The sequence below is a fragment of the Oryzias latipes genome, chromosome 3, assembly GCF_002234675.1.
Source record: "Oryzias latipes chromosome 3, ASM223467v1".
Lineage (NCBI taxonomy): Eukaryota > Metazoa > Chordata > Actinopteri > Beloniformes > Adrianichthyidae > Oryzias > Oryzias latipes.
In genome coordinates, this window is record NC_019861.2 from 20211409 (window position 1) to 20325628 (window position 114220).

Genomic DNA, 114220 nt, shown 5'->3' on the forward strand with positions numbered 1-114220 from the left:
TTTACAAAAAATTAAAAAATTTTGACTTGTTCCCTGGGGGGCTGTTTTTGATGTGTGTTCTACTAAACCATAATCTCATTTGTTTTAAAGTTGTTGTGTTGAATGTGTCCTTACGAGCACTGGAGGGAACAGATCTGTGTTTTTAGCAGTCCTGACTGCAATTCAGCATGATCTGACCTCCGGAGGAAAAAAGCGGATGAAAACAATTAAACACTATAGCATGAGAAAAGAGGAAGAAAACAACACAAAGAATCCAGTGTCTCAGTCACACAAAGTAACGTGAGAATGTATGTACCGATGCTGGCTGCTCTGGCTTTATGGAAGCTTGTTGCATCTACACAATAATTGCATGGTGATTATCAGCATAAACATCTAATGTGTGTACTCAGGTGACATGTTGAACACAAACAGTACTTTTGTTAGCAGATACTGTATTTTTCTTTGCCTGTACAGCCTTTAAAAAACACTTTGAGAAAAGTCAGCTCGAAGAAACTACAGAAAGTTACTTACCTGTAAATGAGACAATGGAACAAAAATTGTCGCTATGTCTTAATGTTTTCTTCAGTTGCTGACTAAACACCAGCTACTTCATCAAAAAGAGCCGTTTTTGGTGTCTGATCTGAAACTAAAGACCACAAACTCCATGATAAAACTTTTATTTTTGATGCATGGGGATGTAGGTTTACCTGTGGTCCAAAATGTCAAAATGTTTTTAATTACATGACCAATAATTAAAAAAATACCAGGATAAAATCAATCACTGTCCAATAAAAAAAAATCTCCTTCCTCTTTTATTTTGATTGGTTAAAACATACTCACAATAGTATTAGTTCTTTTAGAAAAGAAAAGAAAAAGAGGAAAATACTTTTTAAAGACAGAAAAATGTGGGAAACCTTTTCTCCGTTTTTTCACGTGGCGAAGATTGTTTGGAGGGCACCTTCTTACCCTACCACATCTCTGTGAGCTGGTCCACAAACTCTGACAACAAGAACTTGCCTTACACAAACTCAGCATTCATCCATGCTCAAAAACAACAAAGGTATGAATTGAAATGTTTAATCTAGCCACCACTGAAATGTAGTCTGCTAACTTTATGATATTTCAGCAGTAAACATTTAAATCTCACTTTCTTGTCGTTATTGGCTTCCCCTGGTAAATTATAGACTGGTTCCCAGGGCAACAGTCCCCTTTTTTCAAATTCAGCCCCCCCTTTTATTAAGAATGTCTGCACTTGTGTGTAATTGATGCTATCCTGCCTATGTGGACCTTTCTAAAAGAAATTTCAGCTTTAAAAAGCTTTTTTTGTTTTTAATTAAAGTGCATCCCTTTAGCTTGTCTAGTTTTCAACATCATTGAATTCGTAGCTACTAAATAAGATGCTTTACTCTTTTTACATTTTCCCACAATAATTTCACTTTTGTAATAAGAAAACTCCAAAACACAACTGATTGAATTGCAATAAATAAATAAACCAGGGAAGTATATTCTCTTGTAGTTTTTTTTAATTACGATTAGTAAAAGGAATGTTCTTAAATTTGCAAACACATTTTTCTCTGGTAGACGTGGCAGTAGTGAAACTGAATTAATCCTGATGAGCAAATGTGTGAGTGGTTAATGAGTAGATGCTTCCAGTCAGTCCGTCCAGGAGCAGCTGAGCCTCGTAACGGCAAGAGCACAAAAGAAGCTGCGCATGTGTTCATTAAATTCTGATGTATAGGACAAGAGGCTCCTGGCATGCCAGCCGTGCATTGTATGTGACCCCCACAGATCCTGGAGAGCGTTCAGCCCAGCTCTTCAAAACTGGAGTGTTTTCTGTGGGATTGGACTCTGTCCTGGGTTTCTATTAGTTTCCTAATAAATATGCATATCAGAGGAAAACCCATCTGTGGAGCGCTAATTATTCCAGTTCACATTAGAAAGTGCAGGGATGTGCTCATGTTCTAGAAATGTTCTGCTTAAAAAGCATGGAGAAAAAAACTCTTTCATGTCAAATGTCAAATTATTGCTAATTAAATAAAGGACAGTGTTTTAACATCTGATGTTCTTTCAGTAAAAAATAGGACTGATGAAATTATTCTTCCTATTATGTGACTTATGTGAATTTGTTCTCAGCAGGGTGATTCCTGCAGGGAGTTTCAGAAGTTCACTTTGTGTATCATCATCTATTCTTGGTTTCAGTGATGCCCAATATCCAGTCATTTTTACTGTAAAAGTAGAACAAGACAGTAAAAAAATTTGATTAGTTTTCTGAAATTAAAACACAGTGAGTTCTTTGAAAATCAAGTTCACTGTTGCACTTTAGGACCAGTACCTGCTGGTGGGATCTGAAACCAAACTCAATCACCTGCAGGATTGGAGCATCTTTTTGCCTGAAATATTAAAAATATATACTTTTTGTCATTTTTATGTTAATGTCAGGTTTAAACCATATTTTTTCTTCTTGCTAGTGTTTATTAAATCATCTGGCAAAGCAGAAATGGGATTCAGATTCCCTTGTTTCAATCATTGCTTTTTTTGTTTTTATTGTGCAATAAGTCTCCTACAGTGTTCTTCCAGATCACTGAGAACTTTCTCCTCATGCATTTATGAGGAATGTGTTAGAGTAAGGTTTTGTCCATAGTTGATTACAAAACAATGCTTATTGTTGTTTCTATTATAAGACTCTATTTTTAGAAAAGTAATTCCCAGAGAAGACTTACAAAGGTTGCTGCCATTTAATCCATTCCTATTGTGGCTGAAACAAGACATTCATATCAGTTGAAAATAAGGAGAAAGGAGAGATGCAGCAATTGTTTTTGAGAAAATATCTTGTGATTTCTGCCTGAAGCAGAATCCTTTCATTTAAATAGAGAGCAAAATTCAGAGACACCCACAGGCCTTCAAGTTTTTCTGCAATCGATACCCCAGCACACCCATGAAGTCCTCTGTAATGCTCGATAAAGAAGGGTTGATAAAGGAGGGTTGTATGTGAAAGAGAATATGATCATCAGGCTCTGGTGAAAAATACATTAGGGTGTTTTTTTTTTTTTTTACTGTCCATGGGTGTGTCGAGAATTGGCACAAGTCATGGATTAGCTTGGCAGAGGTGTCGTTTCTTGATGGGCTTTTACAATGAAAAGAATTTCCTCTTTCATCCTCCATCCTGCAAAAAAAAAATTAAAAGCTTTAACTTAAAAGTTAAAGTTTTTTTAAGTTTTTTCTCTTACATTAAAAAGTGAAGTGGCTTAAAACAGAGTAAAATCTCCAGATTTTGACTTAACGTTGGGATTTGGGTCATCTAGACCCACTAGACAGTGCGCTGAACCTATTTTCTTCAATGATTTGTGATCTTCACTGGTGTCCATGGATTACATGAAATCTTTCCACCTTTATCCACCTTTGTCATGGTAGGAATAACACGTCAATGTAAGGGTGGGGTCATCTAAGATAGCACAAGGGTTAATGCTGCAGATGCCACAGTCTGGATGCGTCAGATGCAAAACTTGATGCTAAATCATTTACCTTTTTAAGCAGCAAATGTTACCTCAACCACTGAAGCTCAGGCTACTTAATAATACTTACACAATTTAAAAAATGCATTCTGGCAAAGTATAAATAATTCCACATTCATGTAAAGTCTTGGATCATGGCTACTATGTAAAAAAAAAATCCCTTCAGCCCCCTGGAGGGCATAATGGGCATACAAACAAGGCAGCAGTGGGAGAGGTATCTGAGGGTATATCGACCCCCCCAGGCCCAGTCCTCTTTCCTCACAGAGGGTCCCCGCCCCCAAGCACCAGGCCCTCAAGAGGAGCTCCAACCTTCACCAGAGCTGAAGACAATAGAAATTTGCTCCAAATGCAAGAAGTACCTCACTGGGACAGTCCCAGCTCCCCTGCCCCAAACACATAGCTCTCTGCAGCACTCCCACCCCATCCGGCGGTACCAAACCTTGTTGGGCCCATGAGCACCTATTTTAATTTGAATGGTTGGGTCAGTTTGACTATATTCAAGATTCAATGACTTTTTTGTAACTGCAGGGGCAATTAAACATTTTTAAAGATTAAAATTGTTGGTATTTTTTAAAAGTTATTTGATATTTGAACTTTACTTCTATCTTGTGTCCTGAAATAATATATAGAGTTTATTTGAACACCTAATGTGTAATTCCCTTTGTCTTCAATATTTTTATACTAGTTTGTCAAGACGGATGCCAGTCTGTTTTTGTAGTTTCAAAAACCTCTACCAGACTCTTAGTTACTACTTATATTAGTAATTCCTTCCTTCATTCATTCATTCATTCATTCATTCATTCATTCATTCATTCATTCATTCATTCATTCATTCATTCATTCATTCATTCATCTTCTTCCATTTGTCCCTTTCAGGGTCACAGGGCTGCTGGAGCCTGTCCCGGCCACTTATGAGCGAAGGTAGGGGACACCCTGGAGAGGTCGCCAGTCTGTCGCAGGGTCTTGTATTAGTAATTTTAAATCAATTATTCTGTTTGATTATGTGGCTAGTAACTGGTAAATCTGACAAGGGGATCCCTTTACATAAAGACTGCCCTAAATCCATCCATAGAGGAATTTCTGGATTATTTTTAAACTATTTGAACATATCCAGTAATCCAAGGAGATTCTGGAATTTGGAAATTTCTAAGACTCCATTGGGTTTTTAAAGGGATCATGATGGGATCATAAAGAAAATATATTAATACTTTTGTATTTTTGTATCCTGATATTTATGAGAAATTGGTTCATTTGCTGTGATAGATTGATCTGATATAAGTATGAATATTGAGAAATTCTCTGATTGTCATCAACTTCTTTTGTATTATGAGTGGCATTTTCCTGCCTGTTGAATAATAGATGAGACTGTTGATCTCTCTTTTTTACTGATAGGCTAAAAAAGATTAGCTTTAGTAGAATGTCTGAATTTCTCTAGGAAGAGGTTTTTATTTGTAACAGTGCATGTTTATTGATTATATCATTAAAACTTCAGTTTATTTTTTGCAGATGATCCACTTTCAGGAACTTTGAACTAGTTTCTTATTCAGACATAACTACTTTTAGTTTATGCTTTTTATTTCTTGAATAGGACATATTTGATCCTGCATCAGTGCTTTTGCTGTGATGAATCCTCCAACCAAATGTCTGGAGTATTCAGCTTCTACCTGCAAAAAGAGTGTGTTCTTAACAGTGAATGTGGGAAACATTGGGTGAATATGAGAACCTCTATGGACCAAAAAAAGGCCTAAATGAGAGTAAGAATGGTGCAGAACTACTACAAGAGCAAAGTAAAGCTTTTAGCGTGCGGGTGAGATGAGTGCCATGCTTTGCAAAGACCCCAGTAAGGTAACCTTTCTGCATCAGTGTCATCGGTCTGCTTGTTGGAAGGTGAGACGCCTGCAGCTCACACAGGAGATGACAGGCACTGAGAGGCCCGGAAGAGAAAAGTGGACATGGCGAAGTCCGGGGGTCACCTCCCAGCCTGTCTGGATTAACACACCTGCCACGAGCACAATGAGGTCTAATGAGCACACACTGGTAGCTGCAGCCTGTAAGCAGCAGAGCAAGGGCTCTTTGTGTGGCGTTCACCTCAGGCCTGGTACTGAAGTCCTGACTCTCGAGTCAACACTTCATTAGTGACTTTGTGGCAGATCCCTTCCTGAGACTGAACAAAGGCTGGCAGGAACACAAAGTGACACATTCCAGGGATTAGAGAACGCTGTTCGGTTTGGGCCATTAAGAGCAGTTCAGTTCTTCCCTTGAATGCGAGGAATTTGCTTTAACAACAAAAGGAAAACGATATTACTTTGATCAGTTTGATGTGGCGATTTATTTTTCATGCGATATTTCCATGTGGTGAAAGACTGTCTTAAGATTCAGTTTTTCAGTTAGATTTCTCTGCATCCCAAGGCATCAAGCTGCCTTAGAAATGTGAAAACCAAGGACCAATCATTGAAATGTATTTGTGATGTATTATTAATCAAAACTGCCACAGTCTGGCGACCTGCCCGGGGTGACCCCTGCCTTCACCCACAAGTGGCCGGGATAGGCTCCAGCAGCCCCGTGACCCCGAAAGGGAATAAACTGAAGAAGATGAATGAATGAACGAACGAACGAACGAACGAACGAACGAACGAACGAACGAACGAATGAACGAATGAACGAACGAACGAATGAATAAATGAATGAATGAATGAACGAACGAACGAATAAATCACACAATAATTATCGTGCAATGACTGTCCCCTGCATTTAAATTTAGCATTTGAATCTTTAATATTTTGACAAAGAATAAAAAAGATTCAGGATTACATCTCCATCCGGTTTTGATATGGAGGTATGTGGTATCAAGTGACAGAGAAGCAACAATGTACACATTTAGAATGCTTAGCTCAGTTCTGTTGCTGAGAATAATATGACATAACCTCATGTAGTGGAGGACAAAAACACTTCATGTCTCAATGAATGGACACAACTGGCCAAGAACTGCTTAGTGAAGATAGTTCACTCCTAATGGAAAAGATTTCTTCGTGTTCTATAGGATCCACATTTAGTTTGTGTAAATTTTGGAGCTAAAGGATTATTTGAGAACCTCACAGGTTATGGAAGATTTGACGAAAGTGTCTTTATAGTGTTCTTGCTTTGAAAATTGGGCCTACAAACCCCTGACATAGAAATCACCACATTATCTACAAATTTTATGACAGAAATAAAACATTTTTATTCTTAGTTTGTCTCACCCCAATAAAAATGGTGTTTTTAACGTTTTTAACATTTAAAATAGCCTTTTTGAGTATTTGTTTGTTCAAATCTTCTTGAATCAGAAGTCTTTGTTGGATAGAAAACACGCTGGGTGGGCCACGAGCTTTGACCTCCACTCCATTCTGATGCATCCACATGCAGACAAATAGATCCATGTTTGTTTTTTTCTTGTCTAAGCAGGGATCTGGCTCAAAACTGTACGGCGTGTTTACGCCAATGTTGCTCACCATTTGTGTTGCACCAGTAATGTTAGGTTGGGAGTGTGAGGGGCCTTAAACTAGTGGTTGAGAGCCTAAAAAAGATTTCATGGGATATCAGCATGGGGTTACTTCCGCGCCACAACTCAGAGGAGAATTTCTAATAAACTACTGCCCCTCTGCAGAAACTATGTCCTAGAAAAAGACAGGTTTTTGATTTTGGCTAAAAACGGCATAATGATAATCAAAAGACCCGGGGAATTCTTTGAAAATTCAAAAGACCATTGAAATGGGACTTTAAGATGTACTCATCTCTTGTTGTTCTTTTACCATATGCAATAATTTAAGCATAAAGATCAAAATAGATTTTAGAGTAAATAAATAACTGTAATAACTGTAAGTTTCCATGCAACAAATCATGTTTTTGTCTCATGGATGAAAACTTTTTGAGTTTTTTTTTTTTGCTGGCTTCTACTTTCCTCTTTCCTGATTTGCACCAGTGGCAGAATAACTTTTACCTCCATGAACCTGCAGTGGCTGAAAACAATGCCATCTCTCTGAGGCCCTGCCATTGTTTGTGGCCTTCTCATATCAGGAAATCGTTATTGAAGAATGAGATAAAACAAAAAGAAAACTCGGGCTGCAAACTTCTGACTGAACTCCCTGACACATTGTATCTGTAACCAGATCAGCTCAGCCAAAGCTTTGAAAGACACTTCCGATTCTGGAATTTCATCTCAAGCAGCTTCAGAGCTCTGGAGACACTTCACACAATCAGAACTTGATAAGATGCACATACTCGACCTCTGAAACCAAATACAGCCTTCCTATATTTTTCTAACACTGCAGCATGCACTATCACACCCTCCCCTGTAAGATAACAGGTTTCTCCTATCGGGTCAGAGCAATCTGTGTCCCTCAGCGTGCCACTGTGGCTCGCTGAAAGACAGCTGAGCCCCAGAGAGACTGCTACTGTTTGTCAAGGGACAGCAAAGCTGCATTCACACAGCATGTAATATAGCACTTTCCCTTGTTTGATACTAAAGTTGGCCTAAATTCGGACAACAAAGACACTTACGGTGGCTTGCGTGTGAGTGGGTGTGCGTGATTGTTCTTGTGTTTCTGCTGTGAACTCGATTTTCAGACCTTGACATTCAGGTCACTTCTCATTCTGGAGCTTCACACTATGCCTTTCTCCTAAAAAAGGATCCGTTGAAATTATTTCATTTGTCTTTTCTCTCATTCTGGAGCTTCACACTTTGCCTTTCTCCTAAAAAAGGAAATTATTTCATTTGTGTTTTTCATGTGAAATAAAATAGACGATAAAGCGCACACACAGTTTTCAGCCAACTTCACTTGCAAAAGTCTGTTTTTGTGAAGAAACCTTATGGCCAAATTGTGAGGTTTTTATCCAAAGCTGGTGTGAAACTGTAACTAAAACAGAACCTTTGGGATTTTAGAGGTTGTTTGAGCGCACGTTCGTCTCAGAACACAAAATAATTGACCAGCTATTTTTTGGGCAAAGTTGAATAAACAAGACGCCTCACCTGGAGGTTTGCACACCTGTCAAAGTACCTGTAGAGCATAAATCAAATGATTGTTGTTTATGAGTCTTTTGATTAACATTCAGGATAAATTCTGATCTCCTGGCAACAGACCACACTGCAAGAACTGAAGTAAGTAAATAAAAATATCCTCGTTTTAAGAATTGTCTTATTTTTTGTCTGCAAGAAAAATAATATCATCATTATCTTAGTTTGAGAAAAGTGACGTTTATATTGAATTAAGAATTCTTGGTAAGACCATTTTTTATATCCCATTGGCAAAATTGTTTTATTTAAAGAATTAAAAAAATATATTATAATAGGGGGCCTGTTTTGCAGTGTAAAACTTCAGATGAGAAATTAGGTTTAGAAGGATCATCCAATCTTCCAAAGTTGGCATAAGTGAGGACAAAGGACTGAGTATGGATAAAAAAAAAAAGATTTTTCACATGGACCAAATCACACATAATAATGGACCAGTATATATAAAATATGAACTCTTTCTCAGATAAAAGAAGAACTCTTTCCAACACTTTGCCAGTAGACCTCTTCCTCTTCTTTTAAAGATTCAAGTCAATAAAATCCCTCCATCAGCCAAGATTCTCAGTGTTTGTGTTGGAACTTAAAGCCTCTCTAGGGATTAATACGTTATTAAGAAAATCTTTATTTTTCTGCACCAGGCAGAAAAAGAAAAACTGACATCTGTTTGTTTCTAAAACAAGATTTTGATTGTAACATTCAGCTTTGGCTGCACTCAGATTCAACACTTTAACTCCTGTCTGTTATTTATTGCAGAAAAGAAGTGTGTGAGTGATGCTCAGGAGACATTTCTGCTTCTGTCTGATTCCTCTATTCTGGGTTTGTGATTCACAGCAAGTCATGACTTTGTTATTGTGTCTGGGAAACCAGTGTGAAAGCTGAGATGCTGATGTTGTCTGTGTGAGCCCACCAATCCCCGACAGCTGTTTCCCCCTGCATGCAAAACTGTAAAAAACTGAAGGGCACTGCCATAAATTCTACAAATGTGGTCTTTTATTTTCACGTCAAAAGACAATTTCCTTTGTGGAAAAGAAAAAAAAACAAGTTTTCAAGCACCTTTAGGCAAAATTTATACTTTTTACGATTACAGCATAGATTGATGGATGGATGGATGGGTTATTGTTTAGTCTTTGTGATCCCTGAGACTAGAACTTTTTGTTTTTTTAAGGAAAAGTGAAATCCTAAACCAATGATTCCCACACAGGGAGGCTGTCCGAGTCCTGACTGTGCAGAGAACTTAAGCCAGTGTCTGAATCCTCGTCGTTCACATTGTGATCCTTGGACAGCCCTCTGCCTTGTTCCACCCACCCGCCTTTGCTCTCCAAAGTGCTCATCAGCTTCTTCTTATCATCCATCCCGTGGCTGCATCTCTCTCCATCAACCAGCAGCCCCTCCTCCACGTCCAAACTGTTCACTTTCTCCAGCAAATCCCTCATTTCCTTCTCCCTCGCCAAGCAAATCTGCTGGGACAGCTCTAAATCGCTCCTAATAGCTTCTAAATCCGCGTTGAGGCGCAGACCGATGTATAAACTGGCATCTAGTTGCGTTCTGATCCTGTCTTCCTCCACGAACAGGACATTTTCTGACGCGTTGGTCGGTGATCCTCTGCTGCTCCTGCTCTGCTGCTCCTCTTTCCTCCTCTGCATCCAGCGTTGGTTCAGCTCCTCTTGGATCTCAGCTGTGATTTGGTCGATGATAGCTTCCTGCTCCCACAGTTTATCCTGCAACCCAAGCACCTCCTCGCACGCTCGGGCGTACTCCTCTAACTTGGCCAGACTCCCACTTGCAGCCTTTCCGAGCCTCTCTGGGCTGGAGTCTGGGTCAGCACCCAAATACGTGTTCTGGACATAATTAACTCCATGTGTTTTGATTCTGTCAAAATGCACCTTTGCCTCACACTTTTCAATCTCTGCATCCAGTTCTGAGAGCCTCTGGGTCTGCTGGCGGATCGTGTGATCCTGATAAACCACCACGTTCACCAGGGTTTCCATCCTCTCTGCGCATGACGCGTCACCCTGCGCAGCGCGCGTCTTCTTTTTGTTTATCTTTTCCAACTTTCTGAAGGCTTTCCTGACTATCCGACGCTGTTTTTCGGGCGAGATGCCCCCCATTGTGGGGCGCGCTTCCCCCTTGGTGACGCAGGGGCTCTGCTTGCTGGGCACCACGCGCGCCTCTGAACTCTGGGCTGCGTGTTTGGAAAAAGACGCCTCACTTTTGACCAGGACAAACCTCACGTTCATCCGTTCGTCCCCCCAAGCAAACCAAAGGCGTAAGATTTTGGTTTTGTTTGGTAAAATCCTCTCGAAACCTCTCCACTTCTCCATGATGCAGAACGGCTGCGCCTTGGAGACTCCGTGCTGGTGGTTTTGGTCCTCCTGGAGCACTTTGACCACATCCGTGCAGGTGGTGCGCTTCGTCAAGCCCAGGACCAGCTTTTCTTCTCTGCAGACCCAAACTGATATCTTATTCTCTTCTGACTCCATCTGTGCTCTCAGCTAAAAGTCTGGTTTTCAAAGACAAATTGAGAGAAAATGCATTCCTGAAGAGATTTAAATCCGGGCATCAGTGTGCATGCGTGCTGCGCGCGTCCCCAATCTCCTCATCCGAGAGGAAGTTTCCAAAGTCCTCTGTTGCAATTTCACACGTCCGGGGAAGTGCGTGGATGTGGTCCTGCCTGCTGTGCTGGATCACATGACCGCCAAAGTCAGCCAAACATTTGCGCGCGTTCATGACTGAACTTTCCCCCCCCCCATCCAATGTGAAGAAATACAAGGTGAAGACATGTAAACTGCTAAAGGTCACAAATAAATATATTGCACAAGAAATACAATGGAAATAAAAATCAACAATTTAGCATCTGTATGAAGTTAGAGTCGTTGGTTCAATTCCCTTGGTAGGAACAAAGAGACCTGCAGTAGTTGTCACAAGTGAAAGTTGCACTCATAAATGAGGTATTGTGACTGTCCTTAGTAAAAAGAATACCTCACTAACTCTAAGCATGTACATTCTAGTAACACAATTGCATTTAATTGTTTTGGTTGATTATTTTGCTTTTATTGTTCCTTGGTGTGGTATTTTGCCAAAGTTTCTTGGGTTTAATAATTATTAAAATCAGTTTGATTCAAATGTTCAAAGGAATTCGGGCCTTGTGAAGGCAAAATATCAGCAAAACTGCAAGTTTCCCCATTTAAATGTACAAAATAGATGCTAAAAAGTTGGTTAATATTGACAAAATAATTTGCATTATTCAGTCATTCAATCATTCATCTTCTGCCTTTTTGCCCTTTCGGGGTCAGGGGGCTGCCGGAGCCTATCCCGACCACTTGTGGGCGAAGGCAGGGGACACCCTGGACAGTTCGCCTGTCTGTCGTAGGGCCATTTTATTATTTTTATTTTTTATTGAAAGAATTTTTCATTTGACTAGCATCTTTCTTATTTCAAAATCATTGCTTCTTTAAAAACCCTTGTGCTATCTTAGATGACCCCACCCTTATATTGACGTGTTCTCCATACCATGAAAAAGGTGGATAAAGGTGGAAAGATTTCATGTAATCCATGGACACCAGTGAGGTTCACAAATCATTGAAGAAAAAAGGTTCAGAGCACTGTCTAGTGGGTCTAGATGACCCAACTCCCAACGTTAAAGTGGCTGGGATAGCACAAGGGTTAAAAAAATAAATAAATATAAAAACAATAAACCATGCTCTGATCAAACTTTTTTCTGTCTCCATCTACTGGTGATTTAAGTTATTGCAACGATGTGAATTATAATTCTTTGCATGAAAAACGGAAGAAAGCAACCAAAAATCAAAGCAGGTGGCGCCACCTGCTGCCAAACAACTGTTCTTGCAGTGAAAAGCAGCGTAGTTAATGCCTGACAAACAGGACAAAGTCCATATTTTCAAGATGATTTATTTATTTTTTACTTCAATATTGCATACATAGAAAGTATTTAGAAAGCTACAAAATATCTACTGTATCCAAGAAGGCATCATAATATCATGGAGCAAAGACGAGACCATATGCAAACACTGAAACAGAGCATCATTTTTTCTATCTGTTGCCCTTTTACAGTCATGAAAAGATAATACACATCTGTACCAAGAAAAGCTAAGATACACGTTTTATACAAAGCGCCTCTTTACAGAAAAAAACATCCGCACATAAATCCCAAGTGAGTAAATGATAGCTGTGTTTAAGCTACATCAAGAACCACTTTAAAGCCACCATCAGAGATGGTTTCCAAAACAGAAAGGTACCAGTACCTACTCTGAAAACGAAAAACACAAATAACAAAAACTAAACTGCTGATATGTTCGTCGAGTGATTGAACTTAGCTGTTTATGTGTGTTTTTGAGTCCATTTTCCCTTGCTCCACCAGGCATCTGGGCCATTAAAGGCATCACGCCAGCGGTTTTAGTGTGAAAATGTCAGACTGTAACAGCAGCAACAACAAAACCATCTTACCGCAAATATACAGAGAATGGCATCACTAAACCGAGCACACAAGTACATTAAGGAGACAGAAACGCCTCAGTAAAGACGGGAATTCAGAAACGGGAACAGCTACACAAAAGGTAAACATAAAATAAGTAGAAACAAATAGGAAAAACAATTAAGTTTCCACGGTTTCATCACTGTGGCAAAAAATACTGAATGATTGAACTCTGTCTGCACTCCCCCCCCAAGATAATATCTGCAATTATCTAGAAATTCTTTAATTAAACTATTTCAAATTATTACATTCTTAGTGAGAATCTCTAAAAAGTGTAATCATGAACTTTAAAGTAGCCGTGATGCCTCCTCCACCCGCTACAGAAAGCAACGTTCTATTTATTAAAGGCTTTAAAGGACTTTTAAAACCTAAAATTCCCTTTACAAATACGATTTTTTTAAGTTTGTGAACTGTTGCCGTTCTGTTGGGATCACAGCAGTTTTCAATAATGGAGTCAGTCCAGCGTGTTCAACAGAGCCGTGGCGTCCTAAAACCTTTTCCCAAACACTTGAGCCTGCAAGTGTGCATGAAGCAGGCGGCTTCAACCTTTTTGCCTTTTGCGTGCAGTCAACGGGAACACAAATTTCAAACAAAAAAGAAAAGTCTCTAACCTCAACTGACTTTCTGATTTCTTCAAATTAAAACAGATTATATGGATTTTAAATTTTTTTTTTTACAAGCACCAGCTATCTTTCCCCTGCTGTCATTAGTCCTTAGAAAAGGCAATGCGGTGACTGGTTTCTTTTTGGTTGAGCAACATGTCATTTTTTAATTTCTTTTTCAACCTTTTGAAGCTGGGAATTTGGAAACCAAAGGCACTTCCTCACTACCAAGCAGGACATGACAAAAAAAATTTTTTTTCCTTTTTCTTGTGAGTGTTTGACAAAGTGACAGGTAGTTGGTCTGTGTCTAAGTCCTTTTATCTTAAGAGAAAAATAAGCTCTCTCTGAGTTTATAAAGGTTTCTGAACAGACATGTACTGCGTCTCAAAAATGAAGTAGAATTTTGTGTCAAGCAGTACCAAAGAGTACATCTTTTGTGTTCATAAAATTGTTTTTTAAACTAAAATAAAGGTGTAATGAGTATATTCTAAGGCACTATACACTTACACTTTGGCAGATTGTACTGATTACACAAAGAAACGACAAAACAAATGTTTCTATGAAGAGATCACAGTTTTAGTGGCGTCTTTTGGAGTACACATAGCATGTTTAAGGCTTGGGGATACGTGTAGGCCACGCAAACATGTGAATTTCATGTGAGCACGAAGGCAGAAGAAATGACAGCACCAACCCAGAAAGGCCAGGAAGGTGCGACGCTGCGGCACACTGAACAAAGGCATGAAGCTGCAGTGATTTGTACAGCCACAACAATTTAACCTGCTCTTTGAAAGACAGATCAAAAGGGAGAATCGCTAAGGTGAGCACTGGCAGGAGAACAAAGTGCTTTTGGATGAGATGAGTCCGATTCAGTCACTTTAGAAAAGCAAAATACATTTTTGTTTTTTGCCCAGTTACAGTAAGCAGGTGCGTGTATTTCCACATTTATAGAGCAGATGAAGGCAAGACTTTTTTTTCACAGTGCATTCATTCTCGGGAACCTGGAGTGCTTTCACAGGGAAATGCATCAGACTGAAAGCCGAGTTTGTTTTTCTTAAAAGACAAAAGAAACTTTTACAATATTCACAACCACCTGCTCATAGCTACTGTCAGCTCTGTTTCTTTGGGAAATCTATCTGCCGTGGGCGAACGTCTGTATATCTGCAGTATGGATTCTCAGAGACAAAGAAGCACATACATATAAAACACTCTTAAAACATAACATACAAACCACGTGCTGCATCCTTTTTTTTATATTTTAAACAACAAAGACGACGTGTGGCTTTTATCTTACTTACATATTATAGTTGGTTCTTAAAAAGAACCCATCAGAAACCAAGCCAACATATTTGAAAAAGAAATGTTCCCATAAAACAACTGTACCGCAATTCACAGCAGCAGTCAAATAACAAACACGTCTTTCAACCTGAACTGAGCAGAACTCACTTCAACCGTCTAAAGAGCACTAAAGGTACAACTTTCATGAAGAGGCACTGCCACTTGCTTTGAGGTTGTAGGTCTCTGGAAAAATAGACAGCGTGTGTAGAGGGGGTGGTAGAGACGGGGAGGGGGTGTTCATTCTTTAACCAGTCTGTAGATATGATGCTGGGCCCCGTGCTCACTGTTTGAGACTTCAAACACACACGCCATGCACAGCAGCGTCTCCTGGGTGTCCCTGTTTGTTACCACCTGCAAGAGAGAAAAAAAAAACGACGTTGGAGTGAAGGAACACAGAACCGAGAGCCATCTCTCTCTGAACAAACAGAGCAAAACAATGTTTTATTTATTTATATTTTTCAGAACAGGATAAGCCCAAAAACATTCCTCTTTTCTTGTTTTTTTTTTAAACCCAGGCCAAAAGAAATGCCCCAAATATTGATTTATTCATAAGAAAGCTGGCACCACATGTGGGGCACATCTGGAGATGGAACAGCAGAAAGCAAAGCAACTATTGCATCATAATGATGCCAAAGCAAATTCAGATGTCTAACTAAGTTAGTGATGAACAAATAAAAATAATTAAAAAAAAGGATGTCAAAAACATTTATTCTCCTAATTACATTAACTCATACGTTAGGAAGCCCTTTGAAGGCCTTTTCATGTCAAATGTTATTAGTTCTTATTATAGTATTAAAATGACTATAGACAATTGTGCGTTTGTACGAAGTTAAGACATATTGGACCAGATTTAATTAAAAAAAACTGCTATTGAACTGTTTCAACTTTATTAAAAATCTTTTTCTATTTTTATTGTATTAGGTAATGAGATTAGCACAATTGTAAATGAGTGCTGTATAAATAATCTGAATTAAATGTATATATACTCTAGATTTATTTAGTTAATGTGATTTTTTGTTGTTGTTTTTATTTATTGATACTATTGATTTGTGTTCAGCTGTGAAGCAGCATGGAATTTTTGTTGAGCTTTAACAAAAAATATTTTATTTAAAAAAGCCATGAAAATCCTTTTTTATTTCCTCATTTCTAATAAATATTTTATTTAAATATGATCCTAAAGTGACTCTAATGTTTTCTCTTACAAGATCCTACAGCTTGAAATACTGAAGAAGATGACTAATTATTCTACGATTTCTCAAATGTCGCATTTATGCTACATCAACAGTATGATTGACTAAATTGTAAAATAAAACGAAATAAAAATAGTAATATATTTTAACAATTTTCCAACATCTTTCTGTCTTTTTCAGTAGTGAGCAATAACACTAACATGAAAGGTGAAAAAGCAGGGGCTCTTATATCCCCTTATCCTCCCTTTCCTTTGTGGATAATGAGGACGATGTCTTATCCTCTCTGGAATGAGAGGAATGTGACACCGGCCAAAACTGTCCATCTTTATGCCTAGCAACTAAATCGACAAACATAGTTTTTGCTATTCTCTCTGCAGAAAAAAATAAAAAAGCCCTCTGCCCCCATCACATTCCTGACAAGGTGAGGATTTACCAATAAGATGGTGAAGTTCTCCAGCACGCTGTTCATCATGTATTTCTCGGGCAGATGCTTAAGCTTGTGGATGAAGTTGATCATGTATTCACACATCGGAGACCGACTTATCCGGTAGACGAATCGTCCGTTCTCAAAGCGAGCATATTCCGTCTGAATTCAGGAGACAGAAAAGACGTCAACCAAAAGACATTTATCTCCCAGGCGTCATGGATGTCTTATATTTGAAATAAGAAAAAGAAAGAGTCAATACCTCAACCTTCTCCACCACTTGTTTGCCAAAGGAGCAGACCTTTGTTGAGCATGTAATGGTCATGTTCTCTGAACTTTCATACTGACTGGTGACTCTGTAGAAAGATCCGGTCTCATCCTGAATATTGCAGTTCAAGTCAGCCTAAAGGAAAGGAATAAAAAAAAAAACAGACAGAGAACAATAAATATCAACAAACATTTGCTTTGCAATTGTTTAAAAAAAAATCTTTATGTAAGAATTGTTCACAATCGCTGGAAAAAAAACACAACAGTTCACATGTAAGCCAAAATGTCATTTGTTTGTGATTTTGTAATATATTTAAGAATAGAAATGTCATGGATAAACCACACAGCAACTACAGAATAATAATAATAATATTACTATAATAATACTAATAATATTATTAATACTTTGTTTTAAACGTATTAAGATTGTTCAAGAGTCATTCACAGTGGACAGAGGAGGCATCAAACCTTCAGTGACAGCAAGTCAAACCTTTTTGAGTTTACATCAGCCATTAAAACTAGCATTTAAATTATTCATTTACTGTGTTTTTTTGAGTAGAATTTGCGGTTATTTGCATAGTTTGGCTGCAGAGGGCGACTTAGGTTGTGTCCGAATTCCTTCACTACTCACTATTATAGTGCACTATATAGTGCGTTCGCCATTTTGTAGTGCTGTCCGAGTCTACAATTCCAAAATCCAGTGCCCTAGAAATTTCCCAGAAGTCTCTGGGAAAAAACCAGTGTGCATCGGTGTTCACTAGACTGGCGAATATAGACCACAATGCATTACATACATTGCAAATGTACTCAAACCCAAACTTTATTTATTTATATAGCGCCTTTCATTTTGTCATGGTTTGGGTTTCTTTGTATTGGTTTTTGCGTTCTATCTTGTTCTGTCATGTTTGAGTTCTGTTTCCTGTTTTATTTTGAAAGGTTTCCTGTTTTGTCATGTTCTTGAGTTTTACTTCCTTGGTCCCAATCTGCCCTGATCGTGTTCACCTGTGTCTTGTCAGTCCTGTCTGTATATAAGTCTTGTCTCTGCCTTCCTCTTGTGCTGGTCCATTAACGTCTCTCATGTAACGTCTCTAACGTTGTTAATGTCTCTACGTCTCTTCCCTGACTGCCATGTCCATGTCTTCATGCTATGCCCACAGTGAGTTTAGTTCTGTTTTCCTGCTCTGCAGCGCTTTTTGTTATTTAGAATAAACCCCTTGCCTTTGAACCGTGTGCCTCTGCATTCTGGGTCCTTCACGCTTACTAGCCCCTCCCTACCCTGACACATTTCAGTTAATAACACAAAGCGCTTAACAAAAAAGCAGATAAAATAGTCATGAAAAATGAAAATTATTAAAAACAGAAAACGCAGGACAATCACACAGAGATGGGACCCCTCCCTTTCCAGATTCCTCCCTCCACCCACCCAGTTCCCCCAGTATTTAAATGTATGTTTTTAATAAACCGTTTTTATCTTCAGAAGACAGTGGACTCAGATGTCGCAACACGCTTATGAATTAGATTTGAATTTTGTGAAATCGATGATGGCATATTCGCTGTTTGGAAAAAAAAAGTAGTGATCATGGTGTCTGAATGCTTCTAAAGGCCTGTTCACACCGGGACGAATTTCGCCGGCGATTTCTGCCGACGTTTTAACGCCTCGTGACTAAACAAAGGGCACCAATGTGAGTGTGCACACCGACGCGAAAAAACGCCACGCGCCAAAGCGTCAAAAAAAAAAAACGTCTCGGGTTCGTTTTTTTTTTTTCGACGCGTTGCGTCGAAATCTATTCGACCAATGAGAATGGCGCTTTTGCACACATGTCTGGAGCTTCTGAAGTTACAGTAAAACACAACTTGGGGGCGCTCAAACACAAAACTGCCTTGCTGAGCACACATACCAGCGAAGAAGATAGACGCCAAGTAGCGTCTACACTGCCGCAAAGAAATAATGACGGACATTCTAAAATATCCCCGAACCAAGCACCAGTTGGAGCTACTGGTGCTTGAAATATTCATGTTTTCTTTGTATTATTCTGACAAGCGCGTAAATACTTGCTCTCTTCTTCTGAGTGAAAAGCGACTTTAAGAATCGTAAAGTTGCGCAGCGCCACCTTGTGTACAGGAGTATTTCTGTTTACATTAAGCGCCATCTAATGTCAGGGAATGAAATTGCATGTTCGCTCGGCTCATCGTCAGCGAAAATCGCCTGGGTGTGAACACAAAAAACGTGGCGAAAAATGCTGGCGAATAACGCCTGGCGAATAGTCGTCCCGGTGTGTAAGGGCCTTTAAATTCAAGGCAGTACATAGTATTTTAGTAGTTAAGGCCCGTACACACCGGGACGAATTTCACCCGCGATTTTCGCCGACGTTTAACGCCTCGTGACTAAACAAAGGGCACCAATGAGAGTGTGCACACCGATGCGAAAAAACGCCACGCGTCAAAGCGTCAAAAAAAAAACCCGCCTCAGGTTCGTTTTGTTTTTTTTGACGCGTCGCGTCGAAATCTATTCGACCAATGAGAATGGCGCTGTGGCACACGTGTCTGGAGCTTCTGAAGTTACAGTAAAACACAACTTGGGGGCGCTCAAACACAAAACTGCCTTGCTGAGCACACATACCAGCGAAGAAGATAGACGCCGAGTTGCATCTACACAGCCGCGAAGAAATAATGACGGACATTCTAAAATATCCCCGAACCAAGCACCAGTTGCACCACCAAACCTGTCTTACGCCAGGTTTGGTGGAATTGTTCGAAAGCGACACACAGGATGAAGAATTGAATGGATTTAATCATTTGAAGTGACATAAAGAGTTTAGTTGACTTGTTCGCATTTTCTTTATACTATGGTTATTGGAATAATTGTTTATATGTTGCGCTAATATATTAGATTTCACCAACGTTTCATGAAGCTAAATAAGCATCAATGTGTTTCGGTAGTGAAATGTGCAATTATTCAGTTGTCATATATAAAGATTTGCATTTCAAGATAAAATGTTGGTCCCGTATTTTGTTTAAGACATTTCTCCAAAAAGTCCAACTTATATTTGATATTTTTTCTTCTTTATTATGCTTTTTTTTTTACCACTGCGACTTATACTCCGGAGCAACTTAAGGTCTGAACAAATGAAGTTATTAATTTATTTCTTTATTTAAACATATTGATGAAAGATGCTCTACAGATAAACTGATTGATTGAAGGAAAGACTGTAAAGCAGCCAGAAAACTACGGATCCACAAACAGTTGATAACCTGAACACTGATAACCTTTGTTTTCTGCTTTATTTTTCCAAACATTGCTGATAAAAAAACAGAAGTCTTCCAAAATGAGCACTTTGTTTAACAGCCCTTCACTAGGATCAGAAGCTGTGTGGGGATGTGATTAAATCTCAATATAAATCTCTTAAAAACAAACCGGAAACATGGCCGTCAGTGACTTTATATAGTTGATGTATGAAATTAAGATGATCAAAGTACATTATGATAAAACCTTCATACATATTACAAGAACTGTAAAAGACTTACATAAATGTAGTGTGTACCCATAAAAAAGGGAAGAAAAAAGAAATCTTGGCAAATTAAAACCATTTTTATCAAAAGAGCGATTTACAAGACTGAACGGGCCGGCTCCGGGAGGGCAGCCGGTCTGTTCCCTGAACATCCTGTTCATTACGGAAACAAAAAGAGGAGACATCCTCACAACAACATTCTCCTCCTTCATTAAGCAAAGCAGTTAGACATTCATTATTGTGCAGGTTCTTGCTTTCATTTGAAATTTAGATTTGTCGGTCACTTCAAAAGGAATTCGAGAGGACTTGGTCCAAGTACATACGGCCCTACTTTGTTGGCTGCCGCTTGTTAGCATTTTGCATCAGAGAGGAAATACATGCAATGTTTAAACAGCCATTAGTGGGGCAACCAGGTCACTTCATTGTTTGGAGATATTACACTGAATTAGCGAATGCTTTGATCAAAAGCTCTCCTGCTATGCAAGGCCAAATATAGCAGAGTGCATTCAGCAAACATTAAGAGAGCAATCTTCTCCATGAAGCCTGATTACTCCCAAGCACTAAACACAAGCCTGAACACTCTGATCATGCAGGATTCTTCCATTTAACATTTCACAATGTGGTAAAAATTCTATGGAGTCTGCTGAGAATGGGGAACATAATCTCATTTATTAAACCTAATCATTTGGTAGATAAAATGCTCTCACCCAGAATTTGATGAGGAAGAAGGAGTTCTGGGGTCCTCTTCCATAAAGCTCTTTCAGGCCCCCTTTCTTTTCAGGGAATTTGTCATAAATCTGACGAATGTCCACTGACTCCAGCAGGGCGTCACTGTAGGAATGATTTATCTGTCCAATATGTACAAACAGATGCTTATGGTACTGAAAGAGAGAAAAAAACAAAGAATGGCTCAAATGCTGCAATACTCTATCAAACCATAGTTTGAATGAAAAGAGATCTGTAGGTATTTCAAATGTTTAATTTCAAATATTTGCAGCTACTTAGAAAAGTAAACTAGAGTTTACTCAGTATGTTATAGGACATAGGTTAAGCATGATTCCACTGCCAGTTCAGTTTAGTACGTTCGAAAAGGGATTTGAGTAAAACAAAGAACTACAAACTCAAAGAGGAATAACTTTGTTTAAAAAACATATTTTGTTTTCTTTACATCCTAAACTTAACATTCTAAAAACCTATCCTTGTGAATAAAGGCTGCAATCTTCTAAAGCTTAGAAACATGATAACTAGCCTACAGCTCCCACACTGTAGAAGTTAAAATGTTTCTATTCCACACCATGCTGTCTTTACACTGTTCCCTTGCTATATTGTGGTTCACCTTTTGCGATCTCGCTGTTTTGCAGAGCTATTTTCAGTGCAGTGTTGCATGCTTTTTTTTGTGTGTTCTGCATCCTGATTGGCTGTAGACCTTGTCAATCAATCTCCTCCTTGCCATGTCTCCTGTACTGCATACGTCCAGTTCGCCACATTTCCATACATCTTTGATCACGAGCATATCTTTGGTTTCATTCTCTAAAACAGGACTTCTATAATCCTTTTTTACACATCGCGAGTGATTTTTAAATATAACCACAGAGACAAATGAGGAACACTGGACTTTGATGAAACATGTTGTTGTGTTTAGTGCAGAGACGAACTGATATGTTACTTTAGTTTAATGTTCCACTCACAGAGTCTGGGTCTCTCTGTTGTTCCAAGAAGGCGGAGAACTCCACCAGCCGGAGTTTAGAAGTACCGATGGAGCGGCCCTGCCATGCTGGTGCTGTGGGTGTCGGAGCCGCTGAGGGATCATAACCTGTGGCAACATTAGGGAGACTGAACTTCCATCTTATCTTAGTTTTGTTGTCAAAGCACAGACATGTTCATTTTCAAACTCTTTAGAAAAGATATCCATTTATGAATTATGTGATCATAAATGAATATGCAATCGCATAAACATTTCAAAAGTCTGAACTTTACAAAGGTACACTTGTTGCAGGTTCTAATTTTATATCCTAATTCTTTTTAATTGTCTGAGCACCAAATCTTTACTGAAAGAAATGCCAACCAATTCTTAACAGAAAAATGTAGGGAAAGGAGGATGAAGACGAAGCAGTTTGCAGCTGTTAAATTTAAAAGTCACATCTTAGTGGTAATAAAAAAAAATCACCATGAGATAATTCCTTACTTGAAATGGTTGTTGTGACTGCTGGCTGGATGGGATAGGGTTGCTGGGTGAAAGGCTTAATGCTGGAACAACAAAAAGAAAGAAACAAATTACAAGAGTAAAGTTCTGTGGGAAAACAAAATGCGGTTCCACAAAAAAAAAGAGAAATAGCCTGAAGTATCACTTACTCTTGTGAGGATCCTGGTTGACCAGCTGATATCATACCCTGCCATAACTAGAAAATTACATTTATAAATGTTCAGCAAACAACAAAGAGAATCCATCTTGGAGCAGCTGTTATCAAAAAGATCAAAAAGGCTCTTAGTGTTCAGAGGTTGCAGTTATCTTGACTAACACTCCTTTTGATCATGTGCTTATCAGATGGGAGCAGTTGTGCAAAGCTGTGGTGTGTAATGGGATTGGGCCCAGTTGTTGGCGCGTTGGCCCAACTGCTGCCCTGGGTGAAGCTGGACAGGCTGGGTCAATAACGGGATGCGTTCGAGGCTCTTACCCCTGCTCCAGGAAAGGCTGGACGAGGGATGCCCGGCAGACCCAGCTTATTGTGAATCGCCGTGGCAGAGACGATCTGAGCCGAGGACATGGAGGCCATGCTCTGGAGGGCTTTGTCTTTCACAGCTTGGTCCTTTAACAGCAGTTACAAAAGGCTTAGCACTCAAAGACTGGGGGGGTGGGGGTGGGGGGGTGTTATAGAGGTAGAAAGAACAGGATTCAAAACAGCACAGGGAAAACAACGCTGACCTTTGCCCCAACAGTGAACCGCAGTCGGGTTAAAAGGAATTGTGTACGTAATTCTAAGGGAAGTGGGGACGTGAAAGGTATGTGAAAACAATGATTTCCGAATGCCAACGTACTGCGCACTAGTATGTGGAGGATTGAAAGTTAACATGCCGACAAAATGTCAACAAAATTCTTGTTAAAGTGGCATTCAGAAGCATCTTTCAAGGCTGGATGCCTCATTGTAAAAAACAAGAGAATTTTTCAACTAAATTCCACTTTTTGAAGCTAGTTTTCTGTCTCTATATATAGATATTAGGGTTGGTAGTTTCATCGCATTTTTGACATATTTCCCCTGTTTGTAACAGTGACAATCATGCATTAAGAAACAACGGCAGAAGAGCGTATTTATGGCGTATTTAGCATTAATGTCAACAATAGCTAAAGACAACGTCACAAAATCTATGTTTTAAACTTTAAGTGTGGAACTTGCAAGTTCGTTCAGCTTTCGGCACCAAAATAACCTCCCGTGTTTTTTTTATGAAATTTTTTTAACAGTGTAAAAATAAAGTTGTTTTATTATATGACAAAATGTTCTTTAAATACATAAAATTGAAGAAAAAAAAAATTACAATTCTAATAATAAAACGTAAAAAAATATGCAAATAATTTGTAATTAATCCTGAGTTAACTATTGATTGACAGCTTAAGTTCATATTTATATACAAATAAATTGAATCAAAGGGGATACCTGAAATCTCGCTTTAAAAAAAATACTGGGATGATATTTAAAGTGAAAAATACACATGCACACCTGCAAATACATGCAAAGTCAAAGGCGGCAGAAGCATGCTGCCACCATAAAGGCAAGAATGCTGCCAGTGAACGCTGGAGGAGCGGAGTCAAGCTACAGCAGTGCAAAGACAAACCACACTTAATGCAGAAAACATGGCAGCAGCTACCACAGTTCAGTTCAAAGCAGAAACCAAGTAAGCTCTAATTTAAGGAAAAATGTTTCACAAACAAAAGGAATACTTACCATACTTGTAACCTAAGTGTAAACAAAGAAAATGTATTGTAAATTCACAGTTTTACTGATCCAGAAATATCAAGTAAGCTTGATTAAAGCATGGACAGCTTTCAGTGGTTTCAACTGTTTAAATCCAAATTAAACAAGGTTCTTCTTTTCAAAATCATATTTGATCACACTGATTACAAAATGACAGTAAAACTACTATTAAATAAATACAAATCAACCGGTTAATAAAAATCCGGCTTTCTGCAAAATGTCATCAGTAGTCACAGCTCAAGCCAAAACAACAGAGGAGTAATGTAATGACTGTAATTTCACTAAAAGGCAACAAAAAAGAGCAAAAACAGCAGGTTTAGATGCTGCATAAAATGAGGGGCATACATGTATTTCTCTTCTTTTTTTTTGCACAGAACCCTAATTTGCTTTAAATGAGAAAAGACAGGGATTCATACAAAAGCTGTCTGTTTTTCCTCAGACAGCCGCCTGTGTCCCTGAAAGACCAGGCATTCATGTTGATAGCTGCTTATCTGACTCAATCTCTTAGTGCACACACATGCACACATAATACACTAATGATGAGGGCATTAATTTGCTTAGAAAAATGGGAAAAGGAAAAAGTGAAAATGTGTGACCACCCTCCACCTCAACAAAAAAAAAAGTATAGATGGCACATAGGTGGAGTGCCCTTTGATACATAAATACCTTAAAATACATATCAGTTTTATTTAGGATGACTTCTTTCACAATGCTGCTCTCCATTTTTAATCTATCACAGTGAAAAAGCTTCCCTTCACAATGTTAACAGATTTCTGTCTTTCTGAAAGAGCTGCTAAAGAACATTGTAAAATGAGGACATCTAAACCAGAGGGAATGAAAGGGACTGACAGTAATGGCATTGTGGAAAACCAGAGTTATCAACAGTTTGGGGGGGAAAAAAGGTTCAAGGAAGCAAAAAGGGCATTTCAGAAACAGCCAGTTTCACAGCCATTCTCCGCTCTGAAAATGTGCCTCAGAGTCTTTGACAGCCCGGAAAAGTTGGGTTACGTTCTCACAGCAGAGGTGTAATCTTCCATTTTGTTAAGCGCAGTCAACAGTGACGGCCTTTTCATAGTACTGTATAGTTAATATGTGCTGCAGAATAGGGTGCCATCTACTGGAAGGCACAGTAATCAAAAAGTCATGTTTTTCCTAGCAGGTGTTAATGCAGAACCTTTAAGTGTAGATGACTTTTATGGTACGGAAATAAAGAAATTATTTCATCAGTAATAAATATGACCAACTCAAGCTGTTAAAGGATGAAATGTTAAAAAAAAACTCTTTTATCTTGCTAGATTGCATTTTTTTACATATTTCTAAACTGTGCAAAAGCACAAATGTGCGATATTGACTAAAGCACATCATACATATTTTTCTCCAATTTTGTGATTTATTTTTCAAGATAAAGAGTTTAAAAAGTTAGTGATGCAGTCTCCAACACTTTCTGTGCTGAACTGGCCATCAATATTTGTTTTCTTAGCAATAAACCAGTACTGTTCCACTTGTTAAATGGCTCACTTGTTTTAAATACATGGATTTATTTCATTTTATGAATCTTTAGTATTTCGTGAATTACATGTTCTTTATTGTTTTTCTGAGTGCAGTTTGAAGTGATTGGAGCACTAATTGTCAAAGCTATGCAAGCTACTATTTAAAATAATTAAAGTGTGTTTATGCTACTGTGGTTTAATCCTAAAATGTGTTTTCATTGGTTAAAGGCAACAAATCTTATTTTAATTGATTGGTGTAAGCTTGAATATGTATCATTTAGTTTAGGAAATAAAACTGTTTCAATCAGTTAAGCATTAGGAAAACCATTCCAAGTTTAAGGTAATAGAAAGTATGATGAGTTTTTTCTATCAGCTGTTTTGACTGCGTTTCCCCAGCTATGACCCTTCTACTGAGAAAGAGATGTAAACAGACAGTTTCCACAGAGCATCAGCTCTCAGCCACTCACCCACAGCCAACGCCAGCATGCTTTGCAACATGCGAGCAGGAATATTAAAATGGACAACAGGTGGAACATAAAAAAATCAGAGCCTGACCAGTAAACAAATACTAACACAATCAATTTAAACCAACACAAATTTTTAATCAACAAAGAAACAAGTTATCTTTTTTTTTTTTTGCCTAGATGCCAACTTTATCATGGTGAGTGCTGCTTTTAATATTTAGTACTGGTCAGACTTCTGTGAGATTTTATGTTGTTCCTGACAAAGCATGCTGTTGTTGTCACAGCAATATTCCAAAAAAAAAAAAAAAAAAGAAAGAAAATCTTGCTGCAAGAACATCTGAAAGAGCAAAAATGGATAGGCGAAGGGGAGATCAGAAATCCTGCTAAGGTTAAAGGAAGGGGGTTAGGAAGAAATGGAGCACTGGGGATTCAGTCTGTCACCACAGCAAACAGGAAGTTATGATGCATAGCAACCAAGAAGCCCAAAAGCAGAAAAGCGCATACCTTTAGCTTGGAATGAAACTCACGAGATTTTCTTCTGGCAAGAACCTGAATGTGACTAGACACCTGCAGGGTAGGGGAGAGGAGGAAAACAAAGGAAGAGCCTGTAACCATGGCGATGAAAAGCCCCCTGCAACTGGGCCAGACGTACCTTAATGGCAGCTTGGATTTCTCGAACTTTCTTTCTTGCTAAGACCTGTATGTGACTAGACACCTCCATTCAAAAAGAGAAAAGGGAAAATAAAAAGCAGGAAAACCAAAAAAAAAAAAGTACACACTTAACTATGCTTCAAAAGATACATAAGGGGGAACAAGTGACCACACACCCAGCCTATATCCAATAAAGTATTATTCAGTGTGTTGTTGTCACTTAAGTGAGCTGATTAAGGAGGATGCAGGCCCTTTTAGCAGACATTAAGAGCTAACAGATGTGATCTTCTCTGTGCTGAATTGAAATAGGCTGGTCTAGTATCCTTATGGGAGCCGGGCATTTTTACCAGCCAAGTTTTTCTGCGTCTCTTAGTTCAAAAGTATCTCGTAGGGTGTGCTAGCACAAGGGCAAGTGGAGGTCTGAGTGATGTTTACTGTAGATTTAAAGTCTCCTCTGCTACTGTTAGTGCAAACACATTTTCAGGTGAGTGATCCGAAGGATAGAACACACAAATGACTGAAAGCAAAACAGTGAACCCCTTAGATTTTCCTACATAATCTCCAGAACAGTGGCAGCTGGCTACATACTGCTGTGCTGTGGCTCACCACCCCACACTTCCTCACAGTGTTTCATTTTAAGTGTTTGTACTCCATCTTTTGTTTCTGCCCTTACCTGTCCGTTCATCCCACCAGCATTTGCAATAATGCATTAAAAGCAAAAACCCGTCAAACTGAAGACACAATAGTCACTGTTCAAAAATATGCCCAGATGGGTTTTAACCCGAAAAATATGATGATCATTTGGTAGCAAATCTAACTCTAGGAGGCATAGAACTCAACTGTTGCAGTACTCCTTGCAGGACAGTAGCAATAGAGTTAAAGTGGCCTCTGATCAAACGTTAAGAAAAAATAGCCTAATCTACATAAACATCAGTGGTACTTTTGATATTCCCGATCAAACAGACAGCATCCAAACTTTTACAGGGTTGTCTGTTTAAAATGCATTTTCCGAGATCACTGGAGCAACTCTGAGAAATCACACCAAACATCCACAATATTGACCCTCAGTAAATTATTACTGCCATATGTAGAAGAATACAGTGTGATGGTGTATCAGTCCATATCCGACTGATGTAGCTCCAGATTAAACCTTCATTTATACACTTCACATTGAAAAGGGAATTCAGATATGAATGATCAATATTACATTGTTTTTTTTAATCAAAAACCTCAAATTAATCATATCAATTTTATATTTCACATTACTGCTAATAAGGTACAGTAGTTAACAGCAACAGTTTAACTTTAAATGTCAATTTAAATAAAGTAGGTTGTCAACACTGATGACAGATATTAACATTTGCCACTGAAAACTACCAGGAATGTGTACCAACGGGAGCTTGGGTGCACCTGGCACTCACACAGCCATCCTGCAGTGCTGGTGTCTTTTATGTTTCATGGAGATGGATCTCTGTATTAACCTCTAAACATTGGCCTTACAAGCACATTGTTTAGACTTTAAGATTAATTCGTTTTACTTAGTGTCTCATATAGAAGTACATTGATTCCTTTAATTAAACATGTTAGTTCTGTCACTAAATAGCATCATGTTGCAGGAAGAGTCAGAGTTCAGTTTATGGACACAAAGACACTCATAATTAGAGCAGAAATTGAGATTCTCTTTCTTTTTTTAAATAAAAGTGAATAATATTAACTAAAGCTAAAAGAGAATCAGGTATGGTTCTTGAGAATAGCTGCAGGCAAACAAGCCTCTGAGTCTGATCTTGTGTTTAAGAGTCCCACAGGAAAAACAATACAGCCTTTGCTGTCCAGACTAATCAATTCATTTACTGATCGAATTTCACTACATACCGGATTGTTTATCACTGTCGTTCAAATCACTGAATTTCACAGGGAATTTCTCGTTTTAATAAAAGTTCAGAAAGTGCTGCTAATGAACCAACAGGTACAGATTTATTTGGATTTTTTTTAAATATTATGTACATTCTTGTTGTTATTGCTCCTGTCTTCAAGGCTGTGTTAGCTCTACTGACAGTAAGTTATTTAGTGTGTTTTACCTGAAGTTACATCTTCTAGTCCAGTTTAAGTTAGACTAATGCTTTCATTTGATATTGGATTTTATCTTGATTTCAATCGTTTTTTTAAGTCACAAATTGTACTGACAAAGACATATTTTGTTTTATCTAACCTGCTTCCGGGTCCTCGTCTTTCCGGTACGGAGCTTGATGTATCTGGCTATCAGTTCATTTCGACCTGCAGGAACAAGAAAATATGACAAAACATCTGTCAGTTCATAAAAAATAAATAAACAAATAAATAAATAAAAGACATTTGACATAAGATGGATGAAGCCCATCTGCTGGACATTTTAAACATCTAGTTGTAGAGTTAGATAAGTTAATTCTTCTCTTTGAGTTCTGGTACATCGCCTGTCTGTCCTGGGAGATGATCCCTCCTTCATGTGGACACCCTTAAGGCTTCTTCTTTTTTTCCAGAATCCATTTTTTTAGAAGTTTGTCCTTACAGCGAAGGAGGTCTAAGGGCAGGGATGCCAAGTTTAGTTTAGTCTGTTTAGTTAGTTCAATTTAGAATTTTCCTATTGAATTCTATGTATTCATGATCCATATAATTATATGTTTATTTTTATTCTTTACTTTCTTACTTTATATTCTCAATTACCGGTATGAAGCCCATTGAGACGACTGTTGTTGTGATTTTAGGCTATATAAATAAAATTGAATTGAATTGAATTGAATTAAACCTTAAAGGGCCTATACCATGCAAAATCAATTTTTTGAACCTTTAAGTGTATTGCAATGTTCATTCCTTACAAAAAGAAACCCTAAACAGATGTTTTGATCCATTCACGCATTTCTGAGCATTCCTCCAAAAACCTGCTCTCTGAGCTCCGGCCCCTCTGAACCCATGAAAACGAGCGGGTTCCCACACTGTGACATCGTAAAATGGGGAACCGCCTCTTCCAGGAAGAGTCTGCACTGCCAGCACTGCCTTCCAGGCTAACACACACTCTCTCTCTCCACGGTGCTAGCATTGTTCGACAAAAACTATTTCCTTTTATGTGCACAATATACACATCTATCTATGAAGAAGTTTGGATGTTGTCTGTTTTCACGGGCGAGACGCAGACGTGCTGCCGAGGCCGACTCTAGGTTGACGTCATGAAATGGGTGGCACCCACAAGGAGCGAAAGGCGGAGCATCACAGACTGACTCGTCTTACTTCCGGTTGGAAAAGATCTCAGGAACAAAAAACAAATATTCAATAAAATATGTGTTCTTTTGTGTGCCAAGAGGATTAAGAATAGCATGATATAGGCCCTTTAACAACAGTAACAGAAAAAAATACTACAGATTTTGCACTGCCTGGACATAACAAAATTGATTTTTTGGCTCTAACTCTGTCAAAAGGGACGAAAACCCACCAGAAAAACTGGTGATTACTACATTTCAAATGGCAACCGCTTTAGATATATGATGAACAGGTTGCTTCATCTTTGGGTTATTGTTTTTTTTCCGCTCTTTCACAATACAATAGCAGGATTTACCAGGCAGAAAAAGCCATGAAATTGTTTGAGACTGGTACAGGAAGGACAAAAGAATCATTTTTCATGCATGAAAATTTGCTTTTTAACTGAAAAAAAAACTGAGCAGCTGTAAAGCTAAAGAACAAGTTATTTCATTTTTATCTTCAAAGTCTCAAAATTCCTAAGTTGACAAAATACATAAAAATAGCTACAAACTGTATTGAAACCATGCAGACAATAAAATCAAAGCATGGCTTTGATAGATTTTCTGGATTAATAAGGCCTCCAAACATTATTTGTGACTCACATCCATTCTAACTTCTGTAGCAGTGCTTGTGTACCCTGTATACCTTTTTATTATAACAATGGAATGCTATCCAAAACATAAAATAAAGAAACTTTAAATTGAGGGTTGAAGGTGAAAGTAAGCAAGAAGTTAGATGAACCTTTACAAAAAAAAAAGACCAAATCTGCTTTTAGTGCAACATTTTTCTCCAAAATTATGATTATTACTAAAACATGTTTGCAATTGTATCTTCTTTCTTTAATACTAAAGCAACATTTAAAAAATTAGGTAAATTTAGGTACAGCAAACACACAAAAGCACTTGGAAAAAACTAGTATTACAGAAAAGCCAAGAACATTTTCCTATATTGGGATATTCTAAAACTACTAAATAATAGGCTCAACTAAAAATCAACACCTGCAAAGAATATTTAACAATATTTGAAAATATATTTGGTGCAAACCTCAGCACATTTTGGCCAAGTCTGTCCAGACAAGCAAAATCCTGTGACTTTCACACTACAGTATATCCCACTCCCAGAATGATTTGCAGTTCCTGTCTGATCATCCCGGCGTAAAAAGTTCATCAGATGAAGCAGGAACCAGCACCCATTTAAATAATTCACACACTGTGGAAACACAACAATACAGGCATTCATGCAAACTCTTGATTCCTAGATCAAAGCACACAAATGACCAGCTGAAAGCTTGCCTACTGTTGAATAATTCATTTTTTTACAGAGCTAAAAATCCTTTAGGATGGCTTGTGTGCCTCTTCTCTGTAATATTACAACACGCATTATAATTAAGAGAACAAAGTTATCACAGAAGTTTTCTAATTTAAAATTTGTAACATGAAATATAGAGAATAATGTTTCATATAGAGAATATTGGCTATTTGGAATAATTAACTTATTGTGTCATACCCAAACAAATGTTTTAGCTTAAGCTCTAACAATGTATAAAGACTGAATTGGGCATTACTTTTTTCAGATTTCAAATTAGTATGAACTTCTCATACTATGATTTATTATTTGCTTAGCAAAGTTCTTTTATATTTGAACATTTTTCTTTATCGGTTTTATTGGCTTTCACCATTTGGCCACGCTGAGAAATTCTGTTCGTGAAAGTCATGAACTTAATCAGTAAAGGAGAAGAACATTTTTTGTAGTTGCCAAATTCCTCCCAAACCTACGTGTTATGCTCAGTAACAGCCAAGGCCACAGTACACTAGCCCCTCCTGTACCTGTCTGCTGCTTCCACAGTACTACTGAATGTCCAAACCATCTAGACCTCATGGGGCCTCTAACCTGTGGCGTCTGCTACAGGTTTGAGGATTGTCACCACAGCAGACACCAAACATCTTCCAACCACAGCTCCAGTCAGGTGCCGTGACAAACATAGCCCACTCAGACTCAATGTCCCCAACCTCCCTCTAGAAATTGTTGAAACTCTTCCAGGGGAGGCAGTCAAGAATCTGTTTGACAGGTTCCAATGCCAGATGTTCAAGGCAAATCCTCACTAGTTTTCCGGGCCTTCTAGGTCTTTCTGGCATTTCCCCAACCATCTGATCACATTTAACACGTGCTAGTGATCCACTGACAGCTCAGCCCTTTTAACTATAATCTATCTCCTACAAAAGGACAGCATTCAAATTATGTCATGGATTAAAAATTGTACCTGACAGAAGTTTTTTTTGCCAACAAATGTTTATCTCAACCATTCATTATGACAACAGGTTTTAATATTAAATTTGGCTTTAATTTGGGATTTAACTGTCATTCATCTGCCAAATTATTAAAAAAGAAGATGGAAAAAAGTGGAAAATAAAAAGAGAGAATACTTAAGTCAACAATAAAACAAATCTATTTAAGATAATAAGTTGAGTATAATATTCTACATGCCTGGTATTATTTAAACTGTTTGCAAAAATGTTTTTCGTTTTTTTTATAACTATTTTATTTGCCCCTTTCTTGCTTCTTTTACACATAAAATCTTATTTTTTTTAAATCTTTAACTTCTTTTTACCCTTGAATACATCTTTAAAGTATTTCTTTATTGTGAATTGTGAACTACCTAATTTTACCCCTTACAATCATTTTAGTTTGACTTCTTTTTAGTGTTACTTCTATCATCTTTGTGTTTTGTAGTGGTTGCCATATTTCTATAAACCTTATTAATCAGGCAGCAAAATGGAAGGCTCTCTCTAAATCCGCTTTGGCAACATAGTGACACAGAAGTGACCTTCTTTTTTGGATAAGTGCTGTGGTCCCCTTGAACAAATGTGAAGAAGCAGTCAGGTGTACTGTATCTTCAAATGAAGTACTTCAACTAAACAAAGAGTTACTGAGAAAACAAGTCACAGGCTATTGAACAATGAGAGAGTTTAGTTCTGGAGGATGTGCATAAGCAATATTACCTGATGTTGTTGCCATGGAAATTTTTACATCAAATAGAATGAAATTATTAGTAACCTAAACATTAGCAAGTGACTGTTACATGTTAAATTATGAAGTCTATCTCATTTCTAAGTACTGGTAAGTAGAAAAAGAAAAAGAATGTGCAAAATATCTATATGTAAAGCAACAAAAATACATTTTAATGAAACCAAAGACATATTAATACATTATAGACATTTATCTTAATGCAAAATGAAAACAGCATAAAAAATAGGCATTTCAAAATGAGTAACAGGCTAAGTACTTAGAGTATAAAACGTATAAAAAACTATTTGGTAGATTTTATTTTAGTTATATATTTATATGTAACTTTTTTTAATAATAAATCATTGTTGGAAGTAAATTTTGTATATGTCCTTATGGAAGTTTAAACAACTACTTCTTAAATAATTAATGTTTGTCGTTTGTTTTTTTTAAACATGATATTTTTTCTAAGAGCTTTCTTTTCCAAATACTATTTTGTTTGGTTATGGGAACTAGCTCACATAAGCAGTCATTTCAATAACACATCTAAAACTTTGATTTAGGGGAAAATGAATCTTTCAATTTGTTTTTGCATTTTTAAAATGAACATCAATTCATTTTAATCATTTATTGTTTTTAACCCAGACATTTAGGCCAATGACAGCTACAGTTTATTGCTAAGAATCCCGTCAGGTGTTCATTTGTAAAAAAAAGTTTTTTGGAGACACAAGTAGTTTCATCTGATGTAACACAGCACCACACCGAGGCGAGAGACTGTCAGCAGATCACCAACCTTTGTGGGTTTTGCTCATCAACTTTCCTTCAAGACCAAAAAAATAGTTTGATTTTTTTTGTATGTCAGAACACAAATGTTCCTATTGGTGCTCAAATATTCTCTCCCCCATGTCTTTGCAATGGCACAAAAGATTTTTTTTTTCAAACACATTCAGTTTCTTCCTGAAAGCAAAGTGTTTCATTTCAGAATCCCTCCTGCATGACCACGTGTGCTGTTCTTATGTTTCTCTGCCCATTATTTTTCACAAAAATCGCACACAACTTGCTTAATTTGAGAAAGAAAACCCCAATGGAACCTCTACCAGTTTTTGAAACAACAGATATGGCATCGACTTCACTTTAAGGATGCTTCACAAAACTTCCTCTGCAAAGTAGGGACTCCACTGTACTCAGATCTGCAGGCAGGATGGCTTTCTGAAAGCAGCAGGAATCTCAAGAAAAATGTTACGATAAACTATATTTCTATTATCTGCACATGTATGAAAAAACAAGGAAATCTCCAGCTGGACATGACCAGGGGAGGTTTCCAGAGGAACAAGAAGCAACATTTACAAGTGCCTTCTACCATTTGGCAAGAATACAAAATCAGAGCTGCCGTCTATTAAAGCCTCTCAGGCACAGAAATGTCAAGTACAAGTCAGAAGATGAAGTCTACTTCGTATGGCCCTATACTCTTTAACTTCCATGTGATTGGGCTCTTGTGCTGAAAGTGTTGGTCTGTGAGAGACTTCAAGGCCAGATGGTGCATGCATGATGAAACAATGATGACACACAATGTTGCTATTCTCTCAAACACAATAGAAATCCCTCCCTCTCCTCCTACACACTCGTGCTCCCAAACAAACAGAAACCATCAAATTGCATGTGGCAGAAAATAGAAGGCTTGAAGGTTCGTCCTCTAACTGCGTTGTGTGCGTCTCCGTGTGCTTTTGAGTTGGTAATTACTTCTGTAAATGTAATAACAAGGAAGTATTTTTTACGGCGCATTCAAATAAAACTTTTTTATTGTTGTTGGATGTGTAATCCTCTCTCATTATTGGTTCGTAACTTGTGAGAATTTTACTGTGTATGGTCATTATTCTAGAGGCCTGTAACCATGCTATAATTTACACAACAAGTGCTCTTCAAGTGTCTTTGGTGTTGTGTTCTTTCCAAATCTGTCATTTTGTAGACACAACGAACATTAAAACAAAAACCTACACTAAAAACTAAGCGATATTATTTAGTTTAATTTTTATGTGATTACAGTGTGACATAGAATTAAAGTATTGTAGATAAAGATAAGGTTAAAGATAAAGATAAAGATACTTTTTTGATCCCAGCTTTGGAAATTGGGAAGTTCTTTTTTTACAATTAAGGAAAAACTACTTCCTGAAGTTCTTGCTTTTGAAAATAACCCTTTTGTACATAACAATCTTAATCATGTACATATTTGCATTTGTGTGCTTTTGTTCAAATTGTTAAAAAGGCAATAGTCATAGTAATAAAATGTTTTCTCAGTGAAGCAATTGTGTGTGTGGGTAACAACACCTGAAACTACCAAAGTGGTGGTGACTATTTGTCAGGAAATGGACAAGTTAAAATGTGGCTCTAAGATGCTGCTTCGAAGATGCTACATCATTGTTCGCATCAACACTATTTCAACCAGTGATGCTGCTATGGGACTGAGCACAAGGATATTTCATAGAAAGTGGATTTCATTTAACCCATAAAAAAATGCAACTGAAAAAAAAGCACAACTGAACCTTTACACTAGGTCTGTAAAAGAGGTCAACGTAACTGCACTTAAAATAGCAGCAACAAATCTGTTTCTGACTGTTGAGCAAACATGAACTGACCTGGAAACACAGAGACACAAATTGTGTATCAAACCTCTTGAAACACAAAGGAATAAACAAAGACAACCAAACTACACTAACAAAATCAAAAAGGGTTAACTCCTCCAAATATCTGACTGGCACATGGTATAGCCCAGGGGTCGGCAACCTTTTTTACTTTGGGACCGCCCCTAATGAAAAGAAAGCACCCGAAGCCACAACCCGTTTTGACATCATTATATATATTATGCATGTATATATTATATCAAGGGTGCTCATTACGTCGATCTTCAAGAACATGAGTGTAGATCGCGGGCCAGAAAAGATAAAAAAAAGTACTTCTTAAAAATCCACCAGCCAATCAAAATCCTCACTGAGAAGTACGGGACTTGATTGACATGTAGATTGGGCAATCGGACATCGTCTGAAGCATACATCACTGCAAATGCACATTGTCTTCTTAAAAGGATGATACCGCGGTCGCGTGTGGGCGGAGCCACCAGCTGAAGTTCTGGTCTGATCGCTGCATGGAGCGATGTGTTTATCAATGCATGGTAGACACTGAGAATGTGGAGAGATCAGGTTTATTATTTTGAAGAGTTCTACTTGGTAATCATGTTTCCATGTTTGAGTTCATAAAATCATCCCAGAGAAAGTCTCTGCTTCAACTCCTGCAGTGAAAGCTGCATCTCAATGTCAATCTGACGCCCGTGTTTTCATCTCTCTGACAGAGTTTGAAGCCAAAGCCCCTCCTCCGCCTCTTTACCTGCTTTTCCTCTCTACCTGTTTACCTGTCCACATCCTCTGCAGCTGAGAGTTGGTTTCCCCGCACTCCTCAGTGTGTCCTACACAGAGAGCGCAAAATACGATAGTCGGGGCGCTCCAGCGCAGCACAAGGATGAAAGAGCTGGACTCAGGTTATAGCGGGGATAGAGCGGGTTAAGCAAATGAATGAAAGAAGGCGGCCCGCTGAAGAAATATTCAATATTGTACACATTTTATTATTAGTTTGAACTATCTCTTATTTAGAAAAATCTTTTATTTTGCTAAATCAGTCCCGTGCGAATAAAACATCAACAAAAGTTATGTTGGGCGGTTTTTGTCTGGGTCTGGCGGTTTTCAGATGACTTTTGGGCTGGAAAACTGTGACTCTATCTGGCAACACTGACGCGTACTCTCAGTCTGTCATCTGCGAGTTGCTCTCTGCCCCGCAGCACGTCAAGTTCCCGGCAGAAGATCGGAGTGTTTATTGAAGCCGCCCCGCGTGTCTCCTCCTGCTATCAGCTCTGCAGTTCTCGCCCGATAAATACGAGCTCATTTAGGAAGCTGGCTTTGACATGATACGCGCTTCGTACGGAGCCAGCAGATGAACAAACTAAAATAAAATTTAATTATTATAAAATACTCATTATTTTCCAAAGTCACAGGGAGCCACAACAAAAGGATGAAAGAGCCACATGTGGCTCCGGAGCCATGGGTTGCCGACCCCTGGTATAGCCTAACGAGCGTCAACTTTTAAGTCAGCCACACCTTTTGCTTCCTGCACAAGAAAGAAAACAAACTGTCCACCAATTATAACCTTGCAATATTACAGTAATGTGTGTACTCTATCTAGCATTACAGTGGAAAATAAACAAAATAAAATAACTAACTAAGGTTGTATTGTTGTTTATTTTAGTGTATGATGGCGGTAAAGAGTGTAAACAAAGTGATGATGGGATATCTGCGGAGGCTTACTTCCACGCAAACAGTCCTGCCCAAAACTAAGAAGTGACTTTCTGATGAACTAATGCTGCTTTGCAAAAACTGTGTCCTAGAAAACGACACAGGTTTTTTGATTTTGCCTAAACACGTCATAATCATAATTAAAAGACCACTGGGTACGCTTTTAAAATAGAAGGAAAAAAGATTGGCGTGGGACCTTAACACCAAAGATGTCGCCTATGGCACTTAAATAACACACACTCTTTGACAAACTAACTCTGGAAGTATTCATGTGACCAACGTGAATCAGCTGGTTCTGGCGTGGAGAAAAGTGAGATGCAAAGCCGCTTTTCTCTGCGACAGAATCAGCTGATTTATGTTGATTGTGTAAGTACTTCACTACTGTAAAGTTTTACATATCAGGGCAAGGCTGCTTTTTCTTCGCTTTAGGATCTGCTGAATATACGTTAATAGCGTAAACGGTTGAAGAGTTACAATAGCTGAAAAAATGTCAACGCTGGAGCAAAAGATCTGGAGTTAAAGAGTTAATCTGTCCATTTAGCAAAGTAGGTTTTGTCAAATTAGCATTTCCAGTCTACAGAATTTTCTTATAAAACTAATAGATTTAATAGAGGATAGTGGTAATCCATAATCGTGATCATGAGTAAAACTAAAAAAAAAAAATGTTTTTATAAAAATGTTCCCCTTTAGTTAATGCAGTGAGCACCTGTAATTAACAGCTGTTTAAAAATCCATTTTTCTGTGAACACTAAAAAAAATCAATACTTAACTTGAAATGACCTTATCGAACTAGATAAAAGGCTTTATTGGAGGGGCTGGGTCAGGAGTGGTTGAGCTAATGTGTTAGTTGAGCAGTGGGGGATTAAAGGTGAGGTGTTGTCTCGAGATGTTACAAGACATCACAAAGCAGCAGGTCACTAACCTGAGCCTTCCTGGAGACACTGAGGGGATTACAGCAGCCAACCTCTGCTGAACTGTGCCTGTATTCAGACGCAAAGACAACCTCTTTATCACTCAGCGGGTCCGAACCATTCCATTTCCTCCTTCCCAGCTCTGAGCCTCTCAAAACTCAGCCAGAGCTGAATCGTATGAGTCCCAACTCTATGCAATGCAGTCACAAGGGAGCATTTTGCACAGCCAGGCCTTGTCTGAATCACTCTATCAATTAAGAGCCACTGTGTTTATCATCACATACATTATTGTAGAGGCTGGCCTGGTCATTGTTTTGAGGTCTGCCTCTCAGGAGAGGGAAAAGGGATGAAACAAATGACCAGGGAGACAAGCCACAGTTGGACAGGCTGCTGTACTAATCTGAAAGGACGGCTGTAATTACGAGTCTCCTGAGGAAGTAGCGGTGTGGCGGGTCCAATGTGTGAACATGGTGCTAACAGTCAGGAAGGTGCCCTGCCCTCTTTTCCACAGCAAAGTAAGACACTGAGCCAAATCAATATTTTCAATCTCTCAAGATCAATTCAGCATCTGAGCACAAAGGAAACCACGCTGGCTTTGACCAATATGTATAAATGAAAAGTCAAACTTTGTGGTCGTGATGGGCTCGTATGTCCCGCTTTTTTCTGCAATCATGAACACAGGCAGTCTGAAAGTTAGAATTGAATACAACTTTCTTTTTTAAAAGGAAAGACGGAAAACACAACTCAAGGAATCATACATGGTCACAACAAAACACACTGTGTCTGCTATTTATTTGACAAGGTTTAGGGTAATCTGATAATAAAGATGAAATAATGATGGTATTTGTGTGATCGTGGCTACAGATCTTCCTTTGTTTCCAGGGATTCTGTTCCATCCTAAGAGACCTTTCTCCAAACCGACAAAGAAAGATATGACAGCCTGTGTCAGCAGAGGAGTGCAGTCCCTGTGCTTAGGATGAGACAGCAGAACAGTGGCATTCAGATTCCATTCATATGTTGATTACACAAAATGGTCCCATCAGTGTGAGATGATCTCATCAGAACTAAAGTGTTTCATCAATGGAATATGATGCAATCAACACCAAATAAATGGTCTTTCTCCAACATTGCACCGAAAGTGATACTGCATCTTTAAGAAGCCTGGAGTCTCACTGTGTTTTGTCAAACAAAAGCAGCCAATTAGGAACATGCAACCTGAAACCAGAAGCCTGGCTCACAGGGCTGCACTCAGACCTCAGAGCAGGGACACACCCAAGAACTCCTGATTCAGGCAGGCACAGAGCCACAGCCTGCTGTCTAACCCAAACATCACCAACAGGCTCATGAATCCATCTTTTTTGTCTCTTTCTAATGACGGTTTACAAATAAAGCGCTTATTCCAACACTGAAAGGGCTGTTTGTGACAAATCTAAAAAACATTTAAAGCAAAATATTTTTGATTTTGGTCTCTTTGAAAGACATACCGGTAATTGAGATTTCTGTGTGAATACATGGTAAAAACAAATCCACATGACCACATTTTTGAAAACGTCTGTAGACATTTACAGTATTTTTAGATGATGAAAGATGTAAGATGTAGGAAAAACTATAGAACACATTTGTATAGTACTTCATTGATTAACTAGCATGTATTAAAACAATTCAAACAAGACTAAACTAAAGAAATGCTCTTTAAAAAACTTAAATAAAGACCACCTTGAAAAAAAAAAGAAAATATAAGAGAGGCCATTATTCCATATTAAAGTTTACTATCAAAATCATCCAAAAAATTGTATATACCTTCAAATAATAATTTTTGCACATGTATATACAGATTAAGTATCAAGTTAAATCAAATAAAAATGAAAAATCAATACTCAACAATCACGTCTGTTTGGGTTTTGCATGCAAAAAAGTCTTGTGAAATAAATGCAAGATTAAGCCAGATCTTTGGCAATGATGCAACAGGAATCAGCTGCAATGTTAAGAAAGTTGACCTACAACCAATACGATCTGTAGAGGTTTTATCAGGATTAAACAGATGAAAGGAAAACAAAGAGCTGGCATGAGAATAAATTCTAATCTCTAAACCTTATATTGTTATGGCTGTTGGCCCTGATTTTACCCACAGTAGTGGTTTCCACTGCCAAAATACTGAATTGATTTTGGTTTCCCATATTCCCATTTAATTTGATTCAAAATATTAAATATCTATATATTTCCACACAAATACGAACTAAAACAAAAAGTAGGAATTGTTGTAAAAAAACCTACTTGAAAGCTCTTTTTTAAGTACAAGAAATTTACTCTAAAGAAAAATCAATTGATAGATTTAATAAATACACATTTATAAAAAAAATATTGTGATTAATAGAACTTTGAACCCAGTTATAATTTAGTTTTTTTTTTAATATTTGATTGTACCAAACACAAGCTTGAGCAAGACCTTAAATCAGTTTATTGATCAGACTGAAAGAAAAAAAAACTCTTTAAACTTAATTTCTGTTCTCAGCAGAAGAGCCACAAGCGTTCTAAATAACAGCCAATGTGCAGAGTCAAACAAATAATGACTGATAGTGTGAGGACTTGAGATCAGATTTAAATTACTTCTGTCAACATGCCTTTAGATCACCTCCAGTTCAGTTTTGAGTTTAGAATGTTTTCAGTTCTGGGATGGAGAAAGAGACCAATTTTCACTGCGTGTTTTCTGGTCTAGTAAAAAATAAAAATAAAAATAATTCTTTTATGCAAGTTTGCATATCCACTGTAATATGATAACTAATTCTCTGGCCCTCCCACATCTATTAAGTAATTATTACACAATAAAAATCCTGGAGATTTTTGACTGATAATGCAAGATAAACTCTTGCAAAAACAATACCTTTATATAAATTAAACTTTGTGATCTTCAAACTTAGCACGACTTCTTGTCACGCCTGCATTAATAATATCTACAGAACCAAAAGTTGATCACTTTAAAAGACATGAAATAATTGAACTTTATTTTTTCTGAAACCAATGGTCTTATTTGACAATGGCAGTCGAACAAATGAGGGATTATTCTGGAGGTGTGTGGTACCTATCCTGCAATGAAGTTCCTCACACTCTATTCTGGGTGAATGCAGGTGACTCAAGGAGCCTGAGCTGATCCCAGAATTCCTCATTATCTGCCCAGCAGGGAGGATCAGGCCCGTTCGCTCTGTCTCCGAGCATTCTCGGCCCGATGAGACGAGCCCCAGAGGAGCACAGTGCTGGGCCATCGGGGGCAAGCCAGGTCTGCTCATTATATCTAACTCATCCTTGGCATCTCTGCAAACCAAGTGCCACTTAGTTCCCACAGGAAGGGTCTGAACTGGACCACTGATGAGATGGCAGAGCGAACCGCTGCATGGTAATAAGAAAAGCTGTACATCACAGACACGTGCAGTTTGGGTGTCAAAGCGGTCCACAAACAAGACAGAAATCCACTAGTATGTCATTTCAGGATAAATGCAGCAGCTAATTATCAGAAGTGAAGAAGATGATCTCAAAGGCTGTTAATTTCCCTTTCGTACCACGTCTTCATGTAAAAGAGGTATAGTCACCCTCAGATGCAGAAAGGATTTCTACAACTCTGAAGTGCAGTCCATAATATTTTAGCCCATTTATCCTATCATTTTTTCCCCTTTTTTTCCTCTCGCTACAGTAACTGAAAAATGCACCAATGCCTTTCAGCGCACTGGGTAGCGTAAATGCATAACTCAATGAATAAACATACAATTTGAGTGAAACGTGTTGTTTCACTTATCAACTCTATTTCTTGAATAAATGAATGCAGCCTTGCACAGCAGGTGAATTATGTGTTTGGAGTCGTAGGTCTTTGGCGAATAGCCAGTGTCCTCCATTTTACTGAACTTAAAAAAAAAAGTCAGAAGATGGTGAGTGCAAGCAATACTACCAAGCAGATCTACCATTTTGTATCCTTCTAATTAGCCTTGGACGACAGACTTTTTCTGTTAGACAATGGGCCTGGTGTTAGCCAACACTGGCCTCTGCACTTCTGAGAAGCTACAGGTAAACAGCACAATAGGCAAAGAAGCACAAATTAGAAATTGTTTTGTACTCGGACATAGTTGCTATAGAGATTGTTGCTAATTAACTGCAGACTACTGCAGGATAACAAAAGGCTTAAGGGCACTCAGGGCAGCTCCTCCTGTGATGAGCTCAGTATATAGAACACTATGGCATCCCCAGGGTCCTCAAGAGCAAAATACCCGCCTTCTTGTTACCAGTGTTGACCTCAAATGCCATGAGAGGTTTTGTATTGGGTTTGCCTCTTATGCTCGATGACGCAGCCGCCATTGTCATGTCAAACTCATCGGGATTAGCTATGTTATCAATCTTAAACAGGAATGGGCTGTGCTTTTGTAGATTATTTGTAGATAAAAAATGTTTAGATTAATACAATATTTTTCAGAAAGAAGGCAAAAATTCTTCCAGTTTCACCAAAAATTTAAAGTGGTAATTGGATCTTCATGTTGTACTGCATACAACTGAGATTTAGTTTGAAGTGAAAAACCAAAATGTTTGTAATGTAAAATATTTCCCAATTCAAAATTCTAAAATTCCATCAATAATAAGATTTAAGTATTTAAGTATTTTAAATCTGCTTGGATCACACAATGTCTTCTATTACTATATTATCAAATTGTTCCATCAGTAAATCTGCCAACCACAGCAGAATAATTTTTTCTATGTTTTCAATAGGGAACTTTGCATAAATTAAAATTGAATAATATGTCATAAAACTTTTAGTAACTTAAAAGCTTTTTTTTTAATAACACGTTCGGAATCACAAATCCTGGATCGACACCTTGCTGTAAACCACCTGCACATGAACAGACAAAACAAATAAAAGAGAAGAGAAATAAAGGAGGTTTTTCTCCGTTCTGGCGTGAAGGCAGCTATTTTCCTCCTTCTAAAATGACTGTTGGTTGAGAAAAGGCATTTTTCCCAAGTTCAAAAGAAAAGCTGAGATTTTGGGCAAAGCCCCAGGACTGAGCATCCTTGTCTGGGCTTTTGTCACCTGCTGCATTGGAACATGGCCAGGATGTCACTGCCTCCCATTATTTCTCTAAGGGGTTGTCAAGCTACTTGGAAACACATCCTTTTTTAAGACCAGTAAATCAGTTTCTAAAACAGAACAAGATCTTTTAAAAAGAGGAGATAAAAAAGAGATGCATAAAAAGAATTGATCTTGTTCATGTCAGATTCTTAATGCTTAACTTTAAGAAAAATCTTTTTTTAAATTTCAAGAACAAATCTCAGTATTAAATTCAAACCTTTATGGTTGGTTTGTACTTTGTTGGGCCTTGTTTGTATTTTAAAAAATAACATTCTGACATGGATGCATATAAAGGATTATACAAAAAGACAGCAAATAAAATCATGCTCACAAAAATCAAATTGACCCAGCTTCCAGAAAAACAATTTTACACTGCAACAAGGCAAAAGTGAGACCAATTTTCAGCATAGGAGTTGTGTTGTTGTCCAAGACTGGGCCTTTTCTTTTTTATGTGAAGGAAATTGGATAAATGAAACAACATTCACTTCTTACTGACATTTGAATAAAATTCTCTCACTAGTGATTTGACATTTTACTCAGCAACACAGAAGCAACTTGACATTCCATAGTAATTACCAAACTCATAATCACCTCTACAAGTACCCAGTTCTGTGCTTGTCATCTTAAAAAATATTTTAGTATGAAATATTTGTCTTTTTTGCACTCCAACTCTGGTTTTTTAGTAGAAACTTTGATAAGAAATCGGTAAAACAATGTACCTCGTGTTAGTCAGAATTGCATTAATCTGATCAATAGAAAACTCATTTCTGCAGGTGGTACTATCCATTCAATGTAATGCAATCAAAGTGTAGAAAGTGAAACGTCTATGCAGCAAAGGTATTAATTGCTGTAATGATAATTGGCTTTGTCTAAATGAAATGCCAACCCACTTAATAGGAGGCCCACTCCACATGATACTTGAAGACCCAGATTGGTCACTCTGGAGCTGTAGCCTTGGGTTCTCTGTGACTCAGACAAACCAGAATACACAAACTAATGACCCTGAGCAGTGAAATACAGATATTTCATCCATCACAAAAAACACGCTTTACCAAGAAATCAAAAGAGTTACATGCATTCCTAGAAAATTAGACATAAGTCCCGGAATGGTGTGTGTCATTCTCTAAAGAGCAACAGCAGATGATGCACAGATGCATTTTGAGTAAATTACTGCATTCATGGAATTTGTTTTTGAGTATGGGGCAATGAACTTATTTGATGAAGGCCAATGTATAAATGCCAAACCAAGAAAGTTGTCAAAATTAATTAAATGCAATGGAAAAAAATACCTAGTTAAAAAAGATCACAATTGTCATCATCACACAAGACAACAAAGTGTTTGGCTGTTGCTAGATTCCATGTCTTAAAACAATTTTTACAAGTTTAAGAGTTGAGGACCAATCTACAAGATTCAATTCAATTCAATTTTATTTATATAGCCCAAATTCACAACAACAGTCGTCTCAGTGGGCTTTGTACCGGTAATTGTAAGGTTAACATACAATCAAAAGGGATCTTAAATGCATAGAATTCAATAGGATAATGCTAAACTTTAACTAAACAGACTAAACTAAACTGGGCATCCCTGCCTTTAGACCCCCCCTTCGCGGTAAGGAAAATCTCCTAAAAAAAACAAAATCCGGAAAAAACTAAGAAACCTCAGGGGTGTCCACATGAAGGAGGGATCCTCCCCAGGATGGACAGGCAATGTACCAGAACTCTTAGAGAAGAAATAACGTATTTAAATCTACAACTACATCTTTAAAATCCAGCAAATGATCTTCATCCAGTTGAAGTTGGGGGACGGCTGGGGGCACGAGACGAGCCGGAGACAGGATCCACAGTCAGGTGTAGGAGCAGTAGAGGCAAGCCAGAGACGAGGTACACAGTCAAAGAGGATCATTAACCCTAAATTTTATGTTAAGGTTATGGGGGATCCCATTTAGAATGAATGGAAGCATCTACACTGCCTAATTTTACTGTTCAAATAAGGTCTTCAGTTTTGGAGCTCCTTGATCAAAGCCGTAAAACTTCCTTCTGCATAAATAATATAACTTTTAACTCCCTTTCCAGACACTTTTTCCTTCTCCAACATGAGGATATGACAGTTTTCCTGGGCCAGCGGGTTTACAATATCTACAGCCTGTTGAGAGTCTTCCACACGGCCTCCTCCCAACTGAACCTGCCCGTAACAGTTTGACAAGCAGTCCTGCAGGTGGCATTCTTGCCAGATGTCCACACCACCTCAACTGACTCCTCTGGATGTGGTGGAGTAGTAACTCTACTTGAAGCTCCTCCCAGATGGCTGGGCTCCAAATCCTTTTTTGGAAGGGAGAACTCATTCACCCTGCAAAGGAAGTGCACTCTTAACCCACAGCTCATGGCTGTAGGTGAGGGCCGGAACAAATTAATCTGTAAATGAAGAGCTCTGTCTTTAGCTCTCATCACAAAGGTTTTGTACAAAAATCAGCATCTTTGTAAGTGTTGTGTTTCTTTATCACTGTCTCTCATCCCTAATAAGTGAAAAGAATGCCTTGACATTTAAACACTGTGATTCTTACCTAATCTTAAGGAGTTTCCATTTTTCCCACCTGGCAATAATGTACTGAGACATAAAGATGCTGATTACCATCTATTTGACCTATTCCCTTTCACTTTACAATAAACTACCGCCATTAACATGGGTCTTTATGGTTTTTCAGTTGGTATCATTGCAGCTTTGTCGCTTAGTGGTTAGAACTAAAATGGAGTCGTAATTGTAGGATTGAATAAGCACTGTTCCTTCAATAAACAAATGTATATCTAACACTCAACAGCAGATAGGTATATGATAAGAAAAAATGGATCCTTCTCTCCACATACTAAACAACTCAAAGTTTAAAATCCATCCAACAACTTTTTTTTTTTTTTACACACAAGTAATTTCCAGATCATAAGGCACACTCCAAATCCTTTCATTTTCTCTCAAGTTGACAGTAAGTCTTATATTTCACTGCACCATATGTATTAATCTGGTTGTGGTTGCTGACCTCAAACAGATTCTGTTAGTAACATGGATTTGACTGTTATGTTCTGCTTTGTGTCCCTTTATAATTCCCTCCGCCTTATAGCCCAAACCATCCAGTAACTTTGTGTGTGACAGCAGAGAGTCATAGTTCTGCAAACATTCTGTAAACTCCGCTTAGCTACAGGTGGGACACCTGCAACATCAAAAAGTACATCTGGCAGGACAGCCGATACATAGCCGTGTAGCTGTTGCCTCAGAACTGGATTATTGTTAGTATAAATCCAAATTAAAACAGATAAATGAAAAATCTGCTGCTTTAATCCACAGAAGAGGGGCAGAAAAAAACTCCTCTTATGGTGGAGAAAAAAACTTAAATTAAGAGACAGCGTTGCCCTTTTGGTCCACTTCTTTGTGGCAACAGATGAGGCGTTTTAGTACAACTCCTAAAATTTACATTTTACTTGGCTAAAAAGGTCGTATAACAGCTGCAAGCTAATGCTCACAGGGGCTTTCTCCTTTCAATTCACACCAACAGGCTAAGAAAGAGTCCAACACCAAAGAAAATATTCGCTCTTTCCATGACATCACCCGGCCAAGAACGGGGGGAAGTGGAGGGAGGTAGAGGGAGCACAGCTGGTGGCAGCCACAGTACCATCTGTTACTGACTAATAGTTCATGCTGCTTTACTTATAAACTTATACTTCTGTGAACCAGCGCAGAGGCTCAGCACTGCAATAGTATAATACCTCATTACTCAGCACAGCTTTAGACGGCATGTTTATTGATTTCCACTTAGATCAGCATTTTGGAAAAATACCATTACGGGCTCATTTTTGCCATTGAAGATGTAAACGCAGTCAGCAAGCAAACCCAACAAGACTTGGTCTTTAAGAAGAACCAAAACAGATGAGGATGGTCCTGTTATTCTTCAGATTATCTTTTTATTCCAAACTAGTAAATTTTACTTCTGTTTTTTTTTTTGGGAATAAAATAAATTAAAAATCTACAGAATAAAAAAAGTTATGTTCTCACCATACATCTTTCCCTCATCAGAAAGGATGATCTTCCTTCGACCACATGGAGGGTAGATGGCCAGAGCTTCTTGAAAGCTTTGTTCAATGTCGGGGCTCCACACCCCTTCAGCATCATTGTCCACAGGCTTGTCTGCTGAATCACTCATCCTCTCCATGTCCTCGGCAGGGCTTTCGCTGCCGCTCCAGCTGCTGGGATCAATCTTGGCAGTCGGGCTCTCCAAGCTAAAGCCTGGAGCAGACAAGGGAGAAACCTAGAAATTCCCAAACACACAAAATACAGTTTTAATCGCCGGAAAAAGAGTTTAGGAGGCCTCCTGTCAAAAACACACACCTTCTGTTCAGAGCCTAACATGGAGTAAATGATTCCTAGTAAGCTTCTGTTTAGGCAAAGAGATCGCCGACTTGATTAAAGGTGGATTTTTAGAACTATCAGGTCCCTCTTCCATTGGTACACTCCAAGTTAATCAGAAGCCACAGAAAATTATCAAATGAAAAACTTGCTCAGACTGCAGATAATGCAAATGCATGTCCATATTTGGGATTATTGGAATATTATTTATCGGTCTAAAAACTCAAGGCACAACACTTGCATTGTTGGCAGAACATTACCAGAGAACTTTCAGAGATTTGTTGACTGATAGAAAGACAGAGAGTTGAGCAAAACATAACCATTGGCACATCCTCCCATACATAACTTCAAAGCTGTTCTTTACATTTTTATTTCATCTTTCATTTTCCAAGACCAAGTAATTTCCAAATAGTGTATATGGAATCTTTCAATGACCTGGGTGATAGTGCCAACTCGAAGTTTTTGGATACTAACCCAGCAGTGTGCATGCTCTTAAAGGAATTTTAAATATATATATTTTAATTTATTTATTTCAGGACTGAAGTTGCTCTGCAGCAGCCAAAAAATGCATAAGAAAGAAGAAAAAAAATCCTCTATAAGTCATTCTGGAGCACAGGTCACTAAATAATAGATTGAACAAGTGCATGCTACACCACCGTAACACATTGATGTTTAGCTTCATGAAACATAGGAGGAATCTACTATCTTAGCACAACATATGAACAATTTTTCAGAAAACCATAGTATAAAGAAAATGCTAACACTTTATAGCTCTTCAAATCACTAAATCCATTATATTATTTATCCTCTGTGTCGCTTTACAGCAATTCCACCAAACCTGGTGTAGAACTGAGCGGCGCTTCTTCTTCTGCGTTGCCGTCAGTGACAAATACTGATGTAAAAAATGTATTTTCTGAAAAATAGGGTAGTTAATGCCTTTTGCATGGATGGCCGTTAGTTTTCAGGTCATTTAAGGTTAGTTTAAGTAAAAAGAGGGAGTAACATAAATTAGGCAAATTCTGACAAGGAGAATATCTTATGGCTTGAGTTGTAGCAACAATGAGCAACGTTTCCCTGTGATCTTGACAAGTTGCAGACGACTTATCAACAGGTCTTCTTGTCTGGAACTCTAAGTTAAATTGTGGTGCTCCTGATAAAATACTGTGCTGCCTATTAAGTTGAATGGATTACTGTGTGTAGCTAAGCAAGCTTCAGACACTTGCGGTTCACAATTCATAATTAGGATTAGGCCTGCACAATATACCGCAAATTTATCGTTATCGCGACATTAAGCCGTGCAATATGCATACCGCAAAAGATGGCGAAAATCACAATAAATGGTTACCTTAAATGTGGTAAAACAATCTCATGGCAGCTTGAAATATTGAACAAATGAAATAAATCCCTTTATGCATTTAACCAATCGGATGGACTCGTTTACGTTGTTGATCAATCAGATGAGCCCTTTTATGTTTGATGTTTGCCTCCTATGTCGACAAGGGTCATTTGAAGTATAATGTATAATTTTTAAACTGTTGCAGTAAATTGGAAATGATGTTTTTGGTTGTTTTGCTATTTGTTTATTATATCGTTATCGCAATATTAATCACCAATATCGCATATCGCGAGTTTTCCTCATATCGTGCGGCCCTAATTAGGATATTTCTTTCTACACTTAAATGTCATCATATGCAAAACAACTGCATCCTCCTTAAACAGGACCTTACTGAGGCAGTTCATACTGTCATCAAGAAGAATGGTGGCAAATGTTTCTTACAGCATGTTAGCTCATGAAGGGAAAAAAGGGGGGATGGGAGCAAGCTAGGAAAGGGATGGGGAGAAAAAAAAGGACTCCCAGAGAGCAGGAAGAGCTTTACTGAATTCTGTTTTTGTGTGCCGTCTGCTGACACAGCAGAACTACCTTACAAACCCATGAGGGGAGGGGGGGGGGAGAGAGAAAAAAAATCTCATTTCAACCACTAAAAGGCTCTAACCCTTTCTACCTTTCATTCCAACCAAATCCTACACTGGTCTAATAGTGGCATCCAGCATCTATTTGCAGATAAAGTCTTGAAGTGTGTCCATTGAAGCGAATGAAAGGCATCAACTTTTCAATGTGCAATATTTCGCATTTTGCTTTAAAATAAAACACACATCACTCACAGGCATATAAACAATAAACATAAATCACAAAACTGCAAAACTCAATTTATATCATGCTCATCTACTTCAGAACAGACTAAAAAAAATAAAAACACAGATTTTATCCCTTTATCCACACGTGTGCATTAACATCCCATCAATGTTGTGAATCTAAGCTGTTAGAAAGAACCATTTAAACATTTAGAAATGGGAGAACCACTTATATTCCCCATACTTTCTAGACAATTTAAAAAGCTACAATGACACTGGAGGAAAGATTTCAGTAGCAGAAATTCGAAAGTAGACATTTGAGCCGTGTACAACTCTGTCACTGACTGGTGGAAGAAATTGCAAGGTCTTTTTTAGAGCATCTTCACCTCAATAGTTTAAAATTAATTGATGCAAAATAAATGTAGCATTTGTGTCTTTGCAATGTTGTGGTAAGTTTACTGATGTGAAATTATAACAGTTATAATATATCAAGTAAATGTAATTAACTACAGTACATGTAACAACAGTAATTCAGTGTTTACCGAAAGATGTGTAATCAGACTTTTCAGAAATATACCTTTTTATTGTCTGGTATGAGAACCAATTGTAAATGATTGTGAGAATAGAAATTGATTCAGTCTCTAATCAATGTAGTATGTGTAACATGGATTTGTTAGTTTACAATATTATTTTTTTCCTTGCTTTTACATCCCAATTAGCAATTTCTGTTTGTATTTAGGCTTCTTGTTCACTGCAATTGTTGTATTATTTCTCAATCATACTGCAACCAATTCTTTGTCATTTTTTATGATTGTAGCTTGATGTCTTCCCCCCATCACATAAGATTATTGCCCGTTTCCAAACTTCAATGTTAGCTTGTTGGCTTCAAAGGACCGTTTGTTTGGGAGAGTGCAGCAAGTAATAATTTATATGAACATGAATAAAACATGTCTGCAGGCTAATGCAACAATTTAGCATCCATGAATTATTTATTTTAGGGATTTAAGCATTACTTGCCAATGATCAATAAACAACTTTATTAGCACATTGATGGAAACTTGGAGTTCCTATAAGCAGTTATGACTTTTTTTAACTCATAAGCAGACTAATGATCCCTAAGAATATTATATTTATTCTGTTTTTGTATAGTAAATATTTTGAAAGGCCAAGTCTCAAATCACACTTGTAAGTTACTTGTTGAAAATACTGTAAGCCAATTTTTAAAATGCCCAGTTTGTTTGTTTTTTACTTGATTTGAATGTTTCCCTGCATGATACAGTGTGTCAACCAAAAAGGGAAGAAAAATACAGATACTTAGAAGTGGCAGAAGAAAAAAAGAAAGCAGAGTCTTTCTGCTAAGGAACAAAATGATAAAATGGAGCAGTTTGTTCATGGGAACAAAGGTGAATAAAGATTTTTCGGAGGAACGAGAGTCTGTTCCAACAGCCGAGCAAACGCGCAAACAAATCAACCACACCATGAAATCCACTGACAGGGAACTGACTTACTCTGATCCCTGTTTTACAGTGTAATTTTCTGCTGGTAAACCTAGGACCCCTGACATTGTTGTTGTGACACATAATACCCATGGCTACAAATGAAGCACATCCCCACATCACAATGGAATTGACAAAAGCAACCACCCTCCGGAGGACAATTTGCCCTGACACACTGCAAAAACTGCTCAGGAACAACTCTGCAGGAAGCACAAAGGCAGATCTGATTCGCCGATGTGGCGTCATCTCAGTTTACAGCAGGAAACATTAAAGATAAACAAGTGACGGCCGATCCACAAACTGCCATTGATTGGCAGAAGCTGTAGTGTTTGTTTTATTTTATTTTTATTTTCAATAAACGAGAGGGGGGAAAAAAGAAAAGAATAACAGAACAGAAATATGGCTGAGTTTTAGCTTTCTCCTATTATGTTCTGTTATTTGTATAGTCGCGCGTGTGTTTTATTTCAAAGGTGAATAAAAACTATTTGTATTTATAAGGAACAATAGGAAAATATTCAGTTTTACAATAATTTGCTATTCAGGAGTTGTGTATTGCTGTTCTTTTTCATTTAAATAATTATTTTGTAGTTCCACAAATTTGTGCAAAGAAAAATAATTTATATAACCTTCACCAAAAGCTGCTATGGTTATATGTTACTGGCAAAAGACTTATAGATGTTCTCAAGCAATAATCTGCAATAAAATATATTGCAACAAACAGACTGTGCTTCCCACAAAACCCATCTCCATTAAAGAGCTAAAAAATATATATGAATCGACACGTCATGTTTTTATATTCAGAATAAGGACAATCGATACAATATCAGTAAATTTGCTTTGAAGACAATCCAGTTTTCTTTGGCTGTTAGATGGAATTTGGGAACTTGTTTTTGAAACGGACATAAAAGAAGAAGGTATGTCGACATTCTTGCCATGGATTAAATTCTTTGCATCAACTAGGCGCAAAAAAATATGTCACTAGATGCTTTAGCTGTGTGAAAAGCGTGAATGGCCCAGCAGTGGGCAAACAGGATGGTCTCTTAGAACCTCAGAGTCTAATTATGTCTGGCAAAAGAAAAGGTATGAATGTCACCCATGGAAACACTTGTGGCTTAAAAATAATTGCATACTTCTGTCTTTGTAGGGTGTGCACCATAGAAATGGACTTATTTGTGAGATGCAGGGTAAAGATGGCACGTAATGTGAGAAATGAATACGGGTAGCTAAGCAGAGAAGTAGGTGTGACGCGGAATTATGGGAAATTACACTTGCTGTGAGATAACATAAACCACTCACCAACCTGGAATCCGGCTCCTTAAATTAAGAGAACCCATTTCACCCATCAGACAGAGCAAGGTAATGAAATAGCAGATGAGAGGTCTCAAATGTAATTTTCCATGTGGAGTTCTTTTGTGCCGTTATCTCAGAGGACGCAATAATGATTCTGTGAATGACTTTTGTGCACCCCATAATGGCCCACAGTTGCTAAGGCCACAATGTACAAAACTGTAATTACTATTCTATTTTGAAACTCAACATTTTTAACATGTTAGAAAGACACGTCCTGGCCTTTGTATAATTACAAGAGTCATGTCAAATTAGTCCTTTTTTTTGTCCATGTGACCAACTATGAAACCTTGTCAGATGATGCTGAAATTCCACTTTGCTATTAAAAATGAATGAATTAATGTGAGAAAGTTTTGTTTCTGGAATGAAGTAGTCGAAATTGGTCTTGAAATATAGTTGCATGCACACACCAATGATTTGTAACAAAACTAAAAGAAAGGCTTAATTATTTAAGACAAAAGATCACACTGGAAACGCTAAAGAGCTTTGTGCAAATTAAATGACTGACAGCTGACTTGTGCAGGGTTTTCCTTTGTAATAAGTCCAGATTTTTTTTTGTTGTGCAGAACAAACAAAAACACAAAAAAAGAACAAATACACACTGCAATTGCAATCTTCATAAGTCCTGTAGAGGCCACAAAGCTTTATGCTGCCTGTTATTGGAAATACCCTAGTGTTTATTTCATGCCTCTTTGAACTGGCAGACTTAAGTGCTGTGAATCTGTCTGATATCATCTCTCAAATCTGAAGCATGCAACCCACTACACGGCAACCATCAGACCACTGTGGGATCAATCTTTATCTGAGATTGATTTACAGGTTCTGTCAAAGCAGCCCCCTCCATCCGCCTTAGTCTGACAAACAGGTAACGATGGCAAAAACACGATCAACACAACATCGCAGGCATCAACCATTGAGCAAACAGACGGAACTAAAGGGTTTTTATCTTTGAACAGCAGATGGAAAATTGGCTAAATGTAAAAAGAAAAATCCTTCTTCTCTGAGGATAAACCCAAGCTTTTTTTGCCCTTTATTACCAAAATATATGGAAAAATACAATTTACTCCTCGGACAGGACATGTGATGAAAGCTCAAAGACATCTGCCAATCAAAAAAAAATACATAACGCATTCCAGGCAACATACACCCATGTCTAAGCAGTGTTGAGTGCGAGCAGAACACATAAAGCGCAGGAAATTAAAGCTGTAAATAAAGGTCCGTCAGATAAAGGATCTCCCGACAGTTATGAGAGCCGAGCAGGCCAACGGCCGGCTCCCAGCTCATTCAGGACGTGTGCGGACGGACGACACCAAGCAAATTACAGGGACAGGCAAGTAGGCCACCATTTGCATTTTTTGCTGCAAATTCACAGAGACTTTCATATGTTTACTTCAGTTTCTGTAGCCATCATTTATTATTTCCTTGTTTTAACTAAAATTACACCTACTCCCATTGTTTTCCGTTTTTTTAAAGAAACTCCTTACCTTATAAAACAAGTGTGCACCACAGCAATAATAATCCAAATATAAAAAACAGGTTTGTTGAAACAATGTGGTCTGTTAAATAGTCTATTTATCGGGAGACATTCAGTTTTTAAACATTGAAAATGTAAAAACCAACAAAAAAAAGACCATGCAATTATTTGGTAGTGATAACATTTTTAATAAAACAAGAGTACTTTTTACTTAAAAAAGTAGTGGTATGTTTATCTGTAGTTTGGTGGAGGTCAAAAAGATTGAACTATACTTTTGTGTTTTTATGGGGTTTTTTTCCTCACACAAGAAGTCAATCGGACTCCTTCCTGCAGCTATCCGGCCATATCATGATGGTGCCACCGCCATTATCCTGCCCCACTGAGATGGTGTTCTGAGGGTTGCGACAGTCCGATTTCATTTATTTTAGTTTTGATAATACATTTCAGCATAAGTTTGATTAGACATTAGCACATGTCCAGAAGGTGTGAAAGCTTTTAATGTCAAAGCATCATCATATGGAATTCTCGAGGGTGGTTAAAGCCTTTGTGTTTTTACATGTGCACTTGATGTTGTTATCGACGTGGACAAGTAATGGCAATTTTAAATCTGCGTTTGCGGCACACCAGTCTGACGCTAACAGTTCAAGAGAAACTGTTCAGAGGATCCAGGGTGTTGTCCATTATGTTTAGCAACTTGTCCAATATTTCCTCTTGAACAATCAGCTCAACATTCCTTAGAAAAACCTCAGTAAAGAGCCAATTATGTGTATCAGCCCATTCAGTTTCTAACTGCAGCTTTAATAGATGACTGCATACAAAACACCATCTTTATCACACACTTAATAGTTCATGCAATGGTTTCCTGCCTAAATGAGGGACCAAAGCTCCATTCAGTACTAGTCAGGTCAATCTATTTCTTGTAAGAACTCCACTCTTCTAGCAAACCTTTGATTTTTGTAGTCCTTCACATCTTGTTTAAAGACTTTGTATATCCTATTCCCTACCCCTCTAAATCTACAATAGTCCCTTCTGTCTTGTTCCCATTTAAGATGAGGTAACAAGTATCTCCAAAACTAGATGAACTCAGTCTCCAGTCCACCAATTATACACCCAACAATGTGACAGTCATTTGATAATTCTGGAGATGGCAGGACATGTGTTGGATGCAATATTAGTAACTAACACAGTTGTCCTAAGGTGCTTCTGTGTTTTTGGCCATATCAAATGTTGATAACACTGGGGTTACTTCCACTAGCACAGTTCCAAAGAACAGAGAACAGGGGCGACTCGATCAAGCTTTTTTTTTGGCCCGATCTCATTCAGAGTCATTTGATTTTAAGGTTTTGCCGTTAACAAGTCTAGATTCTACACCTTTGTAACACATTTAAGAAATGTACAAATTTAATAAGCAGATCCAGGTTGTCCCTGATTTTTATTTTATTCACCTTATTTTATCATTTAACACTTAAACAGAGCACTTCTGTGAAGTAGCTTTAACAATCGTGTAAAAAAATAGTGCAACTATAGACTAGAAAAATACTTAACTAATAACAAACAAAAAAAAACAAGTGATAGTCATGAGAGAAAGTTTGGTGACTGTAGCTTTATTATCTCCAGAACTATTGAAGATTTTTAATTACATGAGGTTCATGTCTCCATTAAAAATTCTTAAAAATAATTGATGACTTTCTTTTAAAATTGCTGTTGTAGCGTGAATATGATGAGTATTCTTGACTATTTTATATCAATGTAACAATTTATTAGTTTTGGTTGTTTTTGAGAGATTATGGATTACCCTTTTTTTAATCACTTCTTTCCAGATCTGCACTTTGTAGACAGTCCCTTGGCAGACATCTCCCTGCCAGCAACACAGAGAGAGCCATTCTTGTCTTTTTTTTAAATCTGATCTTTTTTCTTTTGAAATGCCTTTGTAGGTTGTTTGATTGAAGACAAATCTTAAGAAACACTTGCTGTCAGTTTTAAGCATTTATGAAAAATTTAGCCCAAAAGTCTATCTTGCTAACTTTACGGAAGTGTTTTTCTGTGCCTCCTGCCAAACTAGAACCATATTCTGCTACACTTTTTGGCAATAAAGTGTCATGATCTGCTGATGATACACAGACCTCTAGTAGAGTATTTATCTGTAATAACAAGCTTGAAATAGATAGCGGTGTTCAAAATAATATTAAAATCAATATCCGATCCCTGATTGGGATGCAGCATCCAATTCTGATGGAGTCTGAAAAACAGTGATCAGCCCCCATTTCCAATCACATGTTCGTTTTGGGACATCCCTGCCAGAGAATGCAAATAAGTATCATCTGGTTGGATTTGCTTTCATAGACGGCACTCTTGGAAGTGAACCAATGACTGAAGTGGACTGAATGGCCTGGAATCATCACACAGTTCCAAGCGGAAAAATATATGTGTTGGTATTGAAAATCCAAGATGGTAGAAAAAGCAACAAAAAAAAAAAATCTAATCCTCAGATTACAATGTTTTAATAGATCCTTATACCATTTTCCTACTATAAATTTATTGTTAGATATTCTGTCCAGTTTTTAAATCTTTTTCACTTGCTATGTTCCGTTGGTTTCAGCCTCCGGGCAGATTTGCTTTACTAACATTTCCAGTATGCAAATTTACTCATCTATGCACTTCAGTTATCCATAAAGTGAACGTAAACTCTCCCCCTCAGGGAGGATTGGGTTTACTTTTTTAGTCTGCCCCAGAGATCAGATGATATTCACATTAAACCTGACAATCCAAACTGTCAATGAAGATTCTGAGTCATCCAGGTTACGTTATTGCAGCATCCTGTCCTTGAAGAACTGAATCCTGGGACTATTTGAACCAACAGTCCTTGGTAGAAATCAAACTTGTTGGTGTGAATTCACCCTTAAACATACAACCCTTCAGTTCTCCCAAAAGCTGTTTGTTTAAAAGACAATAATTAATCAAGAAAGGTCTGGTCAGCTAAAATGCTGGTATCCAGCTTTGTGAGAATCAGACACTACATTCATTCTCCAAGTCCCATTTTGACCTATTGCTGGAAACTTGATTCTCTTCAGAGTACATACTCAAAAACAAAAGGACTACAAATATTTTCCGTGTTTATTCAGCTACAATTTAGTAGATTTGGTAATAAATAAATAGTTTTTTAAATGCTCGATATTTCAATGTTTAAAGCTCACATCCTCCTTTATCTATACTTCCCTTAAAAGCAGGACAGAGAGTGGAAAGAGTCCACTCTCCCCATTCGCCTCAGTCGTTAAAACACTACAGTGACCATTCACAAAAGGTCTTCTGAGAATTTAGTAGTGACTGGGGAATATGGTGCCAGAGAGACTAAGTAATCTACAGCAGAATACAGACCACAAATTATATGTATTCGGTAAAAAAAAAAAAAAACGATAGGAAAAAAAAAAGAAATGACTGCTTCTCTCCATGAGTTTCTTTTCTTCTAGTGAGAGGCTGAGCTTCACTAATGTTTGTAGTCTCTGCACAGAGAAAGGAAGTTGTTGAAGCCCAGATTTCCTGCCTTTTCTCCCCCCTTTTTTGTGGTCAGGACTAAAAATGTTTATAGTGGTTTCAAAAACTGAGCCATGACATGATTAATGGACTATATATTGCTTTTTTTTCCCCGTCCATGACCGAGAGCTGGCTCATTTATTTGTCTTCTTTTTCCAAATAAAAATAAAAGGAAAAGGAAATATCAGCATGCAGAAACTTATATGAAGTGCTCTGCATTCATAATGAGTGGTTAGGATAATGGAGTAGAAATGTTCCTTTCTGCAGGAGACGATCAGGGTTGCCATATGGTAAACATTGTAGGGGTGTAATGTAAAGTGCTGTGACTTCACGGTCAGGGAAGCTTAATCAGTCTTTGTTTCATTTAAAACCAAACGAGCCCAAGTTATTCATTACAACTGGGAAAATCAATGTTTGCTTCTTCAGCAAAACGAAAGCATATTTTAACTCGGGCCTAAAAAGTAGGGAAAAAAACCTGTTGGAGGAACTAAGGAGGCTCCAGGTCCAAAGTACATTCAGTAGCTGCCAGTCATTTTATGACTACAGTGCTCAAGCAGATTTGCTTAGGTGACGTCAGTGGCTTTGAGCCAGGTTCCTTGTGTTGGTCACACTTCTCCTATGGGCATAACTCAAGCTGAGCAGAGATGACTACTATAAGATTACATTTTTAACAAGATCAGTTTTTACCTCAGGGCCTTTTTTTGACGCAAGTTTCCTCCTGATCCATCACATCCGACTGCGTAATGAATGAATCTGTGTCACATATTAACCACAGACAGCATCCATTCGGACATTTTTTATTCTATTTAGCCGAACTCACTTGAATTTATTTAGACTAAATCCCAGCTGTCAACAGGTGAGAGGACAGACAGACCATAGACAGGTCACCAATCCATCACAACCAGCTGCACACACTCACTCCTTTATCAACAGAGACACTTAAGAACTGGTCCAATTTTACAACAACTCACATAGAAATGTTTAAAATGATAGATTGTAGTTCTGGACAATAAGTCGCAAATTTATCGTTATCGCAAAATCAAGCAGTGCAATATGCATATCCCAAAAGATGTCGAAAATTGCAATAAATGCAGCTTGAAGTATTTAATCAAATAAATCCATTTATGCATTTGACCAATCAGATGGACGCCTTTTCTGTTAGATACTCGCCTTGTCAGGAGCTGGTGGTGAAGGACCCAAAATGCAGGACACCAGGCTTGGTGACAGAAAAAACATTTAATAAAAAATAAACTAAAACATGACAAAACCCTGGGCGCAACAAACGAGTGACAAAACAGAACAGAGTAGTTGACCTGACACTGAGGAACGGAAAACCAGACTCTTATATACACGGAGGGTGAGTAACTTAATGAAGACCAGGTGTGGATGAACAACCTGAATCTGGTGTGACAGACAGGGCAACTCAGAACACGACCAAAACAACATAAAAACCAAACTAAGCAACAGAACCTTCACACACCTCTTATGTAGACCAGGGTCATTTGGAGGATAATTAAACTTATGTTGACTCTTATTTAAACTAACTGTGGCAGTAAAATGGAAATTATGCTTTTGGTTCATGTAGCGCAAGTAATATCGTCATCACAATATTAATCACTAATATCCCATATCGAAAGTTTTTCTGACAGGTGGGTTCTGTATTATTCTGTCATATTATCCAACCCAAACTTTGAATAATTTCAATTTTTTTCTCAGAAAGGAACAATGACTAAAACAAAAAATACTTTTTTTCTGATTTTGTTTTATTTCAAAGGAACATAACCCTTCATTTATTTAAAAACATGTTTTAAAAATAAAAGTAGAAAAGTACCTATGGTTAAAATAGGTTTTCAATAACTAAATAAAAGAATAGACTTCTACATTTTAAAATATAGTGTCTCAGCCATTACAAATAAAATAGAATAAATAAAATAAAATAAATAAAGTGTTTCTTTCATTTATGCAGACCATACATAATATGTATATACTACTAATACTACTACTACTACTACTACTACTACTACTAATAATAATAATACAAACTGTACATAATATAAAGAGAAGTGTGCAGTACAATACATGACACAAAAAAGATTAAATGTGGTGCAGCGGTAGGGCGGTCGACCCGTGATCTTAAGATTGCAGGTTCAATTCCCACCTTGCACGCCCATGTGTCGAAGTGTCCTTGGGCTAAAAACTGAACCCCACCTTGCCTCTGGTGGAAGGTTGGCACCAGTGTTTGGCAGCGGAGCCGCCACCAGTGTGTGAATGTGTGTGTGTGTGTAAGTGTGTGTGTGTGTGTGTGCGTGTGTGTGTGAACGCGTGTCAGACTGGGTGAACGGGTCTGTGACTGTAAAGCGCTTTGGGCCTTGTAGGTTGAAAAGCGCTAAATAAGTATACGCCATTTAACTCGGATAGAAAAAACAATGCCTTTGTCAAAAGTTTTGTTTTATAAATCATGTTAGAACCATTATACACAAAGTTAAAATGTGGAAAAAGATTTTGGTTTTTCAGACCAACTTTGTCCTCTGACAACCTTTTTATTAGGAAAAAAAAACCTCTCAAGGCCAAAATCCATGTACAGGCCATTACTGATAAAATGATCGATTCTATCAACTTACATAAAACCACATTTTATTTTTAAAACATTGTTAAATGAAAAAGATATGGTAGCTAACTACATGGCAATAAAATGAAATTTAAAAAATATGATTAAAAAAAAAAGAGAAAATCTAGAGTGACAGAGAATTGGCTGCATCTGACGTGTTTCTGTAATATGATCTGTTTGAACCTTTACTAAACCCAATAAATGCATGCATGTAGTTAAAAACAAAACAAGCTTTACAAGGCTGATGATACAATTTCTTCATTCTTTAGACTGAAAGCAATTTCTGTTATGGTGAGGATGTGGATCGTGTAACACTTTTAGCTGAATACTTTTTAAATCTCAGTTATCACATTGATGCTATCTTTATCATCCAGCGTTTACATGCGTACAGTTCACTTGTTGAATTATGGGAATGTCTTTGCTTGTAGTCTGTTTGTAGCATGAGTGCAGAACACATACTGAAAACAATACTTTCCTAAAAAATGAAGACAAAAAGTTATATTTCTGTCACCATGAAGACAAAATGAGACCGTCTCAAAAAGCATATCGCTGGATTAAAAGAATATGGAATATTTATATTTTTCATAAGTTAATGACATAAGAGATGCTATAAAAAAAAGAACACTGTACGCTTTACTAACACCTCTTTATTAGGAGATGAAAATCTCCTGATTTCCTATGAAAAAGCAAAATTTTAGACTCATATATTTATCATTGTTTACTTTAAGGGTTTTTCACTTGGAAACTGCCTGGTTTTAAGGCAATGTAAAAAAAATACATTTACATAAAAATAAAAAAACATTGAGTAATAATTTTAGTTTCATGAACTTTGTATAACACATTTTTGTGAGCAAAGCATGCACTTAAAGTTAAAGAATGTTGCAGAATGGAACACACGAAAACGTACAAGACAACCATTTTTATTAAAATAACACAGCCGCTTTTTTAAGCAGTGCAGTCAATATTTAGAGTTGTTCTGCTTTAAGTTACTAAAGCACTGAATCACTGCTTCTCTAAGCCTAATTATTGTGTCCACAGTTCACCACAAATAAACTCCACTCTCTGTGGTCCTGCCCTCTGACCTCAACACGGCAACATAAAAGGACCAAAACCTCAACAATAAGCCACTATATCAACAAGCACAGCCTTTCTGTTCTAAAATGTATTTGCACCTGCTCTAATACGGACAAATGACCTATAATTTTCACAATATTTCTAAAAAGAAAAAATGCATTTTTTTCACACTATAATCAAAAGATTAAAAATGTAGATGAGTCTTTGTGTTACAAAATGCCAGCTGTGAGTCCGTTTACACAAACTAAAGTCTGTGTGAGGCGATGTCCTTCAAATAAGACTGAGAAAGTCCAAATTTAAATTCTTTAAGTGAGTTAAAGACAATAATCTATAGTCCAATAAGCTAACTGAACATCTTTAAAACCTGATTTACACTGAAATGTAAATGTAAGTCATTTTTTCCTGATCAATTAGTTACCACCTGAAAAATAATATAATATGCAAAGAAACAACTAATGTTCCACTGCAGTTTCCTTCAAAAAATGTTTTAAACATGCAGCAAAGTTTCTCACACCTGTGCTAACCAGCTGCCTTAGTGTACAGAACAAGAGCTGCAGAGCTGCAGCGCAATAACAACTGGATTTATTTAATTCCCACTTTGGGCTAAATTTGATTTTTTTTAAGAGCTGGTCGGTCACCCCTGCAATCTGTCTGATAAACTAAATGAGGTACTTGAAAACTGCATGGCTCACAAGAGACAGACGCACATTAAACAAAGATTTGCTTTATTATTGTACGCTAACCTGCTCATTTATGGAATAGAGGAGATGAAATCCTGCTCTGTGTTCATGACTGGGTCAATAAAGGTCTTATGACCTGTTTGTACAAAAAAAAAACTAAAATGCAGACATTTAGTAAAGTGACACCTCAGACTCATAACCTTTGGTGCTAATTTTAGACTTTTGTTTTATAATCCCTCATATATTTGTACAGTTCTGTATATCAACAACAGATTAGGCAGCAGTTTGCTGATTAGTCTTCTAGTTTATACCTTTAAGAACAGGAAAAAGGAAAAGCTGGGAATTCTATAGACATTTTTTTAAACAAACACTTATTGTGTCAACCAGCAATCTAATTTATATATCTATATTGTCATATATATCTACCAAAATGTTTCCTTTAGTTCACCCTTTCAACTCCAGTTTTTACTGATAGGAAAATAAAAGAAAAACTTGCTGGAATGTTTTTTTACATGTTTTCTGATTAGTTTCTATTGAGCGCCAAGGGTGTTTTACTATAAATGTAACATTTTAGAGACCTTTTTTTTCTAAAAATAAAACATAAAAAATAAGCTGAGTGTGAATCAAACTCATTAAGGAACATAAACAGATGAAAGCTATTTTTCAAACCATCCTTTGCAACAGAAAAACAGACAAGAATTGTGGCACACAGGAGTTAGTTTGTTCTCCAGTTTTAGCTGAGCAGGCATTTCCCAAATCACAAGCAGGAAAGGGACAACAATGAGGGGAACCCCAAATAAAACCCAGCTCTACCAAACAGTTCGTTTACATAAAACGGCATAACACTACTTACAAATCCGGATATTGAAATATATATATAAGTAGTAGAGCGAATTGTCCACAGCTAAAGACAATGAATGTGGATTCAATTCGGTAAAGTGTCTTTATTTTTTATTAGTATGTCTTTTAACTTAACCATACATTTATTTTAGCAAGAATTAAATTTGTTTTTTTGTTTTTTTTTTAAATAATATACCGTCGAAAATTGTAGTTAAAGAGCACTTTGGTTAGTTTAGTTACAGTAACAACATGAAGAGTAGTTCACGTACCGCTGTGGAAAAACCACTAGCAGGAATTCTGAATGATTTTTTTTTTTTTACTTACACGCAGAACTTCGATGGCGATCTGAAAAGTGGCCCGTCAGAAACGTGCCGAAGCAACAAGTCTCCCCTCCGTGTTTCTCCGTTCCACGCAGCTTCGAAAATCCCCCCGTGAAATATCCACCAACTCCCGGCAGAAGCAACTACGGACAGGGAAACAGCAACGTTTTCAGCCGTCATCTTGTCCTAAAAAACTGTCAATTTCGGGCTGTGCGTTTGTTTAGTTCATCCCAAAACCCCACGGAGAGTTTCCTCGCAGCCTGACAGACGGGACGTCTGGGGCTTCCATAAGGGGGGGCGAGCAATCAGGCTTTTTCTCCCACCCCCCCACAAAAAATGTTAAAAATGTCAAAGATTTTCCCAGCGCCGTGTCAAAGCCACGAAGCTACAACAGTGCTGAAAGTGAGCACCCTGTTGCAACAGCGGCCATCTATCCCCGCGGAGGAAACAAACGACCAAACGCTACTTTTCGACACCAAACAACCCCGTTAAGCTAACGTATTAATCCACGCGCACTAGTACTTCCAGAAATATTTACACCCCTTGAACAGAATTTTACACCTACTTTGGATACCTGTAACTGTAATTGAAACTTACCTTATTACTGAAATCTCATGTACAAATGTCCCTCTCTTTTGTTATTGTATTGTTACTGAGTATTTGGAATACTATGTCAAGTTATTCTGGTGTTTCTGGGCCAGCCAGCAAAGGTGTAGGTGAATCGCTTTCGCGCACTGACAGATACGAAGAATGCTCGGAATGAGAGCAGGAATGAAATGAACGCAGGGAGCGAGTTTGCGCCGGGGCGGAGCGAGAGGTGGCGTCATCCCGAGCCCAGCGGCCAGCAGCCAGCCCGGGCAGCAGGCAGCAGAAGCGCAGCGGGGACTGGGAGGGCATTAAACATCCCGGGAGGTGACGCCTTCAGGGACGCGGTGAAACTCCGAATTTAGAGCTTCGCAGTTCCTTCGTTTTGACAAGTATTTTTTATAGAGGGGGAAAAGTGGGAGTTTTGTTAGTAAAAAAAATAAAAAGTTGATCACACTTGTAAAATTATTGTAAAACTACTGTTATGTTAATTTTAACAATTTAATTAAATTAAAGCTCATGGCTTGTATATTTTATTTAATCAGAATCAGAATTACTTAATTGATCCCACACGTGGGAAATTTGTTCTTTACCATAGCCAATGACAGCATTGTAAACATAAGAAGAAAAAAAGAATAAGAATAATATCAAAAAACAAAAAAATATTACATAAATGTAAACTAATATTAGTGCCGTAACAATAAGTAGACTTAATCGATGATCGATTCATAAATGATCCAACCAGATCGATCCTTCTGAGGCAAACTGTTAACCGCATGAAATTGACCAATATCATATAAATTGATTTAAAAATGAAATACATTTTTTACATCAATATTGGAAAAAAATACTATTTAAGGATAATATAAAAACAACAAGTACCATCAGAGTGGACAACACATGTGATGGAGGTAAAAAATGACCGAGCCATCATTCCAGTCCAATGTGTGGAAACACTTTGAATTTTGAAAAGACGTGACCACAGTGTGGCAGAATGTTCTATTAGTGTTCTGTTTGGATTATTTTTGTGAAAAACAACTGTGGGCTGAACTTTATGAAAATAAAATGAGAATTTATTTGCCACTAATTCTTGTTTACTTGTTTGTTTGTTTGTACACATATTTAATTTACACTTGATTATCTTGCAAGAAATACAAGGAATGTGTAAAACGTCCCCTGCACTGTTCAGAACTCATCTCTTAGACACGCTAGTTGAATTTTTGGCTAAAGATGTTCTGGATCTATTTTGTGTCAATGAATCAGATCAAATCGAATCATTCAAAATGAACTACTATTGAGTATCAGCAACCACAAATTATGACACAGATCAAATCATTGTTAAAATGAATTGTCACACCCCTACTGAGTGGCAAGAAAATCATGTCTTTGCATTATGTTTGGTGGTGCCTTATCAAATGTTAAATACGAGTTAATTTGTTAACTTGAAAGTTTGTTCTAAGCTTTTTTATTGTACCTAGTGTGTTTTTTAATATTTGCTTTTATGTTGCGCAAATTTTTCAATTACCCTGGTCTCTTTAGTGTTTTTATCGTTTCTTTTTACATTTTTTCAGACAGTTTTATCTGATACATAAATTAAGTACAAAACAAGCAAATAAGTCAAACTAAAAAAATGTAAAATGAATGTATAAATATATAATTAAGGAAAATGTCTTTAAAAAAGAATAAGAAAAATGTAAGCAAACTGTGAAGAATTTCAGTTTTTCTTATTATTTTATTCTTACACAGTGATCCTTAAATAGTCTCAGGCCTTTTAACCTAAAACTAAGTTACTTTGATCACATTAAGTTGAAAAAAACTAGATTAGCTGGATTGAGATGAAATGTTTTTGACTGAATATTAATTAAGTTAAATGATGAATAATACATTAATTAACACTGTGGTTGTTTTTAATGATCTTTTCCAACTAAGTGATTTCCACTACATTTAATAAACTCTGCATTTAGAGATATTTTCATAATGACAACCATCCGATTTGCACTGTTACAAATGAATGAGTCATCATAGGACCACGGCAGAATGAAAAATTGATGCACATTTTATTTTAATTTCCCTAATAGATGGCTTGCAAAAGGTATTTACATTTGTTTGCCTATACGCACACACACACACACACACACACACACACACAAACATATATATATATATATATATATATATATATATATATATATATATATATATATATATATATATATATATATATATATATATATATATATATATATATATATATATATATATATATATATATATATATATATAATTGCAGATTAGGAAATAGAAGATATAATGTCTAAAAACCACCCAACCAACTGCCATGTACCGGTATGTGTGTAATTATAAAGGAAAAGTCAAACAGCTGTTTAACTCAATAGCACATTTCATTATAAAAGCACCTGTGAAAACACCCATGGACACATGAGATCAAGACAGCCTTAAAAACAAGCAATTGCAATGTAAAAAACATGCACATTGTGGAAAGACATTGGGGAAAGAGTTACAGAAAAGCTGTTCTAAACTGATGAATTTTGGGACTTTAACTGAAAGAAAGGGAATCCATGTTTTTGAGATTTGGGAGGCAAAAAGACAGAAAGCTCTGCACTGTGCTCTTGTATCTTGCAAGTCATCTGTCACTTTCCCTTAGGACACACACTCCCTCCATAATCACATATTTGGTTCATTCTTGACCACTCGGGCCTATGGTAGCTCACAGAGAACAAAAAAAAAAAAAAGAATCTATTGACTTTACAGGACTAGTAAATCTTTAGTCATGTGAGAAGAAGAAAAAATAGCAAGATGTTTAAATAATATATTCATCATATGACTTACACAAAAGTATACTTTCCAGAACTTTTTTTTGTTCGAGAGATGATGAAACAGAACCCCACTGGTCACACTTACAAATATGCCTTTAAACGCTGATGGAGAGAAAGTACAAAGATAACAGCAGAGTCTTGTCTGAACAAGTCATCCATTAGCGGGCTGTGTTTTGACACCAGTCCCTCAAAGAAAGGGCTGTATGAAGATGGACGACTGCTCCTCTGAGGACATCCATCAACACCTTTTAACATGTGTCTGTGCACGTTTGGCTGGGAAAGGCAGAGGCACAGCGAGGTGTATGCTTTTTAAAAGGGGCAGTTTTCATGCTTTGTGCTTCATCATCTGATTCTTTACTGCCCATTTAACTAAGCAATGACTGAGTTTTTAAGCAAATACTATCATTTTACTTAAAACAACAAATGGTAACCATCAAAATTTTTCAACGTGACAAGCATTTCACATTTGATTGAAGAAGACTTGATATCATAGGAGCTAGATCTGTCCTTTGACTTTTCTGTATTTATTTTATTTTTATTTCATATTTTTACCACAAGAGAAATCTTCATGCATGGAAACAAGACAACCCTGAGGACATGGCTACATCTATATTAGAAATTCTTGTGGGTCAGAACTCAGAAAGTATTTCAGAAAGAGAGAAGACCAGTCTTTGTGTGCTCCAAAACAACTTTGTGCAGTGCAGCTCTCCTGTTGCGTAACAGGGCGTGACCACTGAAGATCATGTAGTTCAGGTGGCAAACAAGACAAGGCAGCACACAATGAAAGCAAGAACCCCACCTTTCTGTGTTAAGGATTGGAGATAAAAATACACAATTCTCTAAGTATTTTACTGTGTGTAGCTTTACTTTTTCTGGTTTGGATCAGCTAAATGGCGAATGTTCTGGTAATAATTCACCCGCTTGTACTAGTGTGTTCTCCGCCTTTGCCTGTAAGTGACTCCAGCAACCCCTGTGACTCTGCACAGGACTGAACGGCACAAGAAGATGGATGAATTCACCTGTACGTTGTTTACTTGAAAATGCAGTAAAAGCACATTTTGGACCATAGAAAGAAAAGTTTGAGAGGTTTCAGCTACAAACTTTTAGCATTGTGATATGTGCTAAGGGTTAGATTGTTTGTAGCAAAACAAGCTTTCCAAGACATGATCAGGATGAGATTTCTTTTTTTAGTCATAGAATATGTAGGTGTACCAAATCATGTGCAATCTTTAATATCTCAGGATGTGTAGAAGAGCAATAATGTTTATGTGCAGTACATGTCCAAAAATATTTTTACTTACATTTATTTTTTGCTGTTCACAAGTTTTCCCCTCTTTATATTTATATCTCATTCTAGTTTCAATCTTGACTTTGATAATTCTTTAAACAGCTGGATAGCACTGAGATTTTTGTTGTGTGTCACAAGCTTCTTGTGCAACAATGACAATAGAAGGATTTCTGATTTCTGGTTTGTGGATGAGCCAAGTGCAGCACATCACATAGATTATGAGAGAAAGCATCAATAAACTTAATAAACTATCATCTAAAAACGTAAACATTACAAAACATGAGACACGCAATGGCAAACATGTATTTTAACAACAAAACATATTTGCTACACTGAGTGGCTTTGACAAAGAGAAAGCAGGGTGAGGAGCAGAACCGAAAGGATAGAACATTTCATTTATTTAAAAGAACAGTGATTATTGAAGAAGAGTAAGAGTGTGTTCAAAATGCATCTAGTACTTAAAGTACATATGAGTGTTAAACAACTTTTCCAATAAAAAATGCAATTCAATATGGATTTATCAAGTCTTAAAAATGTTGCTGTGGATCTACTGAAAAAAATATATTATTACTCAGACACTGCCTCAATATTTGTATTTTGAGTGCTATTGTTTTGTTTCTGCATCTTGACAGAAAAAATGGATTTTGATGTTTGCATCTAACTTGTGCTTCCACTTATCTAAGTTGTATTCAACACTGAATTCATATCATCAGAAGAGTCTCATTAAAGCCATTGTGGAAAAAATATCCCAACAAAATAATCATTAAATGCTTCAGAAAGCACCAAACTATAGTTCTTCCACCGTAGTGCTCATTGGTGTTATTCAATGTGATAAGAGCAACATGCACTGTGGCGTGGCTTCAAATTGGCCTGCTCTTCTGTCTCATACACCTCAGATCTGCCCTGCTGTTGACACCGCCTGGCCTGTTTCAGGCTGGTCTGCAGCCTCCCTTAATCAGATAGGCGCGTGAGGCCAGGTGCTCTCCTGGCTCTCCACTTTGACTCCTGGCTCTCCACTTTACTCAGTCTGCTACACAGATTCATTTTATTCAGAGATTAGAGAGGAGAGTAAAGGCCATTCACTTGTTAAATGAAAGGGTGGGCTGAAACCCACTTTGCAAACATAGAGCTTCCACACATTTTATAATCTGGATTTGTGTCAGACAAACATTTTAGATTGAAATGCATTTTTACAAATGCATACATGCCTATTTCTCAATTTTGAATATTTTTTCAAAAACAAATTAAAACAATTTCTTAGGCTTTTGTGTAATAATTTATGACTGATTTTTTTTCTCATAATGCTAATGCTAGGTTTTATGATATTCATGAATTAAAACAAAAGACACGTAAAATATAAGTAACCTAAGTGTGTTTATTAAAATGGAATATTGGTTTCACTTTGTATAATGCAAAAAATAAGTCTAAATAAATGATCTAAAATAGGACTTATTTATAAATAAAAGCCGTGGAAAAATACTTACAGTTTTCTAACTTGAAAACAGTAGAAATGCAATAAACAAAACTGACCACACGGCACTGAAATACAGTGGAAATGAGTTTCCATGGAGACACAGCATCACCCTTTTTGTCTGCAATATTGTTTTCATGTTAAAAGTCTTATTGCTGTACCTGTAAGTACCAAAATCAGAACAAATATTTAGAGAAAAAGCATGTTAATTTGCCTTATACATCCACTGTACCAACTCTATCAATGCATGTAATGCTTTATTTGTACACACAACAAGTCAAATATAAAAAAATTTTACAAATAAGCCAGAATTGACATCCAACTATTAAAAACTATTAAAGTAGCTAATGCAGGGTCAGTAGTGCATGCTTGCATCAAATTTAAGGCAGCAAAATGCCTTAAATCTTTCTTCATAACCCTTTCTATTTTACATAACCTCATTATAATACTTGGGGACTTTAAAAAAATATATAATTTGGAAATCATGGCCACACAGCTTAGGTTACTATGGTGATCCCCAATAATAAAAAATGAGTTAGTGCTGATTTATCTCTAATTGAACATTTTTTTAATTGCAACATTGTCTGGTCCCAGAATCCTACTTCAGCTGCATCACCACGGTAACCTTTAGCTAGCAATTTTATTATTTCAGTGGTCCAGACTTCGCTAACAAGTGGCAGTATGTTGAAGCCAGTTTGGTCATGTGTTTAAGGTTGTACTGCTTAGATTTTCAGCATAACATTTTCCATGTTAAAAATACAGCTTTTAAAATGATTTTTGTGTCCTAGTTTGATGTGCTGCTTAAAGGGGTTTTGTGCAGGTCATTCTTGTCCTTTCTAGCATTTGTTATAATGAGTAACCATGACAACAGGAAAGTTATTTAAATGTGCCAGGAGCAGGCAGAGCTTTCCAAACCTCAAGTGCTGCTCAAAAAAGAAAAAAAAATCAAAGTCCAGGTTAAACAAGTGAAATGCAGAGATGGAGACTTAGAAGTAAGAAATTTTAATCTGACTTATGAGGCTTGACTTGCGACTCGGCTTGAATTTTAGGTTTTAGAAAGGTTAATTGGGTGCATTTGATTCTAACAGATTGAGTTTTTGGCAAAATTGTTCAAACTTTCATCTCTATCCATCAAATGGACATATTCGACTTGTATAGAGAAAAACCTAATTAAATCAAATGTAACAAACACAATTTGCATATTTAAATTGTTTTGCATGTTGCTGCATTTTACACACTAACCTCTGGAGGTAGGTGAGTTACAGTATGTTTACTAAGTTACATTTACTTTTCTTTTTGTGAAAACAACTTCTAAGAGTAATTAACAGCATCATGCTTTGACTTTTACTTCAATTAGTTGACGATTAAAAAGAAGCGTTGTCGTCAAGCTAAAATACATCTGTTTGTTTCATTCATCAAATCCGTACAATTAATGAACAACAGTTAAAAAATTGATGTCTCTACTTTACCTTTTGGATCATATGCTAAATTTCAACTGAGTTTTTGTTTGTGCAATATCTTTAACTTTGTTGTAAACAGTTCATCACACAAATTACAACAGATGCTGTGTGTTGCACACATGCACATGCACACAACACTATAGTAGCATAGTGGTGTCACATGATGGAATTATGTTCTAAAATCCTCACAAATGCTGCCATCATTTACTATTATCACAGTTTGCATACCACATTGTTACCTACAAATCTCTTTATCTCATTTTCAAGGTTCTGCTAGTGGAAAACAAGCATTAATGGCAGATTGTAGCATAACCACTGTTTAAAATGTGATTATGACCAGATGTTCTTTCAGATTACATCTTGGGCTGTTTTTTTTCTTTTTTTTTTTTCTATGCACCAGCTTTAGGCTTTGCATCTCAAAAACACACGTGATGTTGTCAAATCCCTGCTATCAAGCTATATAAATGAGTAGAGCCAAATTTTGACAAATCAAAATAGAAAATGTTCTTGCAGAAAAAAATTTTTAGTTTCAAAGTACAAAAATAATAATGAGAAAAGTGTTGCTCTTTTTAAGACTATGACATTTTAAAGAGTCTACAAATGTCTTTTTTTTGACATGGGAAGAGGGGTAAAAGTGGTGGTGAACAGAAGAGATTTCTGCTAAATTTTCTCCTGAAGCACTGGCACAAATCGATAACAAACACATACAAGTTCTCAAACCTTGAAAGACTCTAACTGCTCTTCCCCTTTTTCAGCCTCACCAAGCGTTCTTTTCTGAGGGTGTTTTTCTTAACTGCTCCCTGAACTGCTGTTGTCCTATAAAAAGGCCAGGCAGGACTATCGTCTTAGTATGTGCAGAGAGGCTTATTTGATATGAATACAGTAGTATATAAAGGCAGAAACTGGAGAGTAATTACATCTAATAGCTGAAAAGGATTCTGTTCAAGACACCTTAGTGTATGATGTTTGATTACAGGTGATTATTTTCTGCTTTTTGGTTGAAGAATAAAAAAAAAAAACCACAGCACCCAGATCCTGCACTTTACTGATGATAGTGGTTCGGAACAATAGGCCATTGAAGTGCAATGCCACTATCCCAGTTTAAATGTCAGAGGATGAAGCTGGCAAGACAACCAAGGCTCAATTTGAAGAAGTATTCCCAACCAAAGCCAAGAGCTTCTGCTGAACAGGAACCACCCAAGGACTCAATAAACGATATACTTGTAAAAAGAACAATGAATTTTGATGGTAAAAATAATGTTATTCTCATTTCATGTCCAACTCTACCCACAAATCTTATTTTTGATTCAGATCAGAGATGTGAAAAACAAACAGGACCCTTGTAAAATATGTCAGTTATAGACAATGCAAGAAAGCATTTTGAAATACAAACTTTACGGGCATAACACATTTAAAATACACCAACTGAAACCTAATAATAAAATAAATGATCAACACAGACTATGTAAGTTTTTACTTTTCCCAATATATTTGACTTTGTGTAATGAAGTGAAATGATTCCAAAGATATAGATTTCTGCTAGAAATGGTGGAAAAACTGTTTGGCTTTAGGTTATGAGACTCTACGTATATTCATTTGATAACACAGTGTTTTCATCACCTTCGTATTCTCCAACAAGTTGTAAATGTCAAAAAACAGGTAGAAAAAAGCTCCAAATCGAATTTGAATGTAGTTTAATTGTATGTCTGAGTTTAACCATTTTATATAAAGTTATCCTTTAAAAAATTAAACAAGAAAGACAAGACAAGAGAGCTCAGGATTTAGAGTTTATTTGCCGGTTATGTCCAAAACAGTAAATATTTTTGATCAAGGAATATTGATACGAAGAACAGCAAAAGTGACATGAAAAACTTGCTTTTAAGATAAAAGCAGAAACTTTTGACAGGAAAGTTAGAATCAAAGGATTTCACTCAGAATTGCAAATTGTTGAGGAGTACAATAAATAATGATCAATAAATGTGTTTTATGCTCATCTGTAGGCAACATAACAAAGTTAGATCTGAAAAATCAGATACATTTTTTCCCTCTCAGATGTAATGAAAAATATCTTAATTTATATCTTTGTCTGTTTTAGGATCACCATGGTAACACATTAGCTGCAGTGGGCATGGATCATTCCAGCAGCGTGTCGGTGTGCCGACTAGATATGTCGTTTTTTAACTAAGACATGTTTCCATCGGAGCTGGAGCTTTTCTGTTGAAGTTTGAGCGTTCTTACTCAGCAGTTTAAATTTCTTGATTTCTCCTGAAAGCTTAAACAGGGCAGAATGATACTAACCTGACAGTGAATCTCTGCAGGCATGTTTGACTGTGAGCATCTGACATCTGACCTGTTTCTCTCTGGATGACAGGTTCAGCCTCCCTCCTGACAGCTCAAAACATAGTGGACAAAGCGGGTAAAGAAAATGAAAGACTACATATTTACTAAAACACGCTGAGTTAAAAATGAGGGGAAAAAAACATCTAGAGGGACGTCTAAAGAATGTCGTAATTAGTTGACGCAATTCAAAGAATCTCCAGAATGCCGTGTGATTTATTTTTTAACTGAGTGCAGAAATAACTTTACATGAAAGAAAAATAAACTTTATTCTCTTTTTACTTTCCAGACTGCGAATTTATGTGTATATGGAATTCAATTAAAGTAATAATTGCGAACATTTTTCATTTAAATTGTTTTCTGTTTGTCTGTTTCAGGTTCATTTAAGAGTCGTGTTTTCATTCAGTTGGAAAACTGTTTTTTATTTTTTTATTTGACCAGGTTAAGTGAAGCTGTTTACTTTGCATGTCGGCCGGTCTGTTTAATAAGTTAACACAATAAAACACACCTTAACATATGAATTTGTTTAAGCTTGTTTTATTATTCCAAACCAGCTTCCATTACATTGATGTTTTTTCTTTCAGTTTTTGTTTTTTATTAAATAGAAGAAAAAAATCACGTTTTGGGATTCAGTTTAAATGAGATATTCTCTTTCTTGAGCATTTGCCATTTTTGTCAACCTCAGCCTGAGCTGTAGGATTACAGAGCTGGGAGATGATCAGCTGTCTTCCCTCTTGTAGCCTAAAAATAAAAAAATCACATTTATTTAGGTTTAGCTATTTTCATCAGGTTTTATGCCTGTGAGCAGCTCAGGAGAGACGCATCCAGAGGTTCATTAAGCATTATCGTCATCTATAAATTTAACAATAAATGTTATACTGATCAACATATATTAAATTAATGTATTTATTATGTTCATACATGAGTATGAAGAATGACTTAAGAAGAGCAATACACTTTCAGCTTGAAAATATCCCTGTTTTGTCCTGATTGTGGCTGTCACTCGACTGAAACACAATCATTTTAGAGAAATGTTTGAATCTTAGGTATTATTGGGAATTATAGGGGGATAAAAGACCACAAACCTTAGCACAAACAAAAGATTTATGAATCTTTGCAATCTCAGCCTTTGGATTGTATCTACTTGGATATAAAAGAAATTAGTCTGTAGATCCCCGGAGTCCTAACAACAATACCCAATGTGAACCTGTCGTGCCCTCTGATTAAAGATGTTCCCATATACAGTTTTTTTTTCTCATTTTCTAATCATGATGTGTTTTATAAAGCATACTAGCAAAAAAGGGTATGTACAGTTTCAGAGATTTATATATACTATAAAATTTAGTTTAAAATATAAATTATTTCACCACAGGACTTTTTGATGACTGCTTAATAGACATGAAAAGTTAAACTAAATAGTCCATAAATACATTTTGGAATTAAAGGATATTTACATATTTTAACCATTTTATTCTGGTTTGCTTGTTCCACTGCAGCAGGTTTTTAAAGTTATTGTTTTTTACACAAAAAGATAGATTCTAAGTCTCTTTTTTTCTACCTGATATTTTTCTGTTGCTTTAAGTAAAATGTAATGTTTACTCTGCCGTTCTGATTTGTGTCTCCCCCTCCCTCTGGAGCTTTGTGTCTAATGGTTCGAAATGATGATTTTTGTATATCAGCAAAAATAATGGATTTGTATTTTTAGATTCATCTCTTCCTAAATTTTCTGTGTTTTTTTCATCAACTTTAACAGCATCTGTAATTTCAATGCAATTTCAGGCTGTGATTGCTCCATGTAATCGTTGCTGCTGCTGTTTTTCATGAGGCTCTTTATGCATTTAGGAAAATGTGATTCCATTTAGAAAAAAGGAATGGAAACATCTTCACCGCTCAGTAGACACATACATTTAAACATATATGTATAGGAGAGAGACAGAACAGAATCTAGTGCTAAAATACTTAATAAAGAATTAAGGAACTCTCAAATTACATGGGTAAAAAATATAATTTCTCTACTTTATGAGAGTTTGTGTCCTCACTAGACAGAGAGAAGCCGGACACATATCTTTATCATGTCTAAAAAACAAGTTAATTAGCAAACATGACAACATTTATACATGTCTATATGTATACATTTATACAGAAATTTATAATTTATTATGGAAATGTGACTGTAAGGGATAATGTTTTTTTTCTGCTTTTTATTCTTGTTGATTGTCAAAATTTACATCTTTTTGCGATATGAAGACGAAACAGTTGAATACATTGCAGCAGTAAAGCTTACTTTTGTTTTTTCTGAAGACCATCTTCTATTAATAACAAAAAAAGGAATAAAATACTGCAGTTAAGCATTTGTCCATTACATTAATTAAACATAGGCTATCTGGAGATCAGTAAAATATTATTTTTCAGTGATGCTCTTGAGTCCTTTTTAACTACTTTTAATCACATACAAGTATTTTTTTGCAATAAAAGTAGATGTAAATTTCCTTTAGCAAAGACATTAACACTGGCATCACTCAATGTCTTAAATACAATTGATGTGGATTGCAACTGGCATTCCAATAAGCAATGCTGGTTTATCTCCAAACATTTCAAGTTACAAAAAAATATCAGACCTCTTGTGTGAAATTTGTTCTTCTTCCCTTTGGACCCTCCCCTCTGGGGAATGATGGGCTACAGACACCTACTCAGACAGGGACCCTTGATGCTTGAGGAGCAGGGAGGCATTAGATCCTAATTTTAGGGTCTTTGAGATGACACAGTTTTATATTTTAACTCACAAGCTTACAGTCTCAGGGTGGACACTCTACCACGAGGCCGCTGAGCCAGTCCCTTTACGTTTCAAACTGTAAAATAACGCACAAGGTTCAATAGGGGTCTCCAGGTGGGTATACCCTCATCTTTTTATTGAGGACAGACGCAACTCTCCAGCCGGTTTAAGTTTACTTGGCCAGTCTGTACAAGAAGAGATGAAGGAAATAGAAAATAAATGGTAATAAGAAAACAGATCTAGATCTAGATTTTTCTTTACATTATAAGGCACTTCTACATATTTATCCCAAGGAACTGCAGTCTCTGTGAAATACAATGATACATCATGTTAAAATCTACAGTACTTTCTCTCTGGAGTAAACTGTGTTTCGATGCCCCCTTTTTTCCGCTTGTCTACATTGTGTATCGTCCTGTATTCCTTCCATTGGTGCTGGTTTTCATATCCTTTTTGGGATGTTGATGTCCTGCAAACTTTGGTTGCTTGTTGCTGGATTTTACCCAAATTACCTGCATACGTTTACAAGAAATCTGCCTCAATTCAGTCTTTTTCCTCCCTTGGCATACTTTTCTGAGGTCGCCTTCCTCCATCCACAAAGACACATCTGTACCTGCCTTACTCTATGTTTGTCTTGTCAGAGATGACCACTTCTATTAGTTTTATTAGGGTGTAACCCTTGTGCTATCCTAGGCACTTTAACGTTGGGAGTTGGGTCATCTAAACCCACTAAACAGTGCTCTGAACCTTTTTTCTTCAATGATTTGTGATCTTCACTGGTGTCCATGGATTACATGAAATCTTTCCACCTTTATCCACCTTTGTCATGGTAGGAAGAACACCTCAATGCAAGGGTGGGGTCATCTAAGATAGCACAAGGGTTAATATGAGATCTTTAAGGGTTAAATTTAATGTTTCAACATTTCTTTACACTTGTGTCTTTTAAAAATAATTAACACGTCTTTATTCTGCAGACAAAATAACAATATTGCAAAAATATTAGGAATTTTACTTTTATTTGAAAGAATGCACACATAAATTGAATGTATCACCATAACACATTAACAAGTTATCCTCTAAGGCGTTTTTCATTAAAATGTTATCCAAAATTAATTTTAACAAATCTGAACGCATACTTAAACCCCCAGCAGCAATGCTGCAACACATCTTTGTCAGTCTTAAAATTAATTGAAAACTTAATCTAAAACTTGGGAAACAAAATCTGTTATGAAAGGCTTTTGCCACTCTGCCATGGAGTATGTCTAAGTAATTTTTGGAATTCGTTTAAAGCAAAATTCAGAAAGGCAAACTTTATCATGGTTGATGAATTCTCATTTTTTTCAACAAATTGGTTGAAAACGGGGATAAAAAATAGCGGTGATGAAGGCATTCTGTTTGGAAACTAAACAGAGTCAAGGACTTGCAGAACAGAGAGGCCCGACCCTTCAAGCTGTTGGAGCATTCCAGAACAGAGTTCAGCACAATGCGAGATGACTTTTCGAGCGTTTTACTTTGTGTTTTGTTAACTTAGCTTTTTTTTTATTGTTGCACCTTTTGATCTTGGAGGAAAACACAATTTTTTTCGCTTGAGGCTTTAAATATAACAACTTTGAATCCTTAAGGATTTGTGACTGAGCTTTAATTCTAAAGATAAAATGTCTCAAATAACGTTCACACACCTCCTAAAAGACAGGATATAGCACTATAGATGAAAAAAGGCACATTTTTAAAGTTTAATTTGTACTGACAACTATGTTTTTAATTTAATCTAAATGATGAACAGGGTTGTAGAAGTTTGAAAAAGAAAGGAACTTTTCTACAGGTGTTAAAAAAAAAAAGAAATGAACAAGAACACAAACCTGTTAAGGTATGATTTGTTACCATTTACAAACATCACAGCAAACCATTAGTGTCATATAAAGCTAATTTAGTAGCCATTGATTTTAACATTTGTACACAAACAATTTTCATCACTGCTCACTTGCTCTCCAACTGTTACATTTGAAAACATTTTTCATCCTGTGATTTTTTTTCATAAAAAAATGCCTTTTGTTAAGGTAACAAAACGGAAAAAGATGTTTGAAGACATAAAAATTGGGAATTTCTAGAACCAATAAAGGGTCATTTGACTGCATTTGTTGTTTTCTGCACTTTTAAAAATCAAAACTTTCCTTGTGTAAGGTGAATTAGAAAGATTAAAGTAAATCTTTTGTCTGGAACATCCCTTTCTCGCAGATTTATGTGCTATTTTACTGTCAATCAATGAAATATTTAATAAATACCACAAAAGCCTATCCAGTCTACGACAGGAATATTTCAAAAGCTGATTTTATGCAAAACAAAGTCTTGTTTTCTCTTTTGTCTTTTTTTTAAACCATTGCACTTATGTATTTTTTTCAATTTTAGCCAAAACACAGCTCAGGTGTTGGCATAATAAAAGCGCTAAGTTAATTTTATTTTTCTCAAACAATTAACAGGGAAATACAAAGTTGACATTTTTTAAAAGATTGATTCAGCCTTCAGCATAAAAGGTCTAAACACATCTTTACTTTTTTCAATTTTACTAAAATAACTTCACTTCAAACGTTTTTTTTCTATAATCTGAAAAAATGTTTGTTTTCTTTTAGCATGTTAAGAGCCATTCACATCCACATTAACTTTAAGGTTAAGGCCCAAAGGTAAACCTTGAAGACGGTTCTATTTAAAAAAAGCCAATCCACTAAACATTCATGACACCTTTCAAAAGCTCTTCAACAAACCTTGAATGCTGAGAGTGCTTTGATCTCTCAAGGAATTCCTCACTCATCTGATTAAGCGTGTTGTCTTTTTCCAAATTTAAATTGAATCTACTTAGATACAAAAAAATCATCTCCTTTTTGTGAACAAGTCATTAGTGTAATAATCTAAATACAAAATGTAGTTCTAGTTCATTCAGACAGTGAGTGTGGGTGCCTCAGTCATTAGTCATGAGAGAAGGCCGGCCAAAAATCTTCATCTACCTCAAACATAAAGCATTGCAGTGTTGCATCAAACTTTGACACAGTTATCTTATTTTTGACACAAAACTAAACAACCATGCAGCCGATCATCATTAAAATGCAAACTCTTCAAACAAAACCATTGTTTTGCTAACCTCATATAAAGTCTCCGGCTGAAAAAGAAGAACAAATAAACAGAAAATGAAACGCTAATAAATAAGAAGACAAAAACGGCTGGATGCAAACATTAAAAAAAAGATTTATTAAGAAAAAAAAAACTACATTCAAAAAGATGAGAAGGTTGTGGAATTGTCTGTGACTGTAAGGAGGAAACGTTTGAGAGGCTTCAGAACAGTAGATGGCAGCACATTCCAGCTAAACGCTGCTCAGCTTTCAGGACAACCACATCAGACGCTCTTTGGTTTTTCAAGAGGAAAAAAAAGGTTTCCAACATTGTACACTGCGATCAACAAAAAAAAAACCAAATAGTTCACATATTTTAAAAAAAAAAACATAAAAACATACAGAAGAGTCAGATTTAAAAAAATATATAAACAGAACATCGGGCTTTTTAAACAGCCAGAGTTTACTGCTTTGTAGGGAAAAGCATACAAAGTGCATCAAGTTCATTTAGCCCTTTCAAAGTAAAGCATTGTTACAGCATGACTGCACCGCCATGGCAGTTTTAGAAAAAGAACACAGCAACCAAAGATTAGACTTCTCAGCAGTTTGAATTCATTATTGAACCATTGGGTGATCGTGTTCATTCTTTAACATTTTTGATGAGCTCATTCCAACATCACTGTTCAGCTTCTACGCAAAATCCAGCAGAAAACTATTAAATGTGGCCGTCTATGGCCAAAGAAAGATGTAAACTCTTTCAAATTAAATATAGAAGTAAAAGTAAAATATAAAGGATTCCAATGGTTAAGCAGCACTTTGAAATTCATTAGTTTGGCAGTTTAATTTGCAGTCAGTGGAAAACTTCTTTGGTCAACTCAACATTGTGACTGAAATGTTCATCATTGTGTGGATGAGTGTGATGGAAATTGTTTTTCTGTTCATTTTAAAGTTTGATACATCCAACAAAAGGACAGACAGGCTTTTATTGTGCAAATAGAGCGACACTGAAAAACTGATTTGGCACTATTAAAGATGGCAGTAAATGGGACTAATATCTAGAATTAAATTTTAACTGCATGAGGATGCAACAAATTAATTCAGCCCGATCCGCTCCTGCAGCCAAAACAGGGCTGGTTGTAAAACGCTGGGCCCGCCCGTCACAGCCTCTGTGTGCATCTGCAGCAGTACCTCTTGTAAAACGAACAGCAGGGGCAGGCTCATGCTCAGCAGCTCAAACAGCACCGTATAGTCGTGGGCATTGTCCCTCAGGTGGCCAGCGACGGCCTGTGCTGCACTGCGTACGCAGCAGGACAGATATGAGGGGGCTTTGCACACCGCGCGGGTCACACTCAAAGGCCAGCTCAGCTGTTTCCTGGTGAACAAGCTGCAGGTACCTGCTGCAGGTCGACTCTGCAGTTCCACTGTGCTGCCGCACGCCGAGTCTTCTTCAGCAGCGCGGTTTCGCTCCTCCACTCCAAACTGATTCTGACAGAGGACGTAGATGGAGAGGTTTCAGTACTCATTACGAATGGCATGACTAAAATATTGGAGGAGGGTCACTTACAGAAGGTGAAGTGAAGCTCCTTTTTAGGTGTGTCCCATTGTTTTGCTGATCAAAGTGAGGTCTGCAGTATAATTTCTCTGGAAAATACAGCACACGTCCTTATTGAGTGGATCAACATACATGAATAAAAACATTTATTAATAGCATGAAGAAAACATACCATTGTCAGGGTTGAACACATGTAATCCTTGGGGCAGAGGCGAGCTGCAGATGGAACAACGAAAGCACTCCCTGTGGAAGCACAGTCCCTCGGCACGGACCCTCTCGATCATGTAAACACGCTTTTTGCAGGAGTGACATTTCTCAGAAGATTGAGAAAAAGCTCTCCGCACCGAAGTTCCCTGGAGAAAAAAGCAGAAAAAAAAGGTTTGAAAACAACATTAGGAACCTAATAATGTGTTCTCCTTAACAAATAAAGAAAAGCTACCATCAGGGAACATGCTTGCTTTCAAAAGAATAAACTACTTGTCTTTTGGAATCCATTTCTCATTTGGACACACAACACACATTTACATGGGATTAAAACTGTGCAGCAGAAAACATTCCTCATATGAACGTGTAGGTGCTGTTCCAGCATGTGGCAGATGGGTTGGAGCCAGCAGTCTGGGTGGAGCAAAGAAACCCTCCATGTACCACCACAAAATCACACGTCTACTGTTTGAAGGCTGCAAGTGATTAAAAGCCCGACTGGTAGGAACCAAAGTTAAAATAATGCTTGCACGCAAACCCCAGTCTGGAATACGACTGTCAGATTGCACAGACGCGATTATCAGTCCAAAAATCTAGGTGAATATTAGTTCTGAGAGGGATGTTTGTTAGTGAGGGGGTAAATTCTTGTTCCTCTGCCTTCAAGGGTTGCCTCGGTCAATTATCCCACAATTCTCATAAAGAATAGAGTAGAACAGCATTATTTTCATTGTACAAGTAGAAGTACAATGCCATTTTAGCAGCAACTCCCTTGTGCAACGAATGCAACAAATAGGATATGAACAAAAACGGACCAAAAAATCGTGTTGAAATGGCGTGTGGTTGCAGTAACTTCCAGCACCTGGTGTCCCCAGTTGGTCTCCTATCTAAGGATTAACCAGACTTTTGAGATCAGATGGGATCAGCCGGAAACAGGGTGTCACACCCTTGCATTTATGATTAGAAAAATTAGTGCAGTAAAACAAAGGAGAAAGCTTAGACATGCAAAAGTCACATGCTTCGTAAGGTGGGAGGGGCCACTCATTTAATTTGCTATATTCACCTTTAGCACATCAAAACTGTCCTCTGAGAAAAGTCCTCTAAGATGAACAGCTTTCTCCTTTATGCTCTTTGAGTGAAACTCTCTAACTTTTTGTGTCTGAGCTCTTTTCTGCAGGACAACAACAAAAAAACAAAAAAACCAGAAGTCATCAGCATCGCCTTTCCTAAGCAATAGACGCACATGGAGGAAAAGACAGTCTTAAAACCACTAAAACCAAACAAATGTATTTAAATATGTTGGGAATATAATGTCTTAAAGTTTACTTTTGTTAAACCTGGAAGCCTGTTGTTAAAAGTGTTTGGTTCAATGATCAGCTTTCATTTTTATCTAATTTTCTAAACATGAAGGCACTAATATTCAGATTTTAGAGACAACAATTATAATCAAATACGATGGTGCGCATCTAATGGATATATAAAGCACAAAAAGCTAGTTTCATTGTAGTGTAAACTGTGTCTAATCAAATGCTATGAAGAATGGCCCTTTGCTTCCACCTTCAGTCATTTTAGAGCAACAGCAGACTTACATTGGGTACCGTATTTCCTCTTTTATACAAAAACTAAAAAACAATGTCTTAAAAAATACAATAATGACTATATACTTCTAAGGGATTTTCTTAACTATGCACTGTATACTTCTTTTTAATTCAGATTTGTCAGATTAAAAAAATAAATTAAGCTGATTCAGTGAGACTTGATGTAAAGAAAATCAATCATAAAGCATTAAGAATATTAAAAATAATTTTACCAGAATCAGTTTGTCCAGAAGCTAAAAATTTAAAGTGATTTCAAACATTTTTTAAATACAAACACCTTGGTAGCACTGACAAAAGTCAATTTCACTTAAAGTTTAATGAACGGAAGCAATGTTGCAAAAGATACCTGCCAAAAACTCATCACATCTATTTATACACATATTTGTGAGAAATTACTAAATCAAATGAATTAAAGCCAAACTAAAAAAAAACGATTTTCATAGTTTGGCTTTATTTTCATGCTCAGATGTTGCTCGTACCTTTCATGTTTGGCTCCATAAAAGAGAATAACTTCACATTTTGCTTAACTGTACACAAGTCCAGACGTATAATCAGTGTGTAATGTATAATCAAGAGCCACTCAGATGTATTTGTGAGGATCAGAGCATGCAGCAGAGATGCAAAGAGGAGACAGAGAAGAAAACAGACAGAGGAAGCAGAGATACTCTTCACCTCAGAGACATGTTCCTCCACCTCCCGGAGGCGGTGGAGAATTCTTCTCATGAAACAGATTCCTGAGTGGAGGGATGGAACAGGAGCGGGGAGTTCTGGATTCTCGGGCTGAGGCTTCATCTCTGTGAAAGCCTGATCAACATGTCTGAGCTTCAGATCTGTAAATGGACGGTGGGGGTGCAGGCGAGGTTCGGGCAGAGTCTTTGGGGACACTAACTGTTCAGCGGCTTTTCTGATACTGATTTCAAACTGAAAAGGGATATTAAACACATGAGCTCTTTAAAGTCAGACAAACTTATCATAAGAAATGTTCAAACTCAATTTCAACCATTGATTTTTGGTGAATATTGGTTATGGCAGTGCTATATATATAAAAAAAATGCATGTTAAAGGGGGTGTGTCCACTTAAAGTGAAGTTATTGGATAAAAAAGGAGGTCAAAACAAATTTTAAATGTTTTTGGGCATTTAGGAACAATAAAGGGTGGACATCTCTGCATGCAAGGGGACCACTACAATTATAGCAATTGTAAAATCCATGTATTTCTTTCAAATATTATAAATCTTACAACTACTTTAAATAGGCACAAGTCTAGAAAATCATGATCTAGGGTGCCTCTATGCAAAAGTGTCAAATCTAAAGGCCAGAGTAAAACAACTGGAGGAGACTGGTACTTATCCATAAAACCTTAACATTTAGAATATTTGCATTAAGTTTTATTGCAAAAAATATCAAGAAGATAAAGAAAAGATGCACAAATTACCCCAAAATTGTGTAAGTGATTTTTGAATTTCACTTGAAAAAATGTTTTTTTTTTTAAATCATTTCTTTGTGGAACTTAAAAGGAGAAGTCATGCAGGTGCCCACAGCAAAAAAAAAAAAACCGCTCCAGATTACCTGTGTCACTGATGGGGGCTTAGGTGGGACCGGAGGTCTGATTTTAACAGGCAGACTCTCCCTAAAGTCATGAGCAGAGAACAGCAAGGACCTCTCACTGAGGTCCAACTGGGTCTTTGCAGAGAACCAGGGGAAGACGTAGAGAGAAGAAGTAGGAAAGAGAAAAAAATACAAAGAAAAATAGCCACAGACAGTGACAGGAAAGTTCTGACAGAAGAAAACCACAATGTATTTCTGAACTGCAGCTGACAGCAGAGGAAGTATAAAACATATTTATGATCCATGAAAAGAGCTCAAATAACCGTTTTACCTTTCTGCAGTCATAAAAGATAGAGGAATTATTTTAGAGAAAATAGATGAATGCATGAATAAAAGTCTATATAAAGGCATGCTTTCTTAGGTTTAAACAAAGTGTCAGGACACTAAATCCAAATTACAGCTATATGTGAGACACTCTTTGCTATTACCTGAGTTTTGGGGACGCTGGAGCTGCTATTAATCTCAAACTTGGCCAGCAACTGAGTAGAAAGTGTTCCCACTTTGTTGTCTTTGGAGTTCTGCTTGTCTTGAACATACGTGTTATAACCGAGATTGGTGACCTAAAAACAGACAAACAAAAAAAAAAACATTTCTTTATATTTTTTTGTAAGAAAACAAATAGCTTCATTAAACAAATGGCAAAGACAAGTGTTTTAACAAACCTCCTCGATACAGAACGTTCGCCTCCTTTTGTTAATGAAGTTTGTGCTCTCAGTCTTCTTTTCATCCTAAAAACACAAAAGAGTAACATTAAAAACAAAACAGTCTAGAAGATTTTAAGGGAACTTACAAGTTACATTATACAAATTAAAACAATAAAAAAAAAGGGGAAGTTACCTTTGGTATGCGTTTTCTGTGAGGGGAAAAACTGAAGGCATCGTCATTACATCTGATTTCCTTTGAGGGATAGCATTCTTTGTTTTCATCCAGTTTTCTGGTCTCTGCAAAATAACATAGTTTTGGATCTCTAATATTCCCGAATACTGTGTTTTTTTGTTACAAACCCTGACACAGAAAGTAACAAACACAATGGAACAAAACACAAAAACCAAAAGAGAAATATCCAGGCCTCAATGTCTTTATTGTAGCTGATTTAAATAAAATAGTGTTCCAACTGAAAGCGGAGACATAAATAAGACATTTGAAACACCTCATGAAACACAGCCGTTACCTAATGCAGGTAGAGGTGATCCACGGAAGAGCTCGTAGAACTTGGACAGGAACGCGATTACCCTCGACTTATCCAATTCCTCATTGGTGCTCTGCTCCTTCGCAGATGTGAATGGTTGGATCCCAAATTCCTGTTCGCTAATGTCAAGCGCAAGCTGCAGGTTTGCCCTGTGATCCTCCTCGTTTAATGAGTCAAAATCTCTGAAGGACACAGGTAAAAAACAGAAAGATCACAATAATGAGAGTAAGTGGACTTAGCGATACAGTGGGATGATGAGCGTATCTGTGTGTTTGTTCTCTTTTTCATGCTTGGTTTTCCCTGCTTGAAGAAGTCACATATGAAGCGCTTCAGTTGCACGCTTACCTGTGACCCTCATTTCTATCTGGAAATAATAATAAGACAGGAATGTGACAGAAAGGCTTGAGCATGCTGAGTGACTCACTTCCTAACAGATCCTTTCATGCTTTCATTTTTTCTAGTCAAGTGGCAGGCGTTAGGTAAGAGAAAGATGATGTACAAACCGACACGACCTGTCAAATCCAACAGTCGGAAATTACCTAAACCAAAGGGAATATCTTACTCCTCAAGGACACATGCTGATGAAACTTTTCCACAATGTTGAGCAAAAAGTCGCCAGTCAACGATTTCCAAAAATGGGCCGCACTGATGGTATGTGGACATATGAAGCAAAGAGGGGAGCAGTAACCTAGCAGCAGCACAACAAACATCCTGTTATCCCGTAAGTGCTGAGGAGTGCGCTCTCAATATTCTGTCAGCCCCCTTCCCCTTCCCGGGACTCAGTTCTTGTGGCGAGCCTCCAAATGGTGGAGAAATGAAGGAAATGCCAGCGGTTCCTGGAAATCCACAGAAACTGCAGTGACATGTGCTAAAGAATAGCAGCATACCCGTCATTAAAGGGGAAGGGGAACGAACAAGTCTACCATTAAATGGAGAATGTCAGGAGTAACAATAAAACAACAATAAATTCTTTACAACTGTTGATTAATATAGACAAAGGGAAAGCACAAAAGATCAAACAACCAACAAAAAAAAACTAAAACAAAACCCGTTTTCATGCTCGATCTTTGACCTAAGTGGGCAGGTCAATACTGTGTGTAAAAAAGGGGGAAAGTCCTTTTACTAAGCTAACATTTACTTTAGCTTTGCAAGTGTCTTTCATACAGTGGTCACTCTTGCAGTCCTCATTTGAACACACTGTTCAAATGCAGATTTAAACTCCAAAAAACAGAAACTGTAAGTCTGCATTGAGGACATCTAAAGTCTTGTAGCCATCAGAAGGTCACAAACATGTCAGTAGTGTTATTATCGTGCTGAACATATTTAACACACCTATAATTCCTTCACAAAGTTGTTGCAGCAAGAACAAACACAAAGGTAGAGTCATGGCAGGGCATTCCTGTGTGCATTTGTTGAGTTTAGGTGTGAAGACAGATCTGCACGCTGATGTCCTTTAATGCCTTTTACGTACATCAGCTGTGGTTTAAATCTGTGGATGAGAGCACAGAGGGCGATGCCGCTCTTCCAGGATGACGTGAGGTCTTTGATGGACACATTCCTGTAACCCTCTGTCTGCTTCTTGCACCAGGTAAGAAGTCTTGATGGTCTGATCTCACAATCTGTAAAGAGAAAATGAAAACATGAAACTAGGATTGTCTTACACAACAGTTGAACATCTTGCATAACAAACTACAAAAATGCAGGAAGTAGGTCATGCAGAACCTCGTCGAGTTTCAGCTTTTGACGACATGACATAAAGCCACCCACATCTGACTGCTCATGTGCAATCTCATTAAAGAATCCGATTATTGGCAAAATATGCACACACATAAAATGAGTTCTATTCCAGATTACATCACTCTCTGTATAATAAAAATAAACAAGTAAACAAAAACAAATAAAAGCAATAATAAAGGACAAAAGATGAGTGCCAGGAAGTCAAGTCAAGTCCACGTAAAGTGTTTAAAGCGGTTCAAATTGGTCGTATTATTAAAAGTTCAAGAGGTAACAGCAGTTCAGAGTGATGTCCTTTGGGAAAAAACACGTTTCAGCAGTTTTTGGCAGTAATCTGTAGCACCTGGCAGAGGACAGCTGTGGAAACAACAGTGCCCAGGATATGAAGGACCCCCAGAATTTTTTTTTTTTCTTCAGACAGGATGTGTCCAAGTCTTGGATGAAGGGCAGATAATCTCCTCTGGAGTCGTTCCTATGCATTTCTTTTCCTACCCTTCTTTTTTCTCTCTTAATTAAAAAGGTGAACAGGTTCTTTCTGAAAAACAGTAACAAAATGAAGTTTTTAGCTGCATCCTTGTGCTGTTTTGATCTACCTTTTTATTTATGCATCGGTCCGGCTCACAAAAGGGTCCTGTTCTAACTCCTGTAGGCCTCTTCTTCCAAAGTTGCATGAGTTGAGCAAAAAAAACATGGTTTGTTTCTATTGTACATGCTTGCCAAAACAGTTGTATGATGTCATTGAGTCAGTGAGCGAGTCCAGATCCATGGCAGCAGACTCAAAACAGTTAAATCTGTGCAGCCAAAGCAGACCTGGAATCTTTCAATCCATAAAAACAGTGCAAATCGCTTTGTTTGGTAATCTGAAGCTGAGATTTGATTTTATGAAAAATCCCCAAGGACAAAGAGCAGACAGTCAAGGTGGAGTTTTTTTTTTGCTCGTCTGCACCCGTCATCTGGTCATTGACCCAGACCTGAGGGAGTATTCAAACATCAACCGGAACAAACAAAGAGAATTTCTGTCGTGGAAAAGAATGTTTACACAGTCTGGATGGAGAATATAAAAAACACAGAAGATTCGGCACACAGTACAAGACGTGCTGACATAACCAGCACGGAGAAGCCCATCTGCAGGTCTTTGTGGGGCTGTCGGTTCCACAAAAATCTCAATAAATCTTTTAAGATTTGAGAAACAACCTCCCTTGTGGACATAAGTTCTTCTTTTGATAGAATAGTCGAGGAAGGACAACGGGAAATTCTGGAAAAACAGTAGTAGTGCTGGAGAGGTGTTAGGTCTGAAATGCAGTCCAGGTCAATCCAGCGAGCAGTTTATAGTCCTTTATGCTTGAAACAAGCAAATAGGCTAAGACAGAAGAAAAAAGCAAAACCAAATGTTACATTTTAAAAGGGGGACAATCTTTTAATTGGTTTATTTAAAATACTGAGGCTATTATCCCTTTTTTCTGTGAAGATGGCAAAGTTATGCCCAATAACTCCATATGTTCTTTACTGAAGATGTTGGTACAGCAAAAAGAAAGCAAAGAGCTGATGGAATTACATTCAAGAACATTGATAGTGATAATCAATTAAGCTTCTACTGTCTAAGTCACCTTTTTTCTGGTTAATAGGCCGTCGTATGGTAACAGCACGCTCCAAAGAGCAGTGATTGAGCTCTCCAGTGATGTACAGGTGGTGCACCTAGATCAGGAAGAAAACTGAGCACTCACACTCAAGTCATTTGTGAAGTTTTGCATACAAGTTTGAATTTAAAACGAAAAGATCCTCCTACCTGGTTAGGTCGGACACAGGTAGAATTTAGGTTGGTGTATCGACTACTGGGATCTATGGTGTACAGGTCAAAGTTTTTCGCAATGTTTTCAGGAGTTGTTTGTGGGAGCAATCGATAAATACTTTCCCTGCAAAGAAAAAAAAATGATACTCATTTCACTTTAGCACGGAAAACTCAAGAGATGCAGTGTTTTTTAAAAAAAATCACGTTTTTTTACCTTTCTGCTAACACTTCCAGGACTGATCGGCCCTCAGCCCAGCTCCTCACCATCCAGGCTGTATCAAATCCACTCAGGAAGCCGCGAGCACAACCCGTTCCCATTGGCCAAAAGGGCTGCAGAGAGAGGAGTAAACAGAAAACCATGGCTGTGTGGGTCAATGTTCCAATATCAGGCAAAAGACTGATATGAGTGAAATGAGAGTAAATCCATGAAAGCAGAATAACACTAATCCAAGTATAAAAAAGGCAAATGTTTAACCTTATACTGATAACGTAAAACAAAAGGAATCAGATACCTTTTTGATTTTATACATAAAAAACATGTCCCATCATAATAAAACACTAACAGAAAGTGCAAAAGTGCACCATTTAATTTATTTAACAGAGATTTGTATTCGAGTGGATTCCCATTTCTATAACTGGTGAGCAGACAAAGTCATTCTCATTATTGTAGATTTATTTGCACACAAAAAAAGGTAAAAGGCTTATTTTTAGCCGTTGTTTTACTGAGATTAGGCTAGCCCGGAATTTGAAACATGTTTTGCTTTGCACTTGACCAAAAGTCTGGCTTTAGACACTGAATACTTCTGACACATGTATAATAAAACTGTAAAGACAATTAGCTCGCAAATGACGTAATGGACAACTCCCTAAATGAGCATTATGCCTGTGAGTTCATGTGAGTCAGAGTCACATTCCGCTCCTATCTTCCTCTCTTGATGACATCAAGATGGCAATAAAAAAGGCAATCAGCTGGACTAAAAACCAAAAAGATTTTCCTGAAATACCTCTCACCCTAGTACACCTGCCCTGCAGGTTGTTATGATCTAAAACTGGACTTTCTTATCTGAACTGATGAGCGACACATTGTCTCACCTCAAGTAGACTGTCTCCTACAAGAGCCACCAACAGCTGGTGTCCGTGTCTTTCCCTGATGAGAGCAGCGTTCTCAGAAGCATACATGTTTGTGAAGTCAAACATTGCTACATCCGGCTGCCCACAGTGGTTCTCAGCAAACTTGAGTGTAGGAAGCTGATAGTGGGTGCCAAAGTTAGCAGCCTCTGTGGCGTAGCTCAGAAGAGCTTCCTGGTTGACGTTTTGACTGCTAAGCAGCATCTCAGTCTCAACATAATCCTGTTTCAGAAAAAAAAAAGAGTTAAAAAATCTGCTTTGTGTTTTATAAAAGACAATTATATACTGATGCAGCATTACAGTCTTGTAATTATAAACAGTTTGTCAGACATTATTTGTGCATAAAGTTGCATTGGAAAAAAACAAAATTCCTTAAAAAGGAGATTTAAGGTGGTCAATAAAATTTACCCAGAATTAATCATGGAAGTTTGAAAGTTTCGTCAAGACAAAGCTAACACTTTTGAGCCAGTCAGTCTGAGACCCCTGAACCAAAACTAAAATGCTCTAAAGAAGGCTTTGTTTTTACTTTTGTTTTAAAAAATGATTTAACCTTAGAAAGGAACTGATAGATTTACATTTTTCTTACATTTATGAGAACTCCCTTTTCCAGCAGGCTTTGCTTTTTGGCAGTCATGACAAAGTAATGTGTGTTGTCCTTATAGTACACGATGTTCTCGAGATCAACACCTGGAAGAAAGGGTATGGTATCAATATTTCTGCAACTTTTTTATTTAATACAGAATCCTTTATTTAAGGGACAAACTAAGCCTTTTAAAGACTCCAAATGTTCTAAAAACATTAAAAAGACCACATCCAACACTGGAAGGGTTTTTCTGTGTTCATTAAAGAATTTCTAAAAATGTGTTCATTTCTATTAGCTTTAATTCCTTTTTTTCTTTTTCCTCTTATTTCTCTACTTTATACAAGTCAACATAGCTTTTACTGGAAAAAGAAAATTACAACAATAAGATGAAGTTTACTTCAATGCAAAATAAGATGTTTTTTTTTCATGTCAAAGGGAAAATTTGGGAGATTTGAATTCCCACCTGTCTTCGCTTTAAGATCAAGAAAAAACTTCTGGTTAAAGATGAAAGCCACGCCGCTGATCTCCTCCACTCGGGCTTCTGCTGTAGTGTTACTGTTGACGAAGTTTGCTGTAATGGCAATTGCCAGTTTTCCTCTGAGCACTTTCCTTTTAAAACCTGGGAAAAATAAAGACACGGAGAGAGGAGTGGATTTAACATTTCCTTTTGGCTCATCTGTTTAAACCAAAAGAAATCTGGTCTTAAACCATAATTATGAGGCAGTTATTTATGGATAAAAGGCAACTAACGGAAGGGGAAAAGAACTCATGTACCTCAAGAGGAACAAGATATTAAGTCGTTACCATATCTATCATTAAAAAAATCTTTCCTAAGGAACTTGTATTTTTAAAACAATAAAAAGACTCTCTGACAACCAGAGCACATTTCAGAAAGTTCTGGTACCATAAAGAATACATGTAAAATCATTTTTTGTTCACTTGAGAGAAATCCTAACATATACACAAAAAATTTGGTTTGCGTTACATTTGACATTTCATCCGTCTGTCTCAAAAAATAGCAACAGGTTTTAGGTTGTGCTACCACAGCTGGGCCAAAAAAGCAGACTAGCAGTGGAAAATTACATCCTTCTGGCTTTGTCATAATTGGGGAATGAGCTAAACATCTCGCAGTAACCAAAAATGCCCTTATATGGAATAAGCATTTGTTCTGAATTGGTTGTTCGATGACAGCATCCTAGTTAGAAGGATAAAAAATGAATGGGGTTGCAGCGAGTCAATCAGGAATCCATCGGCTGCCATACTCAGAGGAATGGTCTATTTATGTACCGTGTTTTGGTGGTTTTGCCCCCCCTGGGAGAGATCAATGACTTCATAAAGCAAACGTAAACTAAAGGCATATTTCAGCCATAATTGTAAAAATAAAATTAAAACTAAGTTGCATCATCTCTTTCCTGTAATTTTTAAATAAACAGCATCACCATTTAACTAAATACACATCATCTATGAGAAATTAGGTATTCCTAGATGATCTTGAATGTGAAATAAAATCAAATCGGACACTTCTCATGTTTTACTTTTTGCATGCCGTTAGCGTGTCAAACAGTCTGGGAGTGGCAGCAGGTTTCACTCCCTTATCAACACAATGTTATCAGGCCAAAAGGTACAGAACAACCTTGAGACATTCTGCCGGTTTCAGCCCTTTTTCTAGCCTCCTTCTTACCGTCCAACGAATTCTTGCGCCCATCGGCCCCGACCACAACATCAAAGTCAAAGTTAGCCACGGGGTGATCAGCAGGTCGAATTGCAGCTCTCCACCCAACGCCTGAAAGAGCAAATATGAGTAAACATTAAAAAAACATACATGTGTCAAGAGGACTACCGTCATCCTGAAATGCCTTAGAGAAGAATGGGAAACAAAGCAGCTTCTTTTTGTTTGACCTGAAAAAACACTCAACCAACAACTACATTTTCTTTTTAGAAGGAATGAATGGAACATTAATGGGACATTGGATGTGCAGTAGTTTGTCATTTAATAATAAAGTCAGAATAGAACTTTAGAGAAGTTTAGACTGCAAGTGGATGTAGGAATGACTGTAGTGTTCAGTGACGCAGCAAAGCGGAAGAAGCCACTGAGAGGCTTCATGTTGTGCAGAGAGCTTGAAGCGTTTTGGTTTTTTTTCTATTATCTTGTCCATCTAAAGCAACATTTTTAATCAGACAATTATCCTCAGTTTTGTCCTGTCTCTTTCTGAGCACAAATGGAGCTTTCTACCAGCGAGACAAGAACAGGTTTTTGTCTTAGTAAAAGACAACTACTATCCCCTTATAACCATTGCTTTCCCCTTTCGGGCCCATTTGCCTTACCAAGTTTTTGACATTTAAATACTGGGCAGCATGTGTACAAACCTCTCCATTTTAAAAGTGCCTTCCATGAAATCATATGAGCAGCCTTCACAGCAGAACAGGAGTGATAAGTGGGTCTAAATTTAGGCGAGGTTCTAGTTTTAATCAGTGAACCGACAGCAAAGCTGGAGTGAGTGGCTGCTTTAATATTTTGTTCTTCAATGCACAATGCAGACATGCTAGTTGGAATACGTGCTAGGTCTTTAAATTTGATTACAGTCCAAGAAATATTTAGCCAAAAATAACGTCGCTTTGTTGTGTATTTGCCAGATCTAGATAAGTTTTTAGTACCCGAAAGCAAATGACGGTGTTTATGCAAGCGACATCCATATCTGATGAAAACAGAATCTGAGCCAATGTTTGTCTCGTGTTTATTGGGGGCTGTCAAGGAAAATAAATACCTTGGGATAAAAATGGTCATGTGAACAGTCTTAAAGTAGGACCAAAGTAAAAGAGCAAGAGGTAAATACAGAGCCTGTAGAAAGCTTCAAGGCATCTCTCTCAAAGCAGTTCAACCCTATCCTAGCTACTAAATTCATACCTCCACTGCGTCCAACTCCTCTAATCAGTTGCCAGCGGTTGTGTGTACATGCATTCCACCACACTAACCCCTACATTTGCTGTCCTAAACATAGTGCATGCATCAATGGATACCTTCGTTTGTCTGATCCTCTGGTGGTTCCAACAGTTTGACAAACTCCACATTGATGTGAAATTCCACTGCAACAATGAGGGCAACTTTCAGAAGAATCAGTTGCAGCTGCTGAATGCCTGTTGGAACAAGAGGGAAAATTAGGAAAAATAATGAAAAAAAACTAAGAGTGACAGAAGCTGAGGTGCTGTGGTGAAAGAAGCTTTAAAGCCAAAATATTATTTTAGCAATAAATTGACATCCTCAACCCTTCGCCATTTGATATGATGGACAGTTTTAAGCCTTCAGGTTTGGAAATAAAGGAATAACTCATCCTGGGCCTGTTTCTACCGTACACTCAAGGGTTTCAGACATCCGATGAGTATGCCTCCTGTCTCAAGTTTCACCAGACAGGGTCAGCTAAGGAGAGGCTCCAAGATGACCCAAGACTTGTTTACATCTCTCAGCTGTGCTGGGAGCTGCTGGGGATCCCCCAGAAGCTGCTGTGGGAATGTGCACTTAACAAAAAGACCCGAACTCTGCTAAACCTTCTGATACCCTTATATGGGATAATTAGCAGCTTCAAGGATGTATGGGGAAATAATTATAAAGTACTACCAAGAAAGTATTTAAGTCAAAGCGTGGACGGAAAAAAAACATGTCACACCAGATGGGAGTTTTTTGGGAGCACAGACATGTTTTTAACCTTGTACACGCAACCGAAAAAGAGGTTGACGTGTCTGGCATTGCAAAAGACAGCGTCAACTTATTGTTGTATAGATGACTTGTAAAAGAAATGCTCAAAATCCACTAAGACCTCTATATCTTGTACTTAGTACAGCTTCTTAGTTAATTGCTGTGTGCTGCTGCAGCAATCAGATAATTGGCTCCAGCTGTGCAGTCTAAATATAAAAAACAGGAGGCAATGTTTGTCTCTTCTATTCTGGTTTTATTCTAAATAACCACATTTTCTGTCTTATCTTTGCACCAAAATGTGTTTCCCAGAAATGGAGGTGAGCATTATTCATGCTCAATAACAAGGTAAGGGGAAAGCCAAATAATGGTGCGTTTGTCTCTGTGAAGTCCGATACTCACTGATGTGGTCTATGGCTCCAGCACAGAATTTCCCGTAAAACTTCTTGGCCCCGAGGCCCCGCAGGTCATGAATAGTAAAGGGCCAAAGATGAAGCACGTTGTTTCTGGAGAAGGAGTCTCTCTTCTCCAGCACCACAACTTTGGCACCCATTAATGCAAACTCGATGGCAGTCCGTAAGCCACATGGACCTCCTCCGATGATGAGGCACTAAAATGTCAAGATGACAGATTGACTTCATTACCGGCGCAAGAGAGACAACACGTAGAAGTGATTTACATCATGCGTGGGTATTATAAACACAGAACTGAGACTTTTGCTACAGATGTCCAGAGTGAAAAATAGTTCTTATCCCACTTGTTTACATCATTTCAATGGGCATGATAGCTCCTCTAGAGATCACAATGAAGGAACAGCACTTTACTGCTTCACTGAAGCCTTTGAAGGCTTTAGAGTTTTGTTTAAGAGCTATTCAGCAGGATAAACCGTCAGACTCTGTTTGGTTTCAGAATGACTCCTTCCAGCAACCTGATGTTTAGGCAAGACTTGATTTAGTGCTGGTAGACAACGTTCCATAAAAAATGCAGTTAGCACATGCCTTAAAAATTACAGTCATTGCAAAATTGCCCAAAAGCGTGTGCAAACAACCTTCCGCATATTTACATTGTACTTCATACTCCAGCCTCACCACAAAGTGGATGAAGTCAGTTCAAGGAGGTTGGAGCATCTGTCTGTGCCTGTGTGGCTCAAACATGACATCATCCTGCTGAAGGACAGATTAAAGACCTGACGCATGTGTGCTGGCAAACACCACTTTTTTCCTCGTTTGAACTCACTACTATTGACTATAGAAAAATATGACCGAGGATTTGTTTCCCACTATGAATCTCCTTCCATATATTCCATAACCAAGCGTAACCATATCATCATGTTACCCCACACCCTACTCTACCCTTTCAGACTACCATATCATGTCATCATACATCTCTTTTTCAGGTTCTGGTTTGAATACCAGCTGCTTCCTTTCTGTGTGGAGTTTGCATGTTTACCTAATGCATGTATGGGTTCTCTCCAGCAACTCCGGCTTCCTCCCACAGTCCTAAAACATGCTCCATAGGTCAATTGATGACTCTAAATTGTCCCTCGCTGTGATTGTGAGTGTGTGGTGATGGACTGGCAACATGTCCAGGGTGTACCCTGCTGTCGGCCAACAGTAGTTGGTATAGGCGCCAGCAACCTCTTGACCCCGAAAGGGGTAAAGCCGGTTCTGAAGATGGATGGATGAAAATATTTTTGCTTTTGTTCATTACAAACTTTGTTTTTGTGCTTGGTGCATTTTACTCCACTAGATGTGTGCTTCGTTTGTGCTTTTCTTGTATTCTTTGCTTTTTTATTGAGCTGAGCCTTTTAAAAAAAAAACAATTGTTATAAATATTACTGTACTCTGTATGTCTTACCCACATGAATCTACACACTATCATTCTGTCGGGATGACAGCATTTGTTTTTTTTCCCACTCATTTCACTGTTTTGATCTCTCCATCAGCCACCAGCAGATACTTTGTGTTTGTTTTGGCACTGGCACTGTCACTGTCACTAGCTGATATTGTTGAATATAAAGGGCTTTTCCTGAGGGCTTGTTCCACATGTGCCGAGTCAGGTCACACATTTCCGCTCAGATTTACACCTGGGAACTCACCCTCTTTCCTGTAAGTTTTCTCTGATTTATTTGATTTGATCATAAACTCTCTTTGTACAGAGCTAACAAGTCACTGCATGATTAGAAAAGTAAGAGCCTTTGTAGTTCTTCTCAATTCCACCTAAAGGTCATTTAGTAAGGAACTAGTAGCCAATCATCTTACAAAACTCTGGTGTGAACAACTGATTTTATTAACTATTGTAAAAACTAACAAGCTGGATGCCATGGTAACGAAGGCCTGCTGCCCACAGAGTAGGGCTATGAACCAAAGGTTTGAAGGATGAGATGATAATAAAATAAAAGGAGTGGTTTAGCTGTAAAAGAATATAAAAAAAGCTGTCACCAAGTGATCCTCTCCACAAAACCAATGTAAAAGCAAACTGCCTGCCTCGTTACCAATCAAAACAGACATGTCTTATGAGGTCATTGAATCTTGAGCTTTTAAATCACAAGTTATTTCAAACCTTCACATTTCTATAATGAAGAAAATCCTTCTGGATCTGGTTGACTTGTTTGATTTAACACTGTGCTTTGAATCATCAAAACTCATAACATTTAGTTGGACAAGTTTCAAAACTAAGCACACACTAAAGCATTGTCACAGTTTTCCCTCTACCTATCGGAGTCTAACTTTGTTCTCCAAGGAGAAGCTTGTGAAGAGGGGCGAACGCGTTCACTGCAACTGGAGCCAAATAATCACAGTTGCTGAGTGATGCTGTCTCTTTCTCTGCACAATAAAAACACTGGGCACAGCTGATGGCTGAAGGTAATCACACTCCTGCAGGTTTTCCAACACTCGCTCATCACCATTACTGCCCCGCTCCCTGCTGAGGCCACTCTGTTCCAGATGCAAGCGACACGTCATTATGAATGGGAAGCAGGTTGGTCAGAATTTTCTTTCTTTATAATAAAAAAATACTCAAAAGTGGGCTTTTTCTAAACTTTTCTGTTTGATGACAGCTGCATTCATGAAGTTTGCTTTTTAGTCTGTTTTGTCAGAAAACATTTCTTTGAGAATAAAATGGTATTGGGAAGCACTAGTGGCAGTGCTTTGTTAGATGAAGATTATGATTACTAAACATGAACTTGAACAACTTATGAAGAAGATAGAAACAATACTTCCTAAATCATACAGGCTTAACTACAGTATATCTAAGCAAATGTCTACTTTTGAATAATCTGTACGACTGTTTCCTGTTATAAAACAAATAATAGAAGTATGACCAAACAATTGTGTGTTTTTCAGGTTCAGCTTGACTAAAAAGGGCTCCGTCTGCATGGAACTGGAAAGTGGGAGACAGACTAGAAATGTCAAAACTCTATATGAGCGCAGCACATGTCCTTGCGTGGAGAACCGCTCCAACCCAAGGGTAAAAACCGATTGAGGATGCTGAAAGGAAAACAGGATCTGCCTGTGGAAAGGACACACACGCTCCTCACCTTTGTTTCACTTCTGCTTTCATTGTGAAGGTGTAATGTAGATTTTAAACAAACAACAAGTGGATAGCAGGAGATTTTATACAACAAAAACCCAGTGAAACTGCTTCTCCACATGCTTTGTCCTATAAGAACTGGATCACCTCACTGAAAGAAACAGGATTAAAAAAAAACGTGTTTTCCTTTCCCCGCAAAGCCAACTTTAATGCAACACCTGAGAGGATAAGGAGGTTTAAAAATAGGGAACCATGAAATGGATAATGAAATAAAAGCTCTCAGAAAACTACGCAAATACTGTATTTAGACACAAATGTAACTTTTTGCTGTAAATTCACAGGTAAAACAAACAGTTCTTTTGGTTTTACAATACATTTGCCAACATTTTTCTAGACTTCCTTATAAACCGAATAAAAAATGTAGCAGAAAGATCCACAAATCTAATTTAAAAAAACAATCTATATTGGAAAATTATAAAATAGTTTTAGATTTAAGAACTTTCCAAAAACCTTCCCATCTATGAGAAAAAAACAAAACAAAGCTTAGTTCAAGTTTTGACATTGCTTTCCTTTTTTAGCAACTCAATGCCAAAGCACATTCTGTATGATTCACAACAGTCTGAGTATTTGAGGTAAAGAGACTGAGCCCTGAGTTTTTAGTAGATGAAATAGATTTTTAAAAGCTGATAAAATAAGAGAACAATATTACTGTTGTTGTTGTTGTTGTTGTTATTATTATTATTAATTTCTTCTTATTATTATTACTAGCCTGCAACTGTTTTGTTTGAATATGTCACTTAAAAATTCATTCTGAATCTGAGATTAACACTTATCAAGAGTTAATAACAATGAAAAAGTATGGAAAATGCATTTATTTTACTTTTATGTTAAAAACTAAATATGCCAAATAAAAACATTCAAACATGTATCTCATTTTACACCTCCAGCAAGTGTTTGACTGTTTACAAAAAGTACAGAGGGCATGGCTTCAAAGTTACCTTGGTGTTCACACAGGCTTGACCTTTCTTGTACTCCTTATGGGACATCCTCTTGTCCAACTTGCTCCAGAGAGCATTGGCCTTCCAGCAGGAGACCTTTGCCTTCAGGCTGCTGTAGAAAGTGTCGTGGTCTGCAGGGTCGAGGTCCAGGCGTCTGCAGAGGACATTGAAAGCCTGGAGAGCTCCTTTGCAGGTCGAGGCCTGAATGAAGTTCTCGAACAGCTTCGCCACATTCTCCTCCTCTGGCTTTCCCATCGTCTTCGCTGAAGTGCGATGGTCTGGTGTGCGGAGGCTCCTGCTCGCTTCAGCCCTCTCTGCCAGATGTGGCTACACCCTCAGCTTGGCTCGCACCGTCATGCCCAGTCTACAGAGGAACGACATAGTCTGATGTCATCTCATGGCAAAGACTCTAACAGACCGCTTCAGGCAACACGTTTTTTCCATGCACTTTATGGAAAAAAATTGCATTCATTGTATTGGTTAAAAAAGAGGAAAAAATATCACAGTTTCATAGCTTTATACCAACAAAAACTTGACAACAATAATCAGCTGTATAACCAACACTAATTTTTAAGAAACGGTAACCCTTTACCTCAATCAGCCAGTTAGCAGTTCAAGTACAGACAAGTTTCAGTTTAGGGGAGAATTTAGCACAAGCTGCAATGTGAGCCCGTCACCTTCAGGTATGTTTACTCGCTTAAAGTGTTGTAGGCGTCACTGAAACCTATAAAAGGACATGCTTTAGACCTTTGTTACACAAGCAGCCATTAACTTCCTGTTATAGTGTATTTAAACCACATTTTTACTTTTTTTTTAATTAACAATAAAACATGAATAACTCCTTTTTTTGTTTTTTTGAAATCTGTTTCACTTGAGCACATTTTGTTCCTGACATGTTTAAAATAAACTGACAGATCATGAATGAATGTGTTTATATATTGCATATGTGCCTGTGTGTGAAAGAAGGTCTTGTTCTGACCAAAAAGGCAAAATAAAACTTACTGTAGTTTCCCGCTTTTGCTTCAATCAACCATCAAGCATCTAAAAAATCTGTGCCAGAGCTGGACATCAAAGTCTGTGGGTGGAGACCACAGCTTCCGCAAGTTTTGGAAGAAGCCTGTCTTTGATATATGAATGTCCCGTGGACCAGGCACAGTTAGAGGAGAAGTCAAAGTCTCTGCCCAGGACTTAAACACTCATCTAAAGCTGTCACCACAACTGTTACACCCAAACTCCCTGAGGACTAGACTTTTCAACATAATGCTCAGAGGTTTATAGAGAAAAAAACACACACACACACAACAAGAGAGGTATTCTTTTTAAGGTTATCCAATAATTATTGAGACGTGAAATGTTTGTGTTTTGACTGTTGGGAGGATTTGAATGCTGCTCCAAGTGCAGCAGCATTTGTTCCGGGGATTAAATCTGCTCTTGATTTGCACTGAATCCTGTTTGGTCTTGTGTTTGCATCCTGTTTTGATGTCATAATACTTGAGGGAAGATTGGAGTCCAAGAAAAAAATATCAGCTTTGATCCCCTACAGGACCCTTACCACTGAGTACGCCAAGAACTTTAATGTGCACCTAGCTGCAGAACCACCTCTGCAAACGGCAGTGCTTCTCAAATAGTGGGGATGTTTTTGACAGTCAGTAGTTTCCTCAAAAAGAACCAAGTAGATGAGAAATCTTTGCATGAAAAAGCAGATAGATTCTGGTCAATCTTCAAGTGAAACTCAGCATGCAAAGGTGCATCAGTAAAACGTGTGGTCTAGCAAATCCTGCCGAATGGACGCCACTAGGAAACGCTGACTTCTGAACTTCACATATGCCTCCGCATCCAGCCCAAGTAAAGTGGTAAAAGCCACAGTCATTGGAACCATCTGTCATGTGTGAGTCACCGAGCACCAATTAAAAACCATTCTCCATCCAAGTGGATCCTCAGCACTAAAACGACATTGTCTCTGACGCGGCCTCATGACTTCATCTGACAGCATGGAAAGTCATTTGCGGGCAGACAGCTCGAGCCCACGAAGCAGCTGCAAAAGTATAATGAATAACAGACAATGAAAGAACACACACAGCTGAAGCACACAAATGATCAGAAAACCATCCGACTGAATGAAGCACTGCAAAGAAAGGAGAAGGTAATGGACAGAGATTACCTTTGCAATTAATTTATTTGATCATCTGTAACATGTAAGGGATTTTATCACATGTGACAAATAGGTGCAGTGATAGAGTTTATGATAAGTTACATTAGCCTATGTGCCTTTATTTTACTGCAAAATGACACGTACATTTTGGAATTTTGCTTTAGTTCTCAGATGATGATAACTCACCAATGTTAGGAATGCCAGCAATCCACTTATGGCATTTACTCCAACAAACAGAAAACATGCTATTTTTTGTTCTACAAATATTTTTAGAACAAACCTTAAAAGGTTGCTCTTTGAGCTGCCTCTGTTTAATAGTATGTCCATCTAATGATATATTTTAACTGTATTTTGTTTTTGTTTTATTTATGTTATATATATATATATATATATATATATATATATATATATATATATATATATATATATATATATATATATATATATATATATATATATATATATATATATATATATGAAAAACGCCCCTCTCACCCTCCGCGGGTGGTTTCTCCTCCAAGCTCGGGTCCTCTACCAGAGGCCTGGGAGCTTGAGGGTCCTGCAGTATCTTAGCTGTTTCTAGCACTGCGCTTTTCTGGACTGAGAGGTCTGAGGTCTTTCCTGGTTGTAGCCACTCCTCCAGCTTGGGGGTTACTGCCCTGAGTGCTCCAATTACCACAGGTACCACTGTCACCTTCACTTTCCAGACTTTCTCCAGTTCTTCTTTGAGTCCCTGGTATTTCTCCAGTTTCTCATGTTCCTTCTTCCTGATGTTCCCATCGCTTGGCACTGCCACATCCACCACAACGGCTTTCCTCTGTTCTTTATTAACCACTACAATGTCTGGTTGGGTCGCCATTACCATCCTATCAGTCTGGATCTGGAAGTCCCACAGGATCTCTGCCCTTTGCCCTTCTACGACCTTCTGGGGTGTTTCCCATTTTGACCTTGGGGTTTCCAGTTCATATTCTGCACACGTGTTCCTGTATATTATTCCAGCCACTTGATTGTGGCGCTCCATGTATGCTTTACCTGCCAGCATCTTACACCCTGCAGTTATGTGCTGGATTGTTTTAGGTGCCTCTTTGCACAGCCTACACCTTGGGTCTTGTCTGGTGGATCTGAGCCTCTATGCCTCTTGTGCTCAGGGCCTGTTCCTGAGCTGCCAGGATGAGTGCTTCTTTCTAGCCATTGGTAGGACTTCTTGATATCAGCCACTTCAGTTATGGTCCGGTGGTACATCCCATGCAAGGGTTTGTCCTCCTATGAGGATCTGTCCTCTATCACTGTATCCTCTACTCTCCATTGCCTGAGACATTCAGTTGGGGCCTTGAGCTTCATTTATTCATGGATCTTGGACGTTTCATCCTGGATAGTGGCTTCCACGCTCATTAGTCCTCAGCTTCCTTCCTTGCGGCTAGCATACAGTCTCAGGGTGCTGGATTTGGGATGGATATGTACAGTATATGTAAAATTCAATTAGGTGATAAAATAGTAAATTGCCACAGCTCTTGCATATCTGTACCTTCTGTACACAAAAATGCCTTTTTGTACAGAAGGTGCTTTACGAATAAAAATGCCTTTCCTTTCTATGTCAGTTGTTTTTTGTATTACAATAATGTGAAACATATAAATAAGCTAACATTATCTGTAAGACTTTGCAAAGGTTTTGTTACATTTTAAAAAAATGATAAAATACACTAATATTTAGTAGCAACCATAAAACTGCACCACAGTAACCATATTTACTGCAACACTTGAACATGACACCAGAACTGAAAGTTAGAACAGAGGTCAATGTTTGTAAAAGAGTTTAGATCAGCAACCACTGACACTATGATTAGTTCACTGGATGCTTTTGCTTTATTTTTTCCTGGACTGCTGACATTATCTATCTGTAACAAAAACAGCATCTGTTTTCTTTGTATTGCAAAAATGTTTTCCTTCATACAACAAGAGAAGCTGTTACATTTCCAAGCAATGCCAGAAAAAGAGCTTTTTTTTCTTCTTTTTTTTAGAAATATTGAAACGGTAAAAGAGAAGAATACCTTTTCTAAAACAGTAGCCGCCTTCCTCAAAAAGACAAAAGAAACCAAGCACGAAGGTCCTGATTTTAGATGACTGATTTTAAAAGGTTCCTGTTGCCATGACCTATCCTCAAAAGCAGAAGAAACAAAAGAGCTAATAATCTCCCTCCAGTCAAATTGATCTTAATGCTCCAAATAATCCCAGAATTAAGATATTAAGACACAGCAGATATCTAAAAATAGTTCAACAATGGAAATTTAAGATCCATACAAGACTAGAGTGATAATGGAAATCTCCCAAAGACATTTAGGCACGACTCCGACAAAACTGAAATGTGACTGCAGCCATATCAAATAACTGCTGCGGCTCCATCATTTGTTTGTACAGAGGACATAACTCGGGGCTATCAGAACACAAAAGAAGCTGACATCACAATCAAAACATTGGGAGTGCTGGGAAATTCACATATTGTCGAGTGAGCAGAGGGCAGCAATAATTACGAAGGGGACAGAAGAAAACCAGGAAGGAACCCTCCGCAGCCTTGATAAGCAGACAAGAGTGCACTGGAAAACATTACAGTCCTGCGGTTTCAGGCCGTGGGCTCGGCCCCTCACCAGGCCCCAGAACTGCACACAGTTATCTCAGCTCTCTGCAATCTGGCTGCGTGTCAGGGCGACAGGGCCCAAACAAAGAGGAAGTGTCAAGTGAGCAGGGCAGTTCGCTGACAGATAATAGCAAATGTCAGACAGCTTCTATGGACAGAGCTGTTATTTCACACACAACAGAAGCAGACACCTGCAGCACCGCCTGGCTCACAGGCCAATGATTCATGCAGAGGCGACAGCACACAGTTACACCTGAACACACAAATCACAGCAGCAGTTTGCCCTACAATAAAGTGTACTCAACTAAAACTACACAGGTTTTTTTGGAACTGCACCTCTCCAATAATCCTAATCCCTGCATTTCAAACTCCCATAAATGCAAATGAAATGAGTCAAACGCAAACATGCCTGGCATCGGAATATTAAGAATCAGTTCTTAGGTTACAGAGGGGCACTGCTGTTTATTAGCATTACTGACTGGCGGGAACAGCAGATTATATAAACCAACAATACTTTAAGCCAGGTTTAAAATAGAGTAGAGTCGTGTTGCAGGGAATAACAAAATGTGATCAGAAAATAAACATGAACATGTCTTAAGCTTATTACCCATTGAGAGACTAATTAAATTTGTCTTCAAGTTCTTAAAGCTGTAACTCTTAATTACAGAAAGTATTTTGGGATTATGGGTGCAAAGAAAAACCCTTTGTTTTCCCAAAGTCGGCATTTACATGACTGTTTGAATGCTTGCTGCAGCGTTGGAATCGAATGAAGTCAGAGGAATACACGTCTGCAACAAAGTGTGAGAGCTGCTGGAGTTGCCTCATATCCTGACTCTCCCTGCAGAGAGAGTCTGGCTTCCTGCACAGATCAAAGCTCAGAAGAGGGCTGCCTGGGTAATCTTTAACCCCCGTGATTTCTAAGCACGAGCAGGGGATATTTTATTTAAAGCTTTTTTTTTTCCCGAGTAAGACAGAACTTTTTAACCGCGTGAAGCTCCTTTAAACCTTCGTGAGGAGGCATTCAAAAAATGTTATGTCCGCACCTATGAATTATTTTGACTTTAAATCTGTAAATGTTGCTGATTTTTTTGCATCAGCAGTGAAGTGTGAGGCGAGAAGAAACCACAGCCTCCTCCGACCCCTGTGAGTTTCCATCTCCTTTGTCTGACACATGACCATTTTCTTCCTGAGAACGAGAGGAAGTAAAAGCTGCAAAGAGGAAGGAGAAAGGTTATAACCCTCACTGGACACTCTGAGAGGAGAAAATTTAACAGGCTGCATGGAAAAAAAATACATTTAACCACCAGGAAGTCCAAAAACACTTTAAAATTAGCTAGTAGAATAACTGGATAGATGCTATTTTACAGATATAAATGGGGTCTGTGTAGCCCTCCTTCTTTTTTTTTTTTTAAATCACAAGATACTTGCAAAGTTAAACTGGAAGTGTTAAGAATTGATGATATTAAAGCTCTTTTATTTTTATCCCGCAAGGCAAAACACTGAAAATATGACACTTATGGTTTCTTCAGACGTGTCCGTTGAACACGTGGAGGGCTGCATGTTAATGGAAACAGGGTTGGTTTGCATTGTTAGGCTGGTTTCTCGTGCTTCACTAAGAGTCTACCAACTGTTGTTCTAAAGAAGATGAGAAACTCATCAGCTATCTCTAAACCTGGATATGTTCTCAGCTCAGTATTGGCATCAGCATTTCAAAAAAATAAACATGCACCAGACATGAACATTTTATTTTCTAAATTTTTGCTTTTAAATTTGGAAATTTGGAAAATAAGAGGGGGGGGGGGTCATTGCAAAACAATTTTTTGTCTAAAGCATAAGAAAACAAAAAAGAAACAACAAGTAAACAACAGAAGTCATGGAGAGATAGGCTATGAGCTCATTTTTTTAGCTGAAAGCAAATAAGTTTTAACTAAATAAATTTTAACTATAAAAACCTGTGTAGTCTTTCAGAAGGTTTAGGTGGAACCACTTTCTGTAATTAGAGAAAACATCAAGGCCAACTATTTTACCCAAAGTTTCACTACATTTCATCTAAATATAACAAAATCTGTTTACTTTACTAAACCAAGAATTTCTTTTTTGTTTCTTTTTTTTCAAAGACTGATTACTGATCAATCTAATTCACAGTCAGAATACAATAATTAAATAAATGTGAGTTTAAATTATCCATAGAGTAATCTCCTCATGTTGCATTGTTCAGAACTTCCTGTGCCTGTCATAAAAAACAAAATTAGACCTCATTATTTCTGACACTTAAAAACTTCCAGGTCATTTTACAGAAAGAGACAACTTATTTGCAGCAAAAAGATTTGCTGCAAATAAAATAAACAAATAAATAAAATAATAATAATGATTATTATTATTATTATAAATATATATATATATATATATATATATATATATATATATATATATATATATATATATATATATATATATATATATATATATATATATATATATATATACATATATACATACATATATAAAGTAAACAGTAAAGCATACGTGGGAAAATCAATGCATTAACTCAGAAACACTTCAAAAAGACTGAGAGATAATGGTTAGGAACATGATGTAGAAACCTTATATTTGAAATTAGATTGATAATGCATTCATCTTTATTTATCTAGGAAAAATTAAGCCTCTCTGTGCACTTTCACAAAAGAATCCATCTTTAAAATAATGAAAGCTCAATCTTTAGCATCAATCCTCATTTTTATAAAGGCAGTTTTTTACAGCAAAACATTTGTTTGTGGCTGAAAATTGGAACATTTCTTCAATATTAAATTGTTTTTTGTTTTTTGTTTTTTTTAGTTAACCTTTATTTACCCAGGAATTGTCCCATTGAGATTAAGAATCTCTTTTCCAAGGGAGTCCTGGCTAGGAGGAAACAATAAATTACATTTACAATAAAATGTCAACATTAAAAACATAAAATAAATAAGAAATTAGAACTTATGTACAACAAGTACAGTTAAAAGTGACTTTCTCCTCCAATCTCAGCCTGAATTTAAAAAAAAATTGTACACTGGTGTTTAAAATGTGTAGTATTTTGAGATTAAGAACAAGTCTTATTTCGGAGGTTTGATGTGCACCTCAAAGCAAGCAAAATACTACATTTATAACAATTTATCAATGAATCAATTTAGCCAACCAAATCGATCTGTCTGAGGTGAGTCGTCAATCAAATCCAATCAAAGTATACCACTATAAAATTGTTTAAAAAGAAATAAATCAATTGTATTGATATTTGAAAATAATATTTAGACTGAGGCCCAGTAGGTCTAATTTTACTACTATGATATAAAAACGAGCAGTGTCATTGGACTGTAAGGATCAAGTCATCATCCCAGTGGAAACACTATGACTTTTGCAAAGACATGTGACCAAACAATGTGGTAGCATGTTCTAATAATGTTCTGTTTTGATTATATTGATGTGGAACAACAACAGTGGGCTGAACTTTATGAAAGTAAAATGTGAATGGATTTGCCATTAATTCTTGTTTACTTGTTTGTTTGTACACATTTTTAATTTAGACTTGAATGTCTTGCAAGAAATACGAGGAATCTGGAAAACTTCTTCTGCACTGTTCAGTACCAGCTATTTATCTCTGAGTCACACTGATTGAAATTTGGCTAAAGATGTCGTGGATTCATTTTAGGTTTGTGAATCGGATCATTCAAAAGGAACCACTATCAACAATGAATCAAATTGTCAATCACAAATTATGATATGAATAGAATTGCTGGAAAAAATAATGATTCCATCTCTGATATAAACACATATGGTTTAAAGGTGATGCCACATAAACTTATCTTTAGAGGTGTTCTTCAATGTTTTGGCACAAAAATGACAAACTCTCCACTTGAAAGATTTGATGCTTTATAAAAACTATGTGTAAAGCAAATGAATTTGTGTAAAGTAACTATTCCTAATGTGTCCGAGCCTCATGTTCTGGCTGTACATCAGTTCCTGTCCATAACAAACCCTTACAGAAAGGAAGATTCCTGCTGGGTAAGTAATGTTGCCGAGTTACAGACTCTTTTGGGCCAGAGTATCTTTCACTCACACACAAACACACGCACACATCCATGCATTCCAAGCCAGGCGGCCTTTGCACCAACACAGTTCAGATGCGAAAGCCTCTTGGCATTATTTCTGTATTTGATGCTGCAGGATGCATCATTTTACAGTCGCTGTGAATCATAACTCAGATTTTATGCAGAAGGGGGACACACAATTGAGTAAGGAACTCTTTTTTTTTTTCTGTGAACCAAGAATCTCCAGTTTATCCAGCTGTGTGCTCAGCAGCCACACAGGAAAACACGGTCAAGCACTTTGTGTCACTCAGTGAGGCTCATTCAGCTCGTGTCAGTTCCACCACACCTCCCTTTATCATGCATTTTGTTTCACTCCACCATCTAGCAGGAGTCCGTCTGGGAGCTATTACAGTCTGCTGAGCAGGTGGAGTGAGCCATGCAAAGCCTGAAAAGAATTCTGACGGTGCATTGCACCATGAGGTCCTGATCTGGACTGCAGGCAACCTGACCGGCAAAGTTTTGTCTTTCCACTCATCTGGAATAATGATAATGATAATAATAAACTTTATATGAAATGAGATTTTGTGGCATTAATCTGCAGTTTGAAAGCGAACAGGTTTGTTTTTGCTAAAGTGGAGACAACGTTTGTGTAATCGGAGCAAATGTCTGACTATCTTTAAAAAGCTTTTGCTGATAACAGCTAAACTTTGCTCAGGAGAGTCCTCAAAAACAATCACACTCTGATGACAACTCCATCCACTTCGCTTCCCGAGTCTGACAGACAGTTGGTTTTCTTTTACCCGATCAAACGTTTACATTTCAGCAGAAACACCGGTTTGACATTTACTGAGGTGGTGAGCTCTCACCAACAATGAGAAAATGTAAAGTGTGACCTTACCTCCTGTCAGGTGTCGGTGTGCAGTTGAATATTTTTTTTCAAAGGTCTTTGGGGACGGTGCGCTCGTGCTTCTCAGTCAGTTTGTTCTGTCTGTGGGCGGAGCTACAAAGACATCCCATCCCGCCTGCGGCTCGCGACAACCCACTGCCGACGTAAACAAAAACGGCTCAAGTGGGCGCGCGCCGGCTATGCCAGACTTTAGCCAGGAACTACGAAGTGACGTCACGCTCGACCCGCAGTCGCCGAAACTATATAAGCGAATCTGCCCGAAAGAATAACAAAGTCATGCGTGCCCTGTTTCAGCAAAATGTCAGTTCTGTTCCCTCTACCGTCTTCTATTGGAGAAATTTTATTTCTGACTTGCCCTGGAAAAATATTTGGACCTTGTATCAGAAATGACTAATCAAAACAAGATGAGAGATGTCTTCTACAAACTTTTATACAGAATCTCTCCAACTAATCAGTACAGATATAATAAGACCAGTGACCCCAACTGTACCCTTTGTAAACAACACCCAGAGACAATCAGTCACCTGTTTTGGAACTGTAATATTACTACAAAGGTTTGGAAAGAATGTACATGTTTTATAAATCATAAATGTGACCCACAAGTTCAGATGAAATTTGAACTTAGCATATTTGGCCTACACGAAAAGAACAAAAAATCTAATTTAAAATTGGCAATTAATCTAATCATAATATTTGGTAATTTTCATATTCACAAATCAAAATTTTCTTCATCGCAACTCTCTTTCCCTGTAATAATTAAAGAATTAGAGTCTTATTTACACACTATTTTTAATAGCTCAAACAAAAAAGCCATACATATTTACGAAAACTGTCTGTCTTTGAACATTTTCAATGTATGGTAATCTGTTTTGTAATATTTCCTTTGTAAAACAGGTACTGTCCCCTGGCATTCACATTGTTATGACTATTGTTCTTTTCATACACAGTTGTTTGATGAGTTTTGAACAATAAAGTAAAAAAACAGAAAAAACAGAGGCGAATATTTGAACACAGTCTTGGTAGAAGAAATATTACACATGCGCATTTGTTTACTCTTTATTTAAAAAGGCTTCTCAAGACGAACCTTAGCAAAAAGTAGTAGTACTCTTGAAGTTTCTTTTATTAAGTAGCCTATACTTAAACATAAGCATAAGTGTAACAAGAATACTGCAGTGTATATTGACTCATAGTGAATAAGTCAGACTGCATTGGAACATTTTAACTTTACAACATATTGATAAAAGGGGTGTAACGGCTAATCGCCAAATCAATGAATATTCCTTCTATTCAGCAAGACTGATCTGTCTGAGGCAGAATGGAATCGAATCGAATAAAAAATTATTTCAAAATGAGATCAATCGATAATCGAATCAGTACTGGAAAATACCATCTGGATTGAAGCATTTCACTATAACGCAAAAATGACCAAGTGTCATCACAGACACACACAATGGGAGTAAAAAATGATGAAGCCATCATTCCAGTCCAATGTGTGGACACAAACTGAATTTAGCAAAAACATGTGACCATACTGTGTTAGAATGTTCTATTAAGTTGATAAGAAAAAACAACAGTGGGCTGAACTTTGTGAAACTGAAATGTGAATAGATTCTTGTTGACTTGTTTGTTTGTACACATATTTAATTTAGACTTGATTATCAAGAAATACAAGGAACCTGGAAAACGTCACCTGCACTGTTCAGTACCCAGGTCTTTATTTCTGAGTCACAATGGTTAAATATTTGGCTAAAGATGTCCTGAATCGATCTTAGGTCAGTTAATCAAATCAAATCAGATTGTTCAAAATGAACTGATTCTTCTTCAGGGTGTTATTTTGGCCATTTTTGTCTCTACATTCATTTAAAGAAGCACTACAACAAAGACTTTAGTTATTTGAAAAATTCCTTTCTTAATACAACCAGACTATGACCCATGACCTGCTGAAACATCATCTATGCTTTGAATTATAAAAAAAACACTGTATGCGTGTGTGTGTGTGTGTTTATCCATTCATTCTACTTTCTATGCATGTAATTCCTCCAAGTAGGAGGAACATGGTCTGGAAATCTCAAGGTCAAAGTGGGAAACACCTCAAAAAATGGTAGAGAATGAGAGTGCAAACAAATTGGTGGGACTTCTAGGTATAGACTGAGATGTTTCAGATCTAGATAATTACCGGCCAGTGTCAAACCTGCCATTTTTAAGTAAGATTTTAGAAAAACTAGTTTTTATCCAACTAAATGATTTTATTAATAAAAATAATATTTTAGAAAAATTTCAGTCTGGTTTTAGATCACATCACTCCACAGAGACGGCGCTGGTCAAGGTTATAAATGATCTCAGGTCCAATTTTGATGAAAAGAAAACATCTGTTTTAGTATTGCTGGACCTGAGTGCAGCCTTCGACACAGTTGACCACTCCATTCTTCTAAACAGACTGCATGACATGGTTGGGATCACTGGAACTGTGTACAGCTGGTTTGAGTCCTACCTCACAGGAAGAGATTTTATTGTCAGTGTAAATGATGCATCATCTGGGAGGCACGGACTGACATGTGGTGTGCCACAAGGTTCGGTCCTTGGCCCCACACTTTTTAACCTCTACATGCTACCGCTAGGTGATGTCATCAGGAGACATGGCATAAACTTTCATAGTTATGCTGATGACACCCAGTTATATGTGGCTGTGTCTCCTGATGACATGGGACCCATTGATGACCTTTTAAGTTGTGTTTTAGATATTGAAACATGGATGGGAGAGAACTTCTTAAAGCTCAATCAAGACAAAACTGACATTTTAATTGTTGGTCCTGAAGCTGAGAGAGAAAGGGTCCAATCCTATTTATCAACTTTTAATCTGAATGTGTGCAATAAAGTAAAAAACCTCGGTGTGATTTTAGATGCAGATCTTAACTTTGAAGCACACGCAAACCAAGTTACAAAGACTGCATTTTATCATCTTAGAAATATTGCCCGAGTGAGACCCTTTCTCTCACAAGCCAGTGCTGAAATATTAATCCATGCTTTTATAACATCTAGGATAGACTATTGTAATGCTCTTCTTTCTGGTGCTAAGAGAAATACTGTAAACCGGCTGCAGCTTGTTCAAAACTCAGCTGCACGCCTTTTAACCAGGACCAGAAAGAAGGAGCACATTACTCCAATTTTGAAGTCTTTGCACTGGCTCCCAGTCAGCTTTAGGATCGATTTTAAGGTTCTTTTATTAGTTTATAAAAGTTTACATGGAACTGGACCCTCATTTTTATCAGATTTACTTTTAGTCTATGACCCTCCCAGAGCCCTCAGGTCCACAGGTGCAGGTCTGCTAGTGGTCCCAAAGGTCAGAACTAAAACCCACGGCGAGGCCTCTTTTCAACACTGTGGACCTCGCCTGTGGAACAGCCTGCCTGAGGACGTGAGGGCTTCAGCCACTGTGGAGGTTTTTAAGAAAAAACTTAAGACACATCTTTTTAGTAAAGCTTTTACATAGTTTTTACTTGTCCACATGTTTTTATTTGATTTTATAAAATTTTAACAGCTAATTTTATTTGTTTTTATTTTAAAGGAGGGATGTGTATGTGTTGGGTTTTTGTGTGTTTTTATTAATTCATTTATTTTATTATTATTTGCATTTATTTTTATTTTTATTATTATTACATTCTTTTTACTTTGTTTATTATTTTAACTAAAATATATATTTTTTTATCTTATTTGTTTTATATTTTATTTTATTTTTTATTTTTTCCTTTGGTAAGCACTTTGAGATGCTATGAAGCATGAAAAGCGCTATATAAATAAAGTTGAATTTGAATTTGAATTTGAAAAGATGCTAATGGCATACCAACCAGACATTGAGGAAAGCCATTTTGTGTCAATACCAAGTGATGACAACATCAGGAAGAAGGACCCAGAAAAAGATCACATACTTGAGCCACATGCTTCAGAGACCAGATTTGTAATTGCAACACAAATGAAACCTTTTACGTGATTTGACCAATTCATACATTTTTGTATCATATTCTAAGGATTATAGAACTTCTTAATTAAACAGTTCCAACCACCTTTTACAAGCAAGAATTACATCAGCTAATAATCAAAATATCATAATAAACCATACTATAACTAGTGGGGCTGGATTGGGAAAAGTACATGGGTCAGCTGTGCTGCTTGTAAAAAGGTTTATTTTGATTATTAAAGGGGAAAAAAATAACTTATCAGTTAATGCTCACCTGTATTACCTTAAGGGCCATCTTTGGTGTAACCATCCCCATAGGAAGCACAACATCTGCTTAAAAGGGCCTGATTGGGCTCAGCGTTCCTTTGTGGAATGTGGTTAGCTATAAAAAGGGTTATGAACTCTGCCAGGTAGTAACAAAAAAGATTAGGGTTTGAATCAAGGTATGGCTGCAAAAAAAAAAAAAGTTAACATTAAAGATTTCAGTGAAAGTATTAGAGATTAAGAGTATTTGATCAAACATCTGTTTACGTGTATTTGGGTTTAAAAATGTTGCTGCTGCAGTCGTGCTGGATTACAGATATTGTTGACACAGAGTGAAACATCAGCTAAATTATTTTCCTTAGTCTGGGATGGTAGATATGTGGCGCCTCTGATAAAAAAAAAAGAAAAAAAAAGAGGTCCACACCTTTTTTTACCAGTATTATATTACCACAGGAAGGTCAATAATGACAGATTATTGGAGGCACATTTCTTTAGAGTCCCATGGTTTTCTTCTCTTTTACGGGGGGGGGGGGGGTTAGTAAAAATATTGTTACATTTTAATTTATGTAGGCTTGTTTTCAAACATGTATACATGTGCTACGCACAAACTACACAGACTGGAGATGAAGGGAGAGTTATAAATGGGAACACGTCTGCCATCTTCTGGCCGATAGTGAAACTGCACCAAAACATGCATGGAGGACACTGAAACCAAAGACAAAACAGAAATATCTGAAATAGGCTAAGATAAAGGTCTTTTTGAGCTACTTAAACTAAATCTGACATTTAGTTTCAATTCAATAGTGCAGACTATTGAATGATGTCCTGAAGGTGTCTGTAGAGAACATTTGGGGCTTTTTTATGACACCAATTGTGAAGGGGCAGAGCTCTAGGAATAGTTTTGATGGATTAAAGACAATTTGACTTGACAAAATACTTTTTTTCCTCTGGTACCCTCAGCTAAAAGTAGCAGAGTTCTCTAGATTTTTATTTTATTAAGTATACTTTAGTGTAAGTATGAGTATAGTATGCCATAGACCCATGTAGTGTCGGAAGTATACTAACTGAGTACTTCTGACAAAATTGGAACATTTTAGGTAAACAAAACATTGAAAGTATGGAAAAGATAAACTTCAAGTCTGCGGCCTCACTTTTAACATACACTCAGTATACTTGTACTTAAATAGAATACATTTTGCTAAGATTATGATGATAATAAGAAAAAATACACAAATGTGTACAGAGACAGACATCAGCAGAGATTGTACAGAATGATTTGAAGCGTCTTTGTAGTTCACATTTTTTTAAGTGCTCCTTAATTATTTTTAGCCTTTTTCTGGTTATATTAACATATTTG

At 37.3% G+C, this 114220-nt stretch overlaps 3 protein-coding genes across 14 annotated transcripts; all 3 read right to left on the bottom strand.

The window, feature by feature from the left end:
* Positions 1–9507: 9507 nt before the first annotated feature.
* LOC101163157 (ras association domain-containing protein 10) lies at positions 9508–11181 on the bottom strand. Its single transcript, XM_004067106.4, has one exon. The coding sequence runs from the start codon at positions 11013–11015 to the stop codon at positions 9714–9716; it is 1302 nt and encodes a 433-aa protein (XP_004067154.1). The 5' UTR covers positions 11016–11181; the 3' UTR covers positions 9508–9713.
* A 1247-nt stretch (positions 11182–12428) lies between these two features.
* Positions 12429–64313, bottom strand: tead1 (TEA domain transcription factor 1). 8 transcript variants are annotated; one of them, XM_023953467.1, is made up of 15 exons: positions 64043–64312; positions 63450–63588; positions 47592–47844; positions 29137–29201; positions 26929–26991; positions 26781–26843; positions 24293–24304; positions 23030–23161; positions 22707–22753; positions 22540–22601; positions 22043–22167; positions 21062–21235; positions 16841–16981; positions 16588–16740; positions 12429–15315 (listed from the first exon to the last, which is right to left on the bottom strand). In XM_023953467.1, the coding sequence occupies exons 3-15, from the start codon at positions 47746–47748 to the stop codon at positions 15202–15204; spliced, it is 1308 nt and encodes a 435-aa protein (XP_023809235.1). In that variant the 5' UTR covers positions 47749–47844; positions 63450–63588; positions 64043–64312; the 3' UTR covers positions 12429–15201. The 8 variants fall into 8 exon arrangements, with proteins under 8 accessions (XP_023809235.1, XP_023809234.1, XP_023809236.1 ...); XM_023953466.1 differs by having other exon boundaries at positions 15202–15315; positions 47592–47822; positions 64043–64313; XM_023953468.1 differs by lacking the exon at positions 24293–24304 and having other exon boundaries at positions 15202–15315; positions 64043–64313.
* Positions 64314–72860: 8547 nt separating this feature from the next.
* mical2 (microtubule associated monooxygenase, calponin and LIM domain containing 2) lies at positions 72861–108767 on the bottom strand. Of its 5 annotated transcripts, none has more exons than XM_023953473.1 (24): positions 108636–108767; positions 98890–99253; positions 94763–94970; positions 93691–93807; positions 92354–92455; positions 91136–91291; positions 90676–90776; positions 90054–90311; positions 89176–89291; positions 88959–89085; positions 88780–88867; positions 86910–87057; positions 85421–85620; positions 85087–85190; positions 84912–84977; positions 84678–84809; positions 84211–84324; positions 83315–83563; positions 82108–82215; positions 81019–81199; positions 80859–80935; positions 80689–80779; positions 79327–79344; positions 72861–74164 (listed from the first exon to the last, which is right to left on the bottom strand). In XM_023953473.1, the coding sequence occupies exons 2-23, from the start codon at positions 99142–99144 to the stop codon at positions 79328–79330; spliced, it is 3015 nt and encodes a 1004-aa protein (XP_023809241.1). In that variant the 5' UTR covers positions 99145–99253; positions 108636–108767; the 3' UTR covers positions 72861–74164; position 79327. The 5 variants fall into 5 exon arrangements, with proteins under 5 accessions (XP_023809241.1, XP_023809240.1, XP_023809239.1 ...); XM_023953472.1 differs by having other exon boundaries at positions 72861–76381; XM_023953471.1 differs by lacking the exons at positions 72861–74164; positions 79327–79344 and having other exon boundaries at positions 79407–80779.
* Between the last annotated feature and the right edge of the window lie 5453 nt (positions 108768–114220).

Coding starts and splice junctions, on each gene's coding strand:
- LOC101163157 (XM_004067106.4), bottom strand. CDS start 11,015: ATGGAGTCAGAAGAGAATAAGATATCAGTTTGGGTCTGCAGAGAAGAA.
- tead1 (XM_023953467.1), bottom strand. CDS start 47,748: ATGGAGAGGATGAGTGATTCAGCAGACAAGCCTGTGGACAATGATGCT. Junction 22,602..22,706: donor CAACCAGGATCCTCACAAGA/GTAAGTGATACT, acceptor TTGTTGTTCCAG/CATTAAGCCTTTCACCCAGC. Junction 15,316..16,587: donor AGAACTTCACCATCTTATTG/GTAAATCCTCAC, acceptor TCTCTCTTGCAG/GTGGTAACAAACAGGGACAC.
- mical2 (XM_023953471.1), bottom strand. CDS start 99,144: ATGGGAAAGCCAGAGGAGGAGAATGTGGCGAAGCTGTTCGAGAACTTC. Junction 91,292..92,353: donor GCGCAAGAATTCGTTGGACG/GTAAGAAGGAGG, acceptor TATTTTTCCCAG/GTTTTAAAAGGAAAGTGCTC. Junction 85,191..85,420: donor ATCACCTCTACCTGCATTAG/GTAACGGCTGTG, acceptor GTTATTTTGCAG/AGACCAGAAAACTGGATGAA.